This window comes from Astyanax mexicanus, chromosome 8 (assembly GCF_023375975.1).
Source record: "Astyanax mexicanus isolate ESR-SI-001 chromosome 8, AstMex3_surface, whole genome shotgun sequence".
Classification (NCBI taxonomy): Eukaryota; Metazoa; Chordata; class Actinopteri; order Characiformes; family Acestrorhamphidae; genus Astyanax; species Astyanax mexicanus.
Window position 1 is genome coordinate 47,434,583 of NC_064415.1, and position 141,998 is coordinate 47,576,580.

The 141,998-nt window shown below is 40.7% G+C and overlaps 8 protein-coding genes across 17 annotated transcripts; 6 read left to right on the top strand and 2 right to left on the bottom strand.

Moving 5' to 3' along the window:
* The first annotated feature begins 237 nt into the window (after positions 1 to 237).
* On the top strand, positions 238 to 2,892 carry ccr9a (chemokine (C-C motif) receptor 9a). Its single transcript, XM_007229316.4, has 3 exons — positions 238 to 340; positions 567 to 644; positions 818 to 2,892. The coding sequence occupies exons 2-3, from the start codon at positions 582 to 584 to the stop codon at positions 1,874 to 1,876; spliced, it is 1,122 nt and encodes a 373-aa protein (XP_007229378.3). The 5' UTR covers positions 238 to 340; positions 567 to 581; the 3' UTR covers positions 1,877 to 2,892.
* Positions 2,893 to 13,256: 10,364 nt separating this feature from the next.
* Positions 13,257 to 17,829, bottom strand: LOC103037289 (myosin regulatory light chain 2, smooth muscle minor isoform). Of its 3 annotated transcripts, none has more exons than XM_007229311.4 (4): positions 17,729 to 17,829; positions 16,882 to 17,088; positions 14,398 to 14,559; positions 13,257 to 13,738 (listed from the first exon to the last, which is right to left on the bottom strand). In XM_007229311.4, the coding sequence occupies exons 2-4, from the start codon at positions 17,063 to 17,065 to the stop codon at positions 13,566 to 13,568; spliced, it is 519 nt and encodes a 172-aa protein (XP_007229373.1). In that variant the 5' UTR covers positions 17,066 to 17,088; positions 17,729 to 17,829; the 3' UTR covers positions 13,257 to 13,565. The 3 variants fall into 3 exon arrangements, with proteins under 3 accessions (XP_007229373.1, XP_007229374.1, XP_007229375.1); XM_007229312.4 differs by having other exon boundaries at positions 17,733 to 17,813; XM_007229313.4 differs by lacking the exon at positions 17,729 to 17,829 and adding an exon at positions 17,306 to 17,478.
* Positions 17,687 to 32,411, top strand: LOC103038043 (uncharacterized). Its single transcript, XM_022677974.2, has 7 exons — positions 17,687 to 17,776; positions 19,283 to 19,331; positions 23,199 to 23,241; positions 23,714 to 23,742; positions 24,006 to 24,077; positions 24,183 to 24,265; positions 31,128 to 32,411. Exons 2-7 carry the CDS (start codon positions 19,302 to 19,304, stop codon positions 32,212 to 32,214), a joined length of 1,344 nt encoding a protein of 447 aa, XP_022533695.2. The 5' UTR covers positions 17,687 to 17,776; positions 19,283 to 19,301; the 3' UTR covers positions 32,215 to 32,411.
* A 263-nt stretch (positions 32,412 to 32,674) lies between these two features.
* prpf4ba (pre-mRNA processing factor 4Ba) lies at positions 32,675 to 46,893 on the bottom strand. Of its 6 annotated transcripts, XR_007440128.1 has the most exons (17): positions 46,773 to 46,893; positions 44,624 to 45,817; positions 44,349 to 44,489; positions 43,675 to 43,824; positions 43,313 to 43,394; positions 42,391 to 42,589; positions 41,423 to 41,496; positions 40,546 to 40,636; positions 40,244 to 40,391; positions 39,788 to 39,925; positions 39,440 to 39,593; positions 39,250 to 39,364; positions 37,268 to 37,419; positions 36,944 to 37,030; positions 34,507 to 36,780; positions 33,416 to 33,464; positions 32,675 to 32,912 (listed from the first exon to the last, which is right to left on the bottom strand). XR_007440128.1 is itself a non-coding variant. In XM_007229314.4 (15 exons), exons 1-15 carry the CDS (start codon positions 46,808 to 46,810, stop codon positions 36,577 to 36,579), a joined length of 2,967 nt encoding a protein of 988 aa, XP_007229376.3. In that variant the 5' UTR covers positions 46,811 to 46,893; the 3' UTR covers positions 32,675 to 36,576. The 6 variants fall into 6 exon arrangements, 2 of the variants coding, with proteins under 2 accessions (XP_007229376.3, XP_049337875.1); XR_007440129.1 differs by lacking the exon at positions 33,416 to 33,464; XR_007440127.1 differs by having other exon boundaries at positions 32,675 to 33,464.
* Positions 46,894 to 47,037: 144 nt separating this feature from the next.
* On the top strand, positions 47,038 to 91,823 carry si:dkey-154p10.3 (zinc finger protein 335). Of its 3 annotated transcripts, none has more exons than XM_007229322.4 (9): positions 47,038 to 47,345; positions 80,837 to 81,336; positions 81,415 to 81,771; positions 82,427 to 82,799; positions 84,031 to 84,118; positions 85,689 to 85,907; positions 86,260 to 86,393; positions 89,719 to 89,842; positions 91,346 to 91,823. In XM_007229322.4, exons 2-9 carry the CDS (start codon positions 80,845 to 80,847, stop codon positions 91,563 to 91,565), a joined length of 2,007 nt encoding a protein of 668 aa, XP_007229384.3. In that variant the 5' UTR covers positions 47,038 to 47,345; positions 80,837 to 80,844; the 3' UTR covers positions 91,566 to 91,823. The 3 variants fall into 3 exon arrangements, with proteins under 3 accessions (XP_007229384.3, XP_022533691.2, XP_049337876.1); XM_022677970.2 differs by lacking the exon at positions 91,346 to 91,823 and adding an exon at positions 87,729 to 87,850 and having other exon boundaries at positions 89,719 to 89,833; XM_049481919.1 differs by lacking the exon at positions 89,719 to 89,842.
* A 3,494-nt stretch (positions 91,824 to 95,317) lies between these two features.
* On the top strand, positions 95,318 to 99,310 carry LOC103040652 (PX domain-containing protein 1). The gene is made up of 5 exons (XM_007229321.3): positions 95,318 to 95,940; positions 96,778 to 96,878; positions 97,279 to 97,369; positions 97,605 to 97,698; positions 98,639 to 99,310. The coding sequence occupies exons 1-5, from the start codon at positions 95,790 to 95,792 to the stop codon at positions 98,790 to 98,792; spliced, it is 591 nt and encodes a 196-aa protein (XP_007229383.3). The 5' UTR covers positions 95,318 to 95,789; the 3' UTR covers positions 98,793 to 99,310.
* Positions 99,311 to 100,149: 839 nt separating this feature from the next.
* On the top strand, positions 100,150 to 103,734 carry opn4.1 (opsin 4.1). The gene has a single exon (XM_007229310.4). It carries the CDS (start codon positions 100,511 to 100,513, stop codon positions 102,029 to 102,031), a length of 1,521 nt encoding a protein of 506 aa, XP_007229372.3. The 5' UTR covers positions 100,150 to 100,510; the 3' UTR covers positions 102,032 to 103,734.
* A 7,400-nt stretch (positions 103,735 to 111,134) lies between these two features.
* tmem53 (transmembrane protein 53) lies at positions 111,135 to 118,168 on the top strand. Its single transcript, XM_022677976.2, has 3 exons — positions 111,135 to 111,331; positions 113,710 to 113,813; positions 117,187 to 118,168. The coding sequence occupies exons 1-3, from the start codon at positions 111,274 to 111,276 to the stop codon at positions 117,883 to 117,885; spliced, it is 861 nt and encodes a 286-aa protein (XP_022533697.1). The 5' UTR covers positions 111,135 to 111,273; the 3' UTR covers positions 117,886 to 118,168.
* The last annotated feature ends 23,830 nt before the right edge of the window (positions 118,169 to 141,998 follow it).

Here is a 141,998-nt window from a genome sequence, read left to right on the forward strand (position 1 = left end):
CCACTCCTGCTCTCCTAACAGATCAAACACACTCTCACACAATAAAATCTCAATGTAGAATAACTCTTTTCAACAGAATTGTAATTTGTTGAATGTAATAAACTGGAAGTTGCTATATGTGAATCAACTGATCAACATTTATTAATGATGATTTCAGCAGGTGTAGCTCCGTTGATGGGGGCACTACAGAAAGCGAGGGAAAAAAAGTCTGTTGCACCACAGAATATGTACGTCACTGTGGTTAAACCGAGAAGCATAAAAGCTTCTGCAAAACAGAGCGTGACAGACAAAGAGACAGGAGCTCCGGCGCATTAGTATCATCACTCTCGCTGATAAACAGGTACATTTCAAACAGAGTTTATATTTAAGCCTATAAATGGAAAGGGGACTAGACCATATTTAAGGCTTTTATGGCTTTACAGTACAAGTGAGACAGCTCTAATAATCAGGTTTAATATTTAAATAACAGCTGGCTGTTTAATATTTCTCATGTATCTGTTAAAAATTTCTCTACCATTTTAAAAATGAATGTAACATCACTTTCCTGTTTTCCTGTTTTTTTTCAGATTTTAGATTCAATCATGGAAATTGTGGAAAATATAACTGAAGACATTGGTACACTCTTGACCACAGTCACATCATATGTAAGTAGAATGGAAATAAATCAGTGCAGCGTAGACTGCATGAATCGCTCATGTGCATACTGTACTGTATGGGTTTCTATGTCTGAAACAACCAGCCCTTACCTTCAATTTGTGAAAAACAATTCTATTTTTGAGTTTTTTTTTTAAAGCTATTTTCTTATCCCTCTCCACAGGACGAATATGGAAGTGGTTCAACTACCCCAACCGAAGATTACGGTTTGGAGGACGACGAATCCGTTTGTGACATGGGCATAGTGCGAGACTTTCGCAAGTACTACGAGCCTCCTCTTTACTGGCTCATCGTCCTCCTTGGTGCTGTGGGCAACATGCTGGTCATCTGGATCTACACAAACCTAAAGAACCGCCTGAAGACCATGACAGATGTGTACCTGTTAAACCTGGCTGTGGCAGACCTGCTCTTCCTGTGCACACTGCCCTTCTGGGCTGCCGATGCCATCATAGGCTGGAATTTCGGCTTGCCCGTGTGCAAGGGCGTGTCGGCGCTCTACAAAATCAACTTCTTTAGCAGTATGCTACTGCTCACCTGCATCAGCGTGGACCGCTACATCGTCATTGTGCAAACCACCAAGGCGCAGAACTCTAAGGAGAAGCGTCTGGCCTACAGCAAGCTGATCTGCATCTTTGTGTGGATGGTGGCCCTGCTGCTGAGCATCCCTGAGATGCTCTTTGCCAACATCAAAGACTTGGATGGTAAAACCTACTGCACCATGATCTACTGGAACAACGAAAATAACAGCACCAAGATCCTGGTCCTGGCTCTTCAGATCAGCATGGGCTTCAGTATCCCCCTTCTAGTGATGTTCTACTGCTACACCAATATCATCTACACCCTGCTCAAGGCCAGGAACTTTGAGAAGCACAAGGCGCTGCGGGTCATTCTAGCCGTCGTGGCGGTCTTCGTCCTGTCTCAGCTGCCCTACAATGGCATGCTTGTGGTGAAGGCGACACAGGCAGCCAACATGACTATCACAAGCTGCAACCAGGTCCAAAATTTCGACATCGCTCTCCAGGTCATGCAGAGCCTGGCCTACATGCACAGCTGCCTCAACCCCATCCTCTATGTCTTTGTGGGCGTGCGTTTCAGAAAGGACCTGGGGAAACTGTGTAACAGGTACTGTCTGCGATGCAGCGGAAAGACCATCAAGCAAGGAGCCCCGATGCGGTCGTCCGTCATGTCAGACGCAGAAAGTACGGTGGCTCTCTCGCTGTAAACTCTGCTGCAGGACAGCTCCAGTACTTCAGAAGTTCTCAGCTTCCACGTCTCTCTTTTTATGAACGTAATCTGAGCTGGGGAAAAACTCGAAAACATGACTATGCTGATTCAGTAAGCTCTAAGTCCTGGTTGATTTGACAAATCTCTTTCAAAGCGAGACGGTTAAGCAGGTCATGCCCAGTGTGCTGTGGAGACTGTGAGAATAATCTCTGCCATTATGACACAGTATGAATGCTAAACCCAGTCTATAGAGTAAATCTGTGCATAGAGAACAAATGTACATGGATAAGTGGACTTTGGGTAAATGACTCTTCGGCTGTTTTTGAATGTAACAACATTGGGCCTCATTCACCAGTCTCTTCCTAAGAATGTTTTTAAATGGGTTTTTGAAGTTATTATTAGAAGTTATTATTTTGAAGTTAGATATTAGAGTCATGAGAATAAGTGTAGAAATGTTTACAGCTCTGCTCTTGATTGATGATGGATCCCACCCTGATAGCAGCATTAATGTGTCACGTCTGGGCCATCATTCCAAGTGGTAAATATGAAATGTGGCCCAGGCTCAGCTCACACTTATGTCACTTTCAGGGAACTGTCCTCGTAAACTGCCCACATCCTAAACAAGAAAACAGAAGAATAACAGAACGCTCTCAAGCTCGGATGGTGAATGAGGCCAATTTTCTCCATCAACGTTAGCATTATTGTTTTTTCTGTTAAATAATAACAATATTCTATTGTACAGTAAAATGTGAAATGTTTTATAATGTTTTGCTAAAACAAAGTGCTAAATGCTGCTGTGTTCTCAGTAAGAGATTTCACTTCTGGACTGCAACATGCACATCTTTTCAGGATATTTTTTTATTCCTGTATATGTTGTCTGTTTTTGTAATGCAAATCTGAGCCAATTATCCAATATATATATATATATATATATATATATATATATATATATATGTATGTATTACATGCTGCTTTTTGTACCAACAAACTGAATTAAATTCCAGTTTAAACAGATTTCTGTCACATTTCTGTTTTTTATTTCAGAATCCCTGTCAAACAACACAAACACACACAAAAAGGTCATACTGAAACAAATTAAATAGAAACATGGGACAGTAGTCTGTAGGTCTTTGTTCAGAAGCAGAAGTACACTCCTCACACACGCGCGCACACACTGCCAGCTTGTTTACTTGTAGATTGTGTGTTTCGTGCGAAGTGAAGTCTGGTGTCACAGAGAGAGAGTAGTAGAAACCGCACACTGTGGTCAGAGAACCGTTATATGACGTACATGTTGTCTGGCTGTTTGAGTCAGTGATGCTCATGTAGCCACACCAGCCCGTCACCTCAGTGTACACAGAGAGAGGTAGAGTACCACACATTCAAAAAATAACGACAGATCTGACTCCAAATCTGACTCACAGAAAGATTCTTTTCTAAACTCAAAACTACTTTAAGTTCTTCACAGCGTTAGCACCTTTGAGGATGTGAAAGCTACACTTTCTTGGGCGTAGTATGGATCTTATACCTTACATAACTACACAAACTCAAATACACAACTCTATATGCAGAGGTGGAAAGTAACGAATTACATTTACTCACGTTACTGTAATTGAGTAGATTTTATGAGTAATTTGTCATTTTTAAAGTAGCTTTTAAAATGGGTAATTTTACTTTTACTCAAGTACATTTTGAAACAAGTATTTTACTTTCCTACATTGGAATACTCCCCGTTACTGAGTCAAAAATAAAATGCTGGGAAAAAAACTGTCTGAATTAAAAAAAAAATGCAACGGCGCAGGATGCTCACGCGTGAATAACAAGGCAATAACGTCCTCACGCAATGCAAAATGTGTATTTTTTCACAGAATCTGTTAATCTACACTTAGTCTCTTAATCTTACACCATAACCCCCCTCCACTCTAAAACCCGCGCCTTTTAAAGTCTCCACTACAGACAGTACTCCTACCTGTACCTAACAGCAAAATCGCCGCAAAAATACAGGCTTGAGTGGGAAGAGGGGCGTCAGTGGGGATGACTAGATATTAAATTGTTAAACGTAGTGGTGCGCGGAGGACTGTCTGATATTAGATAGCATGGATCAGAAGAGCAACACTGCCCACACTTTAAAACACAGACGACCCAACTCTCACAGTTCTTCTTCCCCCACTCATCTCCTGAGACTGATATTTTACGGGTAATTATGTTATTATCTGATTGTGCTTTTGCCAGAAGATGTTAATGCATGGGGCAGAGCTTATTTTAGTAGAATATTGTGGTGTAATTGATTGATTGGTTTAGGTTGTTGGGTTTTGTTGAAAGAATGATTATATATACAGTAGTATAAACCAATATAAATATTATATATGGCAATTTAAAGAATAAATTAACAAATAAAGAATTTATTATATACTTATTTATTTTGATTTGTTAATCAACAGTGTCTCTGGGAGATTACTGGAAACTGTATTTCTCACAAATATAAACATTTTAACACAAAATACACAAAAATATGTAAAAAAAATAAATTTTAGAAATTATTTCTCAGATTAAAAATGTTTGTTTGTATAGATTTCTGTGTTTTTTGTGTCAAAATAGTTATATTTTTGAGGAATACAGTGTCCAGTGATCATAACATAAAATATTATAATAAGTGGGTTTTAACTGTTTGGATGACCTGACTTCCTTTTCATTCATAAGACAGGCAGCAGCAAATACTGTTCAATTTAAATAAAAATGTCCCCATGGCTCAAAGAGTGTGTCTATAATTATGCACATAAAAAAGTTACATTCTCAATTGATTTAGTTTATATTTTTAATGTTTGTTGTTGCACACAACAACAACTAATAAACTGCACTTTATAAGAGAAAGTGTTTATTGCTAATAAAGCACTTCAAGCTTTAATTTTCACTAACTGCTTTTTTTATTACCCCTACCACTGCTGCAGGTGCCCCGCCCACAGGTGTTGGGCCTGTGGAGGACATGGCCTACAAGAGGAGTGGTGGGTGTCCCTTATTTTAAATTCGAAAAGGTGGCAGTCCAGGGAACATGTCTCCACTGCTCTAGAGTCCAGGGGCAGTGTGCTGTACACCACTGCATCCTGTACTTTCCAGTGTCCTTAGTGCATAGTGAGTCTTGGATGCAGCTGCTGAAACCTATTCAATGAAGCTATTTAGTAATATTTAGGACATTTCATGACTGGTGATGCATCGTGTCACAGTCACACACTGAAATTCACTGAGCTCCTGAGAGAGACCCATTCTTTCACTAGTGTTTGTAGAAGCAGACTGCAAGAATGACTGGACTCTCTACTCTCACAAGCTGTCCAAACTGTGCATGTGAACATTACTCCAGCTTAATCAGCCCTACAGGGAAGCACTCTTTGAGTGAACATGTTATTTGGGGGGAGGGAGGGGTGGGGGAGCGGATGCGTGTACACGTAGAGCAGAACTACTGCAGAACAAAATGTTCACTTTGAAAGAGGTAAGCTGTACCTTCCACTGACATGAGATTGAATCAGAAACCACACGCACGCACACACACACACACACACACAGCATACATACACACACATTCACTCACACTTTCAAAATGTACCACCTTCTCACGAAAGGAAGTTTCTTGCACACAACAAAACCGCGTATTTTGAATAGAGACAGAAAGAGACAAACATAAATGTTTTATTTTGTTTTGTATAAAATCGTATTTACACTGTGAGCTAGTGTAAATATTGCACAGTATGTGGTTATGGTGACCAGAGCAGTTTAAAGATGAATAAACACCTGGATGAGAACAGAAATCAGGTTATTAAAGTGGGGTTAACCCATTTATTGATAATCTACACTGGTGTTGAAATGTTAAGGAGATCATGGTTTATAAACAGGTGCACAACTGACACTAGCTCAATGTTTTTAAATCCTGGTCCTGGCAACTCTCTGCCCTGCACATCTTAGACAGACTGAGACATTATTAATAAAGACACCAGATAGAGGTGGGAATATGAATGGGAGTTCTCATAACACTCAACTGTGCTTCGCCCAACAACAAAAAAAAAGCCTCACCTTTCAAAAAAAAAAAAAAAAGTCAGTCAGTTGCACCTTCCAATGCTTCTACTGACTTTTCCACCTTCACAAACTCCAACTCCCAGGATGCACCTCTCAATCATGTGTCTCATCCAGCCAATCAGCACCTGATTGTTAGATCAGTTTTTCGTAAAGTATTGCTCCTGTTAATAAAATATAAATATTTTCTGGCTTTTGTCTCTGATTTTGTCTTGCCCTTTTGGTTAGTTCACTTGGCTATTTTGTTCTGGTCTAGACCCTTATTTCTTGTTTGTTGTTTATCCCCTTTTGGACTGTGATTTGGCTCTGATGTTTTGGTCAGTGTTGTTTGTGGTTTGTGTTGTTTTAAGTACTCCGTTCAAGCTTGTTGGTTAAGCTCTTTTAAAGCTTCTCCCGATTTTTACTGCAAGCGTCTCACTCCTGTTTGTGGCGTCACAAAAATGAAGAAGGGTCAGTGTTCTAAAGAATAAAGCTTCTCTGGACGTGGAGATCAAGGTGTGTGGCAGCTATAACAATAAGAGTTATATACACCATTCATTCAGCTAACTAAATTAAGTAAAGATAATCTAAGTAAACAAAACTGTAATAAAAATGATTTTCTTTTAACATCAAACGAGTGCTGGATGTAAATCTACACATATTTCTCTCCTGAAAACTGTTTATTTGGGTGAGTAAAGCTCTTCCGTTTCAGTAATCTTAGATTCCCAATTTTCTACAGCACTAAGGCTGGACTCTTAGTATTAGCATAAGTGGGTAATCGCTAGTGTGTGTCCCATTACATTTGGCGTAAAACTGACATAATTCAGAAAAAGAACATCATTAATGTAAAACATGGTGGTGGTAGTGTGATGGTCTGGGCCTAATGGCTGCTTCAGGGCCTGGACAACTTGCTGTAATTGATGGAACCTGGAATTTTGCTGTTTATCAGACAATAATAATATATTAGCCGGAATAACCGGCTATATGCTTGGGACCTTAAGCTCAGGCGTATTTGGGTTCTGCAACAGGACAATGATCCAAAGCACACAAACAAGTCCACCTCTGAATGACTTACAAAATTAGTCACTAGACAGAAATACCCTGTCAGGAAATATAGAGCACCAATCTATCAGGCTACCACACACACTCATTTACCTTAATCTAACAGTTAATTCAAGCTTGAGAGTGACCAGAGCACACAACCCAGCACCACAGAAATCCAATCAGTGTAATAAAAGTCAAGGAGCACAAAGAAGTTGAACCAATCGGTTTACTACAACTATCACTGTCCATGTGTTTAAATACGCAGGTGGCTATTTGGAAAAAAACAAAGGAGTGTAAATTAGGGCTGGGAGGTAAATTTATCCCTGGACTTTTCCCTAGTCCAGCCCACTACAATCACAGCAACTGCAGAACCACCCAGCTCCCTCATCAACCCCCCATATACACGTTTATTATAAAAATGTTAGATATTTTTTCCTATTGATACTTTCCACCTTTCCAACAGTCTTAACCACAGAGAATAATCAGAATACCCTTTACTGCACTTTGGAATGAATGAACTTCTATGTATCAATTTGTCTCATAAAAACCTGCTCTTTCTCCACCTCCTTCCTTACCCTTTTATAAAATGCTTCCTTAATTTTGCATTTTTTACCAAACTAAAGTTTTTTTTTTTACTGTTTAAGGTTGTTGGCATTACGTTTTATGGTGAAGCAGGGGACATGTAGGGCTTTAACTAAGTTTATTTAGATAATCAATAATTATTGATTAGTGATTCAATAAACAGAAAAAGGCAAACATACATCTTTTTAAGTGAATAAACTACTGACAAAAAATGCAAACAAGGCAAAATGTTAAGTTAAATTTATAGACATTGGGTGATGCTGCCATGTGCTGAGAATAAAAGGGAAATCATAATTATTTAATTATTTAATTATTTAATAAAAAAGGCTTTACTTTTATTATTAAAAATGTTTGGATTGACTTTCTTTTACTCTGAATGTAACTGCCGTCGCATTTAAGGTGGAAAGGAAAATGGGCTTGTTTAAGTAGGCTCTCATAACAGTGAGAAAAAAACAGCTTTGGTTGGTTTTCTGCTCTACATTCAGTGATAACAACTTAATTTATATTTATAATAACGTAGACCCAACTCTGTGCAGTAAGGCCCTTCTAACTCTTCAGAGAAGTGGTATCAATAGGTGCATGTAAATCGTCATATATTTAATCAGGACATATACATGTTGGGCCATATGTGTACACCTAAATGAAATGGGAATGGTTGGTGATATCAACAAGTTTTTCTTTGTTTACAGCCATTGACATGTCCCAGAAGTTAACACGTGAGGCACGAATAGAAATTGTGTTGATATCTGGTGAACGCAGTACCCGAATCATTGCAGCAGATTTCAAAGCAAGACACCCTGCGAGACCACCCATCTCCCATGCTACAGTTAGCAAACTGCTTGCCAAGTTTCGTGAAACTGGTTCAGTGTTGGATTTGCAAAATGTGGACGCATGAAAAATGTCACTAATGAAGAAACATCAGTGGCTGTCCAAGAGCCCACAGTGTAGCACTCGCCGCATTTCACTGGAGAGTGGCATCAGTCAGATATTAGTAACTCACAAGTGGCACCCTTACAAACTTCAGCTGCTGCAGCATCTCAACAAGGATGAACCAGATCGGTGCACTGAATTTGCAGAATGGGCAAAACAAAAATTGGAACAGGACCCTCAGTCTACACAGAACATTTTGTTCTATTGCTATTGGTCTGACACGAACCATAGTTAGTGCTAGATTCCAGGATAGATTCCACCAAGACTGTTGGAACACAAAAATTGATGGTATGGTGTGGTATATGGGGTACAAACATAATGGAAACCTCAAGGCCACTGGATATGTGAAATTGCTACATGATGATATGTTTCCCTCTTTATGCACTGAAGCTGGCATGTTCCCTGAGTTCTTTCAGCAAGAGGGTGCACCACCACATTGTGGGTGTCAGGTCCGAGCATTCCTAGAGAACTAAACAGTTTTCTGGAAAGAGGATTGGTCGTCGTGAGCCAGTTGAATGGCCCCCAAGGTCTCCTAATCTGACCCCTTAGACTTTTATATTTAGGCTCATCTGAAGTCAGTTGTGTGGGTTGCGTGCAGTTCTTTAGTGGGGGGACAGTTCTTCGCGCCTGACAGTCTGGCTGAAACTCCACCCTCTTTGACTAGGTCTGCCTAACAACAGAGCGATCTATATTTTGATTGGCTCAACGAGAGTACATTATAATATACAGCTGATGCACATGACCCTCTTCCCATTGAAAAAACTAAAGTTGGATCCAAAAAGATCAACTTTAAAATGGCCACCAGGGTCACCACCCATCTTAAAAAAGTTTCCCCTCTCCCATATACTAATGTGCCACAAACAGGAAGTTAATCACCAACCATTCCTATTTTATTAAGGTGTGTTCATATAAATGACCCACCCTGTATATTATAGTTTTTGTAAACTATAAGCATATATTTCATTAATTAACTAAAATAAAAAACAGCAATTCTCTGCATGCCCCTTCCACTGATTTTTTGTAATATTCATCTATGTATATGTCGGTGGGGGTGGGGTGTTGCAGAAGGGGTACCCACTAGATTAACTGCCCGCCACTGACCCAACTAATCAACTATTAAATGAGTTGCCAACTATTCTAATAGTCATTATCAACCGCTTCATCCATTAAGGGTCGCGGGGGGGTGCTGGAGCCTATCCCAGCCGGCATCGGGCGGAAGGCAGGATACACCCTGGACAGGCCACCAATCCATCGCAGGGCAGACAGACACAGACAGACACACAGACACATTCACTCACACACTCACACCTAAGGGGCAATTTCAACCAAGTTCCAATTAGCCTGAACGTGCCGTCTTTGGACTGTGGGAGGAAACCGGAGAACCCGGAGGAAACCCACGCAGACACGGGGAGAACGTGCAAACTCCACACAGAAAGACCCGGGTCGCCCCAGCCGGGAATCGAACCCAGGCCGTCTTGCTGTGAGGCGGAAGTGCTACCCACTGCGCCACCGTGCCGCCACTATTCTAATAATCAATGTTAATCAGTTAGTTGTTGCAGCCAATATATTAGCCATGGACCAATGCACAATAATTTAATACCTGAATCAGTTTCTATCTTTAGAAACAAAGAACAGGCCACCGGGAATTGTCCAAGTCCTCCCTATGGTCAGTTCATCCCTGCTGTCAACTGACAGACAGGAAACTGACTGTGCAGGCTGTGAAGATAAACCAGCAGCTCATATAAGGGAAGAATAAACTTATTGTATGCTCTATTCTGTTTATTGTTTATGTAAAAACTGGGTTTGCAACACTGAATATTAGATAGATAGATAGATAGATAGATAGATAGATAGATAGATAGATAGATAGATAGATAGATCGATTATTTGCACTGGAGGGGGACCCTAATTTACAGTGCCACTGAGCATTTACAGTTTAAAAGGGATTAAAAATATAAAAAAATAGAAATAAAAACTGACATTTACTATAGACGAATAAAATATATATGTAAAAATAGGACATTTTAAAAAGATCATAAAAATTGACATAAAAAGTAAAGAATTTATATCTTATAAAGAAAATAATAATAGCAGTGAAAGTAAAGTAAAATGATAATAATGATAAGAGATTATCAAATTGATATCAAAAGAACTAAGAACACGGGAATCATGGGTAAAAAAAAAATTACGTATATTTTATTTTTATAGTTGATTGCTGAAGGCTGTGGGTTCTGTGGTAAGGAAATGATGGTATGGGGTATTTTGGAGCGCAGGGTGATCGTAATTTAGTTTTGGGCGCCGGTGACAGTTGAATTTAGACGTCCTTTCGGGGATCAATCGCGCAATCTGTTTTTCCGCCACCAAGATAGAAACACGCCAGAAATTTACCTCAACACGTCATTTCCAGACCATCACGCCCATCGGCGTTAATATATTCCAAAAGTCCAACGCTATTTTAAGGACGCGTGCGCAAGGCGTAAAAATAGACTGTTGACGGGGTGTACGATGGCAATGAGCCACGCTACACGCCTTGCGCTGAGTGTTTGATAGGGCCCTACATGTTCTTATCTGTGGGAAGTATGGCTTGGATCTGCTTGCGCTCTAAAATGTCTGAATGTAGATTTAGATGTAGATACACTTTACCCTACTTTCATTTTCATCAATTTTACACTCATTGAGCTAGTTAATGAACCCTTGTGTTCTGGGATCTGGGTCATCCTGATATAGAGACTATCACAGGATAATGCTGATGGGTACAGTGGAGCTCTATACTGTAGGACAACTACAATCAACAGGTGAATACAAGCCTAACAATGACGGCTATCTTTCTACAGCCAAGATTTATAGAGATTTATATAAGATAAAACATTTGCCAACAGTTTTATATATATATATATATTATTTAAATTTCAGGGTCTTTTTAAAGTCTTTTAGGGTGTACTTATACTAGGCACAGTTTGGTTGAATCATGCTGGAGCACGGTTCTGCCCCCTCCCCACTCCCCCGCTGGCCTGCAGTCACACCTCTTTAAACAATCCGTGTCCAAGCAACCTTACATTATAACTTACTGCTCGGTGGGCTTGCCTGTGTTGTGCTGAATTCAACACCCCAACCATGAAAAGCACCCTCTCTCAGGTGTGCGTCTTATTGATAAAAGCAGAAATTTTCCTGGCGTCTGTGATAAATTCAGCACAACACCGTCATGTTTGTTTAAAGGAACATTGCATTACTGACATCATCTTGTTCCATACTCGTGCATGTATCGCACTCACACTGCATGTGTATTGTGCTCAGGCACAGTTCAGAGTGATCACACTTGTCAATTAAACTATGCACCCTTATTATATAGTTGGTAGGGGTGTGACGAAATCAAGCTTAAACCTGTCTCGCGGGGAAAAAAAACAGTAGGTGAGCTCCGCAGCACAGTTAAAGAGCTCCGCGCTACAGTAGGTCAGCTTCGCGGTACAGTTAAAGAGCTCCGCGCGACAGTAGGTGAGCTCGACTTTACAGTATGAGCTCCGCAGTACAGTTAAAGAGCTCCGCGCTACAGTAGGTCAGCTCTGCGAGACAGTATGAGCTCTGCGGTACATTTAAAAAGCTCCGCGCGACAGTAGGTGAGCTCCGTGGTACAGTTAAAAAGCTCCGTGCGACAGTAAGTGTGCTCAGCGGTACAGTTAAAAAGCTCCGCGCGACAGTAGCTGAGCTCTGTGGTACAGTTAAAAAGCTCCGCGCGACAATAAGTGTGCTCTGCGGTACAGTTAAAAAGCTCTGCGCGACAGTAGGTGAGCTCCGCGGTACAATTAAAGAGCTCCGTGCGACAGTAGGTGAGCTCTACGAGACAGTACGAGCTCTGCGGTACAGTTAAAAAGCTCTGCGCGACAGTAGGTGAGCTCCGTGGTACAGTTAAAAAGCTCTGCGCGACATTAAGTGTGCTCTGCAGTACAGTTAAAAAGCTACGCGCGACAGTAGGTGAGCTCCGCGGTACAGTTAAAAAGCTCCGTGCGACAGTGAAAGTGTGCTCTGCGGTACAGTTAAAAAGCTCTGCGCAACAGTAGGTGAGCTCCGCAGTACAGTTAAAAAGCTGGTTATGGTTATGTATAATTAAATTACAAGAGATTTAGGAGAAAAAACACAAACCATAGTCTTAATATGACTGGTTGTGGTTTGCACTTATTGTTTGCACTATATAAGACCTAGAAAAGTTTTATTCTTTTTAATTTTTATTCTTATTTCTGTTTTTTATAGAATCAATGTGTGAGAGAAACCAGTCTGTTAAATTTGCGTTATATGATTTTGTCAAATAAAACTCTAGTTTTTAAGCCATTTTTTATTTTTGACGTTTTAATCTTAAATCTCATCTTGTCTCGTTCTCGTGAACCCAGTATCGTGTCTCGTTCCGTCTCGTGATATTAGTGTCTCGTCACACCCCTACTAGTTGGTATATGTATGTGGGAGATGCTGAAATTAAAAAAGCTCCTGATTGTTTATGTCAGGAGATGCTTCTGAAACCTAATTCCTGTTGACTGGTCAGTTGCAAACAAACAACCCTGTATAAAGAACAACAATGAGGAAGTTCGAAAGGGGGTTGGACAGTAAACCTTGTTTGCAAGTTTACAGCCAACAGAAAAACAACAGCTCTCTCAGATCCAGAGGAAATGACACAGTTAACACTTTTGACCGTTTGCTGCTGTCACATTTCACAATCAACAGTCTCTCACAGAAACCAATGATGATTACAGTAAACCAGTGACCACAGTGGAACTACACAACTACTAGTGTGGACATCATCATCATCTCACAGTTTATTCCCAAATATTCATCCAACCACAGCACTGTACCGCTCCTAAATACAACACAGTTTATTATATTTAGTTTATTTCTTATGTACAAGTCTACAAAGGTCATAATGGAGAGGTCCACAGGTAGGAGTTAACTGCCTTAGTGTTGCTTTGTAGTTTGCACCTCCCTTATAAAGCCAATGAGTTTGTGAACTGTTCTAAACAGGGTACGAACCAGAGACACCTAAACATTATGTGTAGTGTGATGAACAGTGTATGCGTCTGCATTAATCTTCAGCACGATTCAGTCTTTTCCTAGTCATCTTTGTCCTTGGCACCATGCTTTAAGATACGCGTGAATGCCACGTAGTTGAAGTTGCCTTTCTTGTCAATAGGGGCTTCTCTGAAGAGCTCATCCACTTCTTCATCTGTAAACCTGTCCCCCATGGTGGTAAGGAGCTCCCTGAGGTAGTCCTCTTGTATAAAACCTACATGGATTATTGGGAAACATTAGGAAGTCTCGAAGTCAAATTTCAAATTGTTTCATAGTGTTTAGACAAGATTAATCAGGAAAATACATGGACTTTACTTTCTACTCCTACTTTTCAGGAAAGGAAAGGGTTCTTTAGGAAATTACATCAGTTTATTGTCCACATACAGGTCCTTCTCAAAAAATGAGTATATAGTGATAAAGTTCATTATTTTCTGTAATGTACTGATAAACATTAGACTTTCATATATTTTAGATTCATTACACACAACTGAAGTAGTTCAAGCCTTTTATTGTTTTAATATTGATGATTTCGGCAAAAAAGCAGGTGTTTAGAGTTAATTCGTTGATTCATATGATTAGGTTAATGGCTCGTTTAGAGAACCTTTTCATGATATGCTAATTTTGTGAGATTTTGGGTTTTTTGAGCTGTATGACAAAATCAAAAATAAAAGACCTGAAATATTTCAGTTGGTGTGCAATGAATCTAAAATATATGAAAGTTTAATTTTTATCATTTCATTATGGAAAAGAATGAACTTTATCACAATATGCTAATTTTTTTAAAAGGACCTGTACATTGATGATTATTTTGGTCGATGACTAATCTGATGATTAATTTTTCATTACTCAATTAGTCAGTTATTCAGAAGTTACCTGTTCCTTCCTCATCAAAGCAGGCAAAGGCATTTCTGATAACGTCCTCTGGGTCTGTTCCATTCAGTTTTTCTCCAAACATAGTAAGGAACATTGTAAAGTTGATGGGACCAGGTGCTTCATTCATCATGGCCTCAAGATATTCATCTGTGGGATTCTTACCTGAAAAGGGTCACAGGGTTAGATCACATATCATCCTGCCACTAGCCATTTATAATTTCACAACGTGACAGCTCAGATAAAATTCAAAAGTTTAGCTGTAGTCTATATTTTGCTTTCAATGGAAATTATCCATTTAAAATTCTGTGTAGTCCACTATTAGGCTGCACCACTCTATATCAGTGGTTTTTAGCCTGTGGGCTGTGGCCCCCCAGTGGGCTGCAGAAGTACTGAAAGGCGTCTAGCGTTTTTGCTTTTTAACAAAGTAAAAACATTTCTATATATAAACAAATGTACTGTAAAATGTGATGTTATTACATACATTATTTGCAACAATTACACATTATATTTTGGTCTAGCACACTGATGGGTCTGAACGCTCTTGGTTTGTATTGGCCGATTGTTGTAGGTGTGTTCCTAGGCCAATTAATGTGCTTCAGTCCCGCCTGAATAAACATATATTATTACTTACATATTTTACTATCCCCAGTTTAGCTGAGACAGTTGAGCCACCCACTCAATAGAACCACTATAACTGCAATGCCCCCAACACTGGGTGAAGACAAGCGCATGGCTCCTCTGATAAATGTGAAATCTCTTTCCAGCTGACGCCAAGGCACAAGGCTGCATCACAGTGCGCTCGGAGGAAAGTGATGATTCCAGGCAATAGTGTCAACGTACATTATGTTATCAGACTTCTTTAGCTTTTTATGAAGCTAAGATTTGATTCATTTTTGTGCCAGCAGCTTGTGCCAGTTACTTCAAAATGGAATGAGGGTGCCAGAGTGGAACTTTTAAAACAATTACAGAAAAAACGCAGGATGGTTGCGCAGCTAAAATGTCTCCCACCGTTCGCTATGGTCATTGCTATGATGTTGCCAGGCACTTGCTATGGTGTCTGTGGTGGTTGCTAAGGTGTTGCTAGGTGGTTGCTAGGGTGTTGTTAGGTGGTTGCTAAAGTGTTTCTATGGTATCTGGGGTGGTTGCTATGGTGTTGCTATGTGGTTGCAAAGGTGTTGCTAGGTGGTTGCTAAGATGTTGCTATGGTATCCAGGTTGGTTGCTATGGTGTTGCTAAGTGGTTGCTAAGGTGTTGCTAGGTGGTTGCTAAGGCGTTGCTATGGTATCCATGGTGGTTGCTATGGTGTTGCTAAACAGTTGCTAGGTGGACGCTACGGTGTTGCTAAGTGGTTGCTAGGTGATTGCTAAGGTGTTGCTATGGTATATGTGGTGGTTGCTTTGATGTTGCTAAGTGGCTGCTAGGCGGTTACTAGGTAATGTATTTGCATAAATGAGATTAAAATGTGCTACGCAACGTGCAATTACATCAATCAGCTATGCGCGGTAGGTTGCTCTTGCCGCTCGGGGGTGTCCAAACTTTTGACCAGTTGCTGCTTTATCCAATAGCTCCTCCATACACTCACTATACTGGTGCACTGGCTGGGGGGCCGGGGTGTCCAAACTTTTGACCTAATGCTGTTTTATCCTATAGCTGCTCCATACACTCACTATACTGGAGATCTAGCTGCCGTCACACCTGGACTGTAGCGCTTTTCCACTGACGTGGAAAGCGTCACTGTTCTGTTTCGCAACCATAATTTTTAACCGTTCGCTATGTTTCCACCAATAAAAGTAGGTTCTGGAACCAGAAACCTTTTTTCGTAGTGGGAACTAAAGATTACTAGGTTCTTCAGCGCAAACCGTGACGATATTATTGGGGTGTCTGTTCAAGGCTGTTCTGCACCTCCCTTTGTTAAAGACGTCTGATGTGACATTTTGACGGTTCCACTAAACCGGTGAAAACACGTGAAAACTGTACTGGTTCAAGAACCAAAGTTGCTTTGGTGAAAAAGCGCTCTAAGTAGCGGTAGAAACATAAGTGAATTCAGAGCCATGTTTAAAGCTTCTGAAGTTCTGAAAAGTTCTGGAATAAAAGTTAGTAAAAAAAAGAAAACTTAATTATCTTTGACTGTTTTGTTGTTTAGAACCATAAGCCTCTCTGGAACAAACTACAAAGGGAAAAATGATAAATTCACAGAATACACTGACTTCAGTTTGTTGCACAATTCAAACTGGTCCACATTCAGCTTGTGTAGCATTAGTGAGCTAGGGTGTTTACTACTATCTAGGAGTACAATGTAGGAGTTTACAGTGTTCTAAAATAACGCTCAAATTCCACTTTAAATGGAAGGCTCAGTAGTGCCCCAAAACCTAAATAGGGATCAATTTCGGCCACAGACAAAGTTTTCTCAGATCTTAATTTACCACTACAGAGGTCACGGTCAACAGAGCTGACCCAGTTTGTTAAAACGTCAACAGGACTTACCTAATGAAGCGAGCATGTCGTGCAGATCCTCCTTATCTATAAAGCCATCCCGGTTTTGGTCGATCATATTGAAGGCCTCTTTAAACTCTTGAATCTGTGACTGGTCAAACATAGCGAAAACGTTTGAGGTGGCCCTCTGGGGGCGCTTTTTGGTGGTCTTTCCCTTTGCCCTTTTGCTGGACATTTTGGCAGTTATGCCTTTAAACTCTAAAGGAGAAAAGCAACAGTACAGTAACATTCATTAATTAGATGGTATTTTTTATTTTGTCAGTAGGAATGCTATACTATTTTCTAGTATGCCAAAGCAGGATCAACACATTTTAGACAGCTGCCATTGAAACAAACAAAGAAACAAATACAGCTGAACACTGAGGATCTGTGCTTAAGATGCTAGCTAGATAACCTAGCTAACTAGCTTGCTTACCTGCTAAAAATTAGTTCTTGTGCTTATTGTGCTTACAGGCAAGCACTAACTTCTAAACTAATGCATAGGCATGGTGTAGGGGCGTAGTGTTGAAGACGGCTCTTCGTCTATAAATATGAACTAATTAAATGGGTCACATAAAATAGCTCTGCAGGCTGCATGCTACAAAACAACCGCCTCGCCATCTGCAGATAGCTATATCATATCCTCCACCCACTTCCGGCAGGAGATGGACTGTATATCTGAGGATCTAAGCGGCTCTTCGTTACCGCGCTGCAGCGACCTGAGCTAATCCTGAACACATAGATACAGAGACAGCGGCTCTAATCCAGCGGAGTTAACCCGCACCATACAGTCTGAATACGGACACGGAGCACGCGAGAGTGATCAGCGTATATAATCAGACATAAACAGATAGCCCACCTACGCTCAGGAACAGGACAAGCCGCCGGTCAGGACCCCGAGATGCTGGTCAGTACAGTGCCCCCCTCCAGAACTCCGTCTTGGTAGTGTCCGAGTGCTGGAGAGCCGCCTGGAACATTCCATCACTCACCATTCGCCATTAATGTTAATAATGTAAATGCGCAAATGTGGATTTACATTAAAAGACTACATTATAATAACTAATGCATTACAATATAGTATTTGTAACAGTAGAATTACATCTCCATTTTATCAGTGTAAAATGTAGCGGGACTAAATGATTGACAGGTAGTCCACCCTCTACTAAAAAAAAGTATACCTAAACTGAGCTAAATATTATATTATAATAAAGTGCTTACGTCCATTTGATATATATATATATATATATATATATATATATATATATATATATATATATATATATATATATATATATATATATATATGTGCAATAAGAAAACACTATGTGATAATGTATTCATAAATCCTACAGGACAGTTTACATTCTATTGATATTAAATCACATATGATGACCCTATTTACACCTGGTCAATTCTATGGCTATGTAATGGCAAAAAACTGGCAATACAATACACATGCAGAGTTACGATTCAACATACAGCAATATATATATATATATATATATATATATATATATATATATATATATATATATATATATATATATATATATATATTGCATTTGCATCCTGACTCTGAATCATTTTTAAAAAGCATGTGACAGACAACAAAGGAACACATGGGGGTATATACACACTTGGAGACTAGGAACACCTGGGGAGAATAATAAGTTTAGAGCACCTATGTTTTATTAACAATATTGATATTTGATGCCACATATTGATAATGTATTGCAACCATAAACGACACAATATATCACAATATCAATAATTTGTCCCAGCCCTATTTTGGATAATAGTGACTTATTATAAAAAAACATTATATAATACATTAGATACATCAAAAACAATCAAAAAAGCAAACAAAATAAATAAATAAATAATAAAACAATAAATAAAACTATTATCTCACACGCGGTTTATTAGTAGGAACAGTGTACTGGATACACTGTAGTAGGAACAGTAGGAACGCGGTTTATTAGTAGGAACAGTGTACTGGATAATGTTTAATGGGATGTCAGGGTAGTAACTGACCTGGGACCTGGTGTACTAACCTCGTACTCTAATATAGTTAATATATTATTAATATTTAATATATTACTAATGCGGGACATCGTGGTTTCCGTTCCAGTAAAGAGGCGGGGTCTGTCCCGGTTTAGTCTTATTTCTCCTACAGTTTAAATTTTAGATTAATGTTTTCACTGGACACGACGAACTGTTACCGGGTCCGGTATTAGATCCGCGCGGTAGCGGGGCTCCGCTCTCCGCCGCTCCACGGGCTCAGCTGCCGGGTGCTGGTGCTGGGCGGTTCCGGCGGGTGCGGTTGCCCCTGGTTACGGCTAAAGCTAACCGCTCTCGGTCTGACCCGCGGCGGATCCGCTTTATTAACCTGGTTTATCTCTTGCTCCCGCAGACTGAGCGAGACAGCAGCCATGGAGAGAGGAGCAGCTCCGCCGGATCAGGTCTGTTTAAACTGGTTCTGGATCTGGGTCTTATTTGAGCTTCTCTGTTGCTTTAATTAAGCACGTGATCTCCCATCTGACATGTACAGTAGCTAACTGTTTATTAATTGTTTTATTACATCCTCATATTTAAATATAAAAATATAAAAATTGTGCAAAAACTCCATTTTTATATTTGGCATAACTAAAATTTAATTTTATTAAATTTTATTTATTCACAAAAAAATGTAACATTAAGTCATGTTTATTTAATGCTTTTATACTCATTATACATCACAGGACCCAGTTTCCCAAAAGTATCTTAGCATTAAGCACGTCTTAACTTGGGAGTGCTTATTGTGAAGCTTACTTGACCAGTTAAGATTAATCTAAATACGGTCCTAGGAACCTTTTGGAAGACACACCTCAGTTTGTTACCAATTACACAAATATGGTTGCTTTAGATTTACTAAACATTAAACATCGGTTGGCATCAAATCATTAGCTGACACCCAACATTAGACCAAATTAGGCCCAGCATCAAAACATCAGCTGACACCCAACATTAGATCAACTTAGACCCAGCATCAAAACATCATCTGATACCCAACATTAGACCAACTTAGACCCAGCATCAAAACATCGGCTGACATCCAACATTAGACCAACATAGGCCCAGTGTTAACACAATGGCTGTTACCCAACATTAGACCAACGTAGGCCCAGCGTCAAATCATTGCCTGTCACCCAACATTAGACCAGCGTAGGCCCGGCGTCAAAACATCAGCTGACACCCAACATTAGACCAACTTAGGCCCAGCTTCAACACATTGGCTGACACCCAACATTAGACCAGCGTAGGCTCAGCATCAAACCATTGGCTGTGACCCAACATTAGACCAGCGTAGGCCCAGCTTTACACCATTGGCTGTTACCCAACATTAGACCAACATAGGCCCAGCGTCAAAACATTGGCTGTTACCCAACATTAGACCAATGTTAGCCAAATGTCAAACATCGGCCGACACCCAACGTCAGACCAACATGTCAGTGTGACACTGTCAATGTCATGCCAACGTAACCAATGCCATTGAGCCAGTGTTGTTACTTAATATCTGCGTTGGTTGGTTGTGTCAGCCTAAAATCACACCAGCTGTAAAAACTTAAATTACAGATCTCGATTACTCTTTTACTTATTACTTCTCTAAAATGCTTGTTTAAATATTCCCAGCACTAATATTAATCTGAAATGGTTGAGCAAGCTTCACAATGAGTACTCTCAATATTAAGATGTGCTTTTGGGAAACTGGGCCATGTGATGCATAATGAGTAACAAAGTATTAAATAAACTTTACTTAATTTTTCTTTACTTTATCTTTTCTTTATTAGGAAGAAAAGATAATCAATGATAAATGTTTTAGTTTGGAAGATACAGTGGTATGAAAAAGTTTGGGCACCCCTAATAATTTTCATATGTTTTCTTTATAAATTATTTCTTGTTCAGATCAGCAATTTCAGTTGAATATATCATAAAGCAGACAAAATGAAGTTTCAGAAAAGGCTTCTTCTGCAATACTCTCCCATACAGCCTCTCCTTGTGAAAAGTGCACTGAATAGGTGAACGATGCACAGTGACTCCATCTGCAGCAAGATGATGGTGTAGGTGTTCGGAGCGCTGGAGGTCTGTGGGTTGACTGTGACTGTTCTCTCCATCCTTCTCCTCTGACTGTCTGAGATTTGTCTTGTCACATCAGGCCTTAACTAGAACTGTGCCTGTGGTCTTCCATTTCCTCACTATGTTCCTCACAGTGGAAACTAACAGCTGAAATCTCTGAGATAGCTTTTTGTATCCTTCCCCTAAACCATGATGATGAACAATCTTGGTTTTCAGGTCATTTGAGAGTTATGTTTTCAGGCTCACATGTTGCCACTGTTCTGAAAAGATGCAAAGAGGAGAAAAACTTGCAGTTGGCTCCTTAACCCTTTCTTATAATTGGATTTACCTGTGTATGTAGGTCAAGGGTCAATAAGCTTACCAAACTAATTTTGTGTACCAATAATGCTAAAGGTGTTCAAATCAATAAAACAACAAAGGTGACAAATGTATGCACATGCCTAACTTAGTTTAAAGAATTATTTCACACTTTCTAAATCCTATTAACTTCATTTTACTTTTTAAATATCTCTGTGTTCGTCTGCTATATGATATATTTAACTGAAATTGTTGATCCGAACAACTAATGATTTATAAAAAAAAAAAAAATTATCAAGGCTCCCTTTTTCATACCACTGTAATTATTAATGGACAGATCCTTACTGGTAACTGATCGACACCTGTTTTTAAATATAAATTATGTATTTTAAAGTATGTAGTTATGCCAAATTAACTCTTTCCACAATATTAATTAAACATGATGATGTAATAAAATAAGTGAAATTCCATTTAAATTAGTGGTAAAATATTACTAGTGAGTAGGGCTGCCACAAACGATTATTTTTATAGTCGACTAATCACCGATTATTTTTTATGATTAGTCGACTAATCGGATCATACGTTAACTGAATATAAAACACAGTTTATCACAATAGAATGCAGCTGCTATTATACAACCAACATTAGATTTCAGCTATATGCTAACTAAAAATAAAAACAATTAAAATCATAGTTCATTAAACCTTTAATGAAATATGCAGCTTGTTGTAACAGACAATTATTTTACTGTTTAGCATAAAGTGTAAACAACTGTGTAAAATAAGGATAAGGCACTGGCATTTATGAAACATCTCAACCGTGAGGTTGTTTGAACTATTATGAAAAAAAAGTATATTAATAAAAAATGCCTCTCTGTCCAGATATTGTGTACATTACCGTACACAGGGCAGCGGTCTGCACAGATCTGATTGGCAGAGGAGAGCGTTTGGTGATTTTACACCACACATGACTGATCTGTGAGTTTACTGCACCGAAAAGCACTGAAAACAGAAGCCACTGTCAGAATGAAATCCTTCTCTGTAGTTTATCGGTTTGGGACGGCATTTGTGACAACGTCTGGGTCCGGATCCGGATCGCGGTCCGCCTATTAGTGACCTCTGTTTTAAAGCTATCAAGATGAGTAAGTTAAGTACTAAGTTAACACTCTGTTTACGCTAATTTTAGCAGCTAAATAGCAATTTAGCTTCTTCGTCATTCAATCAGCCACAACATGCTTCCTTTTCAGGCGCTCGTGCATCGCGGTTGTGCTGCCGAGGAAGGCAAGTTCTTCATTGCAGATATTGCATTGCACGCGTTTCACTTTTATTTTCTTGGTGATCCCACACTTTTGAGTTCTGTAGCGGGGTAGCCATGAAACCAGAGCCTGTCTGTATAATGTCCTGAGATGTCGTCCACTACCTACCCCGGTTTCCACTACTGCGCATGTGCGTCCAGGACAGAAAGGCAGTCGCAGCAGTTTGGAGAGAAAAACAAAGAAAAAAAACAAAACGACTAATCGACTATTAAATTAGTCGTCGACTATTTTAATAGTCGACATAATCGTGACTAGTCGACTAATCGTGGCAGCCCTACTAGTGAGTACTAAATTAAGGTGTTCCTTGCCATGTTACTAGTCCAAATATCTTCATAGATCTGTATAGATCTGGTATTATTACTCTAGTAAAATGAGATTTTGTATTAGTATAAACTGCATTGCAGAGATTACAGGGTTTTTTAATTAGGTAAGTTGAGTTATTTTAGTATTGTCATGCAGAGCTGGTGTCCTCGGCTCCGCTGTGCTCAGTGCAAGTGTCCGGCTGCAGTCTGCTCTGCGCTCAGTCAGTGAGGAGTGTTCTGCAGAGCTGCACTGACTTCAGCTAACCTCCTTATTTTACCTTTCTTACTTCAAATGGCAGGACAGGACACTGGTGGTGCCGCCCAGACCAGGGACATCTCAAGGTCAGTCAGATGCTAACATTCTCACAGCTTTTATCAGAAAGTTAAGCTAAATTATAGAGGTTTAGTGTAACATTTATCAGTTAAATTATCTGACAGTTTCAGTCTTTTAAATGTTTAGATAAAAATGGATGTAAACTTATCTATTTCTTGTTTTTTATTAAGTAAAAAAATATGGGGATTCATTTTTGCCCCTTTCAACCTGAATTATAGGACAAATGAAAAAATGATTACATTTTCAGGCATCATGTAACATTGGATTGTAACATTAGATTTGAAAAATTGCAAATAAAAAAAGAACATGGATAAAAACCCATTTCTAAAAGTTTTTTACCCAATTTTCAAATTTTCACCCTTTGTTCAGATTTGGCCCCAAACGGTCAGAAAATGGAACTAACAAACGTTACACTGGCAGAGGAGAATGTACAAAAGTGTGGAGATCTTGTGTAAATTTTTCTTGCATGTTTCTATGCAGGTGTGTCTTCACTTAGAGAATCTGACAGGGTAGGTACTTATTATAACAAGTAAGCTACTTATACAATACATGTTAATTTGACTTATTTAAATGTCTCATGTCAATGTTATTATGTAATTCCTTTATTGATAATACTATTTTTAAACCCGCTGAATTTAAGCTGCTTCATTCTGTGGTCTGTGTTTTTGAGTACTGCAATATTTCCAATACACCAGATTCAGTAAACAAGCATTAAGCATCAATTCATCTAAAATAAATATGCAACTTTGACTAGTCCGTTTTGTTCTCACAGTTTTCCCCATTAACCCAGTTAATAGAAAGAATTGAAGCTCTGCAGTTTTGTGAAGGACGGAGCACAGCAAAGGTATCAGTTATCAGTGCCTTTCTTTGAAGTTTGCTGTGAACATTATTTTAATATGTTTGAATACCTTGCAGTCTTGCAGTCATTTGGGTGAAATGTATTCCACAGAAAGCTTCTTCTGCCAGGAGTTCCATTGTCCATTTGGCACAAGAGCCAGCCACCTGCCGCAGCTCCTCAGAATCAGCCAAAGTGTAAGTAGATATGGACGTCTCTTTTAACCCACTGGGACACTCCCCACCGGATGACAGTTCATCATGTTCTGCCGTGGTTTGTCACATTAGCCTCACACACTCCCAGCAAACCTGAATGAAGGTTGTGTATTAGCTGCCACTTGTGCAGACAACTAAATATATTCTGTCATACTGATATTTTAAATATAAAAGGCACTTTTTAAATTATAATTTTATTTATTGAATGAAAGGACTATCCAAACCAATCTAGCAACTGTGTAAAAAAATATTTGCCTCCTAAACCTAATAACTTGGTTGCCTTTGCAAGAAACAACTGCAATCAAGCTTTACCCATAACTGGCAATACATCTTTCACATCCCTGTGGAGGATTTTTGGTCCACTTTTCTTGACTGAATTATTTTAATTCAGCCACATTGAAGGGTTTTAGAGCATGAACGTCCTGTTAAAAATCATGTCACAGAACCTCAATCAGACTTTGACTAGGCCACTCCAAAATTTATTTTAGTTTTTTTTAAAGCCATTCAGAGGTGGACTTGTTTGAGCGCTTTGGATCATTGTCCTGCTGCAGAACCCAAGTACGCCTGAGCTTGAGGTCACAAACAGATGGCCGGACATTCTCTGTAAACAGCAGAATTCCTGGTTCCATCTATTACAGCAAATTGTGCAGGCCTTAAAGCTGCAAAGCAGCCTCACACTATCACACTACCACCACCATGTTTTACGTTCAGTATGATGTTTGTTTGATAATCAGAAAAATATCAGTATGACAAAAAAGCAAAAACAAAAGAAATCTGTCGAAGGGGAAAATGCTTTTTTACTATACTGTATATACAATTGCTTGCAAAAGTATTCAAGTATTCATACCCCTTGATTTTTTCACCTTATTAACACAAACTGTAAATGCATTTTACTGAGATTTTATTTGATAGAACAACACAAAGTAGCACATAATGGTAAAGTGAAATAAAAATAATATTTTTTTCAAAAATGTTATTAAATAAAAACCAGAAAAGTGTGACATACAAAAGTATTGCCTTCAGAAATCACTTAATTAGTTAATAGTGTCCACCTCTGTGTCATGTAGTCACAGCATAAATGCAGCTGTTCTCTGAAGGCCAAAGTGGATTGTTAGATAACACTAGTGAACAAACAGCATCATGAAGATCAAGGAACTCACCAGACAGGTCCGAGATAAAGATGTAGAGAAGTTTAAAGCAGGGTTAGGTTATAAAAACTTATCTCAAGCTTTGATCATCTGAAGGAGCACTGTTCCATCCATCATCCAAAAATGGACAAAATATACTACAACTGCAAACCTACCAAGACATGGCCGTCCACCAAAAATGACAGATCAAGCAAGGAGAGGACTGGTCAGACAAGTAGCAATGGTCACTCTGGGGGAGCAGCAGAAATCCACAGCTCAGGTGGGAGAATCTGTCCACAGGGCAACTATAAGTCATGCACTCCACAAATCTGGCCTTTATGGAGGAGTGTCAAGAAGAAAGCCACTGTTAAAAGAAATTATGTTCTGACATTAGACGTGCTGTTTGCAGCTATGTAGTTGACACAGCAAACATGTGGATGAATGTGCTGTGTGAGGCCAAAGTTGAACTGCTCATCATCTAGAACACACCATAACCACTGTAAAACATGGTGGTGACAGTCTCTTGCTGTGTGGACAATAAAACTGGTCAGAACTGATGGGAAGATAGATGGATCTAAATGCAGGGCAATCCTTGAAGAAAACCTGTTGGAAGCTGGGAAGGAGAATAATCTTCCAGCAATACAATGACCATTTACTTACTGCCAGAGCTACAGTGGAATAGTTTTGATCAAATAATATTAATGTGTTAAAAAAGGCTCAGTCAAAGTCCTGAACTAAATCTCATGAGCATCTGTGGCATGAACAGACATGAAAATTGCTGTTCACAGACGCTCTCCATCCAACCTGGCTATTTATAAAGAAGAATGCGTAAAAATCCCAGTCTCTAGATGGGCAAAGCTGGTAGAGACAAATCCCAAAAAACTTGCAGCTGTAATTAGAGTGAAAGGTGGCTCTACTAAGTGGGGCACGTCATACTTTGTATTGGTCTATCATTTAAAATCACATCAAAATACTTTTGTAAGTTTCTGGTTGTAATATGAAAAACATGTGCATGTACATGTGTTTCTACTGTTGAGCTTTTCAAATTCCCCCATCATTACACTCCAATTTAATTTCATATAGATCCCACTTAGGCCTTATGTGCAGTGTCCAACCCAGATAGAGCCCATGTTTAACCCTTTCTGGTCAATCACTTACATTTATATGTGGTGCCAACATGGAACCCATACATGCCCCGCGTGTTATCTGGGATATAAGAGAATATATAGAGAATATATTCGGGTATTCGGATATTCGTTCGTTGAGTAGGTATTCGGTTTTTAATTTTGGTATTCGGATATTCGTTTTTTTTCTCCTTTCCAGAGTTCCACCTCACTCTAACCACTTCTGTTTTAGCGGGTCCCGTCAGAATATCTTGCGCGCGGGACAGAACTGAACTGTTATTGGCTGGAGCGGGAGTTTAATCCAGACGATGCGGGAGCAAATTAATAAATAGTTAACTGTAACTGTAATAATTGTAAAAAAAAAAAAACCTAAAGAAAACTCTCAACGCGCAGGATGGACCGACACACACACGCACACACCGATGGTGTTTGGACTGGGGTAAGGAACGGGACCACACTATTCAGCGCTGCTGTTTTAATAAATATATAAGTAAATTTGAAGCATTAAATGTAGTTTATTTAATTTATATTAGGAACGTGGGACGGGAGCGGCAGAAATGTGTATGTGGCGGGCGGGCGCGGGATTAAAAGAAGCAATTTTTTTGCGGAGCGGTAACGAGACAGAAACGCGGGAGCGTGGAAGAGTGGGTTTAAAAATCAGTCTCGCGCAGACCTCTATTATACATGATAAAAAAAAATGCAGGCTCTTCGAAACTGATTTATATAATAAAACGTAAGGGGTAATGTGGCAACAGTAGGGGCTAAATCGGTTACAAAAGCCTGGCCTACAAAAATGATGAATTTCCTCTTATCTAACATAATTTAAAATGGTTTAAAAATATAAAATAATTTCTAAGCAAACGAAATATTTAATATTGAGCTTATAGCCCAAGTGCAAAAATACAAAATCAGTAATACGGCTATGCCCTGCACAATCCTTAAACCGAAATAGACCAAGTACAATAACGTCATTAACAATGACTTTCCTCTACTCTAATATAATATAACATGGTTTAAAAATATAAAATAATTTCTAAACAAACTAAATATTTAATATTGAGCTTATAGCCCAAGTGCAAAAATACAAAATCAGTAATATGCCCTGCACAATCCTTTAACCGAAATAGACCAAGTACAGTTTACAATGACTGTCCTCTAATATAATTAACAATGTTTAAGAATATAAAATACTTCCTGAACAAACGTTTTTTTTTGTTTGTTTTTTTAAGCAAATAGCCTAAGTGTGAAAACACAAACAGCTATTTACTGGGCTGGCTTGCGCAGCGGAGAAACCGTGCAGCAGCCTCCTAGCCTGCTTACGCAGCGGATAAGCCGCGGTGTGGGGCAGCAGAAATTCCGGGATGAAAACACAAAGAAATCTGGGCTAAAAACACAGAAAAAATATGGGGTGAAAACACCAAAAATCCGGGGTGAATATGTCTCGTCGGTCAGAGCAAATTGAACATTTTTCAGTGGATTAAAGGGGCCGTGATTTGCTTTTTTTAATTTATTTTTTTACCTCTTTTTTTAAAAACGAATATTCAAATATTCGCTTCGAATCAGTGCCGAATATCCGGAGCTCAAAAAACGCTATTCGGGCCAGCCCTAAAACACATATGTATATATATATATATATATATATATATATATATATATATATATATATATATATATATATATATATATATATACAGCTCTGTAAAAAAATAAGAAATCATTTAAAAATGATGTGTTTCCTTGATTTTACCAATTTGAAAAACTCTGGAATATAATCAAGAGAAAGATGGGTGATCACAAGCCATCAAACCAAACTGAACTGCTTGAATTTTTGTACCAGAAGTGGCATAAAGTTATCCAAAAGCAGTGTGTAAGGGCGTTTTCACACCAGCACTGTTTGGTCCGGTTAAAACAAACTCTGGTCCGTTTGTAACTTTAGTGCGGTTCGATTGAGCAGGTGTGAAAACAGTAATCGCACTCGGGTGCGGATCAAAAGATCCGGACCGAGACCAGCTAGAGGAGGTGGTCTCGGTCCACTACCAAACGAACTCTGGAGCGGTTCGCTTTGGTGAGAACGTGATCCGGTCTCCATCCGACCCAGCTATTAAATATAAGCCATTTATTTGAGCTAAACGGCTGATAAGACGCAGTCTAAACTGATATATTAGCCAGATAACGCTAATTACCACAGCTGTGAACAAACGCTGTGTCCATGCGCGCGCCGCCTGCTTACTATCTGTTTAGTATGTTTACATCTGCTCTGCACATAGAAACGCTGTGTTTAAAGCGCAACGTTTCAGCGTTCAGTGTAAAAACATATATATGCGCTGGAACACAGAATCTTCTCGCTATATTTACTTTTTTTGTATATGTATATACTTCCACACCAGACCACGCTCTGACCAATCAGAGGACACAGGCTGCTTGCGTGTTTATTGATGCGCATTTTGGTGCATTTACATTTATGCCTGTGGGAAACCAGACTAAACAGAAGAAGAAAACGCTCCAAGTAAACGAACTCATCAACTAATTCGGACCAGAGAAACGAACTACAGGTGTGAAAACGCCCTAAGACTGGTGGAGCAGAACCATAGACTGTATATAAAGATGGACGCCGTGTCTCCGTTCCCATTCATTCAATGAAAATGAAGCCAAAATCTTCCACCATTTTGGCGATTCAGAGACCAGAGTCTGCGCAGTAGAGACCAGAGGAGGGAGAAAGGCTGTGGAGAGACAGACCACTCATTTAAATAACCCCGCCCCTCAGGGCTGCGGAGCTGACGGTCTGTTATTGGTCCCGCCCATAAGCAGCCCTTTTACCATAACCACACCTTTTTTGAATAGAGCCGAATAAAGTTTTAAAAACCGAATTCTGTGGGGATATAAAAATTTGACAATATAAGCAGAGGTTATACTAGCTGCTGCATTTAAATAATGGAGGTAGAATTACAGTATATTAGAAAAAAACGTGATTGAAAGTTGTCTGTTTTGCCATTGAAACCTATGGGGGTGGGTGGAGTTACACAGCTTTCTGCAGCCGAACAGCAGGGGGCGCCCGACCTGTGCTGGCTTCACTTTTAAGAGACGATGCTCTGTCCAGCTATATACAGTCTATGAGCAGAACAAAACCAGGGTTATGCCACAAATATTGATTTCTGAACTCTTAAAACCTTATGAATATAAACATTTCTCATTTTCTGCAAATAAATGCTCTAAATGACAGTATTTTTTTTTGGAATTTGGGAGAAAGTCTGTAGTTTATAGAATAAAACAACTATTCTTATTTTATTCAAACATATATATACGTACATATATGTGTTATGTGAATAGGGAGCAAACCTGGTAAATTTGGTGTTTTGGGTTTAATTCTCTTATACTGGCCACTGGATATTCAACATGGCACCTCATGGAAATAAGATGTAAGAAACTGAATTAGCTATAAGCCTAGGCTATAAGAAGATTGCTAACACCCTAAAACTGAAATACAGCCCTATGGCCAAGATCATACAGCAGTTTTCCAGGATAGGCTCCACTCATTACAGGCCTCCCCAGGGTTGACCAAAGAAGTTAAATCCACATGGGAAGTATCTGATTTCTGATTACCCCTTTAAAAAAGGATTTTTCCACTTTACTGGAAGCTGTGCCACTTGTTCTGTTCTTTTGGACTAGTGCTAGTTTAGCCTGTTAGCTCACTAGCTTGTTGTTATTTTGGCATGGTAAAAGGAGTAACTGACATCACTATTTAATATAATATCCACAGGCTTGCATAATAAAAAATAAACACATTGTTGCAGAGTTTAGAGAAGTGGCTCATGGCTTTCCGTGATTATTTAACATAATAACAACACCAAACACACTTCCACGATGACAACTGCTTCGCTTAAGATGAAGAGAACAGAATGGCCAAGTATGTCTCTAGACCTAAACCAAATTGAGCATGTTTTGCCAGCGGTTTAGACATTAATGGCTGTGTGTTGAGTTATTTTGAGGGCACAGCTAATTTACAGTTATTACAAGCTGTACACTGACTCATTTACATTGTTTCGAAATTGCAATGTAAAATGTTAATTCTATCAAACAATAGATAAACTTCTGATTATCAATGTTTATGTTCTTATATACTGAGGTAAATTAAGATAAATTATTTTTAATGGATAAAGATTTTACCAGATTAAAAAAAAATGTTGGGCTATGTGACAAAATTATATTGCATACAGCTGGTGGTTCAGCTTACCCACTGGCTCATCTTACCCCAATCTCCCTTACTAGAAATGAGCTCCTTATTAGTTATCTCTCCTGCCCATCTCCTGCTCTGCTTCTGATGTGTGGTGAATAAATCAGAAATCTACACCACCTCTCCTGACAGCACTTGGCACCAGGTTTTGGTGGCTTTGCCAAAATCCTTAACCTGTAGTTGAACTGAATGTAGCGCTGCATTATACTGCAACTTTAGACTTGACTGGGACCTGGTATCAAATGTGTTATTCTTATTGATTCAGAAGTCACTGGTTTTAGGACACTTTCATTTTCAAGATTTCACTTTTTCCTCCATCTAAATCTTTATTTCTGATATTTATATTTCTTTATCAAATCCAGTCTGAGACATTATCACAACAACCAGCTGAGAATGCTGACCCACAGGTGGAAGATGCTTGGTCTCCAGCCTTCCGTCATTGGGAACAGAGATGACCACACATCTAAACATTTAAACCAAGAGAGTAAGACTGAAGACTGTCCACTGAAGTTCATGGCCCTGCAGACCAGCCACAGCAGAGCTCCTCGAGAGAGACGGCAAGAAAACTGCAGCTCCAACTCGTCTGATGTAGGAATTCCAGAGGTAAAAGCGAACAACATGGATGTTCCAGTGTCCAGTAACACAGCAGCTTCAGAACAGTCCAATTCTGACAACAGCGATCTCTCAGATCAGGAGAGAGGAAGAGCTCAGGTTTCAAAGTGGTCTGCACCTGTGGAGCTGTATCTGAGGCCTGAGCCATATAACAATGACCTGGACTCTTCTTATTCCCCAGTGACAGTAGACGAACATGTTTACCCCCAGGTTCTTCCGGCTCCTCTTAAAGATCTGGATTTTACTCATGGTGATCCATCCACAGAACTCTCAGATAGCCAGCAGAGGCTGTTCTCGGCTGATCCCTGCCTCGCTCCTCTGGTAGTGCGGCTGCTGGAGCTGGAAAAGCTTCAGTCTGCCACTGTACAGAAAGAGCGAGCGAAACGACCAACCACTGCTAGAGCTCAGACCAAAAACAGCACTCGTTCAAAGAATTGTGAACTTATGGTTTCCAAGTCATGGAGTCCTGAGGATGCAGATTGCAATTCCGTCACATGTAGTTTTACCAAGCTCAGTCTCTGTCCCAATACTTCCTCCTGTAGATGCAGACGGGATGCTTGCCCCATGGCAAAACTTAGATATAGAAGCAGAGAAATGTGTCTACAGCAGTACCAGACACTGCTTAAACATCCACACGCTATGCCAGGCAAACTGAACAGGCCTGTAGCTGTAGTTCCAGTTTTCTCAGTCAGTGTAAAGACCTCACCAAAACCAAAAACTCCTAATAGAACCAGGAGACTCAGAACCACTAAGAAAAGTTCATCAAGGCCACAGAGAGACAACTCGACTTCTGCCAAAAAGACAAGAACAGCTTCTATCAGAAAGTCTGAATTTTAACCAGGCTTCCTCATTCACATTGTGACTTAGGAGCAAGATGTTTTTCTGTGATATCGAAAATGCAGATGTTTTCATTAGATTTGTCAATGATTCAATATCTGTCCAATCACTGCATGCTGTGTATTAAAAATAAACAAAATAACAACACTTAATAAACAGATAAATAATAGATATGGTAGATATGCCATTGAAAATTATGTATAAAGTGAAGTGTATATTACTGAATTATTTTCCTAAATTTTTGCCATTGCAAAAAATATTGCTTGTCCTGCGATGTGACTATTGTGGATTCACACGTTATAACAATGCTGAAACAATAAATTGTGCAGGCCTATTTGGAAATCTCTTGGAAAACTCTGAAATGTCCACTACAGCAGCAGTTTAGGACCAGGATTTAGAACCTACTACTCTAGATAATAGCAGCACGCAGGAGAAATCTGAAACAACAACCCAAGCACAATTGTTTCATCTTATTTTTTATTATTGTAGAACATTTTCACACTGTACATCATAAATGTCAGAAATGATCATGACTGAGATGCAGTTTTTAAACATTTCCAGAGGGTCTCCTCTGGCAGAATGTGGTTAAAAACTATTTTAAATGGGCCTTCATCAGTGCTGTGGGCAGGCAGTCAGGATATCTTTCAACCAAGGGTTTTGCTACAGTGATTGGATCAGGAAGCAACTGTCGACTTACCCTAAAATAAAGAACCAGAAGTTAGTGCAGGAGATCACAGATAAACATGCACACATTTATATCAGTTAATAAATAACAATATTACCTTTCTGTTGTTCAGTTTGGCTTCATACCGCCAAATTATAATATTTCTCAGAAAATATATTTTATATCTTGAGACTTGAAATGAAATAAACTTTTGTAAGAGCTTCTGCAGGTTGCAGGTATTACACACTGCGTTTTTCAGAACAGTCAGCATTCTTCATCTGAAGCACCATTTATTATTACTCAGCTAGTTCTAGTAAAGTGCTTATGGCACTTTGTTTATAACCTTATGCACCTGTGCACCTATGCTTAAACCTGAAGAACAGTGTTCTATTCCTCTCCTTAATGACTGATAAATCAGTGTTAAGAACAACAAACTGGAGGTCTTTTTTCTCCACAGTGTAAAAGATCTATACTTTGTTAATTGTAAGTAAAACAAATCACATTTTTTAAAAACAAATCTCTTTCTAAAACAGAAACCTTTGTTCAGGTGTGGTTCCCTTTAAGAGTCTTCTCTAATGGGCAGCCCCTAAAATACAGAGAACAAATAGACCAGTATCTTCCTTCAGTGTGGTTACAAGTAAGAGTTAAAAGCCCTTTCACACCAAGTCTAATTCTTTCAGATTAAAGAAAAAAATTTTTACAAATGAAAACAAGTGCATAATTATGTTTTATACAATAAATATACAATATTAATATATTTATGACATATTACATCAGGCTGACCAATGTCTGCTGAGCTCTGCTAAGCTGTGGAGTTTCTAGTCTCTATGTTGAAAATAGGATCCATTTTTTAAATCTGAAGATTTGTACTTTGTGTAAAAGGGTCTTTATACATTCCTGAAGCAAAACATAAAACATCTGCCTTCCCATTTGTTTACTCAACTTTTTAAAGCTGACAGCTTTCACTCAGAAGATACTACTCTAAAAGGTAACATCATATGGATTAGCAAAATGAAACAAGGATCAATATGGAACTGGGTTTAATTTAGTCAGCTTTTTACCATATATCTGTATTTTTTTATTCTGAAATGGTTCTGATTATACCTTATGAATGTTTAGCATGAAACCGGAATCATTTACCTAATGTGGAAAAAATCCTGGAATCCAACCACAAAACCGACCTAGTCTTGTCTTTTTTTTCTGATCATAGTAAATGCTCTATCAGGGCTAGACAAATAGAAAAATATTTTAATATATAATATTTAATATTTTAATATAAATATTTTTCCTTGTGGTTTCTTTCACAACTTTTGTACACACCTTGCTGCAATATCCCACAATGATGTATATACTTATTAGGGCTGCATGATATTGGAAGTAACTGACATTGTATTTTATGTTATGTCATCTATATTGTGGTGTTAAAAATACATATTTATATACAGCATTTCAGCTGCTCTGTCTCAAGCTCCTAAATACCAGCAAGCAACATTTGACCACATTAAATGAGAACATACAATACAATATGGGGAGAACATACTGAACTGGAATGTTATCAGTATCATCTTGGCTAATACTGATCATCTCTGTGTTGCTATGTTGGAGCTAAACATGCCTGTAGGAGTGACCTGGATAAGGGGCTGTTCTGGAGGTCTCGTCTCTCTGAAAGCAGAGGCAGGCTGGAGGACGGAGCACAGAGAAGAGCCTCTCTCTCAGCAACCAGGGGAACAGTGAGAGAAACATCACAAAAAGCAGTTAGAGAAGAAATTTAAAGTCTTATAAACACATATAAACATGTTTTTTACTTTTTGCTCCACCACAAAACATCTTTATTTTTTTTAATGATAACAATGAATTTGTAAATTTACAATAAATACAAGCTAGTTGTTCACATGCAGGGCAGGATATCGATACAAAAGATACTACAGGATGTCAATGTTCGTAGCATGAGCTAGTCTCTGTGTCTTTATCTGTTTGATTTGAACAATAAAGCAATATGAAGTAAAGAAGCAATTACCGCTCAAAACAAGCAGATTCATAGAGCAGATGAGGAATACGCCTGTATCAAAAGACAACATGTCAGAACATAAGGACCACAGCAGAAAGACACAACGTAGGGCTTATACAAAGTACACAGTGCAGCATTTCATATACACATGCACATCTTTAAAGAACACTAGGGAAAGCAATGAACCCGCTCAGAGGGCTCTACACCGTTAAACAGTGTAATTACTGTCACAGGCAGTGCACTGAAGGTGCCGATACAAACTTCCATGCCCCTGGATCAGGCTAATATGAGCATGAGCTTTTATTTGCATTTAGAATTTTACTTTTGCTCTGCATTCTTTTTCCAATCCACCAAGTTTTTACAAATATGGGAAATTTATATTAGAATTCCTAAATGAAAAAACACACAAATAAAAAAAGAGATGGAGAAGAAAAACAACAGATAAATGATATAAATAATATTAATGTCCACTGATATATTGATAATATAATGCCATAATAATGTAATTATACCCTCTTAAATAGCAATTAACTCTTAACTATTAGGAATATTCAGACATTAGGACTAAAATATATGTAAATAATACAGCTAGTCGGAAAATTTGTTCCGATTTATTTGTTTCTCTCCCAGAACTGTCTGGTGTGTTTGTACTCCCACATTCTTGGTAGATATCGTCTGGGTGGCACAGAGATTTCATTCCTCATTACATGGGCAACTGCTTGTGTTGCCTGATTATAAAAAAATATATTATATTCAGATTCAGATTCTTTTATATGTCCGTAATATGTCCATATTACCATATTTTCACAGTAGCAAATGCCATCTGAAATGTATTTGTAATGTACTGTGTATTTATATTTTTGTAACTGCACATAATTTTTCTAAAAGCTTGAATGGAAACCTGGTTTGTGATAGCAGTGTTGATAAACAGCAGCATATAGAGGGCAAGAGATTTTAGGCTGATGTCCATTCATTATGCAGTTTAGAACATGCAGGAACTGCAGAACAGGAGGGTTTTGGGTTTCAGGACCTTTGTCTGAAACAATTTGGCACCAAATAAAGACATCAGCATTTTGGGGAAGGGGAGCGAGCTTACCTTCAGTGTACTAAGAGAGAAACACACAACCTGCCTTTAAAGAGTTGCCTTCCCTGCCGATGGGATCGGAGCTCCAATTTCAGCAGACACACACCTACAGGCCCGCACACCAGAGTGCACTCTCGCTCTAACACCTGAGGGAGATGTGAATATAGACAGCATTTATGCTGACCTGACAACATCCTGTACAGAACAAGGGGTGGCTTGGAAGGCTAGTGCACATACAGATACAATCACTTGTGTGGCCCTAACCACAACTTTCCCCTGAAAAATTCTATCAAATATATCTATTGAATATATCTGCCCTTCAACATCCACAGAAGCCAGTGAGCTGCAGGAGCATGGAGAATAAAAAACTAAATTCAAACTAGTCCAGACTCCCTACAGGTCATTAAGTGAAACTATTCAGCAAGGTATAATGAATTTAAGATAAAGCAGAGATAGCCTACCCGTTCAGGTCGTCAATGAAAAACATTACTTAACAATGGAAATGTCTCTTTGCCTTTTGAGTCACGTCTGCAGATACAAAACCGTCACTTGGCAGATTGCAGTCCTTAGTGCCATGTGCCCTCTTTGGTCATGTGGATGATGTGGTCAAATCCTCTCTTGGATGTAAGGGTGCTGCAGGGCCTGGTTAATGCTAATCCTCTTGGCGGGGTCCAGCACAAGTATCTGGTCCAGAAGGTCTTTGAGCTGAACCACCTTCTTCCTTTGATCTTCTGGTAGTGTCTGGCGGCCCACCATCTCGATAAGAAGGTCCTTAGTGGGGTTGATACTGCTCATCACTGTGACTTTTTCCTGGAAGGGGGTGAAAGGAAGAGAGAGAAAGGAAAAGAGAGATAGAGGGAGAGAAAGAGACAAATGACTCATTCAGAAATAAAGAAGTTACTGGCAGAGCAGCTTGTTTCTCAGGTTGTTTGCTTCAAAAGAGAAATAAAAAGTAAAAAGAAGCTATGCTTACCCGTTCAGTGACTTTATCTACCTCTGTATACAAGAAGTTCAAGTTCTGATCAAAGTGTTGGTCCTTGAACAAACCTTTTCTGATCATCTGGGGACAAAGAAAGGAGCAGAGAAAAAAAACCCCAGAAAATTTGTGAAGTGTTATGGAGTTCTAGTCCTGTTTACAGATCACAGGGGGCAAAACAGTACTTCAGATTTGGTGTTTCAGGTTCAACTACATTAAAAACTACCTTATGAAACTGAGACATTGAAAACAGGGAAATATGTAGATAATGTATCAGTTGCATCTAAATATTGCACTTGATCTGACAGCTTTTTTTTTTACCTTGTTGGGCATCTTTCCTTTAAGGTCCATAGCGAGTTTAAGCATGTGGTTGTTGGTTTTTCCAGGGAGAAGGATTTTTCCTGTGTATAACTCATACAACGTGCAACCCACAGACCACATGTCTATGGCGTAGTCATATGGCTTTCCAATAACTGCAAATAAAAAGGAAATACCCAGATTTACTCCCTAATTTGAACCAATTAACCTACTGACATACTAGGACTTTTTGTGAAGGCTGTCCAAAGCTCTGATACTTCAGCTAACTGGCACCTGTGGAGGCCAGCATCACAGTGGGAGTGTGGGGAGAGGGTGAATGTATGAATGAATGGCAGAGGCTAGAGCACAGGTAGAAATTGGGTTGCCTAATGCAGCCTAATAATCCGTTAACAATCGAATTACTGGCTGAATTGGAATAGAGCAAGTCCATGTAAACACCTCAATCGTAATATAAAGGAACAGAGATTTATATGCACGATACATTTACGCTACATTTACTTAGATTCTAGAATTGGAATGATTTCATTCGGATTGAATGTAAACATAGCCAGTGAGGGCATTCTCTGTTGTAGCAGCTGAGCTTTATGGCCATGTTATGAAAAAACATTCTCTTTGTTTCTCACTGACTTAGGCCACTTTGAACATATCTGAATAAAAATAAAATAATAATCTGTTACAGCAGCTAAGCTTTATAAGTGTTATTTCTGGCCACCTCAAGGTTGTTAGCCAGGAACACAAGTGTGTCAATGTGCCCTTCAGTCAGTCTAATGCATCTGGGAGGATAATGCCTATTATCATTTAAATACATCTGCAGGTCTGTCAAAAAGATGCTTTGCTAAGTTGGAGGTGTTGGCTCCTTTTGTCTGTACAGGTTATATTTCACTTTGTGCATGTATATTTTTTTACAAGCTGAGGATAATCTGCAAAATTGCTCATAATAGCCACCATGCTACTCGTCCCTTCTGACTAAAAGAGGAGGCAAGTGCTGGAGTGCTGCACACTGCCCCCCTGTGGCACTCTTTATAAACTCCGCTCTTATTTTAAAACGCTCTTTCGTTTAGCACTGGTACAAACAAATGTGGTATTGTACTGTTTTTTTTAATGACGACGTATCGAGATCTATTTTTCTAGTATCAGTATATCGTGCAACACTAGTACAGAGCACCATCTACCCACCCACTCTCTCAGATTTGATTTCAGACAACTGCAGCAGCAGTGTTTTTTTGTATGTATATGCTACGCAACTGCTGTGTCAGTGTGAGACTGCTGAGACACTTTAGATGCTCTTTGTCCCAAAGCACACTGTATTTTTGTGTCCTGCATTTATTATTATTATTATTATTAATGAGTGTAATTTGAATTGCCTTTCAGTTGTTAATGACATAAAATGCAGCTAGATCTTCAAACCTACTCTAATATAACGTATATAGCACTGAATTATAATAATCTGGAACATGTAGCTTTGTATCAGAACAGCCTTTTGTTATTACCTTTTGGGATGAAAAAATATTGAGATATATATTGTATCAAGTCAAGAGGCTTTTATTGTCATTTCATCTGAGTACAGGTACAAGGTTTAATGAAATTACGTTCCCCCTCACCAAGTTACTTGAAATAAATTAGTGACTGTTCTTTACAAATTATTTATTTTTAGTTTTTTTAAATGATTTCGATTAATATTTGTTCATAAAAATTGTGAATCCCTATGATGATACCATCTAAAATACTTCTATTGTTAAGAGCGCCAATGTTTCAATAAAGATATCCACATCTGACGCCACATATCAATAATGTATCGCAAACAGAAACTATACAATATATATATATATTGTATCGATACACACACACATATATATATATATATATTGTATCACAATATCGATATTTTATCCCACCCCTATCCCTAACACTGTTTGCTTGTTAATGTGTATGGTGGGTGCATATATGTACATATAATGACCCCATTGCTCCTCAGTGTCACTCACTGATTTCAGGAGCTCTGTAGAACCGGCTGACCAAGTAGGGTGTGATGTCATTATCAGCAACGTGAGAAGCTGAACCAAAGTCACACAGTTTGAGGATAGTTTTTGACTCGTTCACCTAAAAGAAGAGAATGTAGTTAATAAATGACGAATATTGCATCGTATACCAGCTTTACAGACAGATGAGCCTCACCAGGATGTTGTCGGGTTTGATATCAGCATGAAGGATGTTGCAGCGCTTGAGTAGTTTGAGGGCCAGGAAGAGCTGCTGGCTGTACGAGCGCACTGCCTTAATGTGGAGCCCCACGTCTTTCCCGTACTTCTTTAGGACCTCCCGCAGGTTCATACTGGAGTCAGGCCATATCAGGACATTTAGGATTTAATTAACCATCTACTTCTAATAAAACAACAGGAACATATTTTGTCACCTACTTCCCTACTAGACTAATGCAATTTTGCAAACTCTATCATGGAAGGCAGCACCCTTTAACTAACGTTAACACAACGTCAGGAAGAATGACATTTTTAAAACCAAACTAACCTGAGTGGCTCAAACACCAGGCATAGGTGCTGTTTATGGTAGAAGTGTCTAAAAAGACGCAGGCAGTGAAACTTATCATCAGGGTCAGCGTCATTCAGCTTCTTTAGGAATTCCAGCTCTTTCAGGCCTGTCTTCTGCCTGCAGGATCACATTGTAAAAATTGTCAGTAAAGTACCTGTAATATATAACAGCAAACCCCATAATTACACATCCAGAGTTAAACACATTTTTAAAGTTGCTGGCAATATAATTTTTATTAATAGTTTAATTTAATCTGGGACAAAGTCAGGTTGTAATATCTAAGGACACTTCCATGCTTGTGCCTATGTGCTTTCTAAAGCACTAGAAGTAGGAAGAATCTTTGCCTCTTGTCTTTTTTATACATGATGAGGCAAAACAGTTTATTAATAATGACTGAAACTATGTGCAATTACTGGCCTGCTGTGGGCTACTTACATTAGCTCATTGTTGCGTATGATCTTCACAGCCACCTCTTGACTGGCCCTGGCCAAGTCCCTTGCACGGATTACATTACTGAACACACCTTGCCCAGTGTAGCCATAAACGTCGTACCGCTTTTCCAACACCTCTCCTATGTTCACACCTGGATACAGGAAATGTGAAAGAAATGATTATTAATGTAGTTATTAAAGAGATGCATATGAGATGAAGTGTGATTACCATGAATCAATAAAATCATACATACACATATAAACACACACGCATGCTCGTCTCCAGCATAGCGTAACTCAACTTACGATAATATCCTTCTGCATCTGTCCAGTTGTCCTTGAGATTTGGGTTCTCCTTGAAGTCCTTTCCAACACCTGCTGCTCGCAGTCTTGCACTCTAAAAAGAGTCGGCAACAACACAAGCAAATCTGCTTATAATAAACAAACGAACAACAGCACAACATTAATACATTCATAGCAATGCAAGGTCTAAATTACATGAATTAGCTTTCTGGGGAGCATGTCAACTGGTTTCAGATGGATATAATTGCTAAAGGATTTTTATTTTGATGCTCACTCAAAGGGGTTTGCACAACTAACTGAGAATGCATTATTCAGGAAGCATTCATTATAGTGTAGTTACAAAATATTATGGGCAGCAAAATGTATTATGTTGTGATGTCATGACTGCCAATTTATCTATAATTCTATCTGTACATTTAACATTTTAATTACAAATTTCCTTTGTTTAACAAATATATGCAGAAAAATTTAACTGCAGCTATGTATGAACTATATTAACTTCTTTTCCCTTTTCAATAGGTTTCCTACGAAGGAATCTATGCTACATTACCTCCAATGTACAGAATTAATGCAATATAAAGAACTAGAAACAAAACATAAATATAAATATAAGTATAAGTATACAGATATAAGTATAAATATCTGTGCCATCACAATGCAGATTACTCCACATTCCCTCCGCTGTCCATCTGAAGATGTAAAGAGTCAGCGTGCAGCGTGAGGAGGTTCAGCTTACCTGAACAGTTAAACGCAATAAGGGAGAGACAAGAGTCTGCAACTCTACCTGTGCAGATCTCGTTACACAGACAACTTTATTTAAGCACTCAAGCATGAAGGAGCACCGACCAGCGCAATGGAAAACCACTTCCAGGCTACTCACGTCAAAGTACGCTGCAAACATGTCATCCGATTCAGTAAACATATCTGGCGCTGAGGGCTTCTTTAGATTAGCTCCTGGAGAAAAAATGAAAACGATCATTAATTTAGGTTTATCTTGAAGGATCTTCTTTTTCCTATATGGCAGGTATAATCTGATCTGAGATCAGATTTTGACTATTATATACTCACTCATATACAGCTGTATGTGAAAGTCTGAGCACTGAGAACAACATTTTTACTCTGATTGTCACCACAAGAAAATCAAATCATCACCTGTGCATAAGTTTGGACAACCATAAGTAAACATCTGATAAAGAGAGCTGGATTTTAGCTTAATAATCAGTGTTTTTTTTTATTCTTTGATTCATCTCGACACAGACAAGTTTCAGAAATCGTTTTAGATCTGCCAACACATGGCTACACATTTTACACATTTAGACCGCCTAGTACGCTTGTACAATTCCATGTTCTGAAGTATGCATGTCGTTTAATCTCGCATTTTTCTTCTGTTGTCACAAATTTGAGTGTGAGCCTGTTAGCGCTGTTTGTGTTTAGCCAAACTGTTGACACAGCATTGCTGAGCTGAATTCTCTCAGGTGCTCTCTCTCTCTCTCTATCTATCTCTCACTCAAACAAACACAGCTGAAAACACATCTCAAAACAACTGAAGACCTGAAAACCAAAGTAATTCATGTTTACCAGACCTGTAGAAACATTTAGCTCAATACAGTGTTTCGCACAAATATATTTTAACAGTAGAATTTTAGGAAATAAACCTTTTCTCAAGATTAAAAACATAAAACATTCAAAAATAAACAATATAACAATTATTCAAGAGTCACCAATTAGTGTAAAACATTTTTTTTGTTTATATAAGCAAATAACAACATACTGAATTATCACAGTACAATTACTGACAGCTGTCTGCTTAAAATACATTAATTTATTTATTCTCTTTATTAAACATACCCTCTTTTTCCTGGGTAAGCAGGTTGTGTTTGGCCTTGACGTTGGCCTCAAAAGTGTCCAAGTTTTCTTGTTCATATGCCTTTACATCAGCTGCAACACGTTCGAGGACATCGTCCGGAGAGGGTGAGCGGCTGCGGGGGCTACTCTGTGGACTGCCAGGTTCAGACTTAATGCTGTCCTCCTTAGTTTCCTTATATTTCTGTATAATAGAACATGTGAGAGAGAGGGAAACAATACAACTATTCAGTTTTACTGAAGGTTACAAAAAATGGCTCATTAACCACTATGATAGGGTTGTTAGTTGAGCTGAGGTAACTCAGCTTTAGCATTTGTTTGTTTAAAAAATGATTGGCTGCCTTTCTCTGAGAACAATTCACTAACTTCTGGGTAAATAGGGTTACGTACTCAATAATTATGTTAACTATAATTTTGTAACTGCATTAGACATTAAGGCTATTTAATTTATTGTGGTGAAAAAAAGGAAAAATTTATTACAAAAGTTTGGTATTTAGCCAAATGTTTAATTTTGTTCAGATTGGGCCAAATATTTTAATTTCAGTGCACAGTAAACATTTTGCTTACTAAAAGATAAAATTGGTTAAGATGTACAACATTCAATGTACAACATTTTACATCCACAGTTTAGCTATAGACCAATACAGTACAGTGAAGGCTCAGGTGCTTTATATATTAAAAGTTATTATCTTCTGCAGATGTAAGGGCACCAGTAGAAGACAACTCCTATTATTTTATTGTAAAAACTCATGGGAAAAGCAGCAAGCCAGTATTTTGTGAACATCAAGTAAAAAAAAAAAAAACTATCATTGCTCAGTCTTCACATACTGCTCTGTAATTCCAACAAACATAGATTCATGAATGTTTTATAGTGAATATGTAGCCAAAGACATGACAAGGTCCTGACCCGCACAATCGCCAATCGCTGCTGTCTCTGCTGCTGAATCAGGGCTTCCTCATCCTCTTCATCAACATCATAATCCTCCAGCCTGTATGGAGTCATAATCCACAACTGCAATTATTCTTTATGCATGTCCACACCACAGGTCAAAACAGTTTTAAACCACTTACAGCAGCCAGAGCCAGTCTGGACTTCCTTGGGGCCATTTTCGCTGCATCTTCTAATTTATGCGGGACACTAACTCTCCCTAACTCGGTGCAAGGTGGAGACGGGGGGGCCTTTATTCATTTGTGGGGCCACACAGTGTGTAATAAGCATATAGGACAGTCCAGCTGACAGCAGCACTAAAAGAACCCTGATATACTCACACTTCATCATCTGAATCATCCTGTTCGGCTCTCATGCCTTCAGACAGACTGCCCTTAAACTTGTCCTCCTTCTCTCTGCTTCTCCTCCTTCTCTCCTGAGATCCTGAGTGGGCATGCTGCCTGAGGCCCAATCTGTCGCGTTCCACTGATCTAAAACATCAGAAACATTTTAAGTGGAATTGTCCATTAACCAACCTCCATCAAGGTCCATAGGACCCTAGGAGCCCCTAGGATTCAACTCCCAGCCCTCTTAACTGACAATACTCCTAACACTAGGACCCTCCTGCCTCTCTGATACTGGCTAAGTCACAATCTGCAGCATTACTAGCAGCCAGCATGCTTGGAAGAAAGCACCAGATCCCCAGCACTGACACATCAGCCAACAGATGTGTGTGCTAACCAGCATCAAATTGTGCAACCTACCCACCCAGAGCATGAACAATTGTGCTTCCTCAGCTTCCTGCTGCTGATTGTGTAGCAGCATGAACCTGGACTCAAACTCACGATCCTCAGGCCATGCTGTCAGCATGTTGGTCTTCTGGTGAGCCACCCAGCACTTTTCATTCAGGGTTACTAACTGACAACCCGACAAGTGTTTGGTAATGTGCTCAATTATTAAGAATAAGGATACAGGTGAGTAGTACATATTAACATGTGAAAGGGCTTAGACAGACCTTCTTCTGGGAGGAGAGGACCTGCTGGCGTGTCTCCTGGGGGAGCGGGATCTGCACATTAGGGGGGAGCGGCTCCGTCTTCGTCGAGTACTTAGAGAAGGACTCTGCCCTCTGCCACCTCCTGTCTCATGGGAGCGGACACTGTAAGGCACACAGAATCTCTAAACAATAGAGAAAACAACAGAAACAGACTACGAGTACAGGGGGTAGGTTGAAATTTATGTTATGATTACTGTTAATATTGAAAGATAACAGAGGAGTGTTTAGCCTCCAACCTGACAGGAGATGGTCTCTGGCGGTCAGAATCTCTTTGTCTTCTCTCTATGGAGCGAGATCGAGCCCTTTTGGATGGAGATCTGTTACGGGGGTCAGAGCGGCTTTGCTTGGACTCTCTGTCACCAGTCGGGTTCCGGGAAAGCTGCTGAGGGGCATGATGTTCCCTGGTCCTATTAGAGGATGTAAGCCATGCTGGACTTTGGTCACGCTTTCCACTGGGAGACCTGTTTTCCTTGCCTGAGAAGATTTCCTTAGATGGAGACTTAACCATTGTCTTGTCCCTGTCCTGCCTGCGGTCAGACTCAGGCTGTCTGCTATGTCTGTCTTTGGATCTAGATCGCCTCATCCTCTCAGGTGATTTGGAATAATCAGCACTTTGTGTGCCTGGCTGTGGAACTGTAGGTGAAGACTCCTTTTTATTTTCCTGCTCAGTCTCAGCAGAGAGAGAATGCTGAGTCTTGTATGTAGATTGTTGCTTTCTTGATGTTACAGGAGACCTGGGCTGCTGAATACTTCTGGAAGGCCTCCTGTCAAAGGATGGACCTGGACCTGGCATTCTCTCCTTGGTCTCAAAAGTTGGCTCAGTTCTGCTCTTTCTTTTGTCTGATTTATGCCGATTTTTGGTAGGCATCTCCTTGGATCTGCTTCTACTTTGAGTCCAGGAATCAAGTCTTTCAGCTTCTTCAGCAGATGGATGGCTCTTTGACTTATGTGGCTCTTTAACAATGTCCCTAAGCTGATCTCCATTACATGTCCCTTCTGGCATTTCCCCATCCTCATCTGAGCCTGAGTTATATCCCTGCAGTATCAAGCCCATTCCTGAGTGCACCCTCCCGTCCAGCAGCTCATTATCAAGCTCTGCTTGGATCATGGCCCTCTGCTTCTCTAAATCCTCCAAAGCTGCCATGTCATCCAGTCTGGACCTCTTAATTGAGATAAGGTCTGCATCATCCTCCTCTTCAAAACAGTCTCCATCATCCTGGCATTTGTGTTTTTTATGCTTGTGTCTGTGCTTGTGTCTGTGTTCTTTTTCCTCTAACGATGAACATTTGTGCTTTCTATGGTGTTTATGTTTCTTTCTTTTGTGTTTCTCCATGTCATCAACCTTCACGTTCTCAGTTTTTCTTCCTCTGTTCTCTTCCTCTTCACCTGAGCCATTCCCAGTTCTGTCAGAGTTATCCATACCATCTTCTCTGGAAAGAAAAACACAATATAACTTTACCCAATATTGTTCTTTAGACAAAACACAAAAAGATTTTTAAGCTCCCTTACATTTATCATCGGTATAACAGCAACAATACAGAGAATATTTGGCAACAGAAATGATTTGTCCATCTATGGCAAAAACACAGTTTAAATAAAATTATTTAAAAAAATTTAAAGACAAACACAATATTATACCTCTCTACACAAAACACTTGCCTGTCCAAAATGAGAGCAACATTATGCTGACAGCTTGTCAAACAGTGGCTGTCACATAAACACCATAGCCAGTATATTACAAAACTAACAATAAATTATATGACTTTCTTCTGCATATAATAAATAACAATTTAATCTAATGTTTGCCATATTTGCCAGAAGCTTTTAGATTGTTGATGCCGTTCCCTTTACCAGGAAACATAAATGTAATAATGGGGCTATTGAGAAATAAGTACACTTCTTTCATTGCTACAAATATCGTAATTGGCAGGCAGAGAGTTTTCTCAAACTAACCTTTCAGCAGATTAAGTAAAGGCCACGGTATTAACTGCGTATTAAATGCTTTATCTGTTAGAGAATGTTCTTTGTTTTGATATTACTTTTGATAAGGTAGCAGTGGCTAATGTGACACCACCATGTAACTAACTAGCCTACAGATTAAAGCCTATAACTTTATAATATGCAAAAGAAACAACCCAAAACAATCTGAAAATAACCTAATTTCTAATTAAACTGTTTTATTTTGGTACTGTATGCATTAATACCCACTGACAGATTAGGTAGGTAGAGCTAGCTAGCAGGCTAGCATAGTTTGGACGGGTTTTACCGGCATTAGCGACATAAACTCAGCGTCTGCCCTGCCACTAGTACAGTGTTCTGTGGGAAATGCTCTGTTAATACGTGTAATATGTGCGCCCATGTTCGCAGAGAGTAAAGGTATCTTACTTGATATTGGCCGCTGTGCCGCTGATCAGCGCTTCCATTTTAGCAGTAACAGGCTGAGCTAGCTCGCTAACTCCGGTGGGTAAACCTTAGGCACCGTTTACAAATAACACACTTCGTAGAGTAACGGCGAATGCAGCGTATAGCTGGAACATGAGAGGATTCAGATAGCTAGCTATACAACTTAAGCTGAAAACGTCATGAAGCGTTATTGTTTTACACGACGGGTTTTTATCCTGCTGAAATATTTCTGCTACAGAAAACATTTTTTTCGCTCGGGCTTTGAGTGAGCATTTTTCTTCACCCCTTACAACAGCTCTGGCAAAAACATGCAGCTAGCTAGGTTAGCTTGCTACGCTGTCCTGATGCCTTCAACTCAGGCTCAGATGGTTGTTTTTATTTATTTAACCTCGTACCTAATGTAGCTAATGTGAATACTAAGAAGCATTAGACAAAGTCATAGTTTTCTTTATGTTGAACTCCACAGAACAGCTAGTTTAGCTGAATGCCGAATGAGTGGATATGAAGAATCTGTGATGGAGAACTTTTAGCTGGGTTAGCTAACTATATTTTAAGGTGAGTCAAATTTTACTCTTGTATGTATGATTACATTTTACTAGTAAAACTCCATTTACAGATACAGCCACAGTTTATTGTAAAAAAAAAATGTTCCAATGTATCTTTTAAAGAGTTCAGGTCCACATATCTAATGCAAAAATGTACATTTAGGATATCAAATCAAATCAAATTTATTTGTATAGCGCTTTTTACAACAGGTGTTGGCACAAAGCAGCTTTACAGAAACATGATTACAGGACAAAGAATCAGGCAAAACATTACACATAGAAAATACAGAATACAGAACCCCCAGTGAGCGCGGAGGCAAGGAAAAACTCCCTCAGAGCTGCAGGAGGAGGAAGAAACCTTGGGAGGACCAAGACTCACATTTGAGGGGGGACCATCCTACCACTGGTCAAACGGCTTTTAAATTAAAATTTAAAAAGTCTTTTATACATCCATATAGGTTTTATGTACTCAGGAGTGTAATAGCGCCACTAATGGCTTGGATGTAATCTGTAGTGGAGAGTAAGATGGATGATGAGCAGCTGATCTGTGGTGGTGGTGGAGAAGAGCTGACTTCAGAAACTTCCATCAGTCTGGCCGGACAGGAGACGCGAGAGCCTGAGGGTCCAACATCGGTATCGGGTCAGACAGGTGGGCAGTCAGTAACTCGGAGGAAAGCAGAGAGATGGAATTAGTTTTGACTGGATTTATGCAAAACTGAGAACACACAGTTTACCACAATTTCCTCTGTCCATGAACCCCTGAATCTGCAGCCTTATCTAATGGAAAAAAACATTAATTACCAAAAGCTAAACTAAACAAGTAAGTTTTCAGTCTAGACTTAAAGATTGAGACTGTGTCTGAGTCCCGAACATATTCGGGGAGATTATTCCAGAGTTGAGGCGCTTTATAAGAGAAAGCTCTTCCTCCTGCAGAGCTCCTCTGAATTTTAGGAACTACTAATAAACCAGCACCCTGAGATCTAAGTAATCGCGGTGGTTCATAACAGGAGATGAGGTCTTGTAAATACTCAGGAGCGAGTCCGTGTAGGGCTTTATACGTTAACAGGAGAATTTTATAGTCTATGCGGAATTTGACTGGAAGCCAGTGCAGTGCTGATAGTACTGGACTAATATGGTAAAATTTTCTAGTTTTAGTAAGGACCCTGGCTGCAGCATTTTGAACTAGCTGAAGTTTATTTAAGTTACTGCCGGAACATCCAGACAGTAGCGCATTACAATAATCTAGCCTTGAGGTAATAAAGGCATGTACTAATTTTTCTGCGTCATGCAGTGATAGGGCATTTCTTAGCTTGGCAATATTACGGAGGTGTAGAAAAGCTGTTCTAGTAACATTAGATATGTGTTTATCGAATGCTAGATCTGAATCTATGATAACTCCAAGGTTTTTAGCTGCTGAACCAGGGGTGGCTGAGAAGTTAGCCAGATTTAGCATTAAGTCTGATAATTTATTTCTAGCAGCTTTGGGGCCTAATAGGAGAACTTCTGTTTTATCACTATTTAATAGGAGGAAGTTGTGCGACATCCATGATTTTACATCTTCTACACAATCCTCGATTTTCTTTAATCTCACTCTGTCATCAGGTTTGGCTGATATGAAGAGCTGCGTGTCATCCGCATAACAATGAAAATTCACATTGTGTTTTCTAATAACTTTGCCCAGTGGGAGCAAATATAATGTAAATAATAACGGTCCTAATATAGAGCCTTGTGCGATTCCATATCTTACCTTGGTATAACTGGAAGACATTTATCCTCACAAACTGATAGCGATCGGTTAAGTACGATTGAAACCATGCTAAGGCAGTTCCGGTTACACCGACCATGTTCTCTAGTCTTTCTAAAAGGATAGTATGATCTATTGTATCAAAGGCTGCGCTCAGATCGAGAAGTACGAGTAGGGAAACACAGCCTTGGTCGGCGGCTATAAGTAGATCGTTTGTTATTCTAACTAAAGCTGTCTCAGTGCTATGGTAAGGCCTAAATCCAGATTGAAATTTTTCATAGATCTGGTTTCTTTGCAGGTAAGAGCAAAGTTGTTGGGCTACAGCTTTTTCTAAAATCTTAGAAATAAACGGTAAGTTTGAAATAGGTCTATAGTTAGACAGTACACTAGGATCAAGATTTGGTTTCTTGATCAGAGGTTTAATTACAGCTGTTTTAAAGGCTTTGGGTACATGGCCCAGGGTGAGCGATGAGATTACTATCATTAACAGAGGTTTAATTATATCTGGCAGTACCTGTTTTAGTAATTTTGTGGGAACAGCATCAAGTGTGCAGGTTGTGCTGTTTGAAGAGGAGATAATTTTCTCTAGTTCTAGCTGTGGAAGTGGGTTAAAGACTTCCAACCTAACTTCAGTAACAGGGTTTTGTTCTAGATCAGCCAGACCAGATGACAGAGAGGATGTAATATTTATCTGTTTAATTTTATCCCGAATGTTTTCAATTTTACTATTGAAGTAGTCGATAAAATCGTTGCTGGTGTAAATGGCTGGAATCTGAGGTTCAGTACCTGCCTGGTTTTTAGTTAATTTGGAAATAACACTAAAGAGAACTCTAGGATTATTTTTATTTATCTCGATCTGTGAGGCCAGATACGCTGAGCGGGCTTTATTAAGTTCTTTTCTATATTTAACAAGACTGTCTTTCCACGCAGAGTGAAACACTTCCAGTTTAGTTGATCGATATTTACGCTCTAAATTTCGTACTAACTGCTTTAAGGTACGAGTTTGATCATTGTACCACGGTGCGAGCTTTTTCTGTCTCTCTATTTTGTGTTTAAGGGGTGCTACAACATCTAAGGTAGAGCGAAAGGTATTTTCTAAACCTTCGGTTAGTTTGTCTAGTTCTACTGGGTCTACAGGAGAGTACATTAGAGTTGATAAGTCTGGAAGCTTATCTGTAAATTGTTGGGCTGTAAAAGGCGTAATTGAACGTTTTACAGAGTAGCTAGGGGATGTACGTATATTATGACTAAGATGTAATTTAAATGAAATAAGGTAATGATCTGAAATTGCGGAGGTTTGAGAACGAATATTCGGGTTATCTATGCTCACACCCAGGGTCAAAACTAAATCCAGAGTATGATTACAGTAATGAGTAGGTCCTGTTATATTTTGAATAATACCCACTGAGTCTAAAATCGATGTGAATGCCTTTTTTAATGGATCATCCAATTTTTCGAAATGAATGTTGAAGTCTCCAACTATAATCACTTTATCATTACTTACTGCTAAGTCTGTGACAAAATCACTAAATTCTTTTAAAAATTCTAAATAGGGCCCTGGTGGTCTGTAGATGTTAATTAAAGAAAATGCATTCTTTTTTGTAACTGGATTAATTATACTGGTGTAAAGAAGCTCAAAAGAAGTAAAATTTTCATAGTGTTTCTGATTGCTAACTAAGGTACTTTGGAAAAATATGCAGACCCCACCTCCTCTACCGGACAATCTCGGATTGTGTATATAATTATAGCCTGCAGGGGTGGCTTCATTTAATGCTACATATTCATTTGGCCTAATCCAGGTTTCTGTCAGACACAGAACATCAAATTTCTGATCAGTTATCATTTCATTCACTAGAACTGCTTTTGAATTTAGAGATCTAATATTAAGTAAACCAATCTTTAGGCTTGAAATGTTAGTACTACAGTCTGGATATGATTGTTTAATATAAGTTAAGTTATTTAGATTTACTGTTTTAGTTTTTTGATGTTTTTGTTTGACTCGGGGGACAGACACAGTCTGAATACATTGGTATCTAGGTAACGTCTCTTTGCAGCTCGCAGACGGTTGGTTAAGCCTCTCTGTCTGCGGCCTGGTCCCGGCTCTGGATTGTCAGCAGCTTCTAATACTACTCTGCCGACTAACTAAAAGACTATGAGCTATGCTGCATGAAAGTAAGGCAGCACCCTCCCGCGTGGGGTGGACACCATCCCTACCTAAAAGACCAGGCTTGCCCTCAAAGTGTAGCCAGTTATCTATAAAGCCCACATGATTTTCTGCACACCACTTGGACATCCAGCGGTTCAGCGAAGAAAGCCTGCTGTAAGCTTCATCACCACGCCTCATTGGGATGGGGCCAGAGCAGATTACCTCCTCGGACAGCGTCTGGGCCTGTTTAATCACCTCTTTAATATTAGCCTTAGTTACTTCAGACTGCCGCAGACGAATATCATTGGCCCCTACATGAATTACTACCCTCGAATATCTCCTATTCCCTAACCTGAGGTTGCCACTAATGTCCGGTGCTCTGGCTCCCGGTAAACAAGTAACTGTTGCCGCTGGTGCCCCTAAAGGAGTAGCTAATTTCACGTGTCGGACGATAGAGTCTCCTATCACCAGAGTACCTTTAACAGGCTCCTCAGTTGGTGCTTCACTGAGCGGGGCAAACCTGTTTGACACGTGAACTGGGGGAGCGTGGTGTTTAGGTGGGCTGGCTGTGGCCTTTGCGGTAGCATTAGCCTTAGCCTTTCGACTATGCCGCCGAGACGTTACCCATTCGCCCCGCTGTGAGGGCTCTAAGCATACCTGTCAAGTTTTGGACTTAAAAATAAGGGAAATTTTCCGTCACCTGCTTCGAGTCGCCCACCAACCCAACCGAGGTACAGAATCCCTTATATTTTAAGACAGGTTTACAATAAATCTAAAATAACCACCTGGGAACATTTTACAAACTACAATTAGATTATCAGAATCTGACAGGTCTATCTTTGTTGACACTGAAATGTTGTGGACATTCCTACATATGTAATTCTTATAATACAGCCTAAGTTAAACCCTTTTCTAGACATTTACATGAAATCATCAGCTTTTACAAAAATGACATGGACCAGATATATTGCATAAGTAAATATTAGTCCAAAGGGGCCTAAACAATTAATAATTTAATTAATACTTCTTTCTATTGATCAGTCCAGTCCTGTCAGTCAGTTAATTTCAGCCCTCTTCACATTTTCTCTCTCTCCAGATCAACCATCTCTTCTACCCCTTCTAAGTATTAAATTACACCACAATACTCTTAAACTAGCCCTGAACTAATAAAATAAATACAGTTTCGTTCATTATAGCTTACAGTAGGCCTGCAAACCTAAACTAGAAAAGGTAAAGTTCGTGAACGAACTTTAAGTTGGCTTGGAAAAGAACGCTAATAACGTTAAAAAGTTAAAATGGTTGCTAAGCTTTTTCCGTCTGAAGAGTGTGAAGAGTCATTGATATGCTGTTAACGCTAAATGCTAAAAACGCTGACATCTAAAAACATTTGGTTAAACGCTGAAATCTAAAAACGTTTGGTTAAACGCTGAAATCTAAAAATGTTTGATTAAACGCTGAAATCTAAAAACGTTTGGTTAAACGATGAAATCTAAATACATTTGGTTAAACGCTGAAATCTAAAAACCTTTGATTAAACGCTGACATCTAAAAACATTTCGTTAAACGCTGAAATCTAAAAACGCTTGTTTAAATGCTGAAATCGTAAAACTTTTGGTTAAACTTTTGATTGCTAATGTGTTGCTAGGCGGTTGCTATCATTTCTGAAAAGGTTGCTAAGCTGTTGCTAGGCAATTGCTAATGTTTTCCAGGTGGTTGCTAAGCTGTTACTAACTGGTTGCTAGGCAATTGCTAACATATAACAGGTGGTTGCTAAGGTGTTGCTAGGTGGTTGCTAGGGTGATGCTAGGTTGTTGCTATCATTTCTAAAGTGGTTGCTAAGTGGTTGCTAGACAGTTGCTATCGTTTTCCTAGTGGTTGTTAAGGTGTTGCTAAGTGGTTGCTAGGCAGTTGCTATCATTTCTAAAGTGGTTGCTAAGTGGTTGCTAGGCAGTTGCTATCGTTTTCCTAGTGGTTGTTAAGGTGGTGCTAAGTGGTTGCTAGGCAGTTGCTATCATTTCTAAAGTGGTTGCTAGGCAGTTGCTAACGTTTTCCCAATGGTTGTTAAGGTGTTGCTAAGTGGTTGCTAGGCAGTTGCTTTCGTTTTCCAGGTGGTTGCTAAGTGGTTGCTAGGCAGTTGCTAACGTTTTCCAGGTGGTTGCTAGGCAGTTGCTAAGTGGTTGCTAGGCAGTTGCTAACGTTTTCCAAGTGGTTGCTAGGCAGTTGCTAAGTGGTTGCTAGGCAGTTGCTAACATTTTCCAGGTGGTTGCTAAGTGGTTGCTAGGTAGTTGCTAACATATTCCAGGTGGTTGCTAGGCAGCTGCTAAGTGGTTGCTAGGCAGTTGCTAACGTTTTCCAGGTGGTTGCTAAGTGGTTGCTAGGCAGTTGCTAACGTTTTCCAGGTGGTTGCTAGGCAGTTGCTAAGTGGTTGCTAGGCAGTTGCTAACGTTTTCCAGGTGGTTGCTAAGTGGTTGCTAGGCAGTTGCTAACGTTTTCCAGGTGGTTGCTAGGCAGTTGCTAAGTTGTTGCTAGGCAGTTGCTAACGTTTTCCAGGTGGTTGCTAAGTGGTTGCTAGGCAGTTGCTAACGTTTTCCAGGTGGTTGCTAGGCAGTTGCTAAGTGGTTGCTAGGCAGTTGCTAACGTTTTCCAGGTGGTTGCTCAGTGGTTGCTAGGCAGTTGCTAACGTTTTCCAGGTGGTTGCTAAGTGGTTGCTAGGCAGTTGCTAACGTATTCCAGGTGGTTGCTAGGCAGTTGCTAAGTGGTTGCTAGGCAGTTGCTAACGTTTTCCAAGTGGTTGCTAGGCAGTTGCTAAGTGGTTGCTAGGCAGTTGCTAACGTTTTCCAGGTGGTTGCTAAGTGGTTGCTAGGCAGTTGCTAACGTTTTCCAGGTGGTTGCTAGGCAGTTGCTAAGTGGTTGCTAGGCAGTTGCTAACGTTTTCCAAGTGGTTGCTAGGCAGTTGCTAAGTGGTTGCTAGGCAGTTGCTAACGTTTTCCAGGTGGTTGCTAAGTGGTTGCTAGGCAGTTGCTAACATTTTCCAGGTGGTTGCTAGGCAGTTGCTAAGTTGTTGCTAGGCAGTTGCTAACGTTTTCCAGGTGGTTGCTAAGTGGTTGCTAGGCAGTTGCTAACGTATTCCAGGTGGTTGCTAGGCAGTTGCTAAGTGGTTGCTAGGCAGTTGCTAACGTTTTCCAGGTGGTTGCTCAGTGGTTGCTAGGCAGTTGCTAACGTTTTCCAGGTGGTTGCTAAGGTGTTGCTAAGTGGTTGCTAGGCAGTTGCTAACGTTTTCCAGGTGGTTGCTAAGGTGGTTGCTAAGCAGTTATTAGGTGGTTGCTAAGCCCTGGCTGGGGTGCCGGGGTGTCCAAACTTTTGACTGATAGCTGCTCCATAAGCAGCTCCTCCATACACTCACAGTACTGGAGGAGCAGGGGAGAGAAGGGGTTCCGTGCGCAGAGCTGCTCGTGTGTGAGATGGAACTCTGGGCCCCCCATTCATTTCAATGGGAAAACTTCGTACGACATTTGTACGAAAACCGTACGACGTATCGTCAAAACGTTAAAAATTTCGGAAAGAACGCGGTAAGTTCTATAGACCGTCCGATTTTTGTCTTTGTATGTCAAAAATTGTTACCTACACAGACGTTCAAAGTTGTCCCCTATTCATTTCCTATGGGAAAAAAAAGCGCACGTTTACGAAGTTTTTACGAAAACCGTACGATATATCGCTTCAAAAAGCACAAGCAACCTATTCGGGTATAGGTCCTACGATACTGCAAAATTTCGTGGTTCTACGTCAAAAGCCCTAGGAGGAGTAGTCGATTAAATTTTGAGCGCGGAATAATAATAATAACTAGAAAAGGAAAGTTCGATAACGAACTTTAAGTTGGCTTGGAAAAGTACGTTAAATAGTTAAATAACGTTGAATAGTTAAAATGGTTGCTAAGATATTTCTGTCTAAAGCGTGTGAAGAGTGGTTGCTATGCTGTTGACTTTCGGCTAAATGTTGAAGTCCAAAAAGTTTTGGCTAACATGGTGAAAAGCTTATAATGATCTTATAAAGTAAAGTGTTGCTAAGTGGTTGCTAGGTAGTTGCTAGGCAGTTGCTAATGTAGTCCACATCGTTGCTTAGTGCTTGCTAATTGGTTGCTAGGCAGTTGCGAACATATTCCAGGTGGTTGCTAAGCTGTTGCTAACTTGTTGCTAGGCAATTCCTAACGTATTCCAAATGGTTTTTAAGTGGTTATTAGGCAGTTTCTAATATTTTCCAGGTGGTTGCTAACTGGTTGCTATGGTATCTGGGGTGGTTGCTAAGGTGTTGCTAGGTGGTTGCTAAGGTGTTGCTATGGTATCTGGGGTGGTTGCTAAGGTGTTGCTAGGTGGTTGCTAAGGTGTTGCTATGGGATCCGGGGTGGTTGCTAAGGTGTTGCTATGGTATCCGGGTTGGTTGCTAAGGTGTTGCTAACTTGTTGCTAGGCAATTCCTAACGTATTCCACATGGTTGATAAGTGGTTGCTAGGCACTTGCTAATGTTTTCCAGGTGGTTGCTAAGGTGTTGCTAACTTGTTGCTAGGCAGTTGCTAACGTATTCCACATGGTTGCTAAGTGGTTGCTAGGCAGTTGTGATCATTTCTAAAGTGGTTGCTAAGTGGTTTCTAGGCAGTTGCTAACATTTTCCAGGTGGTTGCTAAGGTGTTGCTAACTGGTTGCTAGGCAGTTGCTAACATATTCCAGATGGTTGCTGAGCGGTTGTCATCATTTCTAAAGTGGTTGCTAGGCAGTTGCTAATGTTTACCAGGTGGTTGCTAAGGTGTTGATAACTGGTTGCTAGGTTGTTGCTATCATTTCTAAAATGGTTGAAGTAGAGAAAAAGAGAGAGTGTTAAATGTAGAAGTACAGAAAAAGGGAGAGCAAGAAATAAAGAAGTAGGGAGAAAATCGCGAGAAAAAGAGAAAGAACACGCGAGAATGTGAGAAAAAAAGTTGAGAGAAATATTGAGCGAGAAAAAGAGAATTAGAGAAAAAGGGACATCGAGAAATAAAGAAGTAGAGAAAGAAAGAGGAAGTAGTAGAGAGATAGATAGAAAGAGAAAGCAAGACATAGAAAAGTAGAGTGAAAGAGAAGTAGAGAGAAGAGCGAGAAATAAAGAAAGAGTAGAGAATAGAGAAATAGAAAAGTAGCGAGAAAGAGAAATTGAGACGTAGAGAGAGAGTGAGAAAGAGAGAAAGAAAGAGTGAGAAATAGAGAAGTAGAGAGTAAAAGAGAGAGTGAGAAATAGAGACGTAGAGAGAGAGTGAGAAAGAGAGTGAGAAATTCAGAAGTAGAGTGAGAAAGAGAGTGAGAAATAGAGAAGTAGAGAGCAAAAGAGAGTGAGAAATAGAGAAGTAGAGAGAGAGTGAGAAAGAGAGAAAGAGAGAGTGAGAAATAAAGAAATGTAAAGAGCAAAAGAGAGAGTGAGAAATAGAGAAGTAGAGAGAGTGAGAAAGAGAGTGTGAGAAATAGAGACGTAGAGAGAGTGAGAAAGAAAGAGTGAGAAATAGAGACATAGAGAGAGAGTGAGAAAGAGAGAGTGAGAAATAGAGAAGTAGAGAGCAAAAGAGAGAGTGAGAAGTAGAGAGCAAAAGAGAGAGCGAGAAGTAGAGAGCAAAAGAGAGAGTGAGAAATAGAGAAGTAGAAAGCAAAAGAGAGTGAGAAATAGAGAAGTAGAGAGCAAAAGAGAGAGTGAGAAGTAGAGAAGTAGAGAGCAAAAGAGAGAGTGAGAAGTAGATAAGTAGAGAGCAAAAGAGAGAGTGAGAAATAGAGACGTAGAGAGAGAGTGAGAAAGAGAGAGTGAGAAATAGAGAAGTAGAGAGCAAAAGAGAGTGAAAAGTAGAGAGAGTGAGAAAGAGAGAGTGAGAGAAGTAGAGAGAGAGTGAGAGAAGTAGAGAGAGAGTGAGAAAGAGAGAGTGGTTGTTAAACAGTTAATAGGTGGTTGCAAAGCGCTGGCTGAGGTGCCCGGGGTGTCCAAACTTTTGACTGATAGCTGCTCCATACAGCAGCTCCTCCATACACTCACAGTACTGGAGGAGCAGGGGAGAGAAGGGGTTCCGTGCGCAGAGCTGCTCGTCTGTGAGATGGAACTCTGGGCCCCCCATTCATTTCTATGGGAAAACTTCGTACGACAATTGTACGAAAACCGTACGTCGTATCGCTTCGCAATCTTTTATTAATTTAAAGATCTTGATAAGATCTATTAGCTCGCCGAATTTGGTCTCCGTATCTCAAAAATTGTGACCGTCGCGGACGTTCAAAATTCTCCCCCATTCATTCCTATGGGGAAAAAATGCGTACGTTTACGAAGTTTTTACGAAAACCGTACGATAAATCGCTCCAAAAAGCACAAGCAACGTAATTCACTATAGGTCCTACGATCCGTGAAAGTTTCGTGATTCTACGATAAAAGCTCTAGGAGGAGTAGCGTACAGAAAAAAAGGCGTAAGAATAATAATAATAACTAGAAAAGGAAAGTTCGATAACGAACTTTAAGTTGGCTTGGAAAAGTACGTTAAATAGTTAAATAACGTTGAATAGTAAAAATGGTTGCTAAGATATTTCTGTCTAAAGCGTGTGAAGAGTGGTTGCTATGCTGTTGACTTTCGGCTAAATGTTGAAGTCCAAAAAGTTTTGGCTAACATGGTGAAAAGCTTATAATTATCTTATAAAGTAAAGTGTTGCTAAGTGGTTGCTAGGTAGTTGCTAGGCAGTTGCTAATGTAGTCCACATCGTTGCTTAGTGCTTGCTAATTGGTTGCTAGGCAGTTGCAAACATATTCCAGGTGGTTGCTAAGCTGTTGCTAACTTGTTGCTAGGCAATTCCTAACGTATTCCAAATGGTTTTTAAGTGGTTATTAGGCAGTTTCTAATATTTTCCAGGTGGTTGCTAACTGGTTGCTATGGTATCTGGGGTGGTTGCTAAGGTGTTGCTAGGTGGTTGCTAAGGTGTTGCTATGGTATCTGGGGTGGTTGCTAAGGTGTTGCTAGGTGGTTGCTAGAGGGTTGCTAGGTGGTTGCTAAGGTGTTGCTATGGGATCCGGGGTGGTTGCTAAGGTGTTGCTATGGTATCCGGGTTGGTTGCTAAGGTGTTGCTAGGTGGTTGCTAAGGTGTTGCTATGGTATCCAGGGTGGTTGCTAAGGTGTTGCTAGGTGGTTGCTAGGGTGTTGCTAGGCGGTTGCTATGGTATCCAGGGTGGTTGCTAAGGTGTTGCTAGGTGGTTGCTAAGGTGTTGCTAGGTGGTGGCTATGGTGTTGCTATGGTATCCGGGGTGGTTGCTAAGGTGTTGCTAGGTGGTTGCTAAGGTGTTGCTATGGTATCCAGGGTGGTTGCTAAGGTGTTGCTAGGTGGTTGCTAGGTGGTTGCTAGGGTGTTGCTAGGTGGTTGCTAAGGTGTTGATTTGGTATCCAGGGTGGTTGCTAAGGTATTGCTAGGTGGTTGCTAAGGTGTTGCTAGGTGGTTGCTAAGGTGTTGCTATGGTATCCGGGGTGGTTGCTAAGGTGTTGCTAGGTGGTTGCAAGGTGGTTGCTAAGGTGTTGCTAGGTGGTTGCTAGGGTGTTGCTAGGTGGTTGCTAAAGTTTTGCTAGGTGGTTGCTAAGGTGTTGCTATGGTATCCAGGGTGGTTGCTAAGGTGTTGCTAGGTGGTTGCTAAGGTGTTGCTATGGTATCCGGGGTGGTTGCTAAGGTGTTGCTAGGTGGTTGCTAAGGTGTTGCTATGCTATCCTGGGTGGTTGCTAACGTGTTGCTAGGTGGTTGCTAGGCAGTTGCTAAGGTGTTGCTATGGTATCCTGGGTGGTTGCTAAGGTGTTTCTAGGTGGTTGCTAAGGTGTTGCTAGGTGGTTGCTAAGGTGTTGCTAGGTGGTTGCTAAGGTGTTGCTATGGTATCCGGGGTGGTTGCTAAGGTGTTGCTAGGTGGTTGCTAAGGTGTTGCTAGGTGGTTGCTAAGGTGTTGCTAGGTGGTTGCTAAGGTGTTGCTATGGTATCCAGGGTGGTTGCTAAGGTGTTGCTAGGTGGTGGCTATGGTGTTGCTATGGTATCCGGGGTGGTTGCTAAGGTGTTGCTAGGTGGTTGCTAAGGTGTTGCTATGGTATCCAGGGTGGTTGCTAAGGTGTTGCTAGGTGGTTGCTAGGTGGTTGCTAGGGTGTTGCTAGGTGGTTGCTAAGGTGTTGATTTGGTATCCAGGGTGGTTGCTAAGGTATTGCTAGGTGGTTGCTAAGGTGTTGCTAGGTGGTTGCTAAGGTGTTGCTAGGTGGTTGCTAAGGTGTTGCTATGGTATCCGGGGTGGTTGCTAAGGTGTTGCTAGGTGGTTGCTAAGGTGTTGCTAGGTGGTTGCTAAGGTGTTGCTAGGTGGTTGCTAAGGTGTTGCTATGGTATCCAGGGTGGTTGCTAAGGTGTTGCTAGGTGGTTGCTAGGGTGTTGCTAGGCGGTTGCTATGGTATCCAGGTTGGTTGCTAAGGTGTTGCTAGGTGGTTGCTAAGGTGTTGCTATGGTATCCGGGGTGGTTGCTAAGGTGTTGCTAGGTGGTTGCTAAGGCGTTGCTATGGTATCCTGGGTGGTTGCTAAGGTGTTGCTAGGTGGTTGCTATGGTGTTGCTATGGTATCCAGGGTGGTTGCTAAGGTGTTGCTAGGTGGTTGCTAAGGTGTTGCTATGTTATCCTGGGTGGTTGCTAAGGTGTTGCTAGGTGGTTGCTAGGCAGTCGCTAAGGTGTTGCTATGGTATCCTGGGTGGTTGCTAAGGAGTTTCTAGGTGGTTGCTAAGGTGTTGCTAGGTGGTTGCTAAGGTGTTGCTAGGTGGTTGCTAAGGTGTTGCAATGGTATCCGGGGTGGTTGCTAAGGTGTTGCTAGGTGGTTGCTAGGCGGTTGCTTAGGTGTTGCTATGGTATCCGGGGTGGTTGCTACAGTGTTTCTAAGTGGTTGCTAAGGTGTTGCTAGGTGGTTGCTAAGGTGTTGCTATGGTATCCAGGGTGGTTGCTAAGGTGTTGCTAGGTGGTTGCTAAGGTGTTGCTATGGTATCCAGGGTGGTTGCTATGGTGTTGCTAGGTGGTTGCTAGGTGGTTGCTAGGGTGTTGCTAGGTGGTTGCTAAGGTGTTGCTATGGTATCCAGGGTGGTTGCAAAGGTGTTGCTAGGTGGTTGCTAGGTGGTTGCTAGGGTGTTACTAGGTGGTTGCTAAGGTGTTGCTAGGTGGTTGCTAAGGTGTTGCTATGGTATCCAGGGTGGTTGCTAAGGTGTTGCTAGGTGGTTGCTAAGGTGTTGCTAGGTGGTTGCTAAGGTGTTGCTATGGTATCCGGGGTGGTTGCTAAGGTGTTGCTAGGTGGTTGCAAGGTGGTTGCTAAGGTGTTGCTAGGTGGTTGCTAGGGTGTTGCTAGGTGGTTGCTAAGGTTTTGCTAGGTGGTTGCTAAGGTGTTGCTATGGTATCCAGGGTGGTTGCTAAGGTGTTGCTAGGTGGTTGCTAAGGTGTTGCTATGGTATCCGGGGTGGTTGCTAAGGTGTTGCTAGGTGGTTGCTAGGCGGTTGCTAGGCAGTTGCTAAGGTGTTGCTATGGTGTCTGTGGTGGTTGCTAAGGTGTTGCTAGGTGGTTGCTAAGATGTTGCTATGGTATCTGGGGTGGTTGCTAAGCTGTTGCTAGGTGTATCTGACTGGTCGCTAGGCAGTTGCTACCATTTCTAAAGTGGTTGCTAAGCAGTTGCTAACGTTTTCCAGGTGGTTGCTAAGGTGTTGAAATAGAGTGAGAAATAGAGCTAATAGAGTGAGAAATAGACGTAGAGAGAGAGTGAGAAAGAGAGTGAGAAATAGAGACGTAGAGAGAGAGTGAGAAATAGAGTGAGAAATAGAGACGTAGAGAGAGAGTGAGAAAGAGAGTGAGAAATAGAGGAGTAGAGAGCAAAAGAGAGTGAGAAATAGAGAAGTAGAGAGCAAAAGAAAGAGTGAGAAATATAGAAATAGAGAGAGAGTGGGAAAGAGAGTGAGAATTAGAGAAGTAGAGAGCGAAAGAGAGAGTGAGAAAGAGAGAGTGGTTGCTAAGCAGTTAATAGGTGGTTGCAAAGCCCTGGCTGGGGTGCCGGGGTGTCCAAACTTTTGACTGATAGCTGCTCCATACAGCAGCTCCTCCATACACTCACAGTACTGGAGGAGCAGGGGAGAGAAGGGGTTCCGTGCGCAGAGCTGCTCGTGTGCGAGATGGAACTCTGGGCCCCCCATTCATTTCTATGGGAAAACTTCGTACGAAAATTGTACGAAAACCGTACGTCGTATCACTTCGCAACCTCCTATTAATTTTAAGATCTCGGTAAGATCTATAAGCTCGCCAAATTTGGTCTTCGTATCTCAAAAATTGTGGCGGTTACGGACGTTTAAAATTTCGCCCCATTCATTCCTATGGGGAAAAAATGCGTACGTTTACGAAGTTTTTACGAAAACCGTACGATAAATCGCTCCAAAAAGCACAAGCACGCTAAGTTGGCATAGGTCCTACGATCCGTGAAAGTTTCGTGATTCTACGTTGAAAGCTCTAGGAGGAGTAGCGTACAGAAAAAAAGGCGTAAGAATAATAATAATAACTAGAAAAGGAAAGTTCGATAACGAACTTTAAGTTGGCTTGGAAAAGTACGTTAAATAGTTAAATAACGTTGAATAGTTAAAACGGTTGCTAAGATATTTCTGTCTAAAGCGTGTGAAGAGTGGTTGCTATGCTGTTGACTTTCGGCTAAATGTTGAAGTCCAAAAAGTTTTGGCTAACATGGTGAAAAGCTTATAATTATCTTATAAAGTAAAGTGTTGCTAAGTGGTTGCTAGGTAGTTGCTAGGCAGTTGCTAATGTAGTCCACATCGTTGCTTAGTGCTTGCTAATTGGTTGCTAGGCAGTTGCAAACATATTCCAGGTGGTTGCTAAGCTGTTGCTAACTTGTTGCTAGGCAATTCCTAACGTATTCCAAATGGTTTTTAAGTGGTTATTAGGCAGTTTCTAATATTTTCCAGGTGGTTGCTAACTGGTTGCTATGGTATCTGGGGTGGTTGCTAAGGTGTTGCTAGGTGGTTGCTAAGGTGTTGCTATGGTATCTGGGGTGGTTGCTAAGGTGTTGCTAGGTGGTTGCTAGAGGGTTGCTAGGTGGTTGCTAAGGTGTTGCTATGGGATCCGGGGTGGTTGCTAAGGTGTTGCTATGGTATCCGGGTTGGTTGCTAAGGTGTTGCTAGGTGGTTGCTAAGGTGTTGCTATGGTATCCAGGGTGGTTGCTAAGGTGTTGCTAGGTGGTTGCTAGGGTGTTGCTAGGCGGTTGCTATGGTATCCAGGGTGGTTGCTAAGGTGTTGCAAGGTGGTTGCTAAGGTGTTGCTAGGTGGTTGCTATGGTGTTGCTATGGTATCCGGGGTGGTTGCTAAGGTGTTGCTAGGTGGTTGCTAAGGTGTTGCTATGGTATCCAGGGTGGTTGCTAAGGTGTTGTTGGTGGTTGCTAGGTGGTTGCTAGGTGGTTGCTAGGGTGTTGCTAGGTGGTTGCTAAGGTGTTGATTTGGTATCCAGGGTGGTTGCTAAGGTATTGCTAGGTGGTTGCTAAGGTGTTGCTAGGTGGTTGCTAAGGTGTTGCTATGGTATCCGGGGTGGTTGCTAAGGTGTTGCTAGGTGGTTGCAAGGTGGTTGCTAAGGTGTTGCTAGGTGGTTGCTAGGGTGTTGCTAGGTGGTTGCTAAGGTTTTGCTAGGTGGTTGCTAAGGTGTTGCTATGGTATCCAGGGTGGTTGCTAAGGTGTTGCTAGGTGGTTGCTAAGGTGTTGCTATGGTATCCGGGGTGGTTGCTAAGGTGTTGCTAGGTGGTTGCTAAGGTGTTGCTATGGTATCCTGGGTGGTTGCTAAGGTGTTGCTAGGTGGTTGCTAGGCAGTTGCTAAGGTGTTGCTATGGTATCCTGGGTGGTTGCTAAGGTGTTTCTAGGTGGTTGCTAAGGTGTTGCTAGGTGGTTGCTAAGGTGTTGCTATGGTATCCGGGGTGGTTGCTAAGGTGTTGCTAGGTGGTTGTTAGGCGGTTGCTTAAGTGTTGCTATGGTATCCGGGGTGGATGCTATGGTGTGGTTGCTAAGGTGTTGCTAGGTGGTTGCTAAGGTGTTGCTATGGTATCCAGGGTGGTTGCTAAGGTGTTGCTAGGTGGTTGCTAAGGTGTTGCTATGGTATCCTGGGTGGTTGCTAAGGTGTTTCTAGGTGTTTGCTAAGGTGTTGCTAGGTGGTTGCTAAGGTGTTGCTATGGTATCCAGGGTGGTTGCTAAGGTGTTGCTAGGTGGTTGCTAGGTGGTTGCTAGGGTGTTGCTAGGTGGTTGCTAAGGTGTTGCTAGGTGGTTGCTAAGGTGTTGCTATGGTATCCAGGGTGGTTGCTAAGGTGTTGCTAGGTGGTTGCTAAGGTGTTGCTAGGTGGTTGCTAAGGTGTTGCTATGGTATCCGGGGTGGTTGCTAAGGTGTTGCTAGGTGGTTGCAAGGTGGTTGCTAAGGTGTTGCTAGGCGGTTGCTAAGGTGTTGCTATGGTGTCTAGGGTGGTTGCTAAGGTGTTGCTAGGTGGTTGCTAAGATGTTGCTATGGTATCTGGGGTGGTTGCTAAGGTGTTGCTAGGTGTATCTAACTGGTCGCTAGGCAGTTGCTACCATTTCTAAAGTGGTTGCTAAGCAGTTGCTAGGCAGTTGCTAACGTTTTCCAGGTGGTTGCTAAGGTGTTGCTATCTGGTTGCTAGGCAGTTGCTAACGTATTACACATGGTTGCTAAGTGGTTGCTAGGCAGTTGCTAATGTTTTCCAGGTGGTTGCTAAGGTGTATCTAACTGGTTCCTAGGCAGTAGTAGATAAAAAGAAAGAGTGTTAAATGTAGAAGTACAGAAAAAGGGAGAGCCTGAAATAGAGAAGTAGAGAGAAAATCAGCGTGAGAAGTAGAGAAAGAACACCCGAGAATGTGAGAAAAAGAGTGACAAGTAGAGAGAAATATTGAGCGAGAGAAAGAGAATTAGGGAAAAAGAGAGATCGAGAAATAAAGAAGTAGAGAAAGAAAAAGGATGTAGTAGAGAGATAGATAGAAAGAGAAAGCAAGACAGAAAAGTAGAGTGAAAGAGAAGTAGAGAGAAGAGCGAGAAATAAAGAGAGAGTAAGAGAGAAATAGAGAAATAGAAAAGTAGAAAGAAAGAGACATAGAAAAGTAGAGAGAGTGAGAAAGAGAGAGTGAGAAATAGAGAAGTAGAGAGAGAGTGAGAAAGAGAGAGTGAGAAATAGAGAAGTAGAGAGAGTGAGAAATAGAGACGTAGAGAGAGAGTGAGAAAGAGAGTGAGAAATAGAGAAGTAGAGAGAGAGTGAGAAATAGAGACGTAGAGAGAGAGTGAAAAAGAGAGTGAGAAATATAGAAGTAGAGAGAGTGAGAAATAAAGAGAAATAGAGACGTAGAGAGAGAGTGAAAAAGAGAGTGAGAAATATAGAAGTAGAGAGAGTGAGAAATATAGAAGTAGAGAGAGAGAGTGAGAAATAGAGACGTAGAGAGAGAGTGAGAAATAGAGACGTAGAGAGAGAGTGAGAAATAGAGACGTAGAGAGAGAGTGAGAAAGAGTGAGAAATAGAGAAGTAGAGAGAGTGAGAAATAGAGACGTAGAAAAGAGTGAGAAAGAGAGAGTGAGAAATAGAGAAGTAGAGAGAGAGTGAGAAATAGAGACGTAGTGAGAGTGAGAAATAGAGAAGTAGAGAGCAAAAGAGAGAGTGAGAAGTAGAGAGCAAAAGAGAGAGTGAGACAGAGAAGTAGAGAGCAAACGAGAGAGTGAGAAGTAGAGAAGTAGAGAGCAAAAGAAAGAGTGAGAAATAGAGAAGTAGAGAGAGAGTGGGAAAGATAGAGTGAGAATTAGAGAAGTAGAGAGAGAGTGAGAAAGAGAGAGTGAGATAGAGAAGTAGAGAGAGAGTGAGAAATAGAGACGTAGAGAGAGTGAGAAAGAGAGAGTGAGATAGAGAAGTAGAGAGAGAGTGAGAAATAGAGTGAGAAATAGAGACGTAGAGAGAGAGTGAGAAAGAGAGTGAGAAATAGAGGAGTAGAGAGCAAAAGAGAGTGAGAAATAGAGAAGTAGAGAGCAAAAGAGAGAGTGAGAAGTAGAGAAGTAGAGAGCAAAAGAAAGAGTGAGAAATATAGAAATAGAGAGAGAGTGGGAAAGAGAGTGAGAATTAGAGAAGTAGAGAGCGAAAGAGAGAGTGAGAAAGAGAGAGTGGTTGCTAAGCAGTTAATAGGTGGTTGCTAAACCCTGGCTGGGGTGCCGGGGTGTCCAAACTTTTGACTGATAGCTGCTCCATACAGCAGCTCCTCCATACACTCACAGTACTGGAGGAGCAGGGGAGAGAAGGGGTTCCGTGCGCAGAGCTGCTCGTGTGCGAGATGGAACTCTGGGCCCCCCATTCATTTCTATGGGAAAACTTCGTACGAAAATTGTACGAAAACCGTACGTCGTATCGCTTCGCAACCTGCTATTAATTTAAAGATCTCGGTAAGATCTATAAGCTCGCCAAATTTGGTCTTCGTATCTCGAAAATTGTGGCAGTTACGGACGTTTAAAATTTCGCCCCATTCATTCCTATGGGGAAAAAATGCGTACGTTTACGAAGTTTTTACGAAAACCGTACGATAAATCGCTCCAAAAAGCACAAGCACGCTAAGTTGGCATAGGTCCTACGATCCGTGAAAGTTTCGTGATTCTACGTTGAAAGCTCTAGGAGGAGTAGCGTACAGAAAAAAAGGCGTAAGAATAATAATAATAATAATAATAATAATAATAACTAGAAAAGGTAAAGTTCGTGAACGAACTTTAAGTTGGCTTGGAAAAGAACGCTAATAACGTTAAAAAGTTAAAATGGTTGCTAAACGCTAAATGCCAAAAACACGGAAATCTAAAAACGTTTGGTTAAACGTTGAAATCTAAAAATGTTTGGTTAAACGCTGAAAACTAAAAATGTTTGGTTAAACCCTGAAACCTAAAAACATTTGGATAAATGCTAAAATCTTGAAAGTGGTTGCTAGGCAGTTGCTAAGTGGTTGCTAGGCAGTTGCTAACGTTTTCCAGGTGGTTGCTAAGTGGTTGCTAGGCAGTTGCTAACGTTTTCCAAGTGGTTGCTAGGCAGTTGCTAAGTTGTTGCTAGGCAGTTGCTAACGTTTTCCAGGTGGTTGCTAAGTGGTTGCTAGGCAGTTGCTAACGTATTCCAGGTGGTTGCTAGGCAGTTGCTAAGTGGTTGCTAGGCAGTTGCTAACGTTTTCCAGGTGGTTGCTAAGTGGTTGCTAGGCAGTTGCTAACGTTTTCCAGGTGGATGCTAAGTGGTTGCTAGGCAGTTGCTAACCTATTCCAGGTAGTTGCTAAGTGGTTGCTAGGCAGTTGCTAACGTTTTCCAAGTGGTTGCTAGGCAGTTGCTAAGTGGTTGCTAGGCAGTTGCTAACGTTTTCCAGGTGGTTGCTAGGCAGTTGCTAAGTGGTTGCTAGGCAGTTGCTAACGTTTTCCAGGTGGTTGCTAGGCAGTTGCTAAGTTGTTGCTAGGCAGTTGCTAACGTTTTCCAGGTGGTTGCTAAGTGGTTGCTAGGCAGTTGCTAACGTCTTACAGGTGGTTGCTAAGCTGTTGCTAAGCGGTTGCTAGTTATTTGCTAATTTATTACACATGGTTGCTAAGTGGTTGCAAGGCGGTTGCTACACAGTTGCTTATGTTTTCCTAGTGGTTGCTAAGGTGTTGCTAAGTGGTTGCTAGGCAGTTGCTATCGTTTCTAATGTGGTTGCTAAGCTGTTGCTAGGCTGTTTCTAACGTTTTCCTGGTGGTTGCTAAGGTGTTGCTAACTGGTTGCTAGGCAGTTGCTATAATTTCTAAAGTGGTTGCTAAGTGGTTGCTAGGCCGTTGCTAACGTTTTCCAGGTGGTTGCTAAGGTGTTGCTAAGTGGTTGATGGCAGTTGCTAACGTTTTCCAGGTGGTTGCTAAGGTGTTGCTAACTGGTTGCTAGGCAGTTGCTATAATTTCTAAAGTGGTTGCTAAGTGGTTGCTAGGCAGTTGCTAACGTTTTCCTAGTGGTTGCTAAGGTGTTGCTAAGTGGTTGCTAGGCAGTTGCTATCGTTTCTAAAGTGGTTGCTAAGCTGTTGCTAGGCTGTTTCTAACGTTTTCCTGGTGGTTGCTAAGGTGTTGCTAACTGGTTGCTAGGCAGTTGCTATAATTTCTAAAGTGGTTGCTAAGTGGTTGCTAGGCAGTTGCTAATGTTTTCCAGGTGGTTGCTAAGGTGTTGCTAAGTGGTTGCTAGGCAGTTGCTAACGTTTTCCAGGTGGTTACTAAGGTGTTGCTAACTGGTTGCTAGGCAGTTGCTATAATTTCTAAAGTGGTTGCTAAGTGGTTGCTAGGCAGTTGCTAACGTTTTCCTAGTGGTTGCTAAGGTGTTGCTAGGCTGTTTCTAACATTTTCCTGGTGGTTGCTAAGGTGTTGCTAACTGGTTGCTAGGCAGTTGGTATCATTTCTAAAGTGGTTGCTAAGTGGTTGCTAGGCAGTTGCTAACGTTTTCCAGGTGGTTGCTAAGGTGTTGCTAAGTGGTTGCTAGGCAGTTGCTAACGTTTTCCAGGTGGTTGCTAAGGTGTTGCTAACTGGTTGCTAGGCAGTTGCTATAATTTCTAAAGTGGTTGCTAAGTGGTTGCTAGGCAGTTGCTAACGTTTTCCTAGTGGTTGCTAAGGTGTTGCTAAGTGGTTGCTAGGCAGTTGCTATCGTTTCTAAAGTGGTTGCTAAGCTGTTGCTAGGCTGTTTCTAATGTTTTCCAGGTGGTTGCTAAGGTGTTGCTAACTGGTTACTAGGCAGTTGCTATAATTTCTAAAGTGGTTGCTAAGTGGTTGCTAGGCAGTTGCTAACGTTTTCCAGGTGGTTGCTAAGGTGTTGCTAAGTGGTTGCTAGGCAGTTGCTAACGTTTTCCAGGTGGTTGCTAAGATGTTGCTAACTGGTTGCTAGGCAGTTGCTATAATTTCTAAAGTGCTTGCTAAGTGGTTGCTAGGCAGTTGCTAACGTTTTCCAGGTGGTTGCTAAGGTGGTTGCTAAGCAGTTAATAGGTGGTTGCTAAACCCTGGCTGGGGTGCCGGGGTGTCCAAACTTTTGACTGATAGCTGCTCCATACAGCAGCTCCTCCATACACTCACAGTACTGGAGGAGCAGGGGAGAGAAGGGGTTCCGTGCGCAGAGCTGCTCGTGTGCGAGATGGAACTCTGGGCCCCCCATTCATTTCTATGGGAAAACTTCGTACGACAATTGTACGAAAACCGTACGTCGTATCACTTCGCAACCTCCTATTAATTTAAAGATCTCAATAAGATCTATAAGCTCGCCGAATTTGGTGTTTGTATCTCAAAAATTGTGGCGGTTACGGACGTTTCAAAATTCGCCCCATTCATTCCTATGGGAAAAAAATGCGTACGTTTACGAAGTTTTTACGAAAACCGTACGATATATCGCTTCAAAAAGCACAAGCAACCTAAGTTGGTATAGGTACTACGATACTGCAAAATTTCATGATTCTACGTTAAAAGCTGTAGGAGGAGTAGCGTTACAGAAATTGTGGCGAGAATAATAATAATAATAAGAAGATTACGAAGAACAATAAGTTGGCTTTTCCAAGCCAACTTAATAAGAAGATTACGAAGAACAAGAAGTTGGCTTTTCCAAGCCAACTTAATAAGAAGATTACGAAGAACAATAAGTTGGCTTTTCCAAGCCAACTTAATAACTAGAAAAGGAAAGTTCGATAACGAACTTTAAGTTGGCTTGGAAAAGTACGTTAAATAGTTAAATAACGTTGAATAGTTAAAACGGTTGCTAAGATATTTCTGTCTAAAGCGTGTGAAGAGTGGTTGCTATGCTGTTGACTTTCGGCTAAATGTTGAAGTCCAAAAAGTTTTGGCTAACATGGTGAAAAGCTTATAATTATCTTATAAAGTAAAGTGTTGCTAAGTGGTTGCTAGGTAGTTGCTAGGCAGTTGCTAATGTAGTCCACATCGTTGCTTAGTGCTTGCTAATTGGTTGCTAGGCAGTTGCAAACATATTCCAGGTGGTTGCTAAGCTGTTGCTAACTTGTTGCTAGGCAATTCCTAACGTATTCCAAATGGTTTTTAAGTGGTTATTAGGCAGTTTCTAATATTTTCCAGGTGGTTGCTAACTGGTTGCTATGGTATCTGGGGTGGTTGCTAAGGTGTTGCTAGGTGGTTGCTAAGGTGTTGCTATGGTATCTGGGGTGGTTGCTAAGGTGTTGCTAGGTGGTTGCTAGAGGGTTGCTAGGTGGTTGCTAAGGTGTTGCTATGGGATCCGGGGTGGTTGCTAAGGTGTTGCTATGGTATCCGGGTTGGTTGCTAAGGTGTTGCTAGGTGGTTGCTAAGGTGTTGCTATGGTATCCAGGGTGGTTGCTAAGGTGTTGCTAGGTGGTTGCTAGGGTGTTGCTAGGCGGTTGCTATGGTATCCAGGGTGGTTGCTAAGGTGTTGCAAGGTGGTTGCTAAGGTGTTGCTAGGTGGTTGCTATGGTGTTGCTATGGTATCCGGGGTGGTTGCTAAGGTGTTGCTAGGTGGTTGCTAAGGTGTTGCTATGGTATCCAGGGTGGTTGCTAAGGTGTTGTTGGTGGTTGCTAGGTGGTTGCTAGGTGGTTGCTAGGGTGTTGCTAGGTGGTTGCTAAGGTGTTGATTTGGTATCCAGGGTGGTTGCTAAGGTATTGCTAGGTGGTTGCTAAGGTGTTGCTAGGTGGTTGCTAAGGTGTTGCTATGGTATCCGGGGTGGTTGCTAAGGTGTTGCTAGGTGGTTGCAAGGTGGTTGCTAAGGTGTTGCTAGGTGGTTGCTAGGGTGTTGCTAGGTGGTTGCTAAGGTTTTGCTAGGTGGTTGCTAAGGTGTTGCTATGGTATCCAGGGTGGTTGCTAAGGTGTTGCTAGGTGGTTGCTAAGGTGTTGCTATGGTATCCGGGGTGGTTGCTAAGGTGTTGCTAGGTGGTTGCTAAGGTGTTGCTATGGTATCCTGGGTGGTTGCTAAGGTGTTGCTAGGTGGTTGCTAGGCAGTTGCTAAGGTGTTGCTATGGTATCCTGGGTGGTTGCTAAGGTGTTTCTAGGTGGTTGCTAAGGTGTTGCTAGGTGGTTGCTAAGGTGTTGCTATGGTATCCGGGGTGGTTGCTAAGGTGTTGCTAGGTGGTTGTTAGGCGGTTGCTTAAGTGTTGCTATGGTATCCGGGGTGGATGCTATGGTGTGGTTGCTAAGGTGTTGCTAGGTGGTTGCTAAGGTGTTGCTATGGTATCCAGGGTGGTTGCTAAGGTGTTGCTAGGTGGTTGCTAAGGTGTTGCTATGGTATCCTGGGTGGTTGCTAAGGTGTTTCTAGGTGTTTGCTAAGGTGTTGCTAGGTGGTTGCTAAGGTGTTGCTATGGTATCCAGGGTGGTTGCTAAGGTGTTGCTAGGTGGTTGCTAGGTGGTTGCTAGGGTGTTGCTAGGTGGTTGCTAAGGTGTTGCTAGGTGGTTGCTAAGGTGTTGCTATGGTATCCAGGGTGGTTGCTAAGGTGTTGCTAGGTGGTTGCTAAGGTGTTGCTAGGTGGTTGCTAAGGTGTTGCTATGGTATCCGGGGTGGTTGCTAAGGTGTTGCTAGGTGGTTGCAAGGTGGTTGCTAAGGTGTTGCTAGGCGGTTGCTAAGGTGTTGCTATGGTGTCTAGGGTGGTTGCTAAGGTGTTGCTAGGTGGTTGCTAAGATGTTGCTATGGTATCTGGGGTGGTTGCTAAGGTGTTGCTAGGTGTATCTAACTGGTCGCTAGGCAGTTGCTACCATTTCTAAAGTGGTTGCTAAGCAGTTGCTAGGCAGTTGCTAACGTTTTCCAGGTGGTTGCTAAGGTGTTGCTATCTGGTTGCTAGGCAGTTGCTAACGTATTACACATGGTTGCTAAGTGGTTGCTAGGCAGTTGCTAATGTTTTCCAGGTGGTTGCTAAGGTGTATCTAACTGGTTCCTAGGCAGTAGTAGATAAAAAGAAAGAGTGTTAAATGTAGAAGTACAGAAAAAGGGAGAGCCTGAAATAGAGAAGTAGAGAGAAAATCAGCGTGAGAAGTAGAGAAAGAACACCCGAGAATGTGAGAAAAAGAGTGACAAGTAGAGAGAAATATTGAGCGAGAGAAAGAGAATTAGGGAAAAAGAGAGATCGAGAAATAAAGAAGTAGAGAAAGAAAAAGGATGTAGTAGAGAGATAGATAGAAAGAGAAAGCAAGACAGAAAAGTAGAGTGAAAGAGAAGTAGAGAGAAGAGCGAGAAATAAAGAGAGAGTAAGAGAGAAATAGAGAAATAGAAAAGTAGAAAGAAAGAGACATAGAAAAGTAGAGAGAGTGAGAAAGAGAGAGTGAGAAATAGAGAAGTAGAGAGAGAGTGAGAAAGAGAGAGTGAGAAATAGAGAAGTAGAGAGAGTGAGAAATAGAGACGTAGAGAGAGAGTGAGAAAGAGAGTGAGAAATAGAGAAGTAGAGAGAGAGTGAGAAATAGAGACGTAGAGAGAGAGTGAAAAAGAGAGTGAGAAATATAGAAGTAGAGAGAGTGAGAAATAAAGAGAAATAGAGACGTAGAGAGAGAGTGAAAAAGAGAGTGAGAAATATAGAAGTAGAGAGAGTGAGAAATATAGAAGTAGAGAGAGAGAGTGAGAAATAGAGACGTAGAGAGAGAGTGAGAAATAGAGACGTAGAGAGAGAGTGAGAAATAGAGACGTAGAGAGAGAGTGAGAAAGAGTGAGAAATAGAGAAGTAGAGAGAGTGAGAAATAGAGACGTAGAAAAGAGTGAGAAAGAGAGAGTGAGAAATAGAGAAGTAGAGAGAGAGTGAGAAATAGAGACGTAGTGAGAGTGAGAAATAGAGAAGTAGAGAGCAAAAGAGAGAGTGAGAAGTAGAGAGCAAAAGAGAGAGTGAGACAGAGAAGTAGAGAGCAAACGAGAGAGTGAGAAGTAGAGAAGTAGAGAGCAAAAGAAAGAGTGAGAAATAGAGAAGTAGAGAGAGAGTGGGAAAGATAGAGTGAGAATTAGAGAAGTAGAGAGAGAGTGAGAAAGAGAGAGTGAGATAGAGAAGTAGAGAGAGAGTGAGAAATAGAGACGTAGAGAGAGTGAGAAAGAGAGAGTGAGATAGAGAAGTAGAGAGAGAGTGAGAAATAGAGTGAGAAATAGAGACGTAGAGAGAGAGTGAGAAAGAGAGTGAGAAATAGAGGAGTAGAGAGCAAAAGAGAGTGAGAAATAGAGAAGTAGAGAGCAAAAGAGAGAGTGAGAAGTAGAGAAGTAGAGAGCAAAAGAAAGAGTGAGAAATATAGAAATAGAGAGAGAGTGGGAAAGAGAGTGAGAATTAGAGAAGTAGAGAGCGAAAGAGAGAGTGAGAAAGAGAGAGTGGTTGCTAAGCAGTTAATAGGTGGTTGCTAAACCCTGGCTGGGGTGCCGGGGTGTCCAAACTTTTGACTGATAGCTGCTCCATACAGCAGCTCCTCCATACACTCACAGTACTGGAGGAGCAGGGGAGAGAAGGGGTTCCGTGCGCAGAGCTGCTCGTGTGCGAGATGGAACTCTGGGCCCCCCATTCATTTCTATGGGAAAACTTCGTACGAAAATTGTACGAAAACCGTACGTCGTATCGCTTCGCAACCTGCTATTAATTTAAAGATCTCGGTAAGATCTATAAGCTCGCCAAATTTGGTCTTCGTATCTCGAAAATTGTGGCAGTTACGGACGTTTAAAATTTCGCCCCATTCATTCCTATGGGGAAAAAATGCGTACGTTTACGAAGTTTTTACGAAAACCGTACGATAAATCGCTCCAAAAAGCACAAGCACGCTAAGTTGGCATAGGTCCTACGATCCGTGAAAGTTTCGTGATTCTACGTTGAAAGCTCTAGGAGGAGTAGCGTACAGAAAAAAAGGCGTAAGAATAATAATAATAACTAGAAAAGGCAAAGTTCGTGAACGAACTTTAAGTTGGCTTGGAAAAGAACGCTAATAATGTTAAAAAGTTAACATGGTTGCTAAGCTTTTTCCGTCTGAAGAGTGTGAAGAGTCATTGATATGCTGTTAACTTTTGGCTAAACGCTAAATGCTAAAAACGCTGAAATCTAAAAACGTTTGGTTAAACGCTGAAATCTAAAAACATTTGGTTAAACGCTGAAATCTAAAAACGTTTGATTAAACGCTGAAATCTAAAAACGTTTGGTTAAACGCTGAAATCTAAAAACATTTGGTTAAACGCTGAAATCTAAAAACGTTTGATTAAACGCTGAAATCTAAAAACGTTTGGTTAAACGCTGAAATCTAAAAACGTTTGATTAAACGCTGAAATCTTAAAACGCTTGTTTAAATGCTGAAATCGTAAAACTTTTGGTTAAACTTTTGATTGCTAATGTGTTGCTAGGCAGTTGCTATCATTTCTGAAAAGGTTGCTAAGCTGTTGCTAGGCAGTTGCTAATGTTTTCCAGGTGGTTGCAAAGCTATTGCTAACTGGTTGCTAGGCAATTGCTAACATATACCAGGTAGTTGCTAAGGTGTTGCTAGGTGGTTGCTAGGGTGTTGCTAGGTTGTTGCTATGGTATCTGGGGTGGTTGCTAAGATGTTGCTACGTGGTTGCTAGGCTGTTGCTATGGTATCCGGGGTGGTTGCTAAGGTGTCGCTAGGTGGTTGCTAGGGTGTCGCTAGGTGGTTGCTAAGGTGTTGCTATGGTATCTGGGGTTGTTGCTAAGGTGTTTCTAAGTGGTTGCTAAGGTGTTGCTATGGTATCCGGGGTGGTTGCTAAGATGTTGCTAGGTGGTTGCTAAGGTGTTTCTATGTTATCTGGGGTGGTTGCTAAGGTGTTTCTAGGTGGTTGCTAGGTGGTTGCTAAGGTGTTGCTATGGTATCCGGGGTGGTTGCTAAGATGTTGCTAGGTGGTTGATAAGGTGTTGCTATGGTATCTGGGGTGGTTGCTAAGGTGTTTCTAGGTGGTTGCTAGGTGGTTGCTAAAGTGTTGCTATGGTATCCGGGGTGGTTGCTAAGATGTTGCTAGGTGGTTGCTAGGTGGTTGCTAAGGTGTTGCTAGGTGGTTGCTAAGGTGTTGCTATGGTATCTGGGGTGGTTGCTTAGGTGTTGCTAGGTGGTTGCTAGGTGGTTGCTAAGGTGTTGCTAGGTGGTTGCTAAGGTGTTGCTATGGTATCTGGGGTGGTTGCTAAGGTGTTGCTAGGTGGTTGCTAAGTGGTTGCTAGGTGGTTGCTAAGGTATTGCTAGGTGGTTGCTAAGGTGTTGCTATGGTAACCGGGGTGGTTGCTAAGGTGTTGCTAGGTGGTTGCTAGGTGGTTGCTAAGGTGTTGCTAGGTGGTTGCTAAGGTGTTGCTATGGTATCTGGGGTGGTTGCTAAGGTGTTGCTAGGTGGTTGCTAGGCAGTTGCTATCGTTTCTAAAGTGGTTGCTAAGTGGTTGCTAGGCAATTGCTAACGTTTTCCTAATGGTTGCTAAGGTGTTGGTAAGTGGTTGCTAGGCTGTTGCTATCATTTCTAAAGTGGTTGCTAGGCAGTTGCTATCGTTTCTAAGGTGGTTGCTAAGTGGTTGCTAGGTAGTTGCTAACATATTCCAGGTGGTTGCTAAGTGGTTGCTAGGTAGTTGCTAACATATTCCAGGTGGTTGCTAGGCAGCTGCTAAGTGGTTGCTAGGCAGTTGCTAACGTTTTCCAGGTGGTTGCTAAGTGGTTGCTAGGCAGTTGCTAACGTTTTCCAGGTGGTTGCTAGGCAGTTGCTAAGTGGTTGCTAGGCAGTTGCTAACGTTTTCCAGGTGGTTGCTAAGTGGTTGCTAACTGGTTGCTAGGCAGTTGCTATCATTTCTAAAGTGGTTGCTAGGCAGTTGCTAACGTTTTCCTAGTGGTTGCTAAGTGGTTGCTAGGTAGTTGCTAACATATTCCAGGTGGTTGCTAGGCAGCTGCTAAGTGGTTGCTAGGCAGTTGCTAACGTTTTCCAGGTGGTTGCTAAGTGGTTGCTAGGCAGTTGCTAACGTTTTCCAGGTGGTTGCTAGGCAGTTGCTAAGTGGTTGCTAGGCAGTTGCTAACGTTTTCCAAGTGGTTGCTAGGCAGTTGCTAAGTGGTTGCTAGGCAGTTGCTAACGTTTTCCAGGTGGTTGCTAAGTGGTTGCTAGGCAGTTGCTAACGTTTTCCAGGTGGTTGCTAGGCAGTTGCTAAGTGGTTGCTAGGCAGTTGCTAACGTTTTCCAGGTGGTTGCTCAGTGGTTGCTAGGCAGTTGCTAACGTTTTCCAGGTGGTTGCTAAGTGGTTGCTAGGCAGTTGCTAACCTATTCCAGGTGGTTGCTAGGCAGTTGCTAACGTTTTCCAAGTGGTTGCTAGGCAGTTGCTAAGTGGTTGCTAGGCAGTTGCTAACGTTTTCCAGGTGGTTGCTAAGTGGTTGCTAGGCAGTTGCTAACGTTTTCCAGGTGGTTGCTAGGCAGTTGCTAAGTGGTTGCTAGGCAGTTGCTAACGTTTTCCAAGTGGTTGCTAGGCAGTTGCTAAGTGGTTGCTAGGCAGTTGCTAACGTTTTCCAGGTGGTTGCTAAGTGGTTGCTAGGCAGTTGCTAACGTATTCCAGGTGGTTGCTAGGCAGTTGCTAAGTGGTTGCTAGGCAGTTGCTAACGTTTTCCAGGTGGTTGCTCAGTGGTTGCTAGGCAGTTGCTAACGTTTTCCAGGTGGTTGCTAAGTGGTTGCTAGGCAGTTGCTAACGTATTCCAGGTGGTTGCTAGGCAGTTGCTAAGTGGTTGCTAGGCAGTTGCTAACGTTTTCCAAGTGGTTGCTAGGCAGTTGCTAAGTGGTTGCTAGGCAGTTGCTAACGTTTTCCAGGTGGTTGCTAAGGTGTTGCTAAGTGGTTGCTAGGTAGTTGCTAACGTTTTCCAGGTGGTTGCTAAGGTGATGCTAAGTGGTTGCTAGGCAGTTGCTAACGTTTTCCAGGTGGTTGCTAAGCAGTTAATAGGTGGTTGCTAAAACCTGGCTGGGGTGCCGGGGTGTCCAAACTTTTGACTGATAGCTGCTCCATACAGCAGCTCCTCCATACACTCACAGTACTGGAGGAGCAGGGGAGAGAAGGGGTTCCGTGCGCAGAGCTGCTCGTGTGTGAGATGGAACTCTGGGCCCCCCATTCATTTCTATGGGAAAACTTCGTACGACATTTATACGAAAACCGTACGACGTATCGTCGAAACGTTAAAATTTTCGGAAAGAACGCGGTAAGTTCTATAGACCGTCCGATTTTTGTCTTTGTATGTCAAAAATTGTTACCTACACAAACGTTCAAAGTTGTCCCCCATTCATTTCCTATGGGAAAAAAAAGCGTACGTTTACGAAGTTTTTACGAAAACCGTACGATGTATCGCTTAAAAAAGCACAAGCAACCTAATCGGGTATAGGTCCTACGATACTGCAAAATTTCGTGATTCTACGTCAAAAGCCCTAGGAGGAGATGCGTATAGAAATTTGAGCGCGGAATAATAATAATAATAATAACTAGAAAAGGTAAAGTTCGTGAACGAACTTTAAGTTGGCTTGGAAAAGAACGCTAATAACGTTAAAAAGTTAAAATGGTTGCTAAGCTTTTTCCGTCTGAAGAGTGTGAAGAGTCATTGACATGCTGTTAACTTTTGGCTAAACGCTAAATGCTAAAAACGCTGAAATCTAAAAACATTTGGTTAAACGCTGAAATCTAAAAACATTTGGTTAAACGCTGAAATCTAAAAACGTTTGATTAAACGCTGAAATCTAAAAACGTTTGGTTAAACGCTGAAATCTAAATACATTTGGTTAAACGCTGAAATCTAAAAACGTTTGATTAAACGCTGAAATCTAAAAACGTTTGGTTAAACGCTGAAATCTAAAAACGTTTGGTTAAACGCTGAAATCTAAAAACGCTTGTTTAAATGCTGAAATCGTAAAACTTTTGGTTAAACTTTTGATTGCTAATGTGTTGCTAGGAAGTTGCTATCATTTCTGAAAAGGTTGCTAAGCTGTTGCTAGGCAGTTGCTAATGTTTTCCAGGTGGTTGCTAAGCTGTTGCTAACTGGTTGCTAGGCAGTTGCTAATGTTTTCCAGGTGGTTGCTAAGTGGTTGCTAGGCAGTTGCTAACGTATTCGAGGTGGTTGCTAGGCAGTTGCTAAGTAGTTGCTAGGCAGTTGCTAACGTTTTCCAAGTGGTTGCTAGGCAGTTGCTAAGTGGTTGCTAGGCAGTTGCTAACGTTTTCCAGGTGGTTGCTAAGTGGTTCCTAGGCAGTTGCTAATGTTTTCCAGGTGGTTGCTAAGTGGTTGCTAGGCAGTTGCTAACATATTCCAGGTGGTTGCTAGGCAGTTGCTAAGTGGTTGCTAGGCAGTTGCTAACGTTTTCCAAGTGGTTGCTAGGCAGTTGCTAAGTGGTTGCTAGGCAGTTGCTAACATTTTCCAGGTGGTTGCTAAGTGGTTGCTAGGTAGTTGCTAACATATTCCAGGTGGTTGCTAGGCAGCTGCTAAGTGGTTGCTAGGCAGTTGCTAACGTTTTCCAGGTGGTTGCTAAGTGGTTGCTAGGCAGTTGCTAACGTTTTCCAGGTGGTTGCTAGGCAGTTGCTAAGTGGTTGCTAGGCAGTTGCTAACGTTTTCCAAGTGGTTGCTAGGCAGTTGCTAAGTGGTTGCTAGGCAGTTGCTAACGTTTTCCAGGTGGTTGCTAAGTGGTTGCTAGGCATTTGCTAACGTTTTCCAGGTGGTTGCTAGGCAGTTGCTAAGTTGTTGCTAGGCAGTTGCTAACGTTTTCCAGGTGGTTGCTAAGTGGTTGCTAGGCAGTTGCTAACGTATTCCAGGTGGTTGCTAGGCAGTTGCTAAGTGGTTGCTAGGCAGTTGCTAACGTTTTCCAGGTGGTTGCTAAGTGGTTGCTAGGCAGTTGCTAACGTTTTCCAGGTGGTTGCTAAGTGGTTGCTAGGCAGTTGCTAACCTATTCCAGGTGGTTGCTAGGCAGTTGCTAAGTGGTTGCTAGGCAGTTGCTAACGTTTTCCAAGTGGTTGCTAGGCAGTTGCTAAGTGGTTGCTAGGCAGTTGCTAACGTTTTCCAGGTGGTTGCTAAGTGGTTGCTAGGCAGTTGCTAACGTTTTCCAGGTGGTTGCTAGGCAGTTGCTAAGTGGTTGCTAGGCAGTTGCTAACGTTTTCCAAGTGGTTGCTAGGCAGTTGCTAAGTGGTTGCTAGGCAGTTGCTAACGTTTTCCAGGTGGTTGCTAAGTGGTTGCTAGGCAGTTGCTAACATTTTCCAGGTGGTTGCTAGGCAGTTGCTAAGTTGTTGCTAGGCAGTTGCTAATGTTTTCCAGGTGGTTGCTAAGTGGTTGCTAGGTAGTTGCTAACGTATTCCAGGTGGTTGCTAGGCAGTTGCTAAGTGGTTGCTAGGCAGTTGCTAACGTTTTCCAGGTGGTTGCTCAGTGGTTGCTAGGCAGTTGCTAACGTTTTCCAGGTGGTTGCTAAGTGGTTGCTTGGCAGTTGCTAACGTATTCCAGGCGGTTGCTAGGCAGTTGCTAAGTGGTTGCTAGGCAGTTGCTAACGTTTTCCAAGTGGTTGCTAGGCAGATGCTAAGTGGTTGCTAGGCAGTTGCTAACGTTTTCCAGGTGGTTGCTAAGGTGTTGCTAAGTGGTTGCTAGGCAGTTGCTAACGTTTTCCAGGTGGTTGCTAAGGTGGTTGCCAAGCAGTTATTAGGTGGTTGCTAAGCCCTGGCTGGGGTGCCGGGGTGTCCAAACTTTTGACTGATAGCTGCTCCATACAGCAGCTCCTCCATACACTCACAGTACTGGAGGAGCAGGGGAGAGAAGGGGTTCCGTGCGCAGAGCTGCTCGTGTGTGAGATGGAACTCTGGGCCCCCCATTCATTTCTATGGGAAAACTTCGTACGACATTTGTACGAAAACCGTACGACGTATCGTCGAAACGTTAAAATTTTCGGAAAGAACGCGGTAAGTTCTATAGACCGTCCGATTTTTGTCTTTGTATGTCAAAAATTGTTACCTACACAAACGTTCAAAGTTGTCCCCCATTCATTTCCTATGGGAAAAAAAAGCGTACGTTTACGAAGTTTTTACGAAAACCGTACGATGTATCGCTTAAAAAAGCACAAGCAACCTAATCGGGTATAGGTCCTACGATACTGCAAAATTTCGTGATTCTACGTCAAAAGCCCTAGGAGGAGATGCGTATAGAAATTTGAGCGCGGAATAATAATAATAATAATAATAAGAAGATTACGAAGAACAGTAAGTTGGCTTTTCCAAGCCAACTTAATAAGAAGATTACGAAGAACAGTAAGTTGGCTTTTCCAAGCCAACTTAATAATAATAATAATAATAATAAGAAGATTACGAAGAACAAGAAGTTGGCTTTTCCAAGCCAACTTAATTAATAAACACAGTTTGAAAATGAAATAGTTATTGGCTGATCAGGGCAGGTTGAACATCTAATTGTAAAGTTAAGCTAACTGAGTCACAAGCTGTATTTTCTTAAGCACACAGTCGGTTTGACCCGACTGTTTCAGAAACAACGTCATCATAGTTTACATGTTTAGCTCCGTTACCTCGCTGTATATCCAGATATGCTTTAACGTCAGCTGCTCCGACTAGCTCTCACAGCGAGGGGGGCGGGGCTTTCCTACATTGCGCTTCGCGAAACCAGGAACCTGATTGGCTGTTTCACGTGAAAGGCGGGACTTTCTCCTTGAACCGGCACTACCATTGGTTAAGAGACACACAGTGACCAGTGCCCTGTCGCCTAAATAGTAAATTTTTTTTTTTAATATAATACGGGAAAATACTAATACGGGAGGACGGCGGGAAAGAGGCCGGAGTCGAGGGGGTACTAACTCTCCCTGAGACACCCGGGGCTGCTAACAGTGAATCCTGCTGTCTATCCCTTATTAAACCCCGGACGTGCAGCTCTAACTTATTCACCTTATCCACCAAGGTGCTAACTATCTCACACTTAGTACAAATACCACTATTGTTACCAGTATCGGTGGATAAGGGATCTAAGCTATACATGCCACACTCTAAACAGGTGGTAACCTGAGCAGAAGCCATGGAGAAAAAAGCACTCACCTTGTTTCAGTTGAAATTAGAAACTTACACAAACAAACTGCAGCAGCAAACAGCTAATCCAGCAAACCTGAGGAAAAAGTCTATAAAAGTAGACTGAGAGTGGATTAATAGGTGTGTAGAGCAAAGAGGAAGCAGACTGAAAGTGGATTAGTAAGTGTGAAGAGAGTAAAAGAGAAGAAAACAGAGAAAAGTGTAGAAGCTTAAGATTAGAGCAAGCTTTCAGCAGCAGAGCAGCACAGCAGCAGACCAGCACAGCAGCAGACCAGAGTAGTAGAGAGCAGAGCAGGGAGCAGAGCAGTGTCTATGTGCATTTTAAATATAATTTTAGATATCTATGTATCATAAGTCACTGTAACTGGGGTTTAATAATATATACTATGTACAGATAAGAGAAAGCAAAATTGCAGGTAAACCAGTGGTTACATATGACTGGTCAGCCCTACGTTAAGGATATATGGGTATCCTGGTCGTGTGAATAGAATGGCTTTTAGACCTGCAGATCTTATATTATTACTAGTAAATAATTAATAGCTCATCTAAAATTTTGTTCCTACTCTTTATCAACAGTCCAAATTATGGGAGGGATTAGAGATGCTTACCAGGACATCCAACCTGTGACTCTGCGACTTGCGGAGGACAGCATCACGTCACACCTTTACTGCAGCTCAGCCAATAGTATCGAAGCTCACCTGTCCACCTTGGTTGAGGCCTTTTTAGTTGAAGTGTTCCGGTGCCGAGTATGCCAGTTCACCAGCAGTCAGAAAGCCAGGATCAGCAGACATGTGTCTGAGAGACATTCGCCACAACCGTGCCCCCATATCTCGTGCCTGGAAAAAGAGGATGAGGAGAGCTTGACTGTGGGCATGAGGATGGATGAAGAACTGGAACAAAGCGGCTCTCCTTACGACCTCCATTCTGACTCAAATAACAGTGAGGACCAGATGGACATGGAACGCATGTCTTTTCTGCTCCCCATGTACAGTATGCTGCAGAACATTAGCCCACCATGCGACATGGGCCTGAGCTCCAACTCTGATGGAAACCCGCATGTGGCGCAAACGTGTGAGGTGAGTTGTGGTTTAAAAAAGATGTGTTGAAAAGTCATCACTGAAACATGCCAATTACACAGCTTTCTTGCTGTACAGGTGAGCACTCTGTTTGAGGAGGACCAGCATGGGCAAAACAGCGAGGAGGAAGCTGTGTTCCAGCTGGAGGACACCAGAGATGGCATGCCTGGACCCCTTTCGAATAGGATGGGCTGCACAGAAGACCAGGATGAAGAGATGGCCCAGTCAGCTCATTTAATGACACTGGGACTGTGCAGAATCTCCAGCACTAAGTGCCCCTCTCAGCCTGCTCCTCTAGTCAGCAGGATGGCTCTGACCACTGGAGGGCAGGATGTGTCTAATTCCTTTGTGGAGGACAAACAGCCCCTGCTAACCATGGGGGAAATGCAGAAGCCGGCCGAGGAGGATAGAGGATTTTCCTGCATCCTCTGCCAGGTATAAAATTGCACAAACACATCAAAAGGATCAGTTCTCATATATAATTATAACAGCAATAAGCAAAATATAATTTATACACTGTGATTTTCTGGAGTGTAGTTTTGAGCTCACACTGTTAAAATGAACCTTCCCTTAAAATTATAGACTTAGAAAATCAGTAAGGGATCAAATAAATATTTTCTTTCACTGTATGTGAATGCAATGTAATTAAAATAATACTGACAATATGTGCACAATACAAAAACACTGACATGTCATGACAAAAGTCGTGGGACAGCAGTATGTAAATTGATCATGAAGTGCTACCTCAGGGGACAGCTTGTGAACATCCACACCTTTATAAATTATGAGATGTTATCTTGTGAGTGAGAATGACTGCGCACTGGCCAGCATGAACGCTTGTATCAAAGCCTGGTAGTGGTTGCATATGGATGGGATGTTTCATTTCTGAAGTTGTTTAAGTTTTTAACATTTCTTCGTACACAGTGTCACGGTGTACCAGATATACATTGTAAAAGGCTAATATTTCCAACCACAGTGGACAGTGCAGTGGATACAGTGGTAATGATTGTAACCACCATCTAACTAAAGTCTGACTAGAATTGTCCATGCCAACAGGCCAAAAACTCACCTGCACATTGGTTTTCACCAGGCAAACATGGCCAGCAATAGCCTGCTGGATGTGCACCTGAAGTGCCATGATGGAGAGCAGGGCTTTAAGTGTCCACGCTGCAGTTGGGCCACCATGGAATGGGGGAATATGGAGCGCCACTGGAAGGGCCATGGGAGTAAGAGGAGTTCCAGACCTCACAAGTGTGCCCTCTGCCCCAAAGCGTTCAGAAGAGTGGACTCCCGAGACGCTCATGAAAAGAGGCATAACCGGCGTCATCGAATGCGGCCGAAGTGTTCTCCTGTGGCGCAGTGCCCTCTGTGCCTTGAGTGGTGCCAATCAGAGAGAGAGTGGGAGATACATCAGCGCTGCCACTCTCAGGGTGGCTTTAAGTGCTTCTTCTGTGATGTCACAGGTAAAACTTTATGCCATATCAAAGTTACTTTGATTCGTTACAATACATTAGTAAAAGTATGTGCCCCTGGTGCTTACGTTTTTCATATCAAACAAACGTTAACACCAGACAAAGAGTAAATGCAAAACACAGGTTGTAAATGATTATTTAATTTACCAGTATTAAGGGAAAAACGCTTTTCAAACCAATCTGGTCCACATTTTTTCAAAATGAATCAAGATATCTGGAAAAAGTCTGGAAAAGGTTACAAAGTCATTTCTTAAGACTTTGGGACTCCAGCAGAGCACAGTGAGAGCTATTATTAACAAATGGAAAAAACATGGAACAGTGGTGAACCTTCCCAGGAGAGACCGGCCTACTGAAATTACTCCAAAAGGACATGGACAACTCATCCAGGCTTTATTGTCATTAACTCTGAGTGCTGGTACGCAGGAATGTAATTAATAATAACCTCTTGACCTTGACCTTGATCCAGGAGGTCACAAAAGATATGCAGGCCTTACTTGCCTCAGTTAAGATCCTTGTTAATGATTTAATATTCAGAATATTGGCCAGATATGCTCACACATACAAGGAATTTGTGTTTGGTTACAGTAGCTCACAGTGCACTATAACTGACAGCATTACACAGTGACGGGTACATCTGTCCTAGACACATACAAACTGTATTTCTTTCTCTCTCATCTTGGTGATAGTGTAATACTCTGTGGTTGCTTTGCTGCTTTAGGACCTGGACAACTTGTAATTGATGGAACCAGAAATTCTGAACCAGAAAATCGTAAAGGAGAATGTCTGTTTATCAGTTTGTGAACACAAGCTCAGGATCTGAAGCACACCAACAAGTTCACCTCTCAATGGCTAAAAAACAAACAAAAAAACAAAGTGAAGGTTTTGGAGTGGCCTAGTAAAAGTCTGATTGAGATGCTGTGGCATGATCTTAAACAGGCTGTTCATGTTCGAAAACCCTCCAATGTGTCTGTTATTAAATTGTGTTTGTTAGTCTGAGAAATTTAAATGGGTTAAAAAAAGCACAATTTTTTTTTTTACAGCACTATATGTAATCGGTAATAAGGACTATAAGAAAATTGGCAACTTTTTACAATATTGTTCTGGCAATTTTACTTATTTTTTTATTTTATAGGTTTATTTGCTTATCCTATACAGAAATACTGAATATCTGGACATTTTTTGTGTAGTGAACCTTCAACAGCGGTGTCTCTTTTAACTGTAGAAAAGTCATGCAAGAAGATCCACAAGCACATCTTTAATCAACACACAGAGAACAATGCGGATCCAGACCAACAGGCTCCCTGCTATGAGTAAGATCTTTATACAGATAAACTGCCCTGATCTGTGGGATACGAGTGAGGAGTCTCCTGCATTCAAAATGAAATTGACAGTAGAATTTAGGTACACAAATAGATGTTTACAATATAAATATGTAGCATACTGTGTTATTGACATTACAGATGAATACTAATACCTTACCACATAACATATTGTGTGATTTATTGTATTTTTAATTTTTGCCAATCAGTTTCAATCAGAGACAAAATATTGATATTGCAATATATTGTATAGTTTCCATTTGTAATTCATTATCAAATATGGATATTTTATAGGTGCTCTAAACTCCCCAAGACTCTCAGGCCCTCCCAATCAGACTAAAGTTACTGCTTCATTTCTACAGGTGGTGGTGCTAATCAAATACATAGGGTAAACCTGCACTGAAAAATTCTGTGAAACTGACACCATAATTCCTGGAAATAGATTATTTTGGAGTATTTTATCCTTAGTGAATGTATTGTAACTCAGTGACTCAGTAACTTAGTGAATGTATTGTAAAGAATCAGTATATTGAGTACCTCAGAAAGACAGTATTGTGATGTCATCTTTATCTTGGGCAACATATCCTGATAATATTGTATTGTGATATGCCCTGTGATTCCCGCCCCTAGTACAAATACTAGTAATTCTTTTTATGTAAGGACTGGTACCATGAGCAAAAAAACCCTGACTAAAAGCTAATCTATTAAAAAAAAATCTTTGTAGCTTTGTAAACTTGATTTGATCACGTTTACATGCTAAAATGTTTTGTTACTTTCAGTTTTTTACTTACAAATTAGCCACAGTACCCTTTCAATTAACTGGAAGAAGTTTTTCTGGAAAGCCCCTGTAGTGTGTGCTGCTGACTGTGATCAAATATAAAAGGGAAACAGATATTGCAGTATGTCAAATGGACCGATCATTAAGGGATATTAGTTTGTTCGACATGTGTGAAAAATTTCAAATGTAGGTACAGTTTCTTGTTATCCTGTCTGTTCCGGCTGTGGTAAAACCTTGATTATCAGATATGGCCTGTTCTGCAAATGTGTCTGCATGCAGCTTAATTGTGCATGCATGGTAGCAGGCTGTATGTAACTGTGATTTCCTACAATAGACTCTGAGGATGTTTGGCAGTGCAGTCTGATTTCTCCACAATGTGTATTTAAAAAAAAAAGTAAATAAGGGTGGGCGATATGACCCTAAAAAAATATCACAATATTTCATGGTTTTCTCGCAGTAACAGTACTCTTGATAAAATGACAAAACAATAAATTTTAGAAAAATAAATTAAGAATACACTCCTGCAACAAAATGAAAATGTTATTTTATTATTGCGTACGATATGATATGATATTAACTAAGATATTAAAAAATGCAAGAATTTTATCAGATATTTAACAGAAGTCAATTATGCAGAATGTCAAGTAAAATAAATTATTGGACAGATATAATCTGTTTATAGTAGATAAATAATGGGAAATGAAATAAAGTGTGAATTTTTCTTTTGCTATAAACAGTAACATACTCTTTATTTGTGACTAAATGTTACTTTCTTATGCACAGTGGACTCCTCAAGCTTAACAGTGAATCACCAAGCAGTAACCCAAAATGCTTCAGAGGAGTGCAGCCGGAGTCATGGAGCCAGAAAGAAAAAACAAAACACAGAGTTGAGGGAAAAAAGAAGGAGTTGGAGAAGAAAGATGGTGCGAGACACTCTGAGATAAGGAGGGATAGAGTCAAAGGACCTAAGAGAAAAGAGTTCTGCTGTACTCTCTGTGATCGGTAAGATACTTCACTTGATGTTAACTTCCTAAACATTGGGCCTGTATGGCATTAACATTTTTTTTTGTGTCTGTATAGTATCTGGATATACGCTAAAAAAAGCAAAGCGTCATGTGAAACGGTGCTCTTTTGCAAAGCACATTTTAGTTTAGAAGCAGGAACTGTTCAGACAAATGTTGAATGTAGATTACATTATGAAGATGTATGAAGAAGTCTAAGAAAACATTGGAGCTGGTGGAAAAATCAGATTTGGGACACTTTACCTGCTGTGTGAACTTAGCCTTCATTATTTATTAATTTCCGACAGTAAGTATTGTGCTGATGTTGAATTCTTTAAAACGTCTTGTTACAGTAAGTTTTCTAGTAAACTGACTATGCGTCGACACATGGGGATCCACCAGGGGGATAAGCCGTTTGAGTGTCCCCACTGCCACTACTCCACAAGACTAAAGGCCTCACTCATCCAGCACCTGCGTGTTCATACAGGTACAGCACCTCCACTCCAATACAACTGATCAATTACACCAGTGATTCACAGTCGCTGGTAAATCTCCAGTTCACATTTATACAGTTCATAGTTAGATAGATAAGTGTTTTGCATTAATGTTGTCTGTTTCATCGATTTGTGTGGTGTTTAAATGGTATTGGGCAAAGTCTCCGGCATATATACAATCCAAGATGGTGGTGCATGTGCACGCTGCAGCTTCTCTCTCTCTCCTGAGAAAACGCGTTTTTTGTCCCGTAAGACACAGTGTTTTTATAAGTCTTTGGCATGAGTTCACATCTTGAAATTTAGACACAGCCTTGGGTCCTGCTTGAAGCTGGCAGAAACACACTTTTTGAGGTCTGTGGCTTGCCCAGGACTCCAGCACCACTGACCCCCTCCATTGCATCTCGCCCACAATGGAGGCTTCATAAGCGGCGCGATAGGAGCCAGAGGAGGGGTAAGTGCGGAGGTATCCGAGCGTGGCTAGCAGCTAGCCCACACAAGCCAGCTATCCCCACCATGATTCTGGCTAACGAACGCTTTTGGACAATAAACCTAGGGTCAGCCTGTCCCGTCAGAAAAGCTAAGAGGCAGTACTCCGAGAGGATATCTCAGTGCTTCAATAACAGCAGAGGCACACAGAACCTGTGGCAGGAAATTCAGTTCATCAGAGGCTACAAACCCCATCCACAGACCTGCGACAGCGACATCTCAGCAACACGTGCTTAGAAATCCATCCCTCCTCTTGGTGACCAGTTGCTGACGCTGTTCAGAGACAACATTCCTGGCCGTGTGATTAAGGACTGTGCCTGGGAACTCACAGAGGTCTATACAGACATCTATAACACCTCTCTGAGTCAGGCTGTGGTTCCCACATGTTTCAAAGCCACCATCATAATCCCCGTCCCAAAGAAGGCGTCGCCATCCTGGGGGGAGGGAGAAGGAGACTGCAGAGTCTTGGGGTTAGGACCAGCAGACTGCGAGACAGCTCCATCCACCAGGCTGTGAGGATGCTCAGCTCTCTCCCTGCTCTGCCCCCAGCACACACTTACTCAGCATCCTGCCCCCCCAACCCATCAATAAAGTACTGAAACTTCTCAAGAACTGACATGCACTCACACACACCATACCTGCACTACTGCTTGTACTTGCACAGTCATACCCACTTTAACTCCCCTACAACAGTGAGTTTTAAATAACTTTATGCAGCCTTAAGCTTTTATACCACTATATGGCACTAATGTTTATACAGGTTCTGTTTATACTGGTACTGTCATTTCCTTTTGAACCCCTTTATCAAACCTAATTACTACACTCTCACTCTTATTTCCAAGATCTTCATCTGAAGAGATGCTTTACCCAGAGATTGAAACAGTCTTCTGTCCTCAGCAGTCCACTGACCATCTGCAGAAGCATAAAACAGCTGGCACAAAAACAAGAGGATTTCACTTGAGAGGTTGAAGCTCTCTAATCGTACCTTGAAGTTTTCAGTCTTCCTAAGAATACTTGCATCACAGCATCCTCTTGCATTTTGTTTTTCTCACATTGTTGCTGCATCTTAGGAAAGTGCAGTTTTCTTCCTTGTATATCTCGTTTAAACAAGTCCACCTTTAAACAGAAAGCTTCAACCGCTTCATACATGTCTGCAATGGTATGGTTCTTTCCTTTCAGTTGCAAATTAAACTGATTAAGAATAGATGTAATGTTGCATAAAAAATGCACACAATCAATTTCTTTGCAGTCATTCAGGAATTTTAGAAAAGAGTGAGCGTTTTTTTATTTTGCAAGTTGTTCATTGTGTAATTCGCCCACTCTCCCCGACACTCTACCTTTGCTAAGCCAGCACACATCGTTTCACAGCAACAGATCATGATGTGCAGCAGAACTTTTCTCCAACAGTGTGCTGAAAAGGCAATGCTGAAACTAGAACTCTCCCTAATGAAGTCTACAAGCTTCATTACTGTATCCATAGTGTCTTTCATTTTCCCAATTTTGAACACACTGATTTGTGAATGATACAGTGAAATGCTGTTAGAGTGGGGATTACAGCTGCTAGCCTGCTTACCCGACCCTTGTGTTGTCCAACCATGGACGGAGCACCATCAGTGACAACAGATGTGATTTTGCTCATGTCCAATTCATTTTTTCCGAAGAACTGAGTTAGTTCACAAAAAATGGCTTCACCCGTCGTGCGCCCATGTAGGGGCAGCAAACAAAGCAGCTCTTCTCAAAAAGCTTTCTCAGGTAAACTCTTAAAGCAAACTCTTAAAGAGTATTCTGGGATGAAATCCGACCATGAGCTAGCAGGGTTTGTAACAGGACCCATAAGATGGCGTCCATACATTTTTGCAGCGACGCTTAAATTGAAGGAATTAAACAATCTTCATCTTCTAGCTGATGAATGAATATATTGCATCTTGGAATGTTAAAGTGCTGGTTTGATCTTTACACTGGTTGCAAAGCAAAAGTCTGATTATTGTCTGACTCTGTGTTTTCCTTTAATTTAATTATTCCAATTAATGTTTACTTTAAATTAATGTTTATTCTATTGTTTGGCTGCTATAACCTGCTTCAGCTTTCTGTAACTGGCCTTAATCTGTGTGAACCATTTAAAAAAGTGTTTTCACACTGCAGATAAACTGGACCATGGCTTACTTGGACTGTGGTGCACAGAACTTTTACACACCTGCTTTTGGTTTCACATAAACTGAAAGTTCGGACCAAACAAGGCAGGTGTGAAAAGACCTTTAATGGTCATTATTTTCCAGAAGGAAGATAATGGACATGAGTTACTGTAGGGCACTTGATTCTTAATTGGAATTTTGAATGATGGGCTGGATGACACATTAATATTTTTAAAGCACAATAATTGCTGTTATGGCAGTAGTGCTACCAGGCTAAATTGGATATGTTTGTATTGGTTAGGTAAATGTCTGACTCCATATATAAAAAATCTATATTATTATATATTTAATTTTAGAGACAGTCCCTTGGCTGCAGGTCTTGTTTACATGTTTTGGAGATACACAGGTGTAGGGCTCACACTCGGTGCACGATGATGGTGACACCTCTTCAGCCACCTTTTCACAGGTGAATAAATTGTGGTCTTGATGGGGCTATTAGGAGGCTGAGCATGAGCTGTGGAAGCAGCAGGGAAGTGCTGGAGAGAACCATATCTCTGCACCTCACCGTCACAGTGTTGTAGATCTTTAGAGCCTAATGGAGGCCCTTAGAAAGAATGGGTTCACAGGATGGGTTACCATGACATGTGAGTACCTAAGAAGGAGAATTTAATAAAATATTTCTCGCCTCTGCTTGCTGTAGGAGAGAAGCCGTACAAGTGTCCCCAGTGTTCCTACGCCTCCATAGACCGGAGCTCTCTGCGCCGACACCTCCGCACACACACGCAAGAAAAGCCCTACCACTGCCAGTACTGCCCCTACAGCTGGTAAACACACACACACACACACACACACTAGAGGGGTTAGCAAATCCTGAAACAAAAAGAACAGCTTAAACATGACTTAAAGAGGAAACCAAATACATTTACACAGCAAAACAGCACAGGGCCATACTGTGTCCTGGGCATTGTCTCTCACAGTGGATATTTAGGGTGATTTCACACCAGCACTCTTTTATTTTTGTTTTTTTTGCACGCTTGGTACGATTTGTTTTAGCTGCTGTAAAAATAGTAATCTTTAGGGGTGGGTGATATGAATAAAATCACTATTTCATTGTATTTTTGCAATAACTGTACTGACAAAACACGAAATTTAAAAAATCTCAATAATACTGCAAAAAAATGAAAAAAAAAAATATATATATATATATATATATGATTGCATATGATATGATGGGATATGGCACACAACTGAGAAATAAAAAGTACAAGAATTTTATCAGATTTCTAACAAAAGTTAATGATTCAGAATGTCATGATTCTAATAATAATGCACTCCAAATATCTCCATACATCCAGGATTAAAGTAAAATAAATTATACTGAACAGATATAATCTGTCTGTAGTAAATATATATTGGGAAATAAAACAGCAAAAAAAGTAGTACCCTGATATGACAGTTACAGGTGGTTGATATTGTAACGATTTGGACAATATTTTATAGTATAATATCGTTCACAATATAAAAAATGTTGACGATGTTATTGCATACGATACGATATGGCACACCCCTAGTAATCTCATTCGGATCCAGACCAAAACAACCACAATAAAACTCACAAGAGGAGTTGATCTCAGTCCTGTCCCAAACCAACTCTGTGGTGGTTCTGTTCATGGTGACCCAACTAACAAATATACACTTGTTTGAGCTAAATGGCTGTTCAGGTGCAGTTTCTCCTGATTTATTACCCAGATAATTACTACAGCTATTAACTAATACCATCTGTGCTGCTGCTCAATGCTAAACTACACTGACATACGCACTAGTCCAGAACACAGCACCTTTTTCCTGTATTTACTTTCTTGCTTCGCCTTGCTTACAGATGAAGCCAAAGAGAGACAAGTTTCTTACACATTGAAAAAACTCTTGGAAACTGGAGAAAACTGGAATAGAAGGAGGTCTGGCTGACCCTCATGGCAATACCTTTAGCTCAGCTTAACATTGTCTCAGTTTTAGCAGTGAAGAAAGGATTAGAGGTCTGACAGGAAAAATGCAGTAATAAAATCATTGCTAAAATGAGAAAATTAAAAAACAGCTTGTCTGAGTCATGCAGCACTGACACTGAACATCTAAAGAATAGTGTAATGTATTCGCATTCAACGTCATACTCCCAAGATATTCATTGATCAGTAGACTCTAAAAGCTTTTGTCTCTTTTGAAATACTGGCTTTTACATCACTGTACTGCAGGGGGTAGTAATATCATAACTTGATCTAAACATGCAAATGTGGAACTGAATATAACTGAAAACGGTGTTCCTTTTTCACTAGCATCCAGAAGAAAAGCCTGGACCTTCACTCTCGAAGACATCACACAGGAGAGTCGTTCCCCTGCCCCCTGTGCCAGTACTCTACACCAGACCGCCAGCTGCTGTTACGACACACACATAAACACCACAGTACCGAACAGTCTAGCACGCTGGGGTCAAGAACTCGACAACAGTCTATTACTCACAAAAGTTCCTCAAAAAGGCCACGCCCCTCTACATGACACTGAACACATGAAATTTATATATTTTATAATGGACTTTTAGTATTGTTTTTAGACTTCTATTATACTATTAATGTTGAATAAAATGTATAATGTGTTCATTATCTGTGGCATTGTCTGAAATTACATTTTGAAGTGGAATTGTTGCCAAATTGTCATTTTTATAATAATATTAAAACATTTAATACAGTTGTAGTACCTACAACCCTAATTCAGAAGAGGTTGGCACAGTAAGAACAAGGCAAATAAAAAAACAGTTACCGGTATTCTTATGTGTACTTTGACTTTAATTTTATTGCAGACACACAGCCTCATGTTTCTATACTTTTTTCATAGTTTTTTGGCACTGATACCAGTACCAAGTAATGAAGCTCTTAAACATGTCTAGAAGTAACGTTAATTTCTCTGGACTCTGGGATGCACAGTGAAAACAGTGTGTTGTGGTCAGATAAAATCAAGATTCCATATACTTTTTAGAAGGAATTAACACAGTTCCGGACCAAAGATAAAAAGCACCATTCAGCCTGTTCTCAGCAAGATTTTGTCATTGTATGGGGGGTGTCTGTCAGAGATGCTCACAAGTCTTTGGTCACGAGTCCGAGTCAAGTCTCAAGTCTCTTCTGGCGAAATAAAAGTATCACTCCTTAAGGCAAATAAGGCCTGCTCTTTAAAATAATGGAAAATTAATAACAAAATGTAATAATAACAGAAAAATAAATATGAAATTGGAAAATAACCGACTAAACTAAGCCCAATAAAATCTAATCTAACGAATAGTAGAACGATATAGTAATGTTACAAAAAAAACCCTGCAAATATCTGCCTCTATATAAACTGTGTCTGGACAAGTCAGAAAAGCTGTGTGTTTTGTTCTGCTGAACCAAGTGCTGGTATCACTTTTCAGAGGATTAGAGTTCTGCATACTTGAGTTTAGATTGTCTGCCTGAACCCGAGCCTAGACCCGAGCTTGAATGCGACCCTGTCTGACCCGATGCGTGAACTCGGGCCGGCCGAGAATTTCCACCGCTTTCCTCGGGCTCTGTCAGGTTCGGCGGAAGAGAATGGTCTGTGTTTTGATGTAACAAATCACACTGTGATTTTTGTGCTGATCCACCAGTTACAGCTCCTCCACATGTTTAAAGCGTAACGCATTAATTAATCGGTGCGCTGTGCACCTCGCGTGCTCGCGGGGGGATTTGGCACGTCTGTCGGGGCGGTTCTGGCTGGATTTTTTTTCTGCCTACAGGTTGCATTTGATGAAAGTCTAGCAGCTACTCAGTCAGACAACAGTGTCAGCATATAAATCGCGTGCGTTTTCCTACAGGACAAACCATTCAAAATTGCAGATGAACCCATTCAAAATCACACAGTGTCTGTCTGGATTAAAATACTTAGGTTACAGCTAATAAATCAACATTCAATAAAAAGATCAGTCAGATGTTTTGTATGCCAAATGACAAAAATCTAGCAACAAGCTAGAAGATAATAAGCTAATAAAGTTTAATAATAACAGAAAAATAGATATTACATAGAAAAATAACCAATTTAGGTAAGATCAAAATGCTATAAGAAATATAATCTAGCAAATTCCAAAATATCAATTTGAAATATTGAACAGCAGCAGCAGAAAAAAATAAATGCTAATATTACAAAAAAGTAAATAAACTGCCTCTGGGCGACTAAACCAAACAAAGAAAGAGAGAAAATAGAAATGACCAAAAACAACAATCAATTAACAACAACAATTAACAGCCACTAAAGTGGTACTAATCTCAAAGAAACATCTTAACAGCCAGAATATGCAGCAAAGACCAACAGCGCTGTTAGACGAAACACGTATTGAACAGAAGGAGCAGCGGCAGCAGTTCTAGTGAAATAATAAAATGTAAATACACAACAGAGCGCCATGTACCACATAAAATCGGTCTGTGGAACCTAGTCCCACATTTCACAGTTTCCTCAGTGTTCATACTCCAAAAATAAAAAAAAACATGATTGTTCACGAGTCTCAAATCACGAGTCCGAGTCGAGTTGGAAGTCTCTGTGTGCGACTTAAAACTCGAGTCACCATCTCTAGTGTCTGTACACTGTTGATCATTGGCGTAGGAACCGGGGGTCTTACTGTACATGTCCCACCCAATATTAGAAACAGGTGGATTTGTCCCCCCCAAAAATGATATCGTTTCGCTCAGATCAGCGTACTATTAATGAGGAGACAGACCGGACCAATCACGGAGCCGGTTCAGGAATTAAGTCCCGCCTCTCAGTAGAAACAGCCAATCAGCTTGCTGGTTTTGCGGCGCACGGTGTGCTGGTGGGGAAAGCCCCTCCTCCTCGCTGTGAGATTTAGCAGCTGACTGGGCTGCAGCAGCTTCAGCTGACTTAAAAACAGATCTGGATATAGGCCTACGGAGATTTTTCTAAAAGAAAGGTAACGGTAGGCTAACCACGTAAACTGTATTGATATTTTTCTGATAGCTGGTTAAAAATACACGTCTCTGAATCAGCACACAGATTAAACCCACTGTGATTAATAAACTGCAGCTCTGTTAGTGAGTTAGCTTAACTATGGAATTACCTAGATTGGGAGTCAAGGTTAAAATAAACCATATATGTAATGTTCAACTTGCAATGTACCTGATCAGCTAATCACTATTTCATTTTCAAACTGTGTTTATTAATTTAGGATTGCAGGGTTTACTGTGAGCTATAATGAAAGAAAATTCATTTAGATAACTAGTTAGCTAGAAAATGGATGTAGTGGATAGCCAGAATTTAGTACAGTACTTTATGTTTGTAGTTTAAAGCAGTTTCTTAACCCTGATCACTGCCCCAAAATAGTGTTTTCCACCTGATCCAACTGAGCAGCTAATAAACAGTCAGTTACAGAGTTAAATCCTAAATCTTTTAGCCCCCTATGGAGCCTAGATTAATCATGTATATCCAGCAGTGTATTAGACACATCATTCCACCACTTACTTTATTAAATGCCTTTAAAGCAGAGAAAGCTGTAGAATATGCAGAACAGTGTTAATATGCAGTAGAATATGTAAGAACAGGGTTGAGAAACACTGCTGTAACGTGACTTCTGTTCATTTGTACAGTAAGACCACATGTCCTGACGTTTATAAAAATCTCTATGAAACTAAAGTTGCATTATTTTACAAGGACAACACCTTAAGATGAGCTCTCAGTGGGAAAAAAAAATAAAAGCGCAGGAGAAAATGTAAATATAAAACAGAATTGACATGCCAATACATAATAATAATAATAATAATAATAATAACCAAATATGTTACATTATTTTAAATATTAGGTGATAACTGATCATTTTTGTCATATGTATATAATTCAGACATTGCATGCATATTTTTTTCTAACAACAGTAGCTGTAACGTGGAGTAACATGTTTAGGTTGTAAAATCACCTTATGATAATAATTAACTTTTAATTAAAAGTAATTTCCACAAATGTTGTTCTAGGAAACTATAGGGTGGGCTTGGGTTCATATTGGCAAATGTGTCCCCCCAATATCAAGCCCGCTCCTACGCCCTTGCTGTTTATGCAGAAAATTACACTGCAACCTTAGAGAAACATATGCTGCCTTGAAGATCACATCTTTTCCAGGGATGTCCAGTCACTTTTGAATTGAATTTATTTATTATTAATTATACTCTGTAGTGTACAGTGTACCTGGTGGGCTGTTGGTTATATCTCTCAGGTTACAGTGTTCTATGGTGTGTAGTTGATAATAATAGCTTTTGCAGTGGGTCTTACAAAGAAAACAAATCCCACCTCCAATCCAATTGAAATAGGATTATCCTACCTCCAGGATCTTACTGATTCACATTACCTTCAGGAAAGGAGGAAAACACTGGATGGCTTCCAAGCTGAAGTCAGCCAAGATTTACACTGTGCTCCATTTATAGGGTAAAGCAGTGTATACTGTGGCTCCTAGCAATCTGTCCAGCAGTCTATTGTAGTTCATACATAATTAACACACATAACTGCCAACGAGTGTAAAGGCAGTGCATATAAATCAGCCTTAATCTCAGCAGGAGGAGGAGCAGGGAGAGTCTCAGAGCTCCAGTCACACAGTAAAGGGCTACAGCAGTGTGTTAGTGTGAATCTGTTCGTAGTTTGATTTTCCTACTGGTTGTTACACTTTTCCAGTCATACAGGCTGGGGGTCTGTGGTGGAGAGGAGGCTGAGTGACGGGGGGAGATGGACGGGAGCTGGCCGCAGGAAGAAGAGCTGGTCGAGGGTCAGAGATGCTCTGGCAGACGTCGGTCAGGTGTGGATAGACTGTGGACAGAGGTAACCAGATCAATCTCAGGAGAGGATGATGGGACGGCAGAGGCCTCAGTGCTGGCAGGTAAGCACTGTTTTTCCCACATTTTGCTCTTGGATTTGATGGAAGTTGTATTTAGAGCTGTCACAATGATTACATTATTGATTTATAGTGCAATATAGTATATATATACAGTAACAGTCACACCTTCTCATTTAATGTTTTATTCCTTTGTTGTAAATTAATACTTAAGTAATCTAGACAAAACACAATATGAATCATGCAGTAAACTTAAAAAAAATACTAAAACACATTTAGGTGACTTTTATCTTGGGTGCTGTTAACTTGCGTTTTCTGAGGCTGGTAACTCTGATGAACTTATCTTGTGCAACAAAGGTAACTCTGGCTCTTTTGCTGGAGCGGTCCTGATGAGAGCTAGTTTCATCATAACATTTTTGATAGTCTTTGCTACTGCACATGAGGATACTTTTACAATTCTTGAATTTTTTTGTATTAACTGACCTTCATTTCCTAATATATATATATATATATATATATATATATATATATATATATATATATATATATATATATATATATATATATATATATATATATATATTTACTTTGTTGAGTAGTTCTTGCCATAATATGGATTAGAACATTATTCAAATAGGCTTATTTACTGTATAACAACTCTACCAACTCTTCATAACGTTTTGTAAACTGGATTACTCACTGATAGTTGCTGACAGTGCTAATGGACAGTGCTAATTTAGGGGGTAGGCCTGTCCAAAGCAATCACACACTGCATTCATCATGACAGTCCTGTTTGTGCTTGGACCTTTTCTCAGCAGATCTGTAGTAGACAACCTGTGATAGTTTTTGCTTTTTTCATCTATTTTTCCTCTTTTTCATCAGCACTGCAATGGATACATGAGTCTGAGGTAAACACAGTCTCAGAACACAGGTTGAATGAAGTGGAAAAAATACTGAAGAATATAATCAGCATGTCCCATAAGGTATGAATAGATGACCATCCAAAGCATATATACACAAATATACATAATACATAAATAACAAATAAAAGTAGGCCTATCATTTTTAAGAAAATAAGCATACAATCTTAAGCAAAAGTTTTAAGATTTAAGTTTTTTTGCAAATACATTTAAACAACATTTTAGAACATTTAGAAATGCTGTTTTTCAGTCTTGTTATTTATATGTACGTAGAAAAATGTGCTAACTGGTAGTTGGAAAGGAAACATAAATTGTGTATATTGTTTATTTGTATTTTTTCTGTTTGCTTAGCAAACATGTATCCCACCCACATAAATAGCTGCACATATTTTCTAAGATATTGTCTCGGTACTGGATAATTACTCAACATTAATGCATTGCATACAATCCTTTTCTTCCCCAGTATTCCCAGTCTGAGGCAGCGCTCACATTTTTCCAGTCAGGCTCTCTTGACTTAGTGCAGCCCTTTTTTCAGAGTCCCGTCACAGTGGCAGGTTTGTGAGTATTCAGTGTTAGACTGTAATTAATGAAATTGCTAAGATATAATCTGCCTCTGCTAGATACATCCTGTAAAAATAGAAGTTCTATTGTATCAATCAAGCTGTACAATGATGTGTATGATATAGTTTGCCTAATGTGACATTGCCATGCTTTAATATGACTTATGCACATTGTGATGCAGAAACAATACATTTAACAGCCCTAAATATTCTGCTGTTTACTTCACAGATATATGGAGTTCTAATGGATTCTGCTTGGCCAACACTGAAACTATACTGTATGATGCGCATTTAACAAACATGCGTGAGAAACCAAGGAAAAGGTAAGATGAATGATCACTCATTCAGCAGTGATTAAGAATCGTTATCAGAATTCTGTGCCCTCCAAACAAATCTCCTTATTTCAAAGATACATTCTGATTTTCAAAAAAAAATGTAACTACTGTGAAATTTTATCATGACAGGGTGGACAGCAGCTTTAGCTTTACCTCTTATAACCTAAGGATGGAGATAAATATAAAGTGACATTAATATTATTAATTGCTGAATTTCAGGGTGCAGTGGTAGGGAGACAAGGAGGAGGATGTAATAACAATGCAATGCAGATAAACAGGGAAACCAGAAAACACATGAAAACAGACCAGAAAGAACAAGGAACAGGACAAGAGCATGACAATGAACATGCCTTCGGTACCTTTAAATAATAATAAACCTATAATAAAATATTTTCTTAAAAGGGCAAAATTATCCCAAGGGTAGGCTGGACAGGGACTTCTTCACAAGTGGAAATAGCTTGATATTTTTTATGAAAATATCTAAATCAATTATTTAAATAATTAAAAAAGAAAAACTTCAAGAAGAAAAAGTTTTTTTTAAATAATTTATCCACTTAAAAGAATATTCAACTTAACCAGGTAGCACTGCGGACACCTCTGATAGCAAAAAACATTGAATAATACCCTCACCCCCCACATTGTTGCCAACTGCGAATGCTTCACAACAGTTTTTAACAACTAATCCCAGGTGTTTTCACATAGTGCCTTTGTTTTGGAGTTCGACCAGCTTCTGTGTTTACAGCGAAGAGTTCAGTTGTTTTTTTTCCTCCGTAATTACATTTCGGTACCAAGCTAATGCTACAAGTATGCTAAAGCCTTTACTGAGAGTACATGTAAACTATATGCTAGTTTTTTGTTTCAGAACTTATTTTGAATGTTAAAGGTTATTTGGAACAAATTCTTCTTTTTTTGTTCTCCAAATATCCAGGTACCAGTTGCTGACAAGGACAAAACCGGAGGGACTTGACTGTAATGCAGAAACTGACACCAGACACCAGGCCGCTGTCACTAAACCCCAGAACTACCTTTCTAGCTTGTCCTTCCTCCAGCCAGAGGCCTGTGAGACCGACATCCTGGAATAAACATAAAATGGATTGCTTTAGCCTTTTCCATTCTTACTCTGCTGATAATAAATGAAGAGGAAGAAACTCAGGATATAAAATAAGGGCTTTGTCTTGTAGAATTTACAGTCTCAGCAGGAATTATAATTTTAGCTGAAATCACCATACTTTACACTGTACAGTACTGCTTGAAAGTTTGTGAACCCTTTAAAATGTTCTTTAGATGAAGAGAACCAAATAAAAAGGAAACGAGACAAAAATATTAGACTTGATCTAATATTTATTTATAGAGGAAAATTCAAATCCAATATTAGAGTGGTAAAAGTATGTGAAACTTTGTTTTCGGTATCTGGTGTGGCCTGCAGCCCAACATTCCTGCTAACTGCGCATCACCTTGAAAGAGTTTTTCACTGTACATATCTTACTGTAAACACTGCTAATGGCTTTATAACTAGCTGATGCCGAATGGTGTAAACTGCACACTGAATTATTGTACATTGGAATTTGAATACAAATCAATAAACTTTAAATTTCACAAACCTGTGACCTGTTGTTAAGGTCCTGTGGGAGGCAGATGAGAAGATGGTCGTTGCTGGTGAAGGTGGAGCAGAGTGTGTTCATTTCAGTTCACTTAGCATTTTTCCAGTCTAAAGGTGTTAATTAATGGAACAAAGCTCTAATCTACATTTTTACATCCTGCACAATTGATCTGTCTCACCACAGCCACTCAGATGTTCCATTTTGGCTTGATTTGGGGTCAAATACTTGTTGTTTTTCCATGCACTCCACTACAGGACCATGTGGTGTTACCCTGATTAAAAAGAGTAGACATTTAGTCAGTTAATGACTCCCACAAATCCATAGCTTGTCATGGCCCACTTTTTCTCCTAGTGGCCCCTTTTTATGCCCCGCCCACTCCTAGCCCTTTACTAAATGACCCAGTTTAGTTTTTCAGGGAAAACTTGGCACGGCTTCAAATCCAACTGAATGCTATTGGGCAGTGATTCTTAAAGTGTGACTTGGGTATGAGGCATCCCAGTGTAGCACACTAGGTGAGCTTGAAAATATTCTGCTAGTATAAAAAAAATTAAGGACTGAAATCTGTAGTTTCCACCTATAATTTTGCTAAAGTTACATTTGTTTGTGTTTAGTGCTTTACTTGTTAAAATCTGTATGAAAGCCTTACACAACTGGTGAAGAATAAATTGCAAAAAGATATGACAACATGTATATGTGTGAATTACAAATCTAGTTTACAGTAAATAAATGTGTGTGGTACACGTGTTCCTGTGAAATGGCTTGTAGGTGGTACTTGGAAGTGTTAGTTTGGTCATTGATGGTACATGGTTTAAAAAGTTTGAGAACCACTCAAACTAATGGTCTGTTTGGGTGAGCATATCTTTCTGCCATTTGCTTTTTCAGATCCCTATTGTTAGTGAGAGTATCAGCCTACAGATGGAAAACCAGACAGTGGATCAATAATATCCTGAGAGGATTGATCAATGTACTTATAAAAAGCTAATGCTGGGCACAGTTGTACCCAGATAGACAGGAGGAGGATAAGATGTATACTCCCATATCTCTGAGCAAGCAATGTGGTTGAATTTATGTGCTTTATAAAAGTCTTAAATTATTTCTCAACCTTTTGGGATAAAGACTATTTTTTTTATATTATATTATTTTAATATTGCATTGTTGTTTTGATTGAAGTATTTTTCCACAATTTTGAGACTCGCACCATGAGCCTCCACTCAGCTAAAAGAGGGAATCTCTGCCACCCTGGGGAGTCCAACTGCACTGGATTGAAGGAATCCTTAAGTGGTCACCACTACAAGATACTGCATATGCCTTTCCATGGGCCAACTGCCCACAGCCACCACCACCACCTCCATCACGAGCCTCCGCACCCCTTTCCCACTGTGGACGTCCCTGACCATGCTCACTACATCATCGGCTCAGTCATTCTGTTGGTGGGGGTCACTGGTGTGATTGGAAACGCGCTGGTCATCTATGTCTTCTGCCGCAGCCGTTCCCTACGCACCCCTGGCAACATTCTGGTGGTAAACCTAGCAGTGGCTGACCTCTTCATGTCACTCACGCAGTCGCCTGTCTTCTTCGTGGCCAGCTTGCATAGGCGCTGGGTGTTCGGGGAAAAAGCCTGTGAACTGTATGCGTTCTGTGGGGGCTTGTTCGGGATCTGCTCAATGATGACCTTGACGGCAATAGCTGCTGACCGCTGCCTTGCCATAACACGTCCACTTGCCTTGCTGGGCAGGGTCAGTCGCCGCAGGGCTGGGGCAGTGCTGGTTCTGGTTTGGCTCTACTCCCTCGGCTGGAGTTTACCTCCCTTCTTTGGCTGGAGCGCCTACGTCCCAGAGGGCCTGCAGACGTCCTGTTCTTGGGACTACATGTCCTTTACACCATCGGTACGTGCCTACACCATCCTACTATTCATTTTTGTCTTTTTCATCCCTCTGGGCATCATTGGTGGCTGCTACCTGGCCATATTCCAAGCCATCCGTTCTGCTCGGAGGGAGGTGAAGGAGCTTGACTCTGGGGAGACGCACAAAATGTTTCAACGCATGAAGAGTGAATGGAAGATGGCCAAGGTGGCTCTCCTTGTCATCTCACTCTTTGTGATCTCCTGGTCACCTTATTCCATTGTGGCTCTGACTGCCACTGCGGGATATGCCCATCACCTCACTCCTTACATGAACTCTGTTCCTGCAGTGATTGCCAAAGCCTCGGCCATCCACAACCCTATCATTTATGCAATCACACACCCCAAATACCGAGCTGCCATCGCCCGCTACGTTCCTATTCTCCGTGCCATCCTATGTGTTGGAGAAAAGGACATGCGTTCCTCCTTTAGCTCCAGCAGCGGCTCCTCCTCTCGCCGACCCACTCTCACCAGTCAGTGCTCTCTGGGTGTCTGCATTGGCAACGCTGCTCGTGCTAATGGCCGGTGGGGAAAGACGCGACTGTCCTCCGCCTCAGACACCGACTCGTGCTGGACAGAGAGCGAAGCGGATGGCTCAAGCATCAACTCGCTGCCCTATGCTAGGCGTGTGTCTACAGAGATTTCTACAGACACTGCCATCCCTCCACAGCAGGCCAGCGTGAGCACCGGCAGTGGGCAGAAAGTGGGGCAGGCTGAAAAGGTTGGCAGCATGCCAGTGCCCTCTATTACCCTGGAACCAGACATGTTGGATGGAAGCGTTATTTCTGATGGTAAAACTCTCCTCCTATATGGCAACTGATGGAAATAGGGATGCTGGTGCGAGGTGGTGGTGTGCGTACTGCTGAAAACTTTACTTCCATTACTGTAAAAGAAACTGTGACCAAATTAAAGGGAAATATAAAGACATCAACATTAATTAAATACACTATATAGCCAAAAGTATCCGCTTACCCAAATCGCTGAAATTACGCTCCAAATGATTAAACTTAGGTTCCAATAACTTTATACAGGTGTATAAAACCAAGCAGCTAGACATGCAGACTGCTTGTATAAACATTAACAAAAGAATGGGTCGCTCTCAGGAGCTCAGTGAATTCCTAAGTGGTATCGTGATAAGATGCAACACCTATGAAGTCTTTGTAAAATTTTCTCACTACTTTATATTCCCCAGTCAACTGTCAGTGATATATAACACAGTGAAAGGGACTAGGAATAAAAACACCTCACTCTATCAGCGTAAAATAACAGAGCGGGGTCAGCAGATGCTGAGGAGCATAGTGCACAGAGGTCTCCAACTTTCTGCAGTCACTACAGACCTCCAAAATTCTTGTGGCTTTCAGATCAGCTCAAGTACAAGAGCATTGAGAGCTTCATGGAATGGGTTTCCATGTCAGAGCAGCTCCATCCAAGCCTTACATCACCAAACGCAATGCAGTCGTGCAGATACTTACGGCAGTATAGTGTATGACCGTTGATGCACACTCGTGAATGAATGTGTGGCTAGTTTCTAGGTAACTTGGCTATGACCACTAACATTAGTGGAGATGTTTTAATTGAGTTAGCCTTTTAAAATCATTCTGTTGTCACAAAAATATGTGTTTACTTCATTACTACAACAATTTTCCAAAATCAAAGACATACTCATTAACTAGCTAGAGACCTAGTGAAGTGTTGGTGTGGTGGTGTGATGATATGTATGGTGGTAACATTGATAAATGCCCCATAAGCCCCTTACAAAAATGTTCAAGTATTTAAATATACTATTAGTATACTTTTTTAAACTAAAATTAAACAAGTATGCTTTCTGTTTATTGTATTTGTACTTATCAGTGACATACTAAACATAATTATACTAAAGTATACTTGCCTTATACTGACAAGTATACATAAAAAAGACTAAGTATATTTGCCATATACTCGCACTTAATCTTTGGCTTGTAGTTTGATGTGGAATACCTTGAAGTATATAGTACTTATTTTGGCATACGTTTCCAAGAAGTATTGAAATAGTACACTTACAAGTCTACTACAAGTACATTGATCATAGTGCACTTACTAAATAATATAAACTTAGGAAATATACTTCAACTTTACTTAAGTTTACTTAAGTATACCTTTTTTCATAAGGGGCAACTTGGGAGCACTGCACTTAGCTAGTTAGCTATGTTTATTTACATGTTTTTACAGTAACAATTGGGGTTTTTGAGCTTTGTTCCAGTATATATTGTGACTATGACCTTGCTGTTATAAACTGTACCATGCAAGCCAAAAAATGTTCTTCTAATGAATTTTTTAGTTGTAAATACTTGTTTTGTGTTGTACTATATCTTGTAAACACTACACTCTACAAGATTAAAGGAACTTTAGGCTACATTAATATAGAGATTTATATTAAACTATATATATTCAACTATTTATATAGACTTCACATTACTGCTACAATCCAGCAATAGACTTTATATATGTCTAGTCTGATTTGTGAAATGTTCTAATCTGATTCTAATCTTTTCAGAATATGTAAACATTTTACTGTCTGTTGTTTTTTTGTTATGAAATTAATAAAATAGTAAATGAAAACAGATTCTCTGTAGCTATTCTTAATTTAAGCTTTTCTCAAGCCTGTTTATCACACTAAATTCCAGAGCACAGACTCTAAGGGCCCTATCGTACACCCCGTCAACAGTCTATTTTTACACCTTGCGCACGCATCCTTAAAATAGCAATGGACTTCTGGAATATATTAGCACTGATGGGCTTGGTGGTCTGGAAATGACGTGTGTTCAGGTACATTTCTGGCGTGTTTCTATCTTGGCGGCGGAAAAACGCGTTGCGTGATTGATTCTGTGAAAGGACGTCAAAATTCAATGGTCAGTCGAGCATCCAAAACTGAATCATGATCACCCTGCACTCCAAAAAATACCCCATATCATCACTTCCTTACCACAGTAAAAAAAAAAACTTACCCAGAGCCTTAAGCAATTTACTATAAAAATAAAATATACTTAAAAATCTGCATGACAGTTATAAGGACTTATATTTATGTTCAGTACACAGACTTAATAACTGTAACTTAATTTCAGCAGACACAGGCATTCTGCTGTTTGAGAATTTTAACAGATGCTTATTCTCACTCTAATGCTGGAGTTTTAGAAATAAAAAATCTACAAAATGGACAAATCAACTAAACATTTTTTTTATTTCACTTCGTTATTATTTAACTAAAATTTCACTTTTATTATTATTTTTTTTTATATATATCTGAAAAATAAAGCACATTGTCACCCTGGCCTCTGGGGCTGTCCGTCAATTATATAAAACTTAAAACTTTTAAAATACAGAAATATAAAGCTATATGTTAGCGTTCTTATCACCAGGGCAAATTTATACAAATATTAAATATATTAATTCATTAACGAAAATCTGGTCCAGCGCTCAAAAATGCTGCAGGCGCACGTAGCGGGTTTGGCAGCGCATGCGGCGCAGGATTACCTCTGTTTTCTTAAAAAAAGTCTTTTAATAAATAAGGTCTTATCAAGTGTATCAAATTCATGGTATAAACCATGAACCATATAAAGGTCTTATCAAATTCATGGTATAAACTCACTATATTTACGGATAATTAATCAAAAGAAATCTGGCAAAATGCGCTGCGCCTCTCTCTCTCTCTCTCTCTCTCTCTCTCTCTCGCAGTGCGGAGCTGAATACAGCGCGAGGCTACAAAATAATATAAACTCAGTTTAGTTAAATAAATTAAGATGAGTGAGGACCTGTAAAGTTAATCAAATATTGTCAAATATAAAGAATAGGTTGAGGTTTGGATGAGCTGTTTCAATGATTTGAAACTGAAACTTTTATTATTCTGCGCACTATTAGAAAGCCTGTGATTGTTTTAAATTAGTTTTAAAAATTTAAAACACTGGGTGCGAGGCTGACCACCCATCAGCGTTAATATATTCCAAGTCCAATGCTGTTTTAAGGACGCGTGCGCAAGGCCTAAAAATAGACTGCTGATGGGGTGTACGATGGCAATGCTACACGCCTTGCGTGGGGTGTACGATAGTGCCCTTAGTGTTCCTAGAGGAGACATGCGTGTTAGTTCGTAATAAATGAAGCTAATCCCTTTTTGCATAATGGGCGGAGTCGTCTAAATTTCAGATGGAGTTTGCAGGTTTAATCCCTGATCACTCCATCATGTCATTTCCCTTTGAGAAATCTCACTCGGAGTGATCAAAACTAGCACTGAGGGATATTTTTAAAGTAAATAACAAAATGTAACAAAATATTTTTGTACGGAGGATGAAAAATTATACATGTATGTATGTACGTATGTATGTATAAATCAATCGTTCATGGTGCACAGTGGGTAGCGCTTTGGCCTCACAGCAAGATAGTCTGGGTTTGATTCCTGGCTGGGGCGACCTGGGTCTTTCTGTGTGGAGTTTGCACGTTCTCTCTGTGTCTGCACAGGTTTCCGCCAGGTACTCCGATTTCCTCCCACAGTCCAAAGACGGCACGTTCAGACTAATTGGGAACCAGTTGAAATTGTCCTTATAGGTGTGTGTATGAGTGAATGTGTGTGTGTGTCTGTCTGTGTCTGTCTTTCCTGCGATGGATTGGCGGCCTGTCCAGGGTGTATACTGCCTTCCTCCCGATGCCAGCTGAGACACCCCTATGTATTCACCCATTTAAAATAGTTAAAGATCACACACAGGTGTATCACATTAGGTGCACATGATCAGAACATCAATACCCAGCATTTTGAATGAGGCTTGCTCTATTTGAACCTCAGAAATTTAGTTTGGTGTGTCTCTGACTGTTGAAGTAAAAGTAAGCACCATGGTCAGATCCAAAGAGTTGCATAAGGCCCTCAGAAAGAAGATTGTGGCTGCGTATGAGTCTGGTAGGGAATTTTAAAAGATCTCAAAAGAATTTGACATCAGTCATTCCACAATCCGGAAAATAGTTCACAAGTGTAGGACATTCAAAACAACTGTGACCATTATCAGTGATCAGTTATCAATTATCAGGTTTGGCTGTCCAAGCAAGTTCACCCCCAGAGCAGACCAAAAGATGCAAAAAGAAGTAAAATGAAAAATCCTAAAATTTCATCATAGAACCTACAGCAGGCTTTTGCTACTGTCGATGTGAAAGTGCACGACTCAACTAACAGAAAGAGACTACACAAGTTTCATGTGAGGTGTGCTCTCTAAGAAAAACATTAAGGCCAGACTGAAATTTGCCAGAGAGAATGCAGACAAAGGCCAGGATTTCTGAAATAATCTTTGGACAGATGAGTCTAAAGTTTAAGTATTTGAACACCAAAACAGAAGATATGTACTTGTCAATTTTGCAAAACAAACAAACAAACAAAAAAAAAACAGAAAGCCTAGCTGTACTTTTCCATTTTTCTACAGTAAACTGGTTTTAGACAGTTAAGACGCTAACGTTACTGCCGCTGTGAGCTGATTGGTTGGTAAGCTGATGCTGTAAAATACTGTCAGACCATAATAAAAAGGTGTATAACCGTAGTTCAAAAGCTTTAATTGGACAGTGGCGCCCCCTGGTGCTCTAACAACCCCAAAATAGATTTTTAATTGGGTTTTTAGATCTGTATTAGAGATAAGGTGTGTTGGAGATACAGCTGCCACTCGCCTCAGCGAGAGCAGCCGGGCGCAGTTGGGGGAGATGGAAGGGGTGTGGAGGAGTGGAGGTGTAGTTTGGGGGTGCAGGTGGAGTTGGGAATGGGGGGTGGGGGGGGTGTGAAGGTGGAGTTGGGGGGTTGGAGGTGGATTTGAGATGGGGGAGTGGAGGTGAAGTTGGGGGGTGGACATGGAGTTGGGATGGGGTGTAGGGGTGTGAAGGTGGAGTTGAGATGGGGGAGTGAGGGTGGAGTTGGGGGTGAGGGTGGAGTTCAGATGGGGGTGGAAGTGGAGTTAAGATGTGGGAGTGGAGATGGAGTTGGGGTGGAGGTGGAGTTCAGATGGGGGTGGAAGTGGAGTTAAGATGGGGGATGGGGTAGTGGAGGTGGAGTTTGGGGGTGAAGTTGGAGTTCAGATGGGGGGTGGAAGTGGAGTTAAAATGGGGGATGGGGTAGTGGAGGTGGAGTTGGGGGTGGAGTTGAGATAGGGGGGCAAAAGTGCAGTTAAGATGTGGGATGGGGGAGTGGAGATGGAGTTGGGGTGGAGGTGGAGTTGAAATGGGGGCGTGCAAGTGGAGTTGAGATGGGGATGGGGGAGTGGAGGTGGAGTTGAAATGGGGGGGGTGCAAGTGGAGTTGAGATGGGGATGGGGAGTGGAGATGGAGTTGGGGTGGAGGTGGAGTTGAGATGGGGGGGTGAAAGTGGAGTTGAGATGGGGGATGGGGGAGTGAAGGTAAAGTTGGGGGGTGGACGTGGGGTTGGGATGGGGTGTAGGGGTGTGAAGGTGGAGTTGGAGGATGGAGGAGTGGAGGTGGAGTTGGGGGATGGAGGTGGAGTTGGAAGGTGGGTGAAGTGGGGAGAGTTAGGATGGACAGTCTCCACCTGCAGCAGAACAATATTATATCAAAACCATTCAATATTCTTTTTTATACCTACCTGGCCTACTTAATATTTACATGGTAGTATTTTTTTCATTTAAATATATATTAATTTAGATCTGCATTTTTCCCTTTTATAACAACAACAATAATAACAGTCATGACGATAAAAATCTTTTATTGTTGCATTTTTTGAAACAACAAAGCAACATTTTTACAAAGAGTTTAAAGAGTAATGGTTAAGGATATAAAATACAAAAGGAATTGTAGTGCTTTACAGTTATATAATTATGAATGACACAAAGATCATTACAATATCATTATAATGTGCATTGAATGGTTGAAGAGAGATTTACATTGTATATTTATATTTTAGAATAAACAGAAGTTTCTAGCCAATGGCTCAAAAAAGCAACTGCAGGAACTGCCTGTAATGCCTGAAGCTGCCTCGCACTTCCGAGATTATAACGTCCTTTGTCATCTTCAGTGGTGAAGGCGCAGACGCAAAAAAACTCACTGACATGCACAAACCAAGACAGGCCCTTATTGGTCTGTGCAGCTCCGCATGAAGTCGAACTAGCCTGTTCTCTGCTTTAGTAATCTAGCTCAGTGGTTCTCCCTCTGGGGGCCATAATGTACGGTGGCCGAGAAAGCCCAAAGCAGTGCAAATTGAAAAGCGCTGCAAAAGCACAAAACACATCCATCAAAATTACAACACAGGCGCAGCAAATAGAAAAACGCGCTGCAAATAGAAAAAAACGCTGCAAATAGAAAAACGCGCTGCAAATACAACCACAACACAACGGAATTGAGTCACAACACAACGGAATTTTCCCGGGGGACCTTAAAAGATGCTGTACCAGCTGTGTACAAAGGACAATAAGTGGCAAACAAGCTTCTGAAAAGTAAGTTATGTTTATTACCTGTGATTACCACGGTTGTGTGCATATTATTAAAAGTTCTGCTTCACAAAACGCCTTGTTTGCCACTTATTGTCCTTTGTACATATAGTGAAGTCCGAGACGTTACTGAAGACGCAGCTTAGCTGGTACAGTATCTTTTAAGGTCCCCCGGGAAAAATCCGTTGTGTTGTGACTCACTTCCGTTGTGTTGTGGTTGTATTTGCAGCGCGTTTTTCTATTTGCAGCGCATTTTTCTATTTGCTGCGCCTGTGTTGTAATTTTGATGGATGTGTTTTGTGCTTTTGCAAAAAAGCACATGACACACAATAGTTGTCCTGTATACAGATTCTCCCACCAGAGTTGTGGATTTCTGCAGCTCCTCCAGAGTGACCATGGGCCTCGTGGACACTTCTCTCATTGGTGCTCTCCCTGCTTGATCTTTTAGTTTGGGTGAATGGCCATGACTCGTAGGTTTGCATTTGTAGAATATTTTTTCCATTTTTGGATGATCGATTTAACAGTGCTCTTTGGGATGCTTAAAGCTTGGGATATGTTTTTATAGCCTAACCCTGTTTAAAACTTCTCTACAACTTTTTTCTGACCTGTTTGGTGAGTTGCTTGGTCTTTATGATGCTGTTTGTTCACTAGTGTTCTTTAACAAACCACTAAGTTTTTCCAACATCAACAGTAAAATATAAAAAGAAACCAAAAAATCAACGTTTGCTATCAAGGGATTCACGATTTACACAAATATACAAATACGTAATGAATAATTATGTAATTAAAACTGGTTAACAGATACTTTTCTTTGTATTTTTTCTTATATACTCAACATAAAACAATTAAGGACATCCAAGATGACAAAATAACATATTAAAGAACACAAACACTGACAAAAAACACCTATTTTATTATTACATTCATTTTTTTTATATACATGACCACAGACACAGCTTTATTTATTACTAATAGTACATTTAGGACACAAAAATAAAACCTAAAAGCAAGAATAAGATATTTACCAAATTTTGACTTTAAAATTATTTCCCAAAGAGGATCAGCCGATTAATAAAAACACTCACATAAATAAATAAAAAAATAGATGCATCTTATATTTAATTATAATATTCTATTAATTTAGTGGTATTATTTTGATTTTATTTTATTTTAATGTTTATTGTTATTTAGTGTGCAGGCGGAAGTGTAGGACAGGCCGTGCGACTCCTTACCAGAGCTGGTCAATACGGAGACTTCCCATTTCCTGTCTCCCCGTTACATCACAATATAACCGCACACCGCTAGATGGAGCCCGCGAGTGAGTCCTTAATAAATAAGATGAGTTAAACGGAGCTAAACGGCTAAAAACTCAAATTAAAAATTGAAATCAATAAAAAATAACATTGTCATAAACAAATACATGAACACGTGAATAAACAAGCATGTAAAAAAGTGTATGTAAAATCAATCAACCTTTATTTTCACTCGGTAGATACATTGAGAGTAACCCTCATTTTCAATGCAGCCGAGCTTACATAAAATTAAAGGGATTGAAACTTAAGTTTAAATTATAAAAAAAAAGCAAGCAGATTTGAGAAAAATATTTAATTAAGAAAAAATTAAATAATTAAAAATATAAGGATATGCAAACAGGCTAAAATGTAGAACAATAAAACAAAAAGATGAATACGTAGAATAATAAAATATAAACACAGTTAAAAAAATAAATAAAGGACTAAAATAACCACAATTAAAAAAAAAAAAAAGAAATAAAAAGGTAAAAGAAAAACTCAACTAAAACAGTTACAGGCTGTCTGTAGGTGGTTAGATATTTAAAGTTTAAAATGATTAGTGACACCAGAGAGCTGAGTTTTAGGGTTTCCTGTAGTCAATTCCAGCTCACTGTAGCTAAAAGCAGATTGTCCCAGTCCAGTAAAAACTCTAGGAACCTGACAGGTGATCCACTAGATTAATTAAAATTTGTTGGCATGTCATTTTACTTTTATTTAAAAAATTTTATTTTTATATATACAACAGATAACAATCAAGGATATCCACAATAATACAAAAAAAACATTTAAAGAACATAAGCACCACTGACCAAACAACTCATTCATTCTTCCTTTAAATATAACTCCTATACATTACAGAAACACAGGTTTATTTATAACAAAAACACATTTAGTACACAGTAAATACATTCAACTCAAATAAAAAAACCTTAAAGCAAGAGTGACATTGGGCTACGTTTGTGCTAATAATATTACTTTCCAAAGAGCATAAAGATATTCACTTATTCCTTATCGATTCAACATTATAGATGAATGTTTGAGTAAATCAATTCTTTTATCAGTATAAAAATAATCAAACATTTAGAAACTCAGATTTTGCTCAAATGCTCCATATGAAGTCATTCATTTTGGACTCACTTGTGAGTGCCCCCTGGTGGATAAACGAACCAGGCATATATTCTACAGTGGTGTGTTTTCCTCTATTAGAGAGCCTCTCTGGCCTCGCTCTGCTGCCCTCCATCCATCCTGCGGCGGAGCTGCCGGAGTCCAGGCCAGGCTCGGTTCTGAGCGCGGTGTTGATGGCAGTCAGGCCGGAGCGATAATAAGGAGCCGGCATGGGGGAAGAGGAGGGAATAGACTATAATGTAGTCTTCCCGGAGCCGCGGCTCTCAGGTACGGCTGGTGTTCCATCGAGTTGTGCGACCCATCGATATGTGCTACTTCGCGGCTCTGCGCATGCGCAAAACTCTATTTTTTACTGATTTCATGAGTTTGAAAGTAAAAATCCATCCCAGGGTTTTGTACCAACTGCCTGGGCGGCCCTGCCGCAGCTCGCTTTTGATATAAACCCCTGAGATGGATTTTTACTTTCTGGACCTGGGTTAACCACCTCTAGTTTTTCCTGATAATTTAGTCTTTTTCCCTCGGGTGCATTGTACAATCAGGACTCATAATCATCGTTTGCTTGAGTGTTATAACCGTGTAAAAAAGTAAAACAAATATATAATAATAAAAAAAAATCACAACTTGACAGAACACCGGGTGGGTTAGCATTAGCGGTTGCTAACGATAAACAGCGCGTTCCCCCTGATCACCCGCACTGTATTGTCATTCTGTAGGTTAGATAGATTAGCTAATAGAGCTGATTTACAGTGTTCACTATGCATCTGGTGAAAGCAGATTCCTGACACGGACTGAGCTTCTAAAACCCCTGATACTAGTTTAAACCATGTTAAACCAGAGCAATGGTTTAACTACAAACATGAACCACTTTACGAAGATAACGTTAGGACAGATTCCAAGGTTCACCGCGCTGGTTAATGATGACTGGGGGTGGGAATCACAGGGTATCTCACGAAATGGATATTATTATCAATGTGATACTGCGATTCTGTGAGACACCGTATAACACAACACAAATGTCTAAGATACCTCACACTACACAATTTTAGCCCAGGTTTTTAGTTGCTGTTCGTTGATCAAAGACCGGGGATCTCTCGGTGCTTACACAGTCGCAAAGTGTGAATTATTGAAAGACAAGCCGTCACTGACTCCCAGCAAATATTTGGCATGCTAGCTATCTGACCCAGTCAGCAACTAGGAGTCAGAAGCAGTGGCTACCTACAGCCAATGGAATTACAAAGAAAGAGAGAACCACCGGTCCAAAACACACCCCCTACATTGTTAAGAATGACCTGCAAGTGAGTCCTCTATGAATGGAGTGAATGGAGCTAAAAGGAAAAAAAAAAATAATAATGAACTAATTTTCAGAGTTTTATTTTATTTTAGAAAGTAGAATAATATATTTTATTAAAAAATCAAAGAAGGCCTGTATATTTTAGTTTATCTACAGAAAACAGGTTTTACACTGTAAAGGATAGCATTACTGCTACTGTAAACTGATTGGTTGGTGAGCTGATCCTGGAGATACAGGTAGAGCGTGTTTAAAAGGTTTATAACTGTAGTTCAGAATGATCAAAAAATGACCGAAAAATTTATTAAACATTTATAACTTTAACTATAACTTTTGCTTTATATGAACCCATTCATGTTGGACTCAATTCCTGTGCATATTCTCCTCTAAAGAGATTCTCTGGTTTGGCATTGCTTGTTCTCATGTGTTTAGTTCTGGTGTGTTCTCGTGATAAACGTGTTTCTGGAGAGCAGTCAGGTGAGTCTGTGATTTCCCACGAAGATAAATTGTGAAATTTGTGACCCTGTGTCGCTGTTCAGTCATGTAGTGTGAAAGTCTCAACAACTGAAGCACTCATGATAACAACACAACGACTGACTGCTTAAAAAGTCATGTAGTGTTAACCTGGCATTAGCTTGAAACATAAAGAGCACCTTGATTATTTGTGTTGTCTCTGTTTATTTTAATGTTACTCTCACATATCAGAATACAGCAGAAACTGTATAAAATGGGCAGTGTTCAGTTTGATTAAATCCTTCTGTTATTCAGCAGTACGCCTGTTAGTTCTCTTATTCAGCGAGTGTTTTGATGTTATTTTGTAGGAGGTTCAGTGTTCATTTCAGTGATATTGTGTTTCTGTGTGTCCCTTTTTAAATATTTGGATTGGTGTGGAGGCGGCTTTAGGGAGTGTAAAGCGCTTATATTTAATTAAAATATTGATAATTGATGCCGCTTATTGATATCATATTTGGCACCAATTCTTCAAATCTTCATGTTCTGTTTGTTTTACTGTTGTGGTGGGTAAAAAAATTATACTCTATACTTCTAGTTTTACCTCAGTGATTTATTGTTGTTTATTGAGTTATTGTTAACACCCTGTTTACCATAGGATTTTCTACATTTAGATATTTTTAGTAATAAAATACATAATAATGTCATAATGGTGTAATGGCATTTTTTACCATCCTGAATGTGTTCAACATTCCAACATTCATTCATCCATAATATCAACGTTGATTATTCCTAAATGAATATTGGAATGTTTAGATTAAAAGACAACTGTACATTGTGTTGCTTTGCTTATCATGCTGTGTCGTCAGGCCACCTTCAGGTTTCTCCTGTTCTTCTCTTGTGGCAGAGAAATACTGGCGTGGGTCAAAGGAGCCAGTGGTGATTCTTTTAGGCTGGGCCGGCTGTAGAGACAAACATCTCACAAAGTACAGCTCAATTTATAATTCACAGGTGAGACCCAAACTTTAATTCACTTCTTACAAATACACTTACTGAGCAAAAAATAACAAGGATTGAATTGCTCTAGTACCCTGTTAGAGTTATTCTCTGATCTGAAGCAATTCAAGAACAGATATAAAAATAAAGTAATTGACATCTGTCAGTCTGGAAAAGGTTACAACGTCATAAGTTCTAAGGCTTTGGGACTCCAGTGGTCCACAGTGAGAGCTATTGTTCACAAATGGAGAAACAAAGAACACTGGTGAACCTTTCCAGGATTGACCAGCCTACTAAAATTAATCCAAAAGGGCATGGACAACTCCTCCAGGAGGTCATAGAAGTACCCATTACAACATCTAAAGAACTACTTGTCTCACTTGCCTCAGTTAGGGTCAGTCTTATTGAATCAATAATAATAATCCCCAGACTTTGGGAAAATATTCTGTGGACTGATAAGTCAGAAGTGGAACCTTTTGGAAGGTGTGTGTCCCATTACATCTGGCATATAATTAACACAACTAGGAATTCTGCTCTCCTTAACCTTAAGCGTACTTGAGTTCTGCAGCAGGACAATGATCCAAAGCACAAAAACAAGTCCAGCTCTGAATGGCTGAAGAAAAACAAAGTAAACTTTGACTTTGGAGTGGCCTAGTCAAAGTCTGATATGCTGTGCAATGGTCTTTAAAAGGCATTTCACAGCCTCCAATATGGCTGAATTAAAACTATTTTTAAAATACATCTACACAGAGATGTGAAAGACTCATTGCCAGTTATCACAAATGCTTGATTGCAGTTGTTGCTGCTGATGATGGCACAACCAAGTTATTAGGTTATGGGGGATTTTTTTTATATAGGGCCATGTTGGTTTGGATAGATATTTACCCTTCATAAATTAAATTATCATTTAAAAAGTATTTTTTGTGTTTACTACAGTTTTCTTTGTCTGACATTAAAAAATGTTTGTTAAAAAAAAAGTATGATAAAAAAAGCAAAGACAGAAGAAATCTGTAGGTGGGCAAATACTTTTTCACAGCACTGTATTTCCACATATCTTATCCCACTCTTTAACTTTATACTCTTTATTCAATCAACATTTGATTAAATCCCTTTCTCATATCTTCTTGAGGGCTAGTAGAAAGTTTCTACCCAGGTTTTGAACCATCATCAAATAATGCACTGTAGTTTCTAAAGTACCTAGAAAGTGAGCAGATTGGGGAGCTATTGAATCAGATTTTAATTTCTGTATTTGTAAAACTGAAGCCATAACAGGACCATGGAGGTGCTGTCTCAGGGGTAAGTCACCAGAGACTTTTAGTATTTTATTATAACCCACGTAACCTAACCCTACTTTAAACATCTCCACAACTTTATCTCTGATCTGTCTGGTGCTGTTTGTTCGCTAGTGTTCTCTAACAAACCACTAAGGCCTTCACAGAACAGGTGTATGTATACTCAGACTAAATTACACACAGCTTGATTCTATTAACTAATGAAGGGACTTCTGAAGGGAATTGAATACTTCTGCACATCAGACTTTCAAGATTTTTATTTTATTACGTTTTTTGAAAATCATGTATCATTTTCACAATTATTTAAATTTGTGGTTGTAGGGTGACACGGTGTGAAAAGGTTCAATGTGTATGGATACGTTTGCAGGCCTCTATATATGGCAGGCAGTTTATTGAACTGAACATCTCTTAGTAGAATGATGCGTCCCCTCTCAAAGTCTATCAGCTGGGTCAAATTTCTTTGTGTGTCGTAGAGGCATGTCTTGTAGTCAGTGATCTCTCCCCAATCTACCCATCAGTAGCCACTGAGAGGCTTTTTCTAGGGCAGTGGGGGGGGGAACTGTTTTTACGCGATCTTGTGGCAAAACCCTGTATCTAATCAGACCACAGCTGTAATCATTTATATACAGTGGGGGAGGGTAAAGTATTTAATACAGTGACAAGAAGCTATTCATCATATTCTGCACTCCTGTATTAATTGCATCTGTTTGAACTTGTTACCTGTATAAAAGACACCTGACATCAGACATCTCTTCACTATGGCTAAAGTGTTTGGAGGGATAGGAAGGATGAGAACAGCTCCAAGAACACTCTCCTAACCGTGAATAATGAAGCATGGGGGTGGAAACATCATACTTTGGGGGTGCTTTTTTGCAAAGGGGACAGGACGACTGCACTGTATTGAAGGGAGGATGGATGGAGTCATGTATCGCAAGATTTTGGCCATCAACCTCTTTCCTTTAGTAAGAGGATTGAAGATTGTGGCTGGGTCAACTAAGCTAAGCCAGGGCAACTAAGGAGTGGCTATGAAAGAAGCATTTCAAGGTCCTGGAGTGGCCGAGCTAGTCTTCAGACAGGAACACAATCGAAAGTCTTTGAAAGTAGATGAAACCCAATGTTGGCCAGTGATAGCCCTGAAATCTGAAAAATCTGGGAAAGATCATGTGATTCATGTGTGCAAACTTGGTCAAGAACAAAGGTTTTTGTAAATATATATTTTATTGTATCAAATACTTATTTCATAAATGCAAATTAATAATTTAAATATCATACAATATAGTTTTCAGGAGTTTTTTAGATTCAGTTTTTTACAGTTAAAGTGTACCTACAATAAAAATTACAGACTTAATTCCCTCCACTGTATCTGCCTGAAACATGACTGCAAGGCCATGTCAAAAAGTGTATACTGTCAGGGAGTTCACTCACTAGCTGCAGGTCAATTTACCATTATGATTTATATAAAAGACATATACAAAATCCACTGCCCGGCCAAAAAAAAAAAAAAAAATTGCCACAAAAAAAAAAGGTTGCACACATTTTGTTGGATCGCCTTTAGCATTGATTGCGGCATGCATTCACTGTGGCATTGTTTTATTAAGCTTCTGCAATGTCACAATGTTTATTTAAATTCAGTGTTGCATAAATTTTTCACCAAGATCTTGCAGCATTGATGATTGTAAAGTCTGACCGCTGCACAATGCAACACTTCTCCAGCACATCCGAAAGATTCTCAATGAGGTTAAGATCTGGACTCTGTGGTGATCTCTCTCTCAATCCATGTTTGAAAATGATGATCTCAAGCTCCCTGAATCACTCTTTCACAATTCCAGAACCATGAATCCTGGAGTTGTCATCTTAGAATATGCTCGTGCCATCAGGGAATAAAAAATCCATTGATGGAATAACCTGGTCTATATTCAGTATATTCAGGTAGTCAGCTGACCTCATTCTTTCAGCACAACCTGAACCTAGACCTGACCAGCTTCAGCAATCCCACATCATTTGCTTAGTTAAATCTAGTTGGCCAGGCAGTGTTGACACTATGTTGATGTTTGAAAATGTAAAGCTGTCTTGCTTCTCTTCTGTCATGATTACAGGGGTGTGTGACCGTACGCTACACAGCACCGCTCAAGACCGTCTTCATCTCGGAATCATTTGGCTACAAGGACCTCAGAAGCATTGCTCACAAACTCCTTGAGATACTGTTTGACTATGAGGTGGAGAACAACCCTATCTTCTTCCATGTGTTTAGCAATGGAGGCTTCATGCTCTACCGCTACATGGTGGAGCTCCTGCAAAGCCACAAGCAGTTCAGCTCTCTCTGTGTAGTGGGCACAGTTGTGGACAGTGCACCAGGCAGCCAAAACGTGAGAGGGGCCCTCCGCGCCCTCAAGACCACGCTGGGCCCAAATGTCAACGTGGTGCTGCGGTGCTTCCTCCTGGTGCTGTTCGCTGTGATGGTGGTTCTGCTCAGGGTAGTCCTGTACCCTCTGACCAAATACTTCCATAAGAACCACTACGATGCCATGATGGAGAGTCCGGCGCCCTGGCCTCAAATGTACCTGTACTCCAGGGCGGACCGGGTGATCAGGTACAGAGACGTGGAGCGGATGGTTCGAGTGCTGCAGGAGAAAGGGCTGTCCGCGGAGAGCTTCGACTTCATCACCCCGGCCCATGTCAGCCTGTTCAGAGACTGTCCTGAGGACTACTCCAGCAGGTGCCACACCTTTCTGACCAGCTGCATGACCAGGCGTGAGGAGACACAATCAACAAAGCGCTTCCAAGTGCAACACTGACAGCATTGCCCTTTCACCCAAACCTTAAATTTAATTGCTGTAAAGTCAGGCGTACAAACCACTGTATTTGTATAAATACTACTGATCAAAACATTTAATAAGCTGATGACCTTATATAAGTTTATATAAGGGAAAGCTGAATGCTAATTGTGTTCTCTGTGTGTGTCTGGTACTGTGAATTTAAAACTAATTTAATTTAAGCGTACTATATTTACACTTCTATAGACTGTATTTGACTTATGTGCCTTTCAGAACTAAATAAATAGTCGTTTTGTTTGGTTAACCGCTGGGTCCTGGTTTCTCCGTAAAAGGGTAGAACATGTTCTCCTGTCTTCCACAAACAGTTGTAAAAAAGTACACCACTAGGTTTCAGTTACTTTTCAAGCCACAGCAGCACTTCAGTCATTGCAGTGTACAAAGACATGCAATAGTTTAGGCACTCATGCTCAGAATTTTTATTACTGTGATTGGTGTAAAGTGTGTAGAACAGTGGTTCTTAACTTTTTAGACCCTCACAGAAACATTGATTAATCCTAATTATAATAGGTTAATTATGGGAGTGTTGTAGTTATGAGTGTGGAGAACTGAAATGTTGCTCTACAAACTAGTCTAATGTTAAGCACCAAACTCTGAATGACAGGTGAAGCTTTAGTTAATTAAGTCCTTAATATTGTCAGCAGCCAGTCATGTCTGAATTGAAGATTAGTAATCTAGGACTTCTGTTTTAGTCTGTGAAAATGCTAATAGTTAAAGACTACACAGCTAAATGCTCATATCTAGCAGTAAGCTGCAATGCAACGTGAGATAGTATGAACAGCAAGGCATCAAGACTGCAGTTCTTATTTTAGACACAGCCAGTACATGATGGCCACAGAGCAGGACAAGAAAAATAATTTCCTCAGTTCGTAGCGTAATTTAAAATATCTGAAAGGGTAAATAGCAGGACTGGTGGTGGTTATCCAATAGTGTGGGCCACATCCCCCAGTGGATTGCAGTGGAACTGTAAGGGGTCCTTTAGCAAAAAAGTTCTTATTTTCTGTTTTAAGAATGTAAATTATTAGCTCAATTATAACATATACTATAACATCTATAGAAAATATGAGAAATATCCTGCAGTCATGAATTTGTTGGTCGTCTTTACAAATGTCATATTTTGCCTTTTTACATTTTCTACAGAGGTAGGTAGGCTACCTTCGTTCCTGGCTTGGTGACGCATTTTACCTCTGGCCATTCCAGCTCAGCCTGTGCCATCCTGTACCATATGTGACATTTTAGAGCAAGACACTGGCATTTGTCTCTGCAGGAAATTCAGCCTGGTACATCATATAGCATGCAGAGCCAGATTTGATTAGACAGATGAACATCGCTTATCAGAGCACAGCCATCTGATCCTCCTGCTGTTTGTCTGGGTGGACGGGTTTGCTCTCGCTGCTTAAGTGTTTCTAGTTTGACTTGTAGAATAGACAGCCAGGGTCTGTCTTAATTTCAACTTAGATGCTTCAAATATATAGTAATGTAAAAAAAAAAAACCCTAACAAATTTCTTTTGTTTTTGCGTTTTTGTCATAATAATATTTTTTTAAACTATCATACAAACTTTAATATTAGACAAATATAACCTGATTAAATATAAAAGCCCCTTTTAAATGATAATTTTATTTATTAAAGCAAAAAAACAAACATGCAAACTAATCAAGACCTGTGTAAAAATGTATTTGCCCCCTAAACCTAATAACTTGGATGTGTCACTTTTGGCAACAACAACTGCCAATTTAAATAACAATTTTCATCCCACTCCTCCCCTCTAGGTTACAACAGCTGAGGTGACACAGTTGTTCCACACAGTCAGACACAACCTCAGCTACAACAGTGGTGACTGTGCACACGGAATCAAAAGATTAGTTCAAAAAATATATAAAAATAATTAAAATGTAAAAATAAGGTAAAATAAAACATAAAAAACATAAGCATATTTAAACATATGCTGCAGGCATATCACCCCAAACTAGTTAGGCCCATGGCGGGTATTTATTTCTGAATTATCGCTTATTTTTATTTCTGAATATTGGTGACCCTAGCTCGATTAGGCAGGCTTTCACAGTGCCTATAGGGGAAATGAGGAGGTGGCAGGATTTAGGAGGCAGTAAGGTGGGACACGAGAGTTAAAGACTCCTTAAGACTTCCATTTAGATAAAAATAAAATATTAATATTAAAATAATAAAACATTTGGTATACTGGAGTGGTACGAGCACCAGCATGCATTTTTTTTATTATGTAATTAAAACTTCATCCTGCTGCATCCAGTCCTATGAGTTTCACTGATCTATCAGTGCAAATATGAGTAGGTTTTAACACATTAAAAATGGACAGTGCTGAATAAAACCAGTCTTCACTTAACTGTGATGAAATCAGCTTTTCATTGTTAATCTCACAAGGGGGTGCCATCGTTCTTTACATCCCTCATCTTTCACAAATGACCCATTGTGTACAGTATCTTCTCACCAGACATCCTCCTTTCATCCATATGCCATATCTTGGCTCATAATTTTGGCTTTGTTTTGGGCCTATATGAAGCCTGTCCTATTATAAATATGGGTGTGCGGGGGTGGGGGAAGATGTAGCCACTGAAAGTGTGTTGCAGTATAGTGCTTAGCCCTATCAGGATGTAAGGTAATATTGTGTTCATTAAAAAGTGGCAGGTTTGGTCCAGTTCCTTCTCATGAGGGATATGCTTTGCGCACGACTTCATTAAATTTATGGGTAAAGTCGAAAAGATGGTCTTCTGGCCTTCAAAGAACCTCTATGCTAAACACTTTATTATTGGATTTCATTTATATGGCAAGGCTGTAATAGACAGCACTCTGGGATGGTAATGCAGGAGAGAAAAGTCCCCAAATTGCCCTCAGAGTTAATGAAGTCTCACAGTGTGATGTGGGAAAATTGTAGTGGAAAGGGGTCAACAGACCTCTTCAGCCCCCTCGTCCATGGAAAATGGCTTCTGTCAGGCTGTGAGCATTAGGGGAGAGCTGAATGCTCACACAGCAAGCTGGCCCCAAGAATGATGCTTTTAAGTAGTGACATTTGGCAGATGAGCAACATTTTCCAGCTCTGTGGAAGTTTCTTGGAGTTGGGAGGAAGAGGCCTACCCCTCAAATGCTCACTAAGCCGTACAAAAAAACAAAGCAATGTATTTAAACAAAGCAACAAACTGTGGGTTTTTTGCCCACTGGGGGGCACTGTTGTTCAAGTCAATTGTTCCGTTCAGCATCACAAACGAATTTGTCATTAGATGTGTGTTAAAAGAAATGCTGCATATTTGCATTTAAAGATTTTTTTTAACGAGTCTCTAAATTGTTGTCAGATCACATCAAAATAGGTATTTTTTCACTGTAAAATTTGTAGATAAATAATAATAAAAAAAAACTCAAAAGTATCAATCCATCCTTAAGCATCAATCAATTATTGTGCACTTTCTTTGAAATTTCTAACATGAACTTATTGACCCACATGACATAATTCTGGTTGGTGGGCAATTCTCAGTCCAGCAGTGACACTTATTTGTTTAAAACCCTCAACTGCTGCATCTGATCCACTCATATCAGCACAACACACACTAACACCTCATACACCACCACCATGGTGATTAGTGTTACTGCAGTGTAAATCACCCACCACTCAAAAAATAATAGCTGATCTGTGTTGGTTTTCTCTCCTGTGGTGTTCAGAGTATTAAAGAACAGGATGAAAGGAGGATAATAATACAGTATACAGTAATGTTATAGTAAAAAAGTAAAAAGTAATTTTAGTAACTGAATGTAGTGTCGTAACTCAGAGGGGATTCTACTAGGGGTGTGACGAGATCCCGTGGCACGAGATCTCACGAGATTATAACGTGACGATATTTCTCGTCAAGCTTAAAAAAAAAAAGTAGGTGAGCTCCACGGTAGTTACAAAGCTCTGCGCGACAGTATGTGAGCTCCGCGGAACAGTTAAAAAACTCTGCGCGACAGTATGTGAGCTCTGTGGTAGTTAAATGCTCCGTGCGACAGTAGGTGAGCTCCACGGTACAGTGAAAAAGCTTTGCGCGACAGTATGTGAGCTCCGCGGAACAGTTAAAAAGCTCTGCGCGACAGTATGTGAGCTCTGTGGTAGTTAAATGCTCCGTGCGACAGTAGGTGAGCTCCACGGTACAGTGAAAAAGCTTTGCGCGACAGTAGGTGAGCTCCGCGGAACAGTTAAAAAACTCTGCGCGACAGTATGTGAGCTCTGTGGTAGTTAAATGCTCCGTGCGACAGTAGGTGAGCTCCACGGTACAGTGAAAAAGCTTTGCGCGACAGTATGTGAGCTCCGCGGAACAGTTAAAAAGCTCTGCGCGACAGTATGTGAGCTCTGTGGTAGTTAAATGCTCCGTGCGACAGTAGGTGAGCTCCACGGTACAGTGAAAAAGCTTTGCGCGACAGTAGGTGAGCTCCGCGGAACAGTTAAAAAGCTCTGCGCGACAGTATGTGAGCTCTGTGGTAGTTAAAAAGCTCAGTGCGACAGTAGGTGAGCTCCACGGTACAGTGAAAAAGCTTTGCGCGACAGTAGGTGAGCTCCGCGGAACAGTTAAAAAGCTCTGCGCGACAGTATGTGAGCTCTGTGGTAGTTAAAAAGCTCCGCGCGACAGTAGGTGAGCTCCGCGGAACAGTTAAAAAGCTCTGCGCGACAGTATGTGAGCTCTGTGGCAGTTAAAAAGCTCAGTGCGACAGTAGGTGAGCTCCCCGGTACAGTGAAAAAGCTTTGCGCGACAGTAGGTGAGCTCCACGGTACAGTTAAAAAGCTCAGTTCTGTCTCTGTTTGCACTTCAAGCATAACACAAACCATAGTCTTAATATGACTGGTTGTGGTTTGCACTTATTGTTTGCACTATATAAGACCTAGAAAAGTTTTACTTTTATTTTTATTCTTATTTCTGTTTCTTATAAAATCAATGTGTGAGAGAAACTTGTCTGCCAGTCAATATTGCGTTATATGATTTTGTCAAATAAAACTCTAGTTTTCAAGCCATTTTTCATTTTTGACGTTTTCTTTAAAATTTTATTTTTAAATCTCGTCTCGTTCTCGTGAACCCAGTATCGTGTCTCGTCTCGTCTGGTGATATTTGTGTCTCGTCACACCCCTAGATTCTACTAATAGACTAACCCTCAAAATTCCAAAGTAAATAAACCTTTTCACATTATTTAAACTATTTATAAAAATTATTTAAAAATATCATTAGATCTTATACAAAGCTTATTTCGATGTCTATTTAATGCATATTTAGTGCATTACTACACCAGATATCTAGCCTGTACAACCCAGTGTTAGTATAATGACAATAATGTTGAATTGTACTGAAACCACAGCACAGTTTCAGCATCTTCACCAACAGATGGCACTGTCTGCCAGGGCAGCAGCACTCCACCCACAGTGAGATAGTCTGCCTGTTAGCTGTGAGCTGCTGGCACAGAGACAGTAGTGAAGGCTGGAGTGTAGAACGATACTCCAGAAATAGAGACTTCCCCAGAAACTCTAGTAAAACCCAGAGTAACCCAAAGAAAGGCAGAAGTGAAAGACTAATTGGTCCTGCTTTCAGTTCCATGCAGGTGCTGGTCCGTACTCAGCATCTGCCCTTTCTTCAAGCCAAAAACAGAAAGAGTAAACCATCCATGAGTGAGACACCATTACATGCTAAATTCCTCCTCAACTGTACATCTAAAAGTATTCAGACACCCTTATAATTAATGAATTCACATCCTCACACAGCTGACACCAGGCCCAGTGTCAAAGTCTGGATAGAAGGACATGTTCCACTGGTTAGTGTAAAGCTTTCCTATAAGATTAGACAGCAGGTCTGTCTCAATAAATACTTTATCAACATTATCACCAATATCATAGAATATCTAGACCGTAATAAGTTTATTTGGCAAGGAGATCCCACTAACACAAATGAGCCAAGTTAATGTATCTTTAAAACAAATGCAATGTTATTTGTTAATGCAAAATTATGCTATTATATTATCTTTACATCAGTAGCATAAAATAAGCCTAAAGTGACAATAGTATTGTTTATTGCAAATATTGTTTATGGCACAATATATTGTCCAGAAAAATAGATTATTGTGACAGAACTAAAACACAGCAGCTGTTTTATTTAGTACCCAATACAATCTACACACTCTTCTCAGTTTTATTGATGATAACAGTAAAGTAACAGTAAAAATGTACCTTTCACTATCACATGTACTATCAAGGCTAATATAAAAGGGGAACCCATCAATATTTTGTTTTACTCTTTTATGATCATTTCAGATCATGATTTACCTGTGACAGCTATTATTAATAAATAAAGAAACAAATGCCTAAAGTATTCATCTACATTTTTTCCCTATAAAAACTGTATGCTCTCTATTGGGTCAAATTGACTGGAATCTTGTGTGTCATATAAACATTTATGAGAATATATACATTTCTACATTTATTTAATGTAATAAAGTAGTTTTCAGTTTAAATGTTGAGTACTTTAATTGAACCCAGATAATGTAAAGGTTTATGATCCAAAATTATTAGTTACAAATTAAATGTAAGATCTTGAAAATAAACATTTTAGAGTGAATAACAGTGTAAGTAAATATTAGTGGCTTTCTTCTAAAGATTAGACATTTACAGCGGTTGAAATCAGAAGGCTGAGCAAGAAAAGGTGTCCAAACCTTTGACTTTACTGTACATAAATTTAACATACATTAAACTAATTTGCCAATGAATGACAACATATTGTTCTTAAGGAACAGCAGTAATGTTCTCAGATCAAACAGACCCATGTTTAACAATCAATAAGTAGATAAATATATGAAATAAAGAAAATATATTATTTTCATGAACATTATATTTAGCTTTCTTATTTTTGTGGTTGTTTTGGATCTGAATAAAATGAAAAATCATATGTAAGTGAAGGTGAGTCTCTTTCTATGGTTTTGACATTAACAACAGAAACTTTGTTTTGTGACAAAACTGCACATTTTAGGGTGGCCTTTTACTGTGGTCAGCCCAATGTACACCTGTGTAAAACTCACTGTGTCTAATCAGCATCTGGATATGCCACACCTGTAATGTCTTTATACTTTTCACAAACTTGTTTAAACATTGTCATACTAAGTTGCTGTATAGTTGCTCAAAACATACGATAAAAATAAAGTCCAGAAAAAACATTTAGATTTGCCTGGAATCTATTTACTCAGGACATCAGGTCTTACTGTAAACTGAACAGAAGTCATGTTAGATCAGTGTTTCTTAACCCTGTTTTTACGTATTCTACTGCATACTCTCACTGTTCTGCATATTCTAGAGCTTTCTCTGTTTAAAGACACTTTATTAAAGGACGTGGTGGTATGACGTGTTTAATACACTTCTTTATATAGATGATGACTGAGTTATCGTCCATAGGGGGCTCAATTTTAACACAATTTTAGGGCAATAATCAGAAGAAACTGCTTTATACCACCAACATAAAGTATTGTACTGAATTCTGGCTATCCACTACATCCAGATTCTAGCTAACTAGTTAAACTAGCTAAAATAATTTTCCTTCATTACAGTTTACAGTAATCCTGCAATCCTAGTCACAGGTCACAATGACTTGTCACAAGCTGTAAGCACACAGTGGGTTTGATCTGTCTTTTAAACCAGCTATCAGAAATAATCTCATCACATTTTGCATGGTTAGCTCCGTTACCTTTCTTTTAGAAAAATCGCTGTATATCCAAGATATGTTTTAACACTTCCAAATCTAAAAAGAAAACAAAAAAAACATCCTCCCACTCTCCTCTGTGCTCCACAAAACCAGTGAGCTGATTGGCTGTTTCTCCTGAGAGGTGGAACTTTCTCCCTAAACTGGGTCCGTGATTGCCGCTAAAGAGATTTCCCACACAGCGGTCAGGGTCTCATTTACCCTTTCATGCATGGTGTACACTACAGTGGATGCATATTTAAACGCATTTAAAAAACAAAAGATTTGCAATATATACTCCAAACCACCAGGGGGCTGTCTTCTAAACCCACTCTTTATATGTAAAAAAGAAATGTCTTAATCAATATTCTCAAAATTGAGGTATTGCATCTGAAATCCAAGATGGCGACCAACAGAGGATGACAATATGACCTCAGGTAAGCCTGGACAATATTTTGATATCGGTATTTATCGTGATAAGAAATGTTTAAAACCCGATGATATCATTGTTGTGGCATAACGGTATGTATTATTTACAGACAGGCAGGCGTTTTTTAGCGGCGTCAGTTCACTACAGAGGTGAACACAATCAGCCTCCGTAGCCGGGCTACATCAGTGCGTGATGACGTAATCATACAGGCACGTTGCCAGATAGGCTAGGCTAGGCTAGGCCTGGGTCGGCTCAGCTCCCCTAAAATGTCCCGCAAAAAAGCTCGGCTGCGCTCCGGTCCGCACCTAAACCTCCCGCGATTAAGCGAAACCGACCCTAACCAAGCGGATCTCAGCCGCGCTCCTCATCTAAAATTTTTTATGCAGAATGAGCGCACCTGATGCTTCCACAAGTGAATAAACAGAAGAGATAGCTGAGGTAGGCAGGTCTAATTTATTTGTTTGGCTTTCAAAGGTCCAAATTGTTCCGGAGAGTGGCGCCGACTAGCAACGGTAATGCATCTAATCTGTTCCTCCACCTCAAGCAGTTTCACTACATACAATATCTTCCTTTTTCTGGCTGAAGCACCTTTGTAGTTTATGTTGTATCTAGTTATTTATAGTTGATAAATCCTATAGGTTTGTTTATTTGATGGGAATGTCATGTTCCTTTTATATATATATATGAAGGCTTCTTGCAATCTATATACTGGTTGAAGCACTTTTGTTTTGATCTGTTAAATATGTTTACAAAAGAATAAGAAGCTCTGCCTCTGTTGTAATGTAAAGTTATTTATATTGGTAATATGTATATAGGTTATAGGTTTGTGTTTGACAGATGTCATGTTTTTATTTTGCTACATGCAAATAAAACTGAGCATTGATTTTTTCTCACCATTTTTTTATTTCTAAAGTATTATATAGTTTTTGTGAGAGGAGGCTTTAAAACTAAGACTTAAATTAAAATTTCAGACAGTTGTGTACAGATTTCCATTGCAGGGATTCTTAGCAGTTTTTCTGAGGCCTATTTTTTTTTCTTATTAAGAATGAAGTAAGGAACACTTTTATGAAAGTTTAATCAAAATTGGTAATATAGTTTTTTGGTTCTGTGTCCAAATGTAACTGTCCACTATAGTGGACATCATGCACCAATGGTAACATTTAGATTATAAGGACACTGAGTGAATTTGCTAAATTAGCTCTAATTATTGTTATTTTAATATATTATTAATATTATAATACTATTATAGATATTTTATTATTATAATATTATATTATTGTAGTATTATTATGCATTTTATATGTATATATGTATTAGTATTATATATTATTATAAGTATTATTTTGGAAATATTATTATAAATTAATTTGTTAATTGTTATTATGCTATAATTTGTATTATTTATGATATATTCCATCATTACAATGCACAAAACAACCTTTATTGGCTCCCCTAAACTTTAAAGTGTTTGTTTAGTTGTATAAGCCTGTGTGTGTGTGTGTGTGTGTGAGTGAGTTTATGTATGAAGATTTTCTACTAAATTGCATTTTTATCCCGTTAGTGCATGATGTACAATACAGTGGATGGTTGTGTATCTCTGACAGAAAAAAAAAATATATATAAAAAAATCTTATTATGTGTTTTAAGTCTTTCTTGTGGGGAAAAAAATACATAGAAAAAAAAATCCACTTCAGTGATTTAATAATTCAGGTCACAAGCTGTAAGCACACAGTGGGTTTGATCTGTATGTCTTTTAAATCTCATCACATTTTGCATGGTTAGCTCCGTTACTTTTTTTTTTAGAATCGCTGTATATCCAAGATATGTTTTAACATTTCTAAATCTAAAAAGAAAACAAAAAAACATCCTCCACAGCGAGGGGGGGGGGGGGAGCTTTCTCACTGTCCTCTGTGCTCCACAAAACCAGTGAGCTGATTGGCTGTTTCTCCTGAGAGGTGAAACTTTCTCCCTAAACTGGGTCCGTGATTGGCGCTAAAGAGATCCCACATAGCGGTCAATGGTCCGTCTTCTCATTAATAGCACGAGAGGTTTGTCGAGAGGTTTGAACATTTTTTTGAAGCCAATGATGTTCCCGATGCAAGTGTCATAGGGCCGACTACATATAGCCTACTGCTTAGCTTACTAGCTCTGGATAAACCCGGCAGTAAACCTTACAAAGATGTAGTAGACACCCTGGATGGCCATTTCTTCCCCAACCCCATAATTGCTAAGAGATTCCGATTCCATAAATGCAATCAGGAAGAGGGGGAGACCATAGCACAATATGTGGCTATTTTGAAGAAGTCATCTAAGCATTGTGATTTTGGTGCACATTTACAAGATGCCCTGCACGATATCTGCAGTAAACACAGAACAAATGAGGGCAATTAAAACAGGACATGTAGCATCATCAATAATAATGATTAAGCCAAAAATTAAAGGGCAGTCAGTGGATATGGAGCTGGACACTGGGGCAACTGTATCCTTGATCCTTGATCGTTCTGAAAACATACACAGGGGGGTTACTGCAGCCCAAGGGAATGCTGAAGGTGTGGGTTAAGTTGAACAAACCAAGGGCTAGGTTGGCTTTATATGTAGTAAAAGGAGAGGCACCACCACTATTCAGCCGTGAATGGCTAAGAAACATCAACTTAGACTGGCGTGAAATCAAGACGGAGCGTTCGGCCAGTGGTGAAACCCTTGAAAGTGTCCTAAATCACCACACTGAAGCTTTTAGCAAGGAACTGGGGACACTGAAAGGATTCAAAGCTTAACTGATGCTGAGGCCAGACCAGCAGCCAAAGTTCTTCCAAGCTCGGGTGGTACCGTATGCACTGAGACCCAAAGTGGAAGCTGAAATAGAGCACCTCCTCCAGCAAGAGGTTATCTCCCCAGTTCAGTTCAGCGACTGGGCAACCCCTATAGTGCCTGTCATGAAGAAAAACGGTAGTGTGAGGATATGTGGTGATTTTAAGGTGACTATAAATCTGTGCGCTGAAGACCACCCAATACCTCGCATTTAGGATTTATTTGCTTCTTTGTCTGGGGGACATTGGTTCATCAAACTGGACCTGTCACAGGCCTACCTTCAGGTACCTGTTAAGACAGATTCTAGAAAATATCTTACGATCGCCACCCATAACGGCATGTTCTGGTACAATCGTTTACCATTTGGAATTACTTCTGCGCCTTCCATATTCTAGAGAATTATGGACCAATTGCTCCAAGGGCTACCAAACGTGCATTGTTTCTTGATGACATTCATGGCACGTGCCAAACATGTTGACCCGTTTACACCCATTGAATGCATTGCTACATAAAGGGGTGAAGTGGGAATAGCCTGGGAAATGCGACGAAGCTTTCCAAAAAACAAAAGAACAGCTCTCTAGCAAAAGTGTACCGACGCATTACAATCCCAGACTGCCAGTTATACTTGCCTGCGATGGCTCGTCCTATGGGGTGGGGGCAGTCATCTCGCATCGACTGCCAAATGGAGAAGAACGACCTATAGCCTTCGCTTTGCGGACGCTTACCAAGGCAGAGCACAATTATGCTCAAATTGAGCGTGAGGCATTAGGATTAATATTTGGGGTCAGACGTTTTCATTCATACCTCTATGGCCGCCATTTTCCTGTACTGACTGATCACCGGCCCTTGACAACAATCTTGCGCCCGAGCAAAGGGGCACCGTCCATGGCTGAGGCAAGATCACAGCGCTGGGCACTCATATTGGCAGCGCACAATTATACAATAAAGTACAAATGCACCGTTGACCATGGAAACGCAGACAGTCTCTCGCGTCTGCCTCTGCCAGTGCGACACAAAGAAAAACAAAGGACAGTCCCACCCAAACTACATCAGCTGGTCTTAGATGAGCTCCACGCTGGACTAGGCGTGGTCAGGATGAAATCCCTGGTGAGAAGCTACGTGTGGTGGCCAGGTCTGGATGTGCAGGTGGAGGAAAGGTGCAAGACATGCATCCCTTGCCAACGATTTTAAAAGAGGTCCAACAGGTCCGTGGCAGCGAATTCATATCGATTTTGCTGGCCCCTTGGAGGGACGCATATTCTTTGTCATTGTGGATGCTCATTCCAAGTGGCCGAAGTCATATTTAGTCATTACGGGGTACCAGAGGTCCTGGTTAGTGATAATGGGCCTCAATTCACTTCTGAGGAGTTTGCCCACTTTTTGACATCCAATGGCATTACGCACAAGCACTATCTATCTATCTATCTATCTATGCTCTGAAGGCATCGAGGGGTACAGCTTCGGTACAGCGACTCGATGCTTTCCTGTTTCACTACAGAAACACCACCCACGCCACGACAAAAGAGTCGCCTGCTACGCTGTTTCTCCGCCACAGACTGCACACCCACCTAGACCTGATGAAACCGAGCGTGTCGGACGTGGTGGATCGAGCAAAAGAGGACCACCAAAGACATCGTGGTGCTCACGCTAAAGCAAGAACTTTTGAAGTGGGAGACCCAGTGCAAGTCTGTGACTATCGAAAGGGGCAGGAAAAGTGGATGACGGGGACGGTTACATCGCAAGGAAGGTCAAGGTCGTACCAGGTCTTTGTTGTGTCAAATCAGCAGTGCAATCGATATGCAGACCAGATGGTGGCCTGTCACCCCAGCATCGTGCAGCCAGCCACAGAGAGATACCCAACACCCACTTCAGTTGTTCCAATCGACATGACTGACACTGGTGATGTGTCAGAGACAGCGAGCCCTGTGTCAGTGACAAGCTCGCCACTGTCAGGTCAGTCAGATACACATACCAACCCCGCAACACCCCAGCCAACACGAAACCGATATCCAAGACAGATTTGCAAACCACCAGACAGACTGAACATTTAAATCACTGGGTTAAATCTTTGAATTGTTGTGTTACCGAGTGTTGTCTCAAGACGGGGGCACAATAATTCCCCGACACACTCAAGGTGCTGAGGCAGTCTACCCTCACCCTTAAGTTAAGAATGTTACTGTTAAAAAAAGAGAGAGTTAGGTTCCTGAGCCAATACTTCTTAAAATTAGTTTTTGGGAATCCGGGGAACTGAATAAAAAGGGAGGAGTTGTAATGTATTGGTACTTCATGTTGTGTCACGGCACACCACCAGGTGGCGCCTCGTACCTCCAAAATGTATTATGCCTGAAGTAGAATAAAGCAGTGTGAGAGTACCTAGCTCAGAGTCTGGTTGTGTTATTGTACTGACACACCTGGCGCTGTCAGTGCTCTCATTTCCCCCACACTCAGCTCTATCTGCGATTCAGTACCACAAGAATACAATACTTAGAACACACTACTCAGAAACTTAGGCGATCATGTGACACTTCCAGGAAGTAATTCTCCTAATTACTAACACCTGTTCGGCCAGATATTTAAGCCAGTTCAAAACTTTGCTTCCTTGCTGAGTATTTTTTGGTTCATTCTACTTTACAACACGTTTCCTTGATCTCTGGTTTGTTTTTCCATCTATTACTATTTTTCTGTGGACCTCGACTCTGATTTTTGCCTGCCCTGTATTTTTGCTCTGCCTGTGTTTTTCATCCTTGGACTGTTTATTTGACTCTGATTTGTACCTGCTCTGTGATACTGATACTGTGTTTGACCCTGGACTGTGTACTTCACTACGATATGTTTAGCCCTGAGATACCCTGAGATGAAAACAGGGGTCCACGAGCACAGAGTGGATGTTTTTTCACCACCTATTTTTTCTTAATCTTTGAAGTGTCTATTTTAAGATTCTGACAGGTAACAGGATGACATAATGTCCCATGACATTTATTTTTTACCCTTTAATGCATCTATGCTAATTCCGAACCGGAAAAAAATATGAAGAAAATGGCATAGCTCCTTGAGTTAACAACCTATACAGACTAATGAGCACACTTTTCCATACAATTCTGGGTCAAGGAATTCAAGGGAATGGTTATTTACTGGACTTAATTCTGGGACAAAAATATAAAAAAAATAGCAAAAAATTTAAATTTGCCTGTATGTTTTCACATTAGACTAAAATCCTGTGCATTAAATAAAAACATCTTGGGGTTTTTCTTAAACTTTGAAGTGTCTACTTTAAGGTTATGACAGGTAACAGGACAACAAATGTACTGTGGGGCTTATTTTTAACCTTTAACTACACCTATCCCAATTTCGAGCCTGAAAAATAATCAAGAAATTGGCATAGCTCCTTCAGTTAAAAACCTATACAGACAAATGAACACACTTTTCCATACAATTCTGGGCCAATGAATTCAATAAAATGGTTATTTTTAAGTTTTTGACACATTTTGACTCAATTCTGGGACAAAGACGTTTAAAAAAATAACAGAAAATGTTAAGGTCGCCTGTATGTTTTCACATTATACTAAAATCCTGTGCACTGGATAAAAACATCTTAAGATTTTTCTGAATCCTTGAAGTGTCTACTTTAAGATTCTGACAGGTAACAGGACAAAAAATGTCCTGTGGGGCTTATTTTTAACCCTTTACTACACCTATCCCAAATCCAAACCTAAAAAAATATGTAGAAATTGGCATAGCTCCTTCCGTTATAAACATATACAGTCAAATGAGCACACTTTTCCATACAATTCTGGGCCAATGAATTCCATAGAATGGTTGTTTTTGACACGTTTTTACTCAATTCTGGGACAAAAAGTAAAAAATAAAAGCAGAAAATGTTATGGTCGCCTGTATGTTTTTTACATTATACATTATATTCACTGCGATGGATTGGCGGCCTGTCCAGGGTGTATCCTGCCTTCCGCCCGATGCCGGCTGGGATAGGCTCCAGCACCCCCCCGCGACCATTAATGGATGAAGCGGTTGATAATGACTTGACTTGACATTATATTCACATTATGAAAAGTCTACTTTTAGATCCTAACAGATGCTAGGATGAAAAATGTAATTATCTGCAGAACTAATTGATGATAACAAGTACTAAAAATAAAGTATTAGTATAGTGTGGTACTAATACATTTAATCCTCATTATCACCATTGAAGAGATCATCAAAGTCTATCTTTTCAATCTCTGTCCCTTCCTCCTGATCATCTGTCCCCTCTCCAATTAATTCTGTCTCTTCTGCCCTTGCAAAAATGTCAACAAGAGAAGGAGGGAAGATGGGGCAAACTGACCAGACCGGCTGCAACACCCCCTCTTCCATTGTCTTCTCCCAACCCATACCCTGATCATAAGGGTTTGGCCTTTCAGATTTTGGCTGATCTGTCCTTTTTTAGAAGGCAAACCTGTAGTTTACTCTGTCTACTTTAAAACGTGCATCCAGGGCTCTGTTAACACCCACCATCTTTTGCAGCATCTTGGTTCTCACAGCATCAATGGAGGTCAGTTGGCCAATGGACATACATAACATTATCTCCTGTTGGAGCTCATTGCTGTCCTGCCACAATGACTTTCTCAGTGGAGCCTCATCTGACCCTCTCCTGGGCTTTAATAGAGTCTGGCTGGTAGCAATCTGTGGAGATTAAGTCCAGCTTGAGAATAAAATGGTTTAAGAGATGCATACAAATCTCTCCACATGTTGGTTGAAGGTTAGTCATCATATGGAAAAGAGCCTTGACATCTGGTATGAAGAGTGCATCCTTAGGGTAGGTGACCTCCTTATCTCTATCTTGAAGAACACGGTGGCCTTGATTGCTTTGTGTGCACACATTAGTGCCAGAAGACTTCACAAACTTCAAGTTTCCTCCATGATCTTGTCCAGTACTTAGAGAGCCCCTGGGATTAAAGAAAGCCCCTAGCTTGATGTAGGTGGGAGAGGCCAATGTTGGCAAGAAATGCCTCAAACCATGTTAGGTATCTGTATGGATATGGCTTTAAGCCAGCTTTACATAGTGGCATGTCAGCTATGAGCTCCAACAGGAGATAATGTTATGTATGTCCATGGTCAACTGACCTCCATTGATGCTGGAAACTTTCATGAAGTTTGTAAAGTATTCTGGCACTAATGTGTGCACACAAAGCAATCAAGGCCACCACTGAGGCAGCATCTGGGCTAGAGAAGTGAGGGCAGTGGTATGGGTATATGAGATCCTATTGCCTAACTTCAACAAATGTCCAAGTAATTTGAAAAAGGCTCGGACCATAGTTATCGGTGCTTAACTTTAGCTGTCATCACATATCCAACACTATAAAAACATTTGAATGGAGCGCTAGGATTGTAGCGTCTTCAATATACAGGTATGTGTTAAAAATTGTACATTTTGTTAAGGGTTCAGGCTTCAGAGATCCACGCCCTGCAGTCAAACCAGGAGGAGACAGACACCCGTGTTGTCCTGTACCTCCACCAAGCTGTAAAATGGGGTACAAGTCCAGTGTGATGAGGACCCCGAACACCGACATATTACTGAACCTCCTTTACCATGTCAGCAGTGTCAATCTTACCAATCTTTCTTGACCACGGAACTGGCTTGCATAGTAAACTAGTGAATGTCGCTGAGCTAGCTGGAGCTCTGGGATCTAAATACTGGAGCACTCTTCTGGGATACTATGCTGCACCAGTGCTCCTCAAGAGCAAAGGCAAAGTAGCTCCCTTGAAGAAGCTGCAGCTTGGTACATTGTGGCAGGACAGCAATGAGCTCCAACAGGAGATAATGTTATGTATGTCCATTGGCCAACTGACCTCCATTGATGCTGAGAGAACCAAGATGCTGCAAAAGATGGTGGGTGTTAACAGAGCCCTGGATGCACGTTTTAAAGTAGACAGAGTAAACTACAGGTTTGCCTTTTAAAAAAGGACAGATCAGCCAAAATCTGAAAGGCCAAACCCTTACGATCAGGGCATGGGTTGGGAGAAGACAATGGAAGAGGGGGTGTTGGAGCCGGTCTGGTCAGTTTGCCCCATCTTCCCTCCTTCTCTTGTTGACATTTTTGCAAGAGCAGAAAAGACAGAATTAATTGGAGAGGGGACAGATGATCAGGAGGAAGGGACAGAGATTGAAAAGATAGACTTTGATGATCTCTTCAATGGTGATAATGGAATTAAAAGTTGTAACACCTTAGCCCATGTCTGTCTTCTGTTTCTCCCTCGTTTGGTCTCTTGTGCTCCTGCCCCTCTGTTTTCCTGTCAAGTGTTCCCAGCCATGTGCTTGTGTTGTTGTTTTTGTACCTGTCTCCACCATAGCTCCGCCCCAGCCCTGCCCTAGCTATTAGTGTTCTCACCTGTGTCCTGTCTGTCAATTTCTTGATTATTTTTCAGGCTCGAAATTGGGATAGGTGTAGTAAAAAGTTAAAAATAAGCCCCACAGGACATTTTTGTCCTGTTACCTGTCAGAATATTAAAGAAGACACTTTAAGATTTAAGAAAAATCTCAGGATGTTTTTATTTAGTGTGCAGGAATTTAGTATAATGTGAAAACATACAGGCAAATTAACATTTTCTGCTAATTTTTGATATTTCTGTTCCAGAATTAAGTCAAAATGTTTAAAAAACTTAAAAATAACCATTCCATTAAATTCATTCGCTCAGAATTGTATGGAAAAGTGTGCTTATTTGTCTGTATAGGTTGTTAACTCAAGCAGCTATGCCATTTTCTTCATAATTTTTTCCCGGTTCAGAATTAGCATAGATGCATTAAAGGGTAAAAAATAAATGTCATGGGACATTATTTCATCCTGTTACCTGTCAGAATCTTAAAACAGACACTTCAAAGATTAAGAAAAAACAGCTGGCGAAAACAAATCCACTATGTGCTCGTGGACCCTTGTTTCCATCTAGACTATTTATGTAAGCTCGGCTACATTGAAAATGAGGGTTACCCTTAATGTATTTACCGAGTGAAAATAAAAGTTAAACTGTTTTGACTAAATACAAAGTGCTTTGTATGGCTGAAAAGTAACACTGCTCATCACCCTGAACACATCATTCCCACTATCAAACGTGGTGGGCATCATGGTTTGGGCCTGCTTTTCTGCATAAAGCAAAATCTACAAGGGAATGGTTTACAAATAAACGTATCCAGGTGTTAGAATGGCCAAGTCAAAGTCCAGACCTGAATCCAATAGAGAATCTGTGGAAAGAGCTGAAAACTGCTGAAAACACACTGAGCTCCAGCTGTTTTTCAAGGAAGAATGGGCCAAAATTTTAGTCTTTCGATGTGCAAAACTGATAGAGACATACCTAAGCGACTTACAGCTGTAATCGTAGCAAAAGGTGGCACTACAATGTTTTAGCGCAAGGGGGCTGAGTAATATTGCATGCCCCACTTTGCAGTTTTTTATTTGTAAAAAAAAGTTTCAAATATCCAATAAATTTTGTTCCACTTCACGATGGTGTCCCTTTTGTTGTTGATTTTTCACAAAAAAATTGGTCTCTTGTGCTCCTGCCCCTCTGTTTTCCTGTCATGTGTTCCCAGCCATGTGCTTTTGTTGTGTTTTTGTACCTGTCTCCACCCTAGCTCCGCCCCAGCCCTGCCCTATAGCAATTAGTGTTCTCACCTGTGTCTTGTCTGTAACCCTGCCCCCTCGTCATCCAAGCCCCGGTGTTCTCACTCTCCTCGTGTATATAAGCCCCTCTGTTTGAATGTGCAGTGTGGAGTCTTTTGTATCCTTGTCTTCTGTGTATTCTAGTTTTGTATTCTGTGGTCCCTGAATCCAGGTCTGTTGTTTTGTTATCTTAGTAAGTTTACCAAGTTTGTTAATTTTGTGTTCCTAGTGTTATTATAGTTATTCAGTGTTTTATTTATTTAGTTACACCTAGTTTTGTTCATAGTTTTCTTAGTTCTGAGTTTTTTGCGTTACCCGTGTTTTGTTTACTGTTTTGATTTATCTTGTTTGTTTAATAAATATATATTACAATATTCTGCACTTACGTTCCTCCCCTCATCATATGTGACAGAGGCACAATACTTTTGTATATATATATATATATATATATATATATATTACACAACTGTTATAATACTGTATATCCCTTACAACACTAGATCATTGTCTTTGTGTTTATTCTAGATGCACCCTTATTCACCTAAAGATTATAAACATATTACAGCATATGCTCAAACATGCCAGGGGTTATTTTCAAAAGATTTTAGACTACTCAAATGTGTAACATAGTTTTACAACATTTTAAAATACCAGTGGAATGGGAAGGAACAGACATCCAGAAACAAAAAACTAGAGAATTAGACAACAATCATATTCAATGCACCTTTACAGAAAATCCAAAATGCACAACACAAAAGTTTAACATGTTTCATCAGTAATGCAGCAGTACATTCAAATTTTGCAAATTAACAAATAAATTAGCGAGTAAGTTAACTACTCAAAATGGTGAAGGTGAAGTATGTGAAAGGGTTTAATCTAGTTTTGTTGGATGTGGTTTTAGCAGCAATAACCCAGTAATCAATAGCTTGCTAGTCTTCATATCTGAGACCAGACCACATTTGTAGTTTTTACATTGTTAGGGCTGTTTTGGATGTGGGTAAAATGAAGGATGTGGAAGATACTTAATATAAGCATTTTTGAGTGAATGTAAGTCAGTCAATGTGAGTCAAGGTGAGTTTTGTATCTGTTTTTGTAAGTTTTGACATTTACAGCAGTTGACCATCAGAAAGCAGAGTGGGAATCGTTCTGACCCGTCTGGGATTTCGGCGCTGTCGTCCTCCTGCACTTTGAGTTTAATGTCAGATCACACAGCTGTTCTACAGTGGTCTGCAGAGCGACTGGCAGAGACATAGCTGTGGAGATCAGGCTTCCACCCACAATCCCAGTGTGCTCCGGTTCCTCCTGCGCCGGTTCTGACATTAGATCTGATATAATATCGCTGGCCTTTATTCCGGGGGAAGTGGAGAATTGTGGGATGTCTGGGAGTTATCTGGGTAGTTCAGGTATCTCTGCCATCTCTCCTGTTTTATGTGTGATTTATTTTTCTCAGTTGAATTATTCAGAAGATGTGTAGAAAAACCCATTCTGAGCTGCAGCATAACCTGTGACCTCTACACTTAATGTAATTTAAATAGCATCTATTTATTTATTTATTACATTTTAAGTTATTCAGGGTGGTACACAAACCCAAAGATGCTTTCAAGTATATTGAGGGTGTCATACCTGACTGGGATCAGGCAGAGAGAGAAAAGGGAGACACTGCTGGGATGGGATACGAAGCAGTTGTGTTTATTCAGAAACACAGGGAAAGAAAATATAAAACTCAAAAATGGAAAACAAATGAAAACAATGAATATGCAACAATGACTATACGGGAAAACTAGAAACAAACTCAGAAACTGACAAATAATTGGATTGGACTGGGCAAAGTAAAGAAAATGCTGAAAAACGGGAAAAACGAAAAACAGCCAAAACAATAAAACCAGGAAGTGGCCAAAACAATAAGACCAGCGCGTAGCGCGGTACAACGGGGAAAACGGGACAACTAGGCTAACAAACGAGAACAAACAACTACTAAGCAGAGCTTAGGGAAAATGGCTAGACTGAGAAAATAAAACTGAGCAAATAAACAAAATAAGAAAATATAACAGAAAATACTTAGGCAACGGGGAATCCGGGGAAACGGGAAGACAGGATCGTCAGGGAGAACGCTTTGTACAGACAGCTAACAGGCTGGAACCGCAGGGAAACACAGACCATGATAGTGACCAATACTCGGCGAAGAGTGGAGGAGAGCAGCGTGCTTTTAAGCTGCTCTCCGCAGCTGAAGCCAGTCTGTGATCAGGGCTGAGCAGCCGTGTGTGTGTGTGCTCTGAAGGAGCGGATGTCCTTATATGGGCATAGTGCTCTCAGAGAGTGCCGGAGGGGGGACGCGGTTGCTCAGGCCTGACAGTACCCTCCCCCGAGGCGGCCGGGCGGGCCACTGAGCGGGGACGACCCGGACGACGGCTGACAGAGGCAGGGCCAGACGCAGGGGACCGGGTCCTCACTCGGGAGGATGTGCTGGGTGTGGAGCTCAAAGAACGGGGACGAGACGGCCCCGGGACGGAGCGCACCCCACGAGGCCGCCCTCTGGGCCTCGGCGCCGGCCGGTCAGGGTGCTTGACGTGGAAGTCATGAAGGAGAGCCGGATCGAGGACTTGCGCAGCCGGTACCCAGGAATGTTCCTCAGGGCCATAACCTTCCCAGTCCAGAAGGTACTGCAGCCCATTGCCCCGCCTCCGGGAGTCCAGCACCTCCTTTACTCGGTAGGCTGGGGCACCCTCAATTTCCAGGGGCTCCGGCGGAGCCTCGCTAGGGGTGGCCTCATCCAGGGGACCTGGGATCACTGGTTTGAACAGGGAGACATGGAAACTGTTGTGAACTCTCGAGTACTGGGGCAGCTTAAGCTTGTAACAAACATAATTTATCTTTTTGAGAATAGTATAAGGACCAGAATACTTAGCTTGAAGCTTTTTTGTTGTCTTGTTCCCGGTCCTCAGATCCTTGGTGGCCAGCCAGACTCGATCCCCGGGCTGGTAGTCTGGGTCCGGACCCCGCCGACGATCGGCTTGAGCTTTGTAGCGTCGCAGGAAGGTCTGGATATGTTGGTGAGTGGACGTCCAAACCTCTTCGCTGCGTCGCATCCAGTCATCAATGGCGGGTACCGGGGTCTCCACTGCAGTCCAGGGGGCCAGCGGAGGCTGGTAACCCAGATAGACCTGAACTGGGGTCAGACCAGTTGTGGCAAACCTGAGAGAGTTCTGGGCCATTTCCACCCAGACCAGGAACTTGAGCCAGTCCTCTGGATTTTTATGACAGTACACACGAAGGAACTTCCCTAGTTCCTGGTTAGCACGCTCACACTGGCCGTTGCTCTGGGGGTGATACCCCGACGTCAAGCTGACATTCACCCCCAAATGCTGACAAAAGGCCCGCTAGACTCTCGATATAAACTGGGAGCCACGGTCGGAGACAATGTCCTCTGGGATACCAAAATTGCGGAATACATGGTCCACCAAGGCTTGGGCCGTCTGGAGGGTGGATGGCAAAGAGGAAAAGGGGATAAATTGCACCCCCCTTGAGAAACGGTCGATGATGGTCAGGACTGTGTTGAAACCCTGTGAGCTGGGCAGGTCAGTTACATAATCCAGAGCCAGATGGGACCAAGGGCGTTCCGGGACAGGGAGAGGCATGAGCTTGCCTGTGGGGAGAGCCTTAGGGGTCTTGCATTTGGCACAGGCACTACAGGATGCTACAATCTTAGTGATGTCTGTTCTCATGCCCTCCCACCAGTACTTTTGAGAGAGAAGGTGGAAGGTTCTCCTCCCTGCTGGGTGACCTGATGAGGGTAACGTGTGAGCCCAAGTGACAAGACGGACCCGAAAGGGAGCAGGGACGTAGGTCAGTCCCTGTGGACAGGCCTGGGGAACAGTAGTATTTACTAAGGCCTGGGATAATTCATTGTCTAGGTCCCACTGAATGGCCTGGATCTTAACACTAGGGGGCAGGACAGGTATGGCACTAGCATGGATTGGGCTGTCTTTTTGGAAGACTGTGGACAGGGCATCGGCCTTGGTGTTCTTGGAACCTGGTCTATAAGTAATTGAAAAAGCAAAGCGTGAAAAAAAAAGAAACTCCAAATTCTTGTGGTCGGTGATCACTTGGAAAGGAAAGGCAGCACCTTCTAACCAGTGACGCCATTCACCCAAGGCCAATTTCACCGCGAGGAGCTCACGATCTCCCACGCCATAATTTTGCTCAGCTGCACTCATCTTACGTGAGAAAAAGGCCACGGGGTAGATTCTGTCACTCTCCCCATGGCGTTGGGAGAGAACAGCCCCCACTCCAGTGTCAGAGGCATCTACCTCTACGATAAAAGGCTTCTGGGGGTCAGGGTGTCTAAGGATTGGGGCAGAAGTAAAAGCCAACTTAAGGGCCCGGAAGGCTTTATCAGCCTGGGGGGTCCATACTAGCTTCTTAGGGGCACCTTTAAAAAGGGAAGTGATAGGAGCAGCCAGGGTGCTAAAGGTCTTGATAAACCGCCTGTAGAAGTTGGCGAATCCCAGGAAGCTCTGAACCTCTTTTACTGAGGTAGGCTTGGGCCAGTCTAGGACTGCCTGAACTTTCTCCTGATCCATGACCACCCCCTCATTACTAATAATATACCCCAGGAAGGAAACTCTGGATAGGTGGAACGCACATTTCTCTAACTTGACATACAGCTCATTCTCGAGTAGACGGACTAGGACCTGGCAAACATGGAGAACATGGGACTGGAAATCAGGGGAGTAAATCAAAATGTCATCCAAATATGCGATAACAAACTTGCCAAGGAACTCCCTGAGGACATCGTTTATGAGGCTTTGAAAAAAGGATGGGGCACTGGCCAGCCCATACGGCATAACCCGGTACTGGTAATGGCCGGAGGTGGTAAGGAATGCAGTCTTCCACTCGTCCCCCTCCCTTACTCGGAGAAGGTTGTAGGCACTTCTTAAGTCTAGCTTAGTAAAGACCCAGGCACCTCTAAACTGTTCCAAAGCGGACGGTACCAGAGGAAGGGGGTAAGGGAAGCGCTTGGTGATGGCATTCAGGGCCCGATAGTCAATACAGGGACGAAGACCTCCACCCCTCTTCTTTATAAAGAAGAAACCAGAGGCTACTGGGGACCTGGATGGTTCGATAAATCCCTGAGCAAGGGCCTTAGGGAGGATCGGATTGTCAACCAGGTCTATTGAGCAGTCATAGGGATGGTGAGGAGGAAGAATGGTGGCCTGGACCTGACTAAAAACTTCCTGGAGGTCATGATACTCTGGAGGAATTTCAATTAGGTTTAGGGGCTCAGGACTCTATACGTGTAGAGTGGGCTTGAACTGGAACTCGTTCCAGGCAGTGGCGCTGACAGTAAGGGGACCAGGCTATTATCTCCTTCTCAGGCCAAGAGATGTGAGGATTGTGGGTCATAAGCCAGGGAAGACCTAATATAATGTCATGGTCTGTTTGAGTTAGGACTAGAAGTCAAATTTCTTCAGTGTGAAGGCTTGAGACA

Excerpts from the sequence above, each read along its gene's own strand:
- ccr9a (XM_007229316.4), top strand. The coding sequence starts at position 582 with ATGGAAATTGTGGAAAATATAACTGAAGACATTGGTACACTCTTGACC. Across the intron at positions 645-817 it reads TGACCACAGTCACATCATAT|GACGAATATGGAAGTGGTTC; the intron begins GTAAGTAGAATG and ends CCCTCTCCACAG.
- LOC103037289 (XM_007229311.4), bottom strand. The coding sequence starts at position 17,065 with ATGTCCAGCAAAAGGGCAAAGGGAAAGACCACCAAAAAGCGCCCCCAG. Across the intron at positions 14,560-16,881 it reads CGACATGCTCGCTTCATTAG|GTAAGAATCCCACAGATGAA; the intron begins GTAAGTCCTGTT and ends GACCCTTTTCAG. Across the intron at positions 13,739-14,397 it reads CTTTGATGAGGAAGGAACAG|GTTTTATACAAGAGGACTAC; the intron begins GTAACTTCTGAA and ends TAATCCATGTAG.
- LOC103038043 (XM_022677974.2), top strand. The coding sequence starts at position 19,302 with ATGGAGAGAGGAGCAGCTCCGCCGGATCAG. Across the intron at positions 23,242-23,713 it reads CAGACCAGGGACATCTCAAG|GTGTGTCTTCACTTAGAGAA; the intron begins GTCAGTCAGATG and ends GTTTCTATGCAG. Across the intron at positions 24,078-24,182 it reads AAGGACGGAGCACAGCAAAG|AAAGCTTCTTCTGCCAGGAG; the intron begins GTATCAGTTATC and ends TGTATTCCACAG.
- prpf4ba (XM_007229314.4), bottom strand. The coding sequence starts at position 46,810 with ATGGAAGCGCTGATCAGCGGCACAGCGGCCAATATCAA. Across the intron at positions 45,818-46,772 it reads GGCACAGCGGCCAATATCAA|AGAAGATGGTATGGATAACT; the intron begins GTAAGATACCTT and ends TTTTCTTTCCAG. Across the intron at positions 39,926-40,243 it reads ATACGCAACAATGAGCTAAT|GCAGAAGACAGGCCTGAAAG; the intron begins GTAAGTAGCCCA and ends GTGATCCTGCAG.
- si:dkey-154p10.3 (XM_007229322.4), top strand. The coding sequence starts at position 80,845 with ATGGGAGGGATTAGAGATGCTTACCAGGACATCCAACCTGTGACTCTG. Across the intron at positions 81,337-81,414 it reads ATGTGGCGCAAACGTGTGAG|GTGAGCACTCTGTTTGAGGA; the intron begins GTGAGTTGTGGT and ends CTTGCTGTACAG. Across the intron at positions 82,800-84,030 it reads CTTCTTCTGTGATGTCACAG|AAAAGTCATGCAAGAAGATC; the intron begins GTAAAACTTTAT and ends TTTTAACTGTAG.
- LOC103040652 (XM_007229321.3), top strand. The coding sequence starts at position 95,790 with ATGGACGGGAGCTGGCCGCAGGAAGAAGAGCTGGTCGAGGGTCAGAGA. Across the intron at positions 95,941-96,777 it reads AGAGGCCTCAGTGCTGGCAG|CACTGCAATGGATACATGAG; the intron begins GTAAGCACTGTT and ends CTTTTTCATCAG. Across the intron at positions 97,370-97,604 it reads GAGTCCCGTCACAGTGGCAG|ATATATGGAGTTCTAATGGA; the intron begins GTTTGTGAGTAT and ends TTTACTTCACAG.
- opn4.1 (XM_007229310.4), top strand. The coding sequence starts at position 100,511 with ATGAGCCTCCACTCAGCTAAAAGAGGGAATCTCTGCCACCCTGGGGAG.
- tmem53 (XM_022677976.2), top strand. The coding sequence starts at position 111,274 with ATGGGGGAAGAGGAGGGAATAGACTATAATGTAGTCTTCCCGGAGCCG. Across the intron at positions 111,332-113,709 it reads CCCGGAGCCGCGGCTCTCAG|AGAAATACTGGCGTGGGTCA; the intron begins GTACGGCTGGTG and ends CTCTTGTGGCAG. Across the intron at positions 113,814-117,186 it reads GCTCAATTTATAATTCACAG|GGGTGTGTGACCGTACGCTA; the intron begins GTGAGACCCAAA and ends TCATGATTACAG.